Below are 144,179 nucleotides of genomic sequence, written 5' to 3'. Positions count from 1 at the left end.
AGCCTGCTGACAACCCGAACCCCACATGGAATTGAGGCTCCCAGAGGTAATTAGCTGGAACAAGGTCATCCATTCATTCTATGTAGACCCTCAGCATGTGACTTGGCCCTGGGCAAGGGGATACCGTGGTTAACAAATTAGGCAAGATCCTCCCTGTTAAAACGCTGTCAAAAGATAGACAGCTGGTATCTAAAGAAATAAAAATGTGATTTTAGAGAGTGATCAGTGCCATGGAAACAATGGTGATAGAACGTGATTAAGAATAACCAGGGGTTTATTTTAGTTGCTGTGATCAGGGCAAGCCTCACAACAGAGGTGACATTTGAGCTGAGAAGTCCTGATGGGGAGGAGCTGGGCCTGAGGATGTCTGGGAAAGGTGTCTCAGGTAGATGACCTGCAAGTGTGAACTGTCCTTGGTGGGAATAAGCTTGACATGCTCAAGGGGCAAGAGAAAGGCCACTGTGGCTGTGGCATCATGTCAAAGGGGTCACAAAGGCCCCCCTTTGTGACCCCCTCAAAAAGAGGATTTGATCAGAGAAGGAGAAACACTGAGAATTATACAGCCAGAGCCTTTGTTATGGGGATTTAACCTTGTGTACTTGTAGGATCTCACTGAAGAGCTTGTATAAGGCTGTTACTCCACATCTGGTTTTGGGTCTGAAGTCAGCAGGACAGGCGGGAAGGAAAGATGGACATGAAGTGGGAGAGAGCAGGGGCGTATGTGACCAGCAGCAGCTGGAGCCCTTTGCCATGGAGTTGCACACACTGGACCAGGGTTTGGAGGAGCTAAAGGAAGAGGCAAGAGGGTGCTGGAGTTGGTCCAGCTATGTCGTTAGGTGAAGCAGCAGTCTAGGAACAAGGTTTATGTGAACAGTAACAGCACCTGGGTTCCATACAGCCCTTCATGGGGTAAGAAAAGAAAAAAAGAGCTGCCATTTTTTCCCCTTCCACTTCTCAGTCTCATACATGTGCCTTTGATGGTCAGTGTATCCTGGAGATACACGGGGAATTCTGGGAAGCCCACTTCTAGCTTACTAGCTCAAAAGAGACCCCATCCTTTGTCAACCTGTCATGCACTCATATCTCTTTTAGCCATAGTTAACTCCTCAACAATGACAATGGCAGAAAATTGCTCCCGTCTAATATGCTTTTGTATACAACTGAAAACACACTAACCTCCTTAAAAAAGGATGCATGTTGCTTTACCCACCTTTGGGTGATGTCCATTCTTCTTCCAGTTAAGTCCATTCCTCTGATATCTCATAGCTTCAATATTGAGATATAAGATAAAATCCTACTAAATGCATTTTATGTTATATGGTAGGGAAATGGGCAAGGGAAGGAAAAGAAATGGTTAATACGTACACAATGATATTCATATCAAAATAAGGGATAAATATTTATCACTATTACAGCCTTTGTTTCTCAACTGGTCATGTGATGGTAGCTAATATTTGTAACTTCTTTTTATGATATTCCCTTTGCTCACAGCAAGCAGGTTGGCTCCGTGTGGCCTCATGCCTTTGCGTGACAAAGTTTATCTTTGAAGCTTATCGGCAGCTCCTTCTGGAGATGGGAAACTGAGGCACAGATCTTACAGTTAACAAGTGGTAGAACCATGATTTGAGCCTAATGGCTGGAACTCAGAGATAAAGTTCTTCACAATCAGGTCAAGTGACCTCTTTACTAATTGAGTAGAGAAATGTTGAGAAATGAGATGTGCCATGAAGAAGGCAAACCAGGGCCATGGAGTAGAGAGTGAAGAGAAGGGTGGAGTAGTGTCACTATGACGGGATGCTTCTGGAAGACCTCACTCAGGAGGTGATGTTCCAATGAAGTCTGATGAGGAAGTTCCAATGATGAGGAAGATCTGGCGTGAAATGGCCCCAGCACGAGGGTCTAATGGCCTCCATTGGGCCACTGAGAGTGAAGGAGAAAAAAGCAACAACAACGCAGTTTGTCTCCGGGCTGGATGTCCAGGTCAGAGGAGGGCTGGGCTGGAGAAGTTTTCAAAGGAGACTTAAGCCCAAGTGGCGTCAAGGCAGGATGCCGGCCCCCACCTCAGTGCATAGCTGCCCTGGGCTCCAGCCTGCAACCACTCTCCCTAGGTCCCAGCTATTTCTGGCTAATATTCATTGGCCTGGTGCTCTGGCTGAGAACTCAATGATACACGTATGCAGTCTGAGCTTTGAACAGGTAAACGTGTATTTCCTAATTCTGCCAGAGTTGGGGGCCAAGTCTCAGGGAGCAAATGTGTAACCAGGTGTCTTTGGAGTGGATGAGGCACTGGAGCTTATGGCAAAAGGCTGAAGGGCTCTCTGGGGCTCAGAAGACCACAGACCTTGTTCAGGAGGTTGTGTGGGAGGCCAGGTCTTTGCAAGGAATACTGGCTAAGTTTCTGGCAGAGCAGATGGGAAAAATGCAGTTTTTGTAGAATTCTGAATCAAGAATTTGGCGATCTAAGTATTTATACTGTTTCTGCCACCAGCTTACTCTATGATCTTGGCCAAGTCATTTCCCCCCCTCTTTGGGCCTTATTCTCTCTGTAAAAAAAGGGGTCATGGCATTGAATGAACTCTGAAATTTCTGGCAGGTGCCTTGTTCTCAGGGCTTTAGCACTCAATTCATGAGCTGAACCCTACATAGAGCAGCTGCAACAAAGGGACAGCAAGAAAAATTGTTTTTCCAAATAGTTAGTTATTTCAATATTCCAACAGATGCTTCTAAGTTGCTATCATGGGGAAGAATCAGAGCTCTGTGGGATTCTTTGGGATTTAATAGAATGCTGTGAAGATAAGAAATATACAAAGGATGATCAGGAAGCATCATCTGTTTCAGCACCGAGTATCCCAGAGGGTACTAGGTCAGGCTTGCTCAGTCCTGCTCTTGACCTCTTGTGTCTGGAGCAGGCTGGAGGGGTGGGGGGTCCTATCTGTGTTCCCAGATTCCTATTCTCAACAGAAAACTCATATTTTTGCCAAAAACATGGAACTTAGGGATGGTACTGGGCTGGCCCATTGGACTTAAGGTATTCCATCAGATTTCTGCTTCTGTTGCCCTCTGAACTCAGCCTCTGCACTGAAGACTCAGAAGGCAGCTTGAAGAATGATAGACTCGTAAGGTGCAGAGGCGCTGATTCCCAGAAGATTGTGACAGTGGATGTCTGTACAGATTTTTCAACATTAACTACATTTGTTCTTCCAACTTACAAGCTTTTACCTCATCCCTGTTGCAACTAATATGATTTTTTAATAACGGTGACTGGTGGTCAATTGGCCACTTGGTTATAAGCTTCAGACTTAGCAGCTGGGGGAGGGTCAGTGGGTACAACCACTGGCCCCATCATTAGCTCATCATTTCTTAGAGAAATGGAAATAGCTATTGCAAATGTGGAAGCTGCCTCTGTGAACAGGAGGAATTCTTCTCTTACTTGTTTTCCTGTCTTATTTTCAGGAGGCACAGAGTTACCTTCTTCTTCCAGACACATGGGTTCTGATTGTCACAAATAGGGATACAACAGACAAAAGACAGACTGTCTTGAGGAGCCTTTACCTGGTGCTTGCACGCTAAGGAGTCACACCTAACTGGTGCCAGCCTAAGCCTCTTTCTTGCCCAGGGTTTACAACCAGAGGTGGGTTTACCTCAAAGGGAGTAAATGAAATGGAAGATTCAGGACCCCTACTTGCCAAGATCCTTTTGAGGCTTGGAGGAAACCCTAGCAATATGCTTGCATGAGTATCACTGTCTGAATCTGTTCAGGCTGCCATATCAAGTACTATAGACCAAGTGGCTTATAAACAAAATTCATTTCTCATCATTCTGAAGGCTGGAAGCCCAAGGTCAGGATTCCAGCACGATTGAGTTCTGGTGAAGACTGTCTTCTGCAATGCAGACTGTTAACTTCTTGTGTCCTCAGGTGGTGGAAAGAAAGCCAATAGCTTTCTGACCTCTTCATAGAAGGGCACTAATCCAATTCATGAGCACTCCACCCTTATGATCTAATTACTTTCCAAAGGTCACCTTCCAATGCCATCACACTGGGGAATAGGTTTCAACTTAGGGATTTGGAAGGACTCAAACACTGAGTTCATAGCAATGTACTGCTGTAAAATTTGTAAAAGTAAGAAGTATTAACCATAAATGGTTAAGACAGATATCCCCTCATGCTGAGTGGTTGTTGGTTTGGAGGGACCACAAGCATCTCTGGCATTGGCAAAGGGGGAGCTAGGATGAGGGGACATGTTTGGTCAGTACCAGTGAGGTATTTTGATGTGGTTGCAGCCATTACTGCATATAATCACAGCACTGCTGGTCATTCTGGTGTAGGAATGGCTTCCTGCTGTGTCAATTCTGTTTGCAGTGTGAGCGGGAGACCTGGACTGGGGTATACTGTGAATGAAAGTGTCCTGCAGCACTGGGTTCTGGAGGAGCATGGGTGATGGAAGCAAAAAACAGGTTTGAAATGTACAAAATCAGAAATTCGTGTGTGGAAGATTCTTTCCCTCATCAGAGGATGTAAATTTTTGAGTGAAGGATTGATTCCTTTCCTATTAATGCCTTTTCAGCATGAAAGCCCCTTTGTCAGAAACAGACCTGATAACTGAGCACATACAATTACAAACACTACATAACTCTGGGGAGGGAGTTGTTCTGAATTTTGGTGAAGACTTTCTTCTGCATTTCAGGGTGTCAGCTTCTTCTATTCTTGGACAGGAGTTGTGGAAAAATGTGGTTTATCAAAACTCCCATGTTTTAGGACATCACTGGTGGTCAAGTGGCTAAAAATCTGCCTTCCATTGCAGGGGTTACCTGTTTGGCTCCTGGTTGGGAAACCAATGTGCTGCAGGACAAGTAAGCCTGCACGCCACAATTGGAGAGCCCATACACTGCAACTAAGACCTGAAGCAGCAAATAAATAAATGAATATTTTAAAAGACCAATTTCTATATTTTTAGGGGGAAAACCTATAGCAGTACCACAGTGAGTGCAACCTTAGCCGCTCATATGTGAAGCATGTGACAGAAGATTTATTGCATTTTGGACTATAATCATAATCATTTACATGACATTAACAACATTGTGCTGTGAAGTTAGAAGCCTTTTTATCAACTATTAATGAGATGTTTTTTGATCTGGAGTGAAGCCCGATCATTTCCCTGTTCTTTGTGCAGAATAATGCTACAAAACTGCTGTCACCTGGAGAGCAGAGTACGCTGCCCAAAGTTTAGAACAAAAGGAGGATTGTAGCAGTGATCAATTCATAAAAATATTCTGTGATTTCTCTAATGTTGTGGTGTCTTTTGTGAGTGTCTTTAAAAATTTTTTTTATTGGAGTATAGTTGATTTACAATGTTGTATTTGTTTCAAGTGTTCAGCAAAGTGAATTAGTTACACATATATACACTCTTTTTTAGGTTCTTTCCCATATAGGTCATTACAGAGTACTGAGTAGATTTCCCTGTGCCTTGTGAGTCCTCTAATTCGTATATCAGTTCAGTTCAGTTCAGTTCAGTCGCTCAGTTGTGTCCGACTCTTTGCCACCCCATGAATCGCAGCATGCCAGGCCTCCCTGTCCATCACCAACTCCCGGAGTTCACTCAGACTCATGTCCATTGAGTCAGTGATGCCATCCAACCATCTCATCCTCTGTTGTCCCCTTCTCCTCTTGCCCCCAATCCCTCCCAGCATCAGAGTCTTTTCCAATGAGTCAACTCTTCATATGAAGTGGCCAAAGTACTGGAGTTTCAGCTTTAGCATCATTCCTTCCAAAGAAATCCCAGGGCTGATCTCCTTCAGAATGGACTGGTTGGATCTCCTTGCAGTTCATATATAGTAGTCTGTTAATGTCGATCCCAGTCTCAAAATTTATCACTCTCTCCTTTTGCCCCTCTGGTAGCCATATGTTTGTTTTCCACATCTGTGACTGTATTTCTGTTTTGTAAATAAGTTCATTTGTACCATTTTTAAATGCTTAATTCCATTTTAACCTAATTTGCATTTTGTTTCTTAAAGAGGGCCCAAATTGTCCACACCCTATAAAGTATGGATCCATCCACACCACAGCTGCGACCACCAAAACATTCCGTGGTAGCCTGCAGCCAAGCCCTGAGGTTCAGCAAATCCCAGCAGCAAGGGTTGTAGCTGCTGCCCTTCCTCTTGTCTGAAGAAGTTGGGGTGCAATCCCACTTTCAGATCTGGTCCAGATGATGGCTGGAGTCTTTTGCTGCCCCAGAGGCTCCACACATCCCATCCAGGTCTAAATCTAGCAGAGGGGAGATGAACCCTAAAATTTAGGAAAGCAGCAGCCCCTCCCACAGCCATGTATGCACCCCACTAGTCTGTTCCTCAATCCTGACCAGATTGGCTTTGATCAAGGGGCTGGGCCCCTGTCCAGGCTTCATCCAATCCAAGCCAATCCACACACCTGGGGCTTACTCTGGGTCAGACTGTAGGATGTAGGAACAAATAGGATGCAGCTGTAGGAATATAGGAATGCATAAGAGTAAAAGGCCTGCCCTAGTGCCAGATGTGGAGAAGGCAATGGCACCCCACTCCAGTACTCCTGCCTGGAAAATCCCATGGACGGAGGAGCCTGGTAGGCTGCAGCCCACAGGGTCGCTAAGAGTCAGACACGACTGAGCGACTTCACTTTCACTTTTCACTTTCATGCATTGGAGAAGGAAATGGCAACCCACTCCAGTGTTCTTGCCTGGAGAATCCCAGGGACGGGGGAGCCTGGTGGGCTGCCGTCTGTGGGGTCACACAGAGTTGGACACGACTGAAGTGACTTAGCAGCAGCAGTGCCAGATGAAGACACAAAGAAGGTGATGCATCCTGTTATGTGGACACTCTTGGAGGTTGAATGGAGAGAAAAAGGGGAGAGGAGAGAGAGTGAGTCCTCCTTATTTATTCATAACAAAGATGGTGATAACAGTACACTTACCACTGATAACCATTCTCAATGGGAAGGATGAGCAATTTTGATTTCTCTAAGAGCAGAAGCCACACTGGTTTATAAACTTGTGTACCAGCAGCATCTGGTCCAGAACCTGGTGCATAATTGATATTCAAATAAATGGCTGTTCAGTGAAGAAATAAGTATTTTGAGGGCTTTCTTTGTGCCACTCATTTCAGCCTCACAACCATCCTATGAGAGGTAATAGGAGCACCCAGTCTACAGATGAGAAAACTAAGGCGGGTGCACATTCTATCATAAAAGGTCCCACAGCCTACTGGGGCAGGTCCTACCTGGTACCATTTTCTTATCTCAGTCTAAGCCAGGAAAATTCCTTTCGCTTACTCACTATCCATCTCTGGCCAGATTTCAGACCATTTGGTTGGAATTCAGGTATCCCAACTGCCAGTCTTCGTGCTACCCCAATTTTGCTGCCTGCAGAGACAGGTGTTCTAGAATGAGAACAGAACCACCAGCTCCTAGGTGCTGGGCCATTGGCTGGGCTTGCTACTTGGCCTGTCTCATCGGCTGGCTAGAGATGGTCTCCTTCTGAAAACAAGGCTTATTTAGCTGCCCAAATAGAACACACAGAACACAGCCAGGTTGTCCTGCATAACTAGTTTAAACTCGTCTCTCTGCCACCTGCCTGCTGGTTTTCTGGTTGTGTCCAGGTTTCCTGTCTACCCTGCCCATCCACTACATCTGAAGAAGTTGCTTAGAGCTAGAACTTTTGTAAGCATCATCAATGTTTTGCCCCTGCCTCCTCTAAAAAACCACGGACTCTCAGAGGCAGGGCTATGTGATCTATCTTCCTCTATGCCTTGTGTCCTGTGTGGACTCCTACATGTGACAACTTAACAGGATGATTCCAATCTTGGTTCTGCTCCTTACTAGTCATTGATCTTAGGCAAGTGACTTAACTTCCATTTCCTCAGTGTCTTCATCTGTAAAATGGGGAAGGATAATAGTATATACCTATGAGGGTTGCCATGAAGATTAATTTAGCCAATAAATGTAAAGACAAAGTGGTGACTGGCAGGGAGAAGCTCTATATCACTGTTAGTCATTATAATTCTTACTGACCTCTTTCCTTCTGTTTCAGGGTATTAATAGTCCACACAATACATTTTAACACCAAACCACTGCCTGTCTGCTGTTTTTCTCTGATTGTTTCTTATGGGTTAGTTTTGTTGCTTCCATTACATTTTACAAACTCTCTAACATTAAAAATTGTTCATTAGGATGCTGTTGATTTTTAACCTGGTTTGGGTTACGGACCTCTTTAAGAATCTAATGAAAAGTATGGCTGCTCCTGCCCTGCAAATGTGCATGGACCCATAGATGCAAAGTATCGCGCACCAGTTTTAGGAACTTCACCCACCACCAGCAATGGCTCTCCAGTCAGGAATGTCTGATCTGACTTCGGATCTGACTCTGTCACCAACATGCTGTGTGGCATTGGGCAAGCAACTATCCCTCTCTGGGCTTCTGGATGCAAGGGAGACTAGGGACTCGATGGATCCTTCTAGAGGGACATTCCACACTTTTCATCCTCTGCTTTGCCAAGCAATAACTTCCTTCTAAATTCCATTAGATCAGATAGAAGAGGTAAAAAAAAATGCCTATCGGATTGCATTGCAGCTAAAAAAGCTTTCTCTTCTCTCCCTAGCACCTTTTAAGTATGATAGACAGAGAGAAGGTTTCATAAATCTCTAAAAGCTTGACTAAGCTAATTTCAAGAGGGAGTGGGAAGGGGAGCTGGCCCTCCCACCTGCTGTGGCTGGAATCAGCTTCCCTTTTCCAGTTGCTAAGCTGCATCTGACTCTTTGTGACACCCATGGACTGCAGCATGCTAGGCTTTCCTGTCTTCCACTATCTCCCAGAGTTTGCTCAAATTCACGTCCGTTGAGTTGGTGATGCTATCTAATCATCTCATCCTTTGCCGCCCTCTTCTCCCTTTGTCTTCAGTCTTTCCCAGCATCAGCTTGCTTTAGTCCCCATGATATCAAAAACCAAAAAGAAGATGCCCTTGTACATCATCTCACCTCAAAACAGAGGTGGGAGTCAACAGCTGCTTGGAGGCAGGACAATCATACTTCAGGGACCTGCTCTCCCCTTGGGTGTTCTCTTAAGTCAGGTGTCTAGTAGTTTCATTACTCTTTCTCCATTTTCTAAACTTGTCATTCTGCCTCCCATACTCCCAAATGCATGTTGGCACAGGAAGAAAGTAAATAAACTTTGTGACTATTTTGTAAGCAATTGGTCTTACTTTCTTAGACCTTAAAATATCTTCCCAAACCCCAGCTTGGTATTTCCAAGACAAGGCTCCATCAGAGAGACCTTGATGCATGAAAACCCTGTGGTGGAGGTGCTCTCCAAGAACTGAAAAGTCAGGGCATCTGGGTACTGAAGGGTGTGGTGTGAAGTGTGGTGGTGAGCAGGGGCCAGCTCTTGTAGGACCTTGAGCTTCCCATGGAGTATTTTAATGTCCAGGAGAAATAGGCAGCCTACTAACAGGTTTCAACAAGGGTGGAGATGGGGATGGTGGCTTAAGTTCAATGGGCTTCAAAGAAGAATATCCCTTAGAGGAGCTGGGACATGGCAGATCACCCAGGCAAGGCTCAGGTGCCCAGTAATAGGCACAAGGTGGAGTACAGAAGCTGGCAGAAGTCTGGTTTCTAGAATTGGGACATAAGCTTCCCTGGTGGTTCAGAAGGGAAAGAACCTACCTGCAATGCAAAAGACCTGGGTTCAATCCCTGGGTCGGAAAGAACCTCTGTAGAAGGAAATGGAAACCCATTCTGGTATTCCTGCCTGGAGAATTCCACGGTCACACAAGCCTGGTGGGCTATAGTCCATAAGATCACAAAGAGTCAGACGTGACTGAACTACTAATACGAGCAAGAAAAGCAGGAAAGGCATCCTTTATTGTTGTTGTTGTTGTTTAGTCGCTCAGTTGGGTCCAACTATTTGTGACCCCATAGACTGTCGCCCACCAGGCTCCTCTGTCCATGGAATTCTCCAGGGAAGAATACTGGAGTGGGTTGCCATTTCCTTCTCTGGGGGATTTTCCCGACCCAGGAATCAAAACCCAGGTCTCCTGGATTGGCAGGTGGATTCTTTACCACTGGGCCACCAGGGAAGCCCAAAGGCATCCTTAGGTTGTGATTAAACTAGAGATTTGTGAAACCACATCTCTCCTCCTTCCTAGGAAGTGGATAAACTATGGCCAGCAGCTAGACAAAGGCAACTGTGTCTGTGGGTGAGGGTCATGTGACACCACCTTGGGGCTGGAGGGTCACAGGATGGACCATGCGTCATTTGGGGCTTGAAATCAGGGGGTATTGTAAAGGACTTGTGCTTTATCTTGCCTTTAAGAAGCTGTGAAGGAAAAGAGAAATATGGGGGAGGGAGGGTTGTTGAAGGCAGGGCACAAGTACATAGGTAGAGTGGTTGTTTTAAGATCATGTTAAAAAGTAGTGAAGGGGGAGACCCACTTTCTTATTTTTAGTGCACTTGCATTTAGGATCATGGGAGCTGAGAGCTTGCCAAAGATCATTATAGTGGGTATTTTCTTTTGTAGGAACCTGTTAATTTATCCCATTATACCTATGATTCTCCATTCTCCAAAATTATTTAAAAGAAGTCTTAATTCTGTTCCCTTTTAAAGCTGAGCCATGGGGAGGGCCCTGTGAATAATGGGGTCAGCACTCCTTTTCCCACTCCACCCCTCATAATTTCCTCCATTCTCAGTTGTCACAGAACCATTAACACTTGTCTGGAGTAACCCATTGGCTAAAGAGCATATTAGCATAGATGGCTTTCTCAAATGCACATCCTTAGGAAGCAATTCACCCAACTCAGTAGTCTAAGAAGGCAGGAGTTCAGGAGGATTTATTTTGGCTGAAAACAGTGTGGTCACCTAGAAGGAGACAGGATCCCAGATTTTGGTTCTCATTATGCCATTTCTCATCTATTTATTCATATAAGAAGATTTTTTCCTGGTAATTTCTAAGTGCCAGACAAGGACTCTGGCCTCAAAGATTCATGCCCTAAAATCCCATGGTAATGATATGATGGGCATATAGAGTTATTTGATATCTCCATTTATTCAATTAAAGGAGTTAAGGGAGTTCAGGGGAAAACAAATTTCTATCTCAGTTTGGGGTAAATCGAAGTCTTCATGGAAGAGTCAGCATTTGAACAAGGCTTTGCAGAATAAAAACAGACTGAACAACTCTTGAAGTGTCACCTGGAGTGCTACTTCTATTTCTGTGTCATAGTTTTTTTTTTAAATTTTTATCTTTTTATTATATCTGTAAAATGGAGAAGCTTCCATCTAGCTGTGTAAATGGATCATCTTTTGGTGAGCGTCTTTTCTGAAGCAGCTAGACACTAGTGATAAAGAGATGGAAGGGGTGAGACCTCTCAGTAAACAATCCCAAAGATATTACATTATGAACCATGAGAGCTAAGCGTGAACCAGCTTCTGACTTTTTCAAATGCCTCGAAATCTTTGTTTCAGAAGCAAGGCCAGCATCCATGATTGCATCCTCTGGGAAGTGTTGGTCAGATTCTACCGTTAAATTGTCCGTTAGTATCTATGTTTGCAGTATTCATGCCTAGTCTTGTGTTTTATGGACATGATTACCACTATCATGTCAGGTAAGGGGAAAAGCAGATACTGTGGAAGTTTCTGACAAAAAAGAGGAGTGTGATTATGGAAGAAATAAAAGCAGAAAATTGTGAAAAAAGGAAAGATGTCATGATTTTTATGGGATGATGTGAACCTAAAGACAGAACACAGATCATGAAGCATATGCAAAAGGCTGTGTGGATGTAATCATCACTCATCAGGAAAAACAATATAGCAACACCATTAGAGCACCTGCAATTTGCCAGGCAATTTCTAAGTCCTCTCTGTGTGCATTAATATGTTTATTTCTTGCAATCATTCTCAAGAGGTGGTGGTCACTGTCATTATCTCCATTTTATAGATGTGGAAACCAAGTCACTGAGTGGCTAAGCAACTGGCCCAAGGTCACACAGTTAGAAAAGGGCATTCTCTCCCCATTCCCAACTAATAAATGAACACCATTTAACATATATTGAGGCACAGTTTTAAGCTCCATCTATCCACCTGTTTCCACGTAAGTTCACTTCATCCTCAGCACAAATCTACGAGGTGGGCTCTAGTTATGGCTCTCCTCTTGAGACTGAGAAATGTTAAGAAACACGGCCAAGCAGCCAGCACTGAGAAGGGAATCCAGCCTGTCTAATTCCAGAGCCTTCCTCCGCATCAGAGAACATAAAGGCAGTGCCATGCTGATGGAGGGAAGGGAACCAAACTGAGAAATACTCACGAGAGAAAGCCCAAATGGCTCTGTGGCTGAAGATGCAGAACACAGAGAAGCCAAAGTTTCCCTCGGATTTCTTCCAACTCCCCCTCTAAGCTTCAAATGAGGAGAGCAGGTGTGATGACATTGTAAGCAGTCTGGGGCTTTTGAGGCAAAGACTGAACTGGCCCGGAACTGCAAAGGCTGGAGCTGGTGTGCAACCAACTGCTGACTTCAGGCAAATTATTTTTACTTCAATAAGCCTGCTTCCTCATCTGGAAAATAGAGGAAATAAGATGTGCTTTCCAGTTACTTCATGTCAGTGTTTTCCAGATAAAAGACTGAGTTACGTGGAATGTCATGTCTCAGTTACCGTGGAGGAGAGCCCGGCTGTGAATGACTGACAGCTGCAAATGAGTTCACTCACTTGCTCACTCATAAACTCACTCACTCACAAACTCACAAAGTCACTCACTCATCCACTCACAAACTCACCCACCTACTCACTCAAAAACTCACTCACTCACAAATTCACTCACCCACCCACTTACAAACTCACTCACTCACAAACTCACCCACTCACTCACTCACCTACTCACAAACTCACTCACCCACCCACTCACTCACTCACTCACCCACTCACAAACTCACTCACTCACCTACTCACAAACTCACTCACCCACTCACTCAAAAACTCACTCGCCCACTCACAAACTCACTCACGCACTTACCTACCCACCCACTCACTCACAAAATCACTCACAAAGTCACTCATTCACTCACAAACTCGCCCACTCACTCACTCACAAACTCACTCACTCACTCACTCACCCACCCACTCACTCACTCACCCACCCACTCACTCACTCACTCACCCACTCACAAACTCACTCACTCACCTACTCACAGACTGACTCACCCACTCACTCATTTACAAACTCACTCACACACTCACAAACTCACTCACACACTCACCTACCCACCCACTCACTCACAAAATCACTCACTCACTCACAAAGTCACTCACTCACTCACAAAGTCACTCACCCACCCACTCACTCACAAAATCACTCACTCACCCACTCACAAACTCACAAACTCATTCACTCACTCACTCACAAGGTCACTCACTAACTACAAATTCAGTCACTCCCCCACTCACTCACTCACTAACTCACAAATTCATTCACTCGCAAAGTCACTCACAAAGTCATTCACTCACAAACTCACTCACAAAGTCACTCACTTACTCACAAATTCACTCACCCACTTACTCACTCACTCACAAAATCACTCACTCACTCAAAAAGTCACTCACCCACTTACTCACTCACTCACAAAATCACTCACTCACTCAAAAAGTCACTCACTCGCAAACTCACTCACCCACTTAATCACAAACTCATTCACTCACCTGATTACTCACTCACTCACAAACTCGCACTCACTCACTCACTCACAGAAGGAATATTGGAGTTTCCTCCTTCAAAGCAGGAATCCCATTTAAAATATCCTTGAGTAATAATCCTTTGTGTAAACACTTCCAATGATAGCTAAATACTGACATAGCAAGGTTGTCTTTCCTGTTATTAAAAAAGTTTGTCTGATGGAGAAAGTTATCCTTCTATTTAACTAAAAACTGCCTCTCTGTAGCTTCCTCCTTATGTTCTTATTTCATTTAAAACTTTGACTACTGATGACTGTTTGCCTTGTACTAGACACTGTGGAGGACCCAAGAGAAACAGCCATTGACATTTCCCTGGAGGAGTTTCCAATGTGCTTGAGGATACAATGTGAACATTCCCAAGGATCTATGCAGCCAATGAAAAAACTCTCAGAAGGCTGAGCCCTCTACTAGCCACACGGGTGGTGTGGAGTGTGTGTCACAGGGACTCAAAGGAGAAAGGGAAGCCAGTGTAGTCTTAGTGACCAGGAAGACCAGCAGGGTGTGGAATTGTGGGAGCACTTAACAGGAAAGGGAGATCTGAACCGGCAGAGAGGAAGAAAGCACACCCTGGAGCAAAGTGCCAAGACTTCAGAGAGGCTGTGCATTTCGTCCTTCAGAGTTATCCTACTATCTGAGGAACTGAGAGGTCAGACCCACAGTTTCTCCAGATTGAAACCTAGAGAGAAAGATAGACAGTCTAGACTGTGAGAAGCCTAAAACTGCAGCCTCAAGGACTTCAGGATTTGGTGGAAGATAATGTATAGAGTGGTTAAAATCTGGAAAGTAACAGTGGCATTGGCTGGGGTGAATCTCTGCTTTCATCTCTTACAGCCTGTGTTTCAGTGCAACTTCTTGAACACCTCTAAGCCTCAGTTTTATTATCTATAAAATGGAGTCAGTAATGACACCCAACTCAGAGGACTGTTGTGGAGATAAAATGAGACACACATGCAAGTAAAATGCTTGGCACAGATCCAGGCACAAATTGAACAGTTAGTGAAGGTGAGCTGCTATTGATACTGATGCTTTTGTTGTTTCACTCCTAGTCTCGGAGAGGTGGAGCTACAATCCTCTGTAAGCTTCAGGCTACTGTATTTTTCTTCCTGGAAAAAAATCACTAAGATCCTAACTGATAATGGCAGGTGATAGAAAGGACCACTCTGTCTCTTCTATGGCCAAGAGACCTCTTAGCTAAAAGAAAGAGAAAGAAACTGATAGACTGGAGGGAGAAATACAGGTGTTCATATCAGTTCTATTATCACTGACCCTCAGTAAATCCGCTACCCTTTCTTGTCCCATTTTCCTCATCTGTCAAGGGAGGGTCTTCATCCTGGCAATCATTCAGGTCTGTCTTTCTGCATCTCCATGTGTCTGACTGCAATACCCAGCCTGGATATGCAGTCTGTGAATAACAGTGGCTTGTCTCTATATGAAGTGTAATCATTATTCAAATTAATTCCTGTATTTGTCTACTGCTTTTTACACTTCATGAAGCTTCCCCATTTATCATCTCACCTGTGTCTCTTCAAAGCCCTGTGAAACATCCAGGGCAACCACTCTTCATCTCCCTTGACAGATGAGGAAACTGAGGTCTAAAGTTGAGAAGTGATTTGTTAACAGACCCGGAGCCACCAAGTCTCAGGTTCTGGACTCCCATCTCAGCTCTGGTTTCATTCCAGGGAATCTTCTAAAAAAAAATACATTGTACATTGAAAGTTGTTTTTCTTTTTCCAAATGAAACAATCTATTTAATTTCTCCTCCAATTTCTCCCCTAATTCCTCTAAGCCTTTTCCATTGCAGTTGCCAAAATTTCAGATTGCTTGCAATACCAATATTAATTTGACTAATGAGACTTGAAAACTATCTGATCACATTTTCCAGTTTTTACTGCAATATAGAAATTAAAGAAGCATGCAAAGATCAGAATAACAAAGCAGTCTCAGATATTTCTTCCTTAAGAAAAGTTTGATAAAGGCTGAGACCTCTGAGTGTGTGGAAAGGTTAGATAGGTATACACACCCATTGAAGCTGATCAGGTTATGCTTGACAGAATATTTGAAATATTGATATTTGAAAACATAGGGTTTAAAAGTATAAAGACTGTTAGAACACGGACTGGGATTTCAGTTGTGTCTTAGTTATTTGCTGTGAGTGTGGTTATGGAGATGTCATATGACCTTGCAGAGCCTCAGTTTTACTATCTCTCAAGTGGTATGCTAATAACATCTCCCTCACAGGCTTGGAGAGCTCTCCAGGTGGTTCAGTGGTAAAGAACCCACCTGCCAAGGCAGGAGATGCAGGACACTTGGGTTCAAACTCTGGGTCTGGAAGATCTCCTGGAGGAGGAAATGGCAACTCATTCCAGTATTCTTGCCTGGAAAATTGCATGGACAGAGGAGCTACAGTCCATGGGGTCACAAGAGTTGGACATGACTGAGCTACTAAGCTGCACACATGCATAGAGTTGGAATGAAGACTGAATAAAGCAATTAGTGTAGAGTATCTTTCATAATGTTGGGTGCCGTATAAGAGCTCAGAAATGTTAGCTGTCATTAGCTTTAGTTTAGGACCTAGGATCCCATGGACCTAAGATATCCTTGTATGCTAATGTCCCCAGGGCCTTTGTATCTTAGCCCAGGCTCCTGAGCTGGGCTTCTGCCCTACATATTTCACTGTCCACTCAAACTCTTCCTTCAAAGCTTAATAGGCACACTGATCTCAACAGAGAACTAATGGTCTTTCTCCCAAACCATCTTATTCGCCAGTCTTCCACATCTCAGTCAGCGGCACAAATCTCCATTCAGTTGCTCTGCTAAAAAGTAGAAAGTAATCCTAGACTTCTCCAGCTCTCTACTGTTGCTGCTGTATACCAGGAGATCCTGTTAATTCCACCTCCTTTCCAACAATTCCAACACCTTTCGCTTCCCTGATAGCTCAGTTGGTACACAATCTGCCTGCAGTGCAGGAGACCTCAGTTCTATTCTTGGATTGGGAAGATTGGCTGGAGAAGGGCTAGGCTACCCACGCCAGTGTTCTTGGACTTCCCTTGTGGCTTAACTGGTAAAGAATCTGCCTGCAATGAGGGAGACCTGGGTTCGATCCCTGGGTTGGGAAGATCCCCTGGAGAAGGAAAGTCTACCCAGTCCAGTATTCTGGCTTGGAAAATTCCATGAACTGTATAGTCCATGGGGTCGCAAAGAGTCAGGCATGACTGAGCGACTTTCACTTTCAAACATCTTTCAATTCTTTCTATTTTCTTCTACATCCACTGCTATCATGCTAGCTTGAGAATCAGTGTGTCTCACTTGAAACTCTGCCATCACCTCTCCTAGCCCTTTCTTGGCCATCTCTAATCCATTTCTCGAAAGAGGTCAGAGGGACTTTTGAAGTTGGTCCAGGATTCTTCTTGGTAGCCTTGCAATCCTAACCCAACCCCTCACACACTAATGAATTTCTGAGCACAGTCCTATATATTTCAACATCATTCAGAGACTGTTCTTGCCTTCCCCCTGTGGTTTCATCTCATGGTTATTGGAGTCATTGCTGTTATTGGTTTTTAACCAATAGATTTTATTTTTAGAAGAGCTTTAGGTTTACAGGAAAATTGAGTATATAACACTGAAAGTTCCTATGTATGACTACCTCTCACCTTTGTTTTCCCTATCACTAACATCTTGCATTAGTGTGGTAAATTTGTTAAAATTAATGAGCCAATATTTATTTATTATTGTTAACAAAAGTCTATTATTTACATTAAGGTTGATTTCCTGTGTTGTATTGTTCTATGGGTTTGACAAATGCATAGTGTCATGTATCACACAGAATACTTTCACCCTAGACATCCCCTGAATTCTGCCTATTCGTATCGCTTCCCCTCCCTCAAACTCCTGGCAGCCACCGATCCGTTTACTGTTGCTATAGTTTTTCTTTTCCAGAATGTCATACAGTTGGAACAATACAGCACTCAGTCTTCTTAGGTTGTCTTCTTTCATTTAGCCTTATACGCTTAAGGCTCCTCCATGTCTTTTTGTGGCTTGATAGCTCACTTCTTTTTATTGCTGAATAAGATTACATTGTATGGCTGTAACACAGTTTGTTTATCCGTTCATCTACTAAAGGACATCCTGGTGGCATCCAGTTTTTCACAGCTATAATAAATAAAGCTGCATTAAACATTTGTGTGCAGGTTTTTATGTGAATAAAAGTTTCAACTCCTTTGGGTAAATACTTAGGAATGTGGTTTCTGGATTATATAATAAGATGATATTTAACTTTGTAAGAAACTACCCAATTGTCTTCCAAAGTAATTGAACCATTTGCATTCTCACAAGCAATGGATGAGAGTTTCTGCTGGTCTACAGCCTTGCCAGTGTCCTCAGTGTTTTGGCTTATAGTCATTATCATAGGTATGCCTGCAATCAGGAGACTTGGGTTCCATCCCTGGGTCAGGAAGATCCCTTGGAGAAAGGAATGGCAACCCACTCCAGTATTCTTGCCTGGAGAATTCCATGGACAGGAGTCTGGTAGACTATAGTCCATGGGGTAACAAAGAGCTGGACACAATTGAGTGACTATTACTTTCACTTTCACATTCATAATTATGTAGTGGTATGATGCTTTTTCCTCTTTTTATAATTGCTTATAAAGTTTACAGAAAGAACACATGTATCATTCTATTGTTGGTGGCAGTTGAACAATATCATAAAGCACAACTGTTCTTGAGTAGCTAATAATCATCAAAGATGGTAACTATATAGTATTGAGAAGTGTGGAATCTAGAAAGATGGTATTGATGAACCTATTTTCAGGGACGCAGTGGAGACACAGACATAGAGAACAGTCCTGTCGTTCTCTACAAGGACACAGTGGGGGAAGCAGAGAGGGGACAGATTGGCAGAACGACACAGTATGATGTTTTAATTCACAATTCTGCAATGACGTATGATGTCAGGGATCTTTTCAAATGCTCAGTTGCCTTTTGTATATTTCTTTGATAAGGTATCTGTTTAGATCTTTTGTTGCTGTTGCTGTTGTTTAGTTGCTCAGTCGTATCTGACTCTTTGTGACCCCAGGGACTGAAGCCCGCCAGACTCCTTTGTCCACAGGATTTTCCAGGAAAAAATACTGGAGTGGGTTGCCATTAGTAGAAGATCCCTACTCCAGGGATCTTCTCAAGCCAAGGACTGAACCTGGGTTTTCTGCAAGTCTTCTGCATTGCAGATGTATTCTTTGCCATTGAGCCACTGGGGAAGCCCTGTTTAGATCTTTGGCTCATTTTAAAATCTGATTGTTTTCTTATCATCGAATACTTTAAAAAGTGTTCTTTGCATATTTTAGATGTAAATACTTTTTTAGATTTGCATTTTGCAAATATTTTCTCCTAATCTATGGCATGACTTTGAAGAAGTGAAAGTTGCTCAGTCATGTTTGACTCTTTGTGACCCCATGGACTATACAGTCCATGAAATTCTCCAGGCCAGAATACTGGAGTGAGTAGCCTTTCCCTTCTCCAGGGGATCTTCCCAACCCAGCAATCGAACTGGGATCTCCTGCTTTGCAGGCAGAGTCTTTACCAACTGAACGATGAGGGAAGCCCCATGGTTTGACTTTGCAATCTATTATTGGTATCTTCTGAAAACAGAAGTTTTTAATTTTATGAAGTCCAACTTGTTGATTTTTCTTTCATGTATTTATTTTTGATGTTGCATCTAAAAATTCATTACCACACAGATTTTTTTCTATGTTATTTTCTAGAATTTTATAGTTTTACATTTTACATTTAGGTCTATGGTCCATTTTTACAGATTGTTTTGAAAGAAGTAAGGCCTGTGTCTAGATTATTTTTTTGCATATGGATATCCAGTTGTTCCAGTATCATTTGTAGAAAAGACTATGCTACTCCATTGAATTGTCTTTGCATCTTTGTTTGGGTCCATTTCTGGGTTCTCTACTCTGTTCCATTCGTCTACATGTCAATTGTTTCACAAATACCACACTGTCTTGATTACTGTAGGTTTACAGAAAATCTCAAAGTCAGATAGTGTCAGTCCTCTGATTTTTATTCATTGTTCTGTAGTTTTTGACAGCTTTACTGCACACCTGTCATGTCTAGGAGGTTGACTCCTCAAGGATTTTTTATAAGCCTCACAAATGTAACAGTGATGAGATGATCTTAGCTACTCATTCTGTAGGAAAACTTCAAGCAAGTTTTATCCAGTTGTACCCTCACCTAGGGTGACTAGTGGGGATACTTCCCAGATGGCTCAGTGGTAAAGAATCTGCCTGTCAATGCAGGAGAAGGGGGTTCGATCCCTGGGTTGGGAAGATCCCCTGGAAAAGGAAATGGCAACCCACTCCAATATTCTTGCCTGGAGAATCCCATGGACAGAGGAGCCTGGTGGGCTACAGTCTGTGGGGTCGTAAAGAGTCAGACACAACTAAGCACACACCCTGGCTGGGGAACATTATTTTCCCTGCTGCCCCTTCTGTGTAGGTTTTCTGCCCTCTGATCACCAGAGGAGACAGCTTATAAGGGTCTACAGCAATTGGCCAGCAGTTTCCTTAGGGAATGAGTTTATGAAAAGGCCCATAGTAGTGGACACACTGGAGAAGGCGATGGCACCCCATTCCAGTACTCTTGCCTGGAAAATCCCATGGACGGAGGAGCCTGGTGGGCTGCAGTCCATGGGGTCTCGAAGAGTCAGACACGGCTGAGCAACTTTACTTTCACTTTTCACTTTCATGCATTGGAGAAGGAAATGCAACCCACTCCAGTGTTCTTGCCTGGAGAATCCCAGGGACGGCAGAGCCTGGTGGGCTGCCCTCTATGGGGTCTCACAGAGTTGGACACAACTGAAGCGACTTAGCAGCAGCAGCAGCAGCAGCAGCAGCAGCAGCAGCAGCAGTGGACACACATGTTTGGAGTCCCTGTTACTCTTTGTCCTTCCCATCCATCTTTCCACTACAATCAAATCAGCTCTCCACTTACAGAAACCTGGTAAGAACTGGCTGCTCTCTGTGTACATCCCTCCAGGAGTCTCTTGTCTCCCCAGAGTTTTCCTGGAGCATATTAGGATAAACGTACAATACTTGCATTCCAGCTGGTGTCCCAACTACAGAGTAAGATGTCAATTCCCTTCCTAGGAAAAAAAACCCCCAACATTTCAATGGGGTTCTTTTAGAAATCATCTCACTTTCCTTTGAATGAATGTAGTCTCCGCTCTTACTGAGGGCAGGAAAAAATGCAACCATGACTCAGTGAGGCCAACAGTTTTCTGAATATTTCAATCTTCTCTTCCTTGGACTGGTGACATGATGGAGGTGAGGAATGAAGGTCTTCTATCTTTTAATAAGATCTATGATGCAAAATCTGGCTGCTTCTATCAGGCAAGCATAGTTTGAACTTATTGTTTTAAACTATGGCACTATGATTTTTCCAGTAGTTATGTATGGATATGAGAGTTGGACTATAAACAAAGCTGAGCGCCAAATAATTGATGCTTTTGAACTGTGGTGTTGCAGAAGACTCTTGAGAGTCCCTTGGCCTGCAAGGAGATCCACCCAGTCTATCCTAAAGGAAATCAGTCTTGAATATTTATTGGAAGGATTGATACTGAAGCTGAAGCTCCAATACTTTGGCCATCTCATGTGAAGAACTGACTCACTGGAAAAGACCATCCAAGAAGACTGGGAAATATTGAAGGTAGGAGAAGAAGGGGACGACAGAGGATGAGATGGCTGGGTGGCATCACCGACTCGATGGACATGAGCTTGAGCAAGCTCTGGGAGGTGGTGATGGACAGGAAAGCTTGGCATGCTGCAGTCCATGGGGTCACAGAGTCGGACACAACTGAGTAGCTGAACTGAACTGATGGATCTCAAATATGGAGACCACAGAGAAACTGCCAGTTCATATCCATGCTCACCTGCTCACCTGAGGCCCTGTCTCCAACTCACTGAGTTTCTTGCTGTAGCTTAGTAAGACTCTGCAAGTCAGGTCCTGGCTTCCCTCCCAAACACAGCATCTACCGCTTTCCCTCTGGCACGTTCTGCTCTGGCCACACTTGCTTCACACTGTGGGTCGTACATGCCACATTTGAGCTGCCCTGTGGTCTGTGAGCCCTCTGTTCTGTCTATCTGTGACTCTCTACTTCCAGATGATTACTTGGCTTGCTCACTTCATAAAAGCTCCTGCTCAAATGGTCTTAGCCTTATCCCTCTACCCTCTATCCTCTCATCCTGCATTTAGCACCACCTATGTATTGTCTTGAATGTAAAGTCCATAATGGTGGGTGGATGTCTGTTCACCTCTGTGTTTCCAGTGCCTAGAACAGTGCCAGGTATGCTGTAAGTGTTCATGAAATGATTGTTGAAGATTCAATTCACTAATTACTCTGACGATGTGGACCAGAGGCTTGCTATAGATCAGGTCCTTTGTTATCTTCTTTATATGTTATCTCTAGGGATTCCCTTGTAGCTCAGCTTGTAAAGAATCTGCCTGCAATTCAGGGTTCGATTCCTGGGTGGGAAAGATTCCCCTGGAGAAGGAAATGGCAACCCACTCCAGTATTCTTGCCTGGAGAATCCCCTGAACAGAGAGGAGCCTGGTAAGCTACAGTCCATGGGGTCACAAGAGTCGGACACGACTTACTGACTAAACCATGTTATTTCTTGCGTTTTGCAAATTATTTTGATTCTATGATAGAAATTATTATGATAAGTTTGTAGAGGCCCAGAGCTGGGCACACAATCATGTTTGTGGACAGACTGATCTTTTTGCTCTTAGTTTGTGCTTTTCAGCTGAGTGTGGTTTATGCCACATCTATATGGAGTCTATGGAATTAAGGGTCCCAGCAGCCTTTAATAAGATATTCAGTTCTGTACTAATTTTTGTCAGTTGCTTTTAATTCATTCCAACATTCTCTTTTTTTTTGCACTCCCACTGCAGTATTTTCACTGAGCAGATGTCTTCATCCAAACAGATGTCTTTGCTGAACTTTCTGAGATGACTCTGAACTCTCCCTCGGGAGACTGTCACTAATCCAGCCCATCACAGCATGCACACAGACTTACCATTTTCCTTCCAGCACACTCTACCAAGCACTTGTCTATGTCCTGTTTTGTTGTCTGCTGTGTAGGGTAATAACCCAATTAAAAAAAAAATTCCCAGGAGTACTCATGGTCTTCTTTTACCCTAAATCCTTTTGGTCTAAATGGGAAATGCTTCATCTTGGGCTTCCCAGGTGGCTCAGTGGTAAAGAATCCTCCTGCCAATGCAGGAAACATAGGAGACACGGGTTTGATTCCCTGAGTAGGGAAAATCCCCTGGAGGAGGAAATGGCAACCCAGTCCAGTATTCTTGCCTGGAAAATTCCGTGGACAGAGGAGTCTGGTGGGCTACAGTCCATAGGGTCACAAAGAGTCAGACATGACTGAGTGACTGAACACACATGCATGCAGTCAGGGATTTAGGGATATGCCCTAATGGGACTCACGCTTTAGGTCTGCTCTCCCCATGAGTGTGTGGCATAATGGGGGGTGGGGAAGGCCAGGGGGTTAGGAATGGGTGCCGGTGCCACGGGAAGGAACCAGAGTGGGGAATTCCTAACTGAATCAGCCAAGGGTACTGAGAACCAGAGTCACATACAGAGCCTTTCTGGGACATTATAAATTCAAATGCCAGGCACACCAAATCACCCTCAAGCCAGAGTCCTAGAGGCCAAGATGAGGACAGAGTCTTGAAGCCAAGAGCTTATGGCTTGGCTTAGATGGGATGGGAAATAGGAGGTCAGGATGGGATTCTGAGAATTCTCAAGCAGTGTTTTTGAGCCAGAAGACCCATGGAAACAGAAAGGTGGGCCAAAAATAGGAGGATAATCACTGCTTTGGAAGGACTTTTGATATTTCTGTGCAACCACAACAATTATCACTCAGACATCTGAATCTTGATGTAGAGTTTATGGAGAATTTTAACATGTAATTATATGTGCCCAACTCTGCTATTTATAAATGATTATATTTTCTAACTTTATAGCTAAGAAAACTAAGATGCAGAGAAGTTATGTGACTTCCCCAAAGTTTTATGGGTAGGAAATCACTGAGCCAGGATTCAAGCAGATATCTAATATAGAAGTCCTTCTTTTTGTTTATTCCGTGATATTTACTTGGTAGTTACCATATGCCAGACATAGTTCTAGAAGCTTAGGAAATATCAGTGAATCAGAAATACAAGGCACCTGCTCTTCTGGGTCTCACATTTCTCCATTATAGCTGTAGCATGCAGACCTTCTTGGCAGCATCTTAGTCCAATGAGGAGGGGGTAGTTGTACCTTATGCAGTAATGTAACAGATCTGTTCATGAAAGAGACATCCTCCAACCACAGCTAATAATAACAAGAGCCAGGACTTATTAAAAATTTATGCCAAACATTGTGAGAAGTACTTTCTCTGCATTATCTAATTTATCTTCATAGTAATCCTCTGAGGCAGGCACTGTTGTTACAGTTTTACAGATGAAGAATTTGAAGCTTGGAGGAAATTTTTTAAATTGGTTCAAACAGCTAGTTATATTAGAGCCATATTTGGATCTAGAAGGGCCTGAACCCAAAGCTCATGTCCTTTGTCATATAGCCTGAGTATTACTAGAAATTTTATTTTTAATTTAATTTTAAAAGTTTTAATTTTTCTGGTATAGAAAAATAAAATATGGTAGGGAATGTAATCAAGGGTGGGATACTATTGGATTTCTGTTGGAGTTGCACTTTTCTCTCTTCTTATCCTTATGAACTAGGTGGTGGTTCTACAGTGCAGTGCGTGCTTGCTCAGTTGTGTCTGACTCTTTGTGACTATGGACAGCAACCCACAAGGCTTCTCTCCATGGGATTTTCCTGGAGAGAATAGAGAAGTGGGTTTTCCACTTCCTTCTCCATGGGATCTTCCTGATGAACGAATCAAACCTGTGTATCCCACATCTCCTGAATTGCAGACAGATTGGCAACTCTGGGATATAGCCCCCTCCTGAGAAGGTCCTGTGAGATTAAAAGCAATTAAGGATCAGAATGATTATTAGTGACCTTTGTTAATGCGGTTGCAAAAGAGAATTCAAGTGCAAAAATATTCACAAAAGATTACATTATTAAAGATTTTAAAAATAAACAAAGTAGATGTATCTACACTATGGAATACTACTCATTAATAAAAAAGAATAAAATAATGTCATTTGTAGCAATATGGATGGACCTAGGGATGATCATATGAAGTCAGAAAGAAAAAGACAAATACCATATGATACCACTTCTATAGGGACTCTAAAATATGACACAAATCAACCTATCTATGAAATAGAAACAGAGTCACAGATACAGAGAACAGACTTGTCTTTCTCTGTCAAGGGGGAGGGAAAGTGGGAGATGGAAGGGTTGGGAATTTGGGATTAGCAGATGCAAACTATTAGATATATTAGGATGGATAAACAACAAGGTTCTACTGTATGACACGGGGAACTATATTCAGTCTCTTGTGATAAACCATTATGGAAAAGATTATGAAAAAGAATATATATATATATGTACACACATATGTGTGTGTATATATATATATAACTGAATCACTTGCTGTACTACATAAATTAATACAACAATGTAAATCTTCCTATACCTCATAGAATTATACTTCAATTTTTGTTATATTATTGCTCACTCCATGAGGCTTGCTGCTGCTGCTGCTTAATCACTTCAGTTGTGTCTGTCTGACTCTTCGTGACCTTGTGGACTGTAGCCCACCAGGCTCCTCTGTCCATGGGATTCTGTAGGCTTATGGGATCTTAATTCCCCCACCAGGGAATGAACCCAGGCCTATGGCAGTGAAAGGGTGCAATTCTAACCACTGAACTGCCAGGGAATAAAAGAAAAAAAATGAAGTATTTAATAATAATAATCCAGGAGTAAGCTTCAAATTTTATAAGCAAGATAAGAAAGTTGGTAGAGAAACATTTTGAAAGAGGCAAGTATGCTGTTGTCTTCATTATAAAAGACATGGTTTTATTGGTTTCATTGTTGAAAGTAATGGTTTCATTGTTGAAGCTGATAAGATAAATATAATTTCAGGTATTTTCTTTAACATACAAGGGATTTGACTTTAAAGATATACTTATCTTCTCTTTTCAAAGTCTCACTAGAGGAAAAGTAACTCTAAACAGAATGAGAGAAGGCTCATTAGCAGATGAAGGAACTGAAAATATCTGGAAGAAGTAGCGACTAATAAAGCAGCATGAGACTCACTTTATGGTCCAGCATGTTGTCAATTTTAATAAATATTTTCCCCACATGCTCTTGAAAAGTACATATTTTGCAGTTTCTAAATGCATGTTTTATATTTTTGTGATTGCTCAGATTAAGTAAGTACCTGTTATTCTCAATTTATCATACTGGATGCTAGAGATTAACAGTTTTATTTAAAAGCCACCCTCCTACACTGTTGGTGGGAGTGTAAATTGGTGCAGCCACTGTGGAGAACAGTATGGAAGTTCCTTAAAAAGTTAAAAATAGAGTTACCATATGATCCAGCAGTACCACTCCTGGGTATATATCTGAAGAAAACTATAGTTCTAAAGATACATAGATCCCAGTGTTCATAATAACTGTTTACAATAGCCAACACATGGAAGCAAACTAGATGTCCATTAACAGATGAATGGATAAAGAAGATGCATATACATATATATATATATATACACACACACACACAATGGAATATTACTCATCCATAAAACCTAAATGCCCATTGACAGATGAATGGGTAAAGAATATCTGTGTATATATAAATATATATTATATTTATATAATGGAATATTACTCATCCATAAAAAAGAATGAAATAATGCCATTTGCAGCAACATTAATGGACCTAGGGAGAAGGCAATGGCACCCCACTCCAGTCCTCTTGCCTGGAAAATCCCATGGACGGAGGAGCCTGGTAGGCTGCAGTCTATGGGGTCACTAGGAGTCGGACACGACAGAGCGACTTCACTTTCACCTTTCACTTTCATGCATTGGAGAAGGAAATGGCAACCCACTCCAGTGTTCTTGCCTGGAGAATCCCAGGGACTGGGGAGCCTGGTGGGCTGCCGTCTCTGGGGTCGCACAGAGTTGGACACGACTGAAGCGACTTAGCAGCAGCAGTAGCAGTAATGGACCTAGACATTATCATTTTAAGTGAAGTAAGCTAGACAGAAAGACAGATATCATATGATATCACTTATATGTGGATTCTAAAAAAACAAAAGATACAAATGAACTTATTCACCAAACAGAAATAGACCCACACACGTAGAAAACAAGGTTATCAAAGGTTGGAGAGGAACAAATTAGGAGGTTAGCATGAACATATACATGCTACTATATTTATAGGAGACAACCAACAAAGACCTACTATGTAGCACAGGGAATTCTACTCAATATTTTGTAATAACCTAAGGAAAAAAGACTCTCTCATATATGCATATACAATGTGTATATATATAGTACTTATATATATTCCTGTGTGTGTGTGTGTGTGTGTGTGTGTATAAATGAATCACAGTGCTATACACTTGAAACTAATACAACATTGTGAATCAACTCTACTTCAATAGAAAAAAAAAGCCACAATATCTATTCTTAAAGAGTCTATAATTTAGCTGTCATTGCAATTCAGATTTTTAAAGAAATGGGTTTATGAAGGTAAAAAAGACACCCGTAATCTAACAAAAATGTTAACGTTTTATTTTCCTTATTCTAATTTTCCCTCCTACATATCTATTCCTAAACTTAATCATGTCATAAGGACAAGCAAATGCTCTGTGCTTCTGCACTCTGTTAGATGTTTCTACTTTGTCTTTTGACACCCACTCTCCTCAGCCCTCATCTATGTCCTGAGAGTCTGGCTGGTGTGGACACATCAACAGCTTCTCTTCCCTTTGGATTCCAGTAAACATTTGGCTAATGAGGATGCTCAGCAGGAGGTCAGAAGGAGGAAAAGAATGGTATATTGGGTTAATTTTTCTTCTGACTCTCTTCCTACAGTTCACTGCAGGCGGACTTCATTCTTCAGCTGAAGATCAAGGAGCCTGTTGAGGAACTCCTCTCTACATGATATCCTTGCCTCAGGTTTCAGAAACCATTTCTTTCTCCCTCTTCTTCAGACTGAGGGGCTGCAACCACTCTGGGGGAATGCACTGTATGGTTTGATAGCATGCTTAGGTTCATATCAAATTAAATCAGACAGAGAAAAACATTGTATATTAATGCATACATGTGGAATCTTGAAAAATGGTACAGATTATCTTATTTGCAAAGCAGAAATAAAGATACAGATGTAGTAAACAAATATATGGATGCCAAGGGGTAAAGAGGAGGTGGAAGGAAATGGGATTGACACATAGAATACTATTGATACTATGTATAAATTAGATGACTAAGGAGAACCTTGGGGAAGGGGATGGCACCCCACTCCAGTACTCTTGCCTGGAAAATCCCATGGACGGAAGAGCCCGGTAGGCTGCAGTCCATGGGGTCGCTCAGAGTCGGACAGGACTGAGCAACTTCACTTTCACTTTTCACCTTCATGCATTGGAGAAGGAAATGGCAACCCACTCCAGTATTCTTGCCTGAAGAATCCCAGGGACAGGGGAGCCTGGTGGGCTGCCGTCTATGGGGTAGAAAAGAGTCGGACACGGCTGAAGCGACTTAGCAGCAGCAGCAGCAAGGAGAACCTACTATCAGTTCAGTTCAGTTCAGTCACTCAGTTGTGTCCGACTCTTTGCGACCCCATGAACCACAGCACGCCAGGCCTCCCTGTCCATCATCTACTCCTGAGGTTTATTTAAACTCATGTCCATTGAGTCTGTGATGCCATCCATCCATCTCATCCTCTGTTGTCCCCTTCTCCTCCTGCCCCCAATCCCTCCCAGCATCAGGGTCTTTGCCAATGAGTCAACTCTTCGCATGAGGTGGCCAAAGTATTGTAGTTTCAGCTTTAACGTCAGTCCTTCCAATGAACACCTAGGACTGATTTCCTTTAGGATGGACCAGTTGAATCTCCTTGCAGTCCAAGGGACTCTCAAGAGTCTTCTCCAACACCACAGTTCAAAAGCATCAATTCTGTGCTCAGCTTTCTTTATAGTCCAACTCTCACATCCATACATGACCACTGGAAAAACCATAGCCTCAACTAGACGGACCTTTGTTGGCAAAGTAATGTCTTTGCTTTTTAATATGCTGTCTAGGTTGGTCATACCCACTCCAGTGTTCTTGCCTGGAGAATCCCAGGGACAGGGGAGCCTGATGGGCTGCCATCTATGGGGTTGCACAGAGTCGGACACGACTGAAGTGACTTAGCAGCAGCAGCAGGTTGGTCATAACTTTCCTTCCAAGGAGTAAGCATCTTTTAATTTCATGGATGCAATCCCCATCTGCAGTGATTTTGGAGCCCAGTAAAATAAAGTCAGCCACTGTTTCCACTGTTTCCCCATCTATTTGCCGTGAAGTGATGGGACCAGATGCCATGATCTTAGTTTTCTGAATGTTTATAGCACAGGAAACTGTACTCAAGGCTCTATGGGGAAGGAAATCCAAACAACTCAACATTCAAAAAACTAAGATCTTGACATCTGGTCCCATCATTTCATTGCAAATAGATGGGGAAAAAGTGCAAAGAGTGGCAGATTTTGCTTCCTGGATTCCAAAATCTCTGTGGACAATGAGTGAAGCCATATAATTAAAAGACTTGTTCTTTGAAACAAAAGTTATGACAAACCTAGACAGCATATTAAAAAGCAGAGACATCACTGTGCCAACAAAGGTTCATATAGTCAAAGCTACGGTTTTTCCAGTAGTTATGTACAGATATGAGAGTTAGACTGTAAAGAAGGCTGAGTGCTGAAGAATTGATGCTTTCAAACTGTGGTCCTGGAGAAGACTCTTTGAGAGGCCCTTGGACACCAAGGAGATTAAATCAATCAATCCTAAAGAAAATCAACCCTGAATGTTCATTGCAAGGACTGATGCTGAAGCTGAAGCTTCAATATTTTGGCTACCTTATGCGAAGAGATGACTTATTGGAAAAGACCCTGATGCTGGGAAAGATTGAAGCAAGAAGAGAAGGGGGCAACAGAGGATGAGATGGCTGGATGGCATCACTGACTCAATGGACATTAATTTGAGCAAATTCCAGGAGATACTAAAGGACGGGGAAGCCTGGTGCACTGCAGCCCATGGGGTCACAAAGAGTTGGGCACAACTTAGCGACTGAATGACAACTACAAGCATGGATGAAGTGTGGGTAGGTGAAAGATGGAGGGAAGTTAAGTGCCTGTGACACTTTGTTGCTGTGATGACAATGATTGTAAATACTGTGAGTTCACATGGCCTCTTTTGATGGCCTTAGAAAGTATGACTTAGGAAGAGGAGAATTTGCAAGCTGTAAATGTCAGGCTGAGAAAAGTGATGGACAATCAGGAGGCTTTGATGTCATGTCCAAAGAAGCCTCACAAGTGATAAGATAGCTGTGGTGCGCCACCTAGAATCATCCTGAAATCACCCTCCTGCAGTCTGTGGAAAAATTGTCTTCCATGAAATCAGCCCCTGGTGCCAAAAATTTGGGGACTATTGGTCTAAGACACTAAGAATTCATTTGTGAGAGGAATAGAGGCATCCTTGAAACACACTGTATGGGCTGTCTTCTGTAGGATGGATTTTGGAATTGGATTTCTTGATCACGATGGAATTAATGGAATCCCAGGCTGATGTAAACTAGGTGGCACTGACGTAAAGTAGATGTGATAAGATAGCTGTGGTGAGGTCCAAGCCAGAGGTCTCTGTGGTGGGTTGCAGAATCTATAGCATCCATCATTTGCACATTCTGTGTGCTCTGCAACACAGGTAAGAGGTAGTGGTGGATGGCTGAGGCTGAAAAGTAAGTCCTCAGATTTCTTTGGTTCCTCTGAATCTCATTGGCTACAGAAGCAGTTCTACCCTGTACCTTCCTTGTCCCCAACCATGATCCACACCCTTGCCATCTGATGTGCAACCTTCAGAAGAAACTGATAATTGGAAGGTGATGCTGAATTTCTCTGCACTCACTGCCTGCACACTTCATCATCTCTAGGTTCATAACCAAAACCAACATAGCAAGGGCTGAAAAGTACAAGGCCTGTTCCAATAAAAGAGCTTATTCACCAGAAAAGTCATGCAAAGCACGTGTGGGACTGAATTACAAGGGTGTTAGTTCAAGGGGGATAGTAAGTTTTAATGGGCCAAATTCATAGACATGGGAGCATCCTTCTAGGATTTGGGACTTAATGTGTTAATTAAGCCATATAGCCTAGACACCCAACATCTCTTAGGTTGGATAATTGAAATTTGGATTCAAAGAGTGTAAGTTAATAAGGTGTAAAAACTGCAGCTTTCTGAGTATATTTCAGAGGAGGAGGTCTGAAGGCTCAGGGAGAGGGGAGAGTTAGAATGGATCTATCACGTGTAATCTGTTTAGACTGCCCCTGACTATACTCTCACAGATGTGTCAGATGGGTCCTCTAAGGCAGGGGTCCCCCATCTCTGCTATCTAATGCATGATGAGCCAAGGTAGAGCTGCTGTAGTAATATTAGAAACAAAGTACAAAATAACTGTAATGTACTTGAATCATCCTGAAACTACACCCTCCTCCTCCCGCCACAGTTTGTGGAAAAATTGTCTTCCATGAAATTGGCCCCTGATGCCAAAGAGTTTGGGGACTACTGGTTTAAGACACTAAGAATTCATTGGTGAGAGGCAGAGCCATCCTTGAAACACACTGTATGGGCTGTCTTCTGAAGGATGGATTTTGGAATTGGATTTCTTGATCACGATGGAGTTAATGGAATCCCAGACTGATGCAAACTAGGCGGCAGCTCTTAAATAACCAGTGGAGACAATGTGGGTGCAGGGAACAGGAAAGCCACAGAGATAGACTGCTCATCAGAATTTTTAACTATCAGGGATCTGTAAAGATGGCATTGATCACAGTGTCTCTAAATACAAAATAATCTATGAATGTGCTGCTTTACATAGATAGTAAAAATTCTAAGACAATTGGGCAGAAATATGGCTTAAGTCCTGTAGTAGGAATTTTCAGCCTTGTACTTAGTCTCTGCTGCTGCTGCTGCTAAGTCACATCAGTCGTGTCCGACTCTGTGCGACCCCATAGACGGCAGCCCACCAGGCTCCCCCGTCTCTGGGATTCTCCAGGCAAGAATACTGGAGTGGGTTGCATTTCCTTCTCCAACGCATGAAAGTGAAAAGTGAAAGTGAAGTTGCTCAGCCGTGTCCGACTCTTTGCGACCCCATAGACAGCGGCCTACCAGGCTCCTCCATCCCTGGATTTTCCAGGCAAGAGTACTGGAGTGGGGTGCCATTGCCTTCTCTGGTACTTAGTCTCTAAACTCAGGCTAATTCACATATCTATCCACAACCTATTAACTGTGGATGAGACTGTCCCTCCTGGAACAAAGATTCTACAGTGTTTTATTACATATATAATGTGAATCTTCCCTAAGGTCTTCTCCAAAAGTACCTGTAGCCACATATTAGGATGGTTACACTTTGGAAAAAAAGGATAATATCTACATAATTCTGTAATCATCAAGTCCTAGCTCCTAACGGATATTAATATGCAGAAACCTGAAATATTGCCCTGATGGTCCACCCATTATCTTATAGAGATAAGATAATAGATGGGATCTTGGCTTGAGAATGTGTCACATGGATCAAGTGGCCCAAACACTCACTCATTCCCCCCAGTCTTGGAATATATGTATGTGTATATATCCTGGTTAACAGGAAATTTCAAACATCCCACAAACTTTGGCAAGATATGTCCATGTCAGAAGGTAGGAGATAAATCCTGCTAAATTTCCCAATAGCTATCACGCTGATGAAGTTTGTAGGTTCCAATGGTCCTAGGCTTAGCAGCGTTTTGTCACTGAAACCAGATTGTGGTTGCTCTGCCTTTCATCCCCCACCATGAGGAAAGAAGCACACTCTTGGTGGGTCTTTTTTGTGTTTTGCAGGCGGCATACATCACACTTGGTCATGCTCCTTTGATCCATTTATTGAGTAACTCATAATGATGACAGTTTTGAATGGGGCTTAGAGCAAAATATGGCTCTGGACCAAGTCCAGTCTGTGGTGCAAAGTGATAAGGAGATTTCTGATGCTGCTGCAGGCCCAGTGGCACAGGAAACATCGACAGCAAACAGTGATACTGTATGAAGCCTCTGGCAAGTCCCCAACAGTCCTTGGCCCCTGGGATTTGTAATGAGATCTTCTTCTGTGACAATTATTCTCTATTTGAAAAGCAGCTCTTGGACCCAGGTAGAAGCTGAATGTCCAGCCATGAGATACTAAGTGAATATGGGAGCCGACTCATCATGACCTTGGTGTTATCTGATACCCTGAAGCATATTATTGGCATGTAGAGTAGCATGTCATTATAAAACACAAATGGAATATATGATGCCAGGTCTGCATTGTTCTGGAGATACCAGTAAACTACACTTAGCAGATGGTAAGACTCTGAAGTTCATCTACTGCTTTGCCATCCGTCCCTCAACTCTTTCATCTGGCTTCATGAGTAGTTCCCTATGTTGGTTACTAGAAGAGGAAAGCATGTAGGCCTGGTTTGATGATGGGTCTGCAAAGTATGAGAGAATAAGCTGGAAATGGGTGACTGCTTCTTTCCCACTCTGTGTCCTCTCTGAAAGCAATGGAGGGAAGAATTCCCAAGATAAGAACCTCAGGTGCTATGTCTGGTGGTCCAAATCGTGGGGAAGGAAAGATGGTCTGAGCATCAGATCAACACTGACTCAATGAGCAGTTTTCACTGGGTTAGATGGTTTCTTGCAGGATGGAAAAGGGTTGAATGATTGGGGATATAAGGAAGAGATAGATCTAGACCTACTTAGAGTAGACAGAGAGACATTTCTATCCTACATGAATTTCTGTCTGTGGGTATTCATTGCAGAGGAAGCTTTTTTTTTTTTTTTTCTTTTTTAGATTCTTTTCCCATACGGACCATTACAGAATATTGAGTATAGTTCTCTGTCCTATAGAGCTGGTTCTTATTAGTTACCTATTTTATATATAGTGGTATGTATATGTCAGTGACCGTCTCTCAGTATATCCCCCTACCTTATCTCCTGGTAACAATAAGTTTGTTTTCTACATCCGTGACTCTACAGAAGAAGCTTTTATAAATTAGGTGGACAAGAAACAATACTTTGTATTTGTCAGTTTTGGACACCCTGGTGTTTGCTCAGTGGACCCATATATACAGAGTGGTATCCATGACTACAGAGATGCAGACCATCATGATCTCAGCATCACGGAGTTCCCTTTAACAGTGGCCATGCTGTGCCATGCTGGAGTCTCACTTGGCAAGATCACGGGCCAACTCTAAGCTCTGGATATGGCACCATTCCAGGAGGAACAATTCAGCTATCTATTACAATATTGGTATCACCACATCCTTCCCTTCACAGATAAGGGTAACCCTTTGTTCTGGCAAAGATTCCAAGTATGGATTTACCTTATCTGCCTAGTACCAATGTTCTTAGCACAAAATTACACTATGCTTTATCTTTACCATGGTGTCTACGGCATTAGTAGTGTTGGTCGCTTGGTCATGTCCAGCTCTTTGTGATCCATGGACTGTTGCCAGCCAGGGTCCTCTGTCGATGGGATTTTCCAGGCAAGAATACTAATGTGGGTTTCCATGTCCTCCTCCAGGGGATCTTCTCAACCAAGGAATCAAACCTGGGTCTCCTACATTGCACGCAGATTCTTTACCATCTGAGCTACCCTATAGCATTAGTTCATGTTAATTGTTATGAGCCATGTGTAGAAAATTTAACACATTGTTAATATTTACTGCAACTATTATTTTAAGTCTGATTTTAGCCTTTGAATGTCCATGTGTCAAGATTTTAAAAAAATTGTAAGTAGCTGAATCTCTTGCTTTTATTCTTTGTGTTTTATTTTCTGGCTCTATGCTTGAAAAGTTTTTACTTCTCTAGAGACTGGATTGTTATTCACTTCTCTTTTTTCCTCTAGTTTTTCTAAGATTTGATATTTTTTATATTTAATTCTTCAATCCATCTGGAATTGATTTCTCTGCATGATGTGAAGTAAGGGCCTAAAATTGATTTTTTCCCCTAAATTGCTACCCAGAGGTCCTGGCACCATTTGTTAAATAATCTTTCCTTTTCTCATTGATGTGTGATGTCTTCTTTATCACATATTAAATTCTCATACATCCTGGAATCTATTCTCAGGCTATCTATTTTGTTCCATTGATCTTTCTGTCCAGTCCCGTGCAAACATCACACTAGTCAAAAAGAACTTAAAAGAAAAAAAGAACTTTAAACATGCTTAGAATAAGAAGATATGCAAGTAAGAGATAGGCTTCCCATTTGAGGCCAGCTATAAAACTCTGATGTAACAGTGAGAAAATCATACTCTCCCCCCACCCCCACTTTAAGTATGTTTCTTTCAGGGAAATATCTCATAGGATAGAAAAGGCAAATATTAGTCAACAGGGTATTAGAAGCTAAAACTGGGTGGACAGTTATAGCAAAAAGATAATATTTCATTTACCTTTTCAAATGAGCATCAGTCTCTTCATCTATGTCAGGTACTGGTGTCTTCTATGGTTCAAGACTTGTGTCTGAACTTTAAATATGAATTTTATTTAATCTTAAGATAATTCCTTGGCAGGAATTGTTGTTATCTCCATTTTCTATGTCTCCAAAACTTCATGTTCAACTCTTTGTGACCCCATGGACTGAAGCCTGCCTCTGCTGTCCATGGGGATTCTCCATGGAAGAATACTGGAATGGGTAGCCATGCCCTCCTGCAGGGGATCTTCCCAACCCAAGGATCAAACCCAGGTCTCCTGCACTGCAGGTGGATTCTTTACCATCTGAGCCACCAGGGAAACCCAAGAGTACTAGAGTGGGTAGCCAAGTCCTCCTCCAGGGGATCTTCCCAACCCAAGGATCAAACCCAGGTCTCTTGCATTACAGGCAGATTCTTTACCATCTGAGCTACCAGGGAAGCCCTCTGCAGCCCAAGCAGGATTCAAAATAGACTCCCAAGAAGGCAGGCTTCAGATGTCAGAGTAAGAAGAACCAGAACTTACCATCCCCTTCCTCCCCCTACCCCGTGTGCAGATCAACGCTACAAATAGAACAACTCTTGCTAAGAAAGACCTGAAAACCAGCAGCATGGCTCTTCTACAACCAAGGCTGTAAAGAAAGGACCCCAGAGTCTGGTGAGGGGGGAGGAGATGATCTTGTCAAGACTCACACCTCTAGCGAGTGACCCAGAAAAAGAATGGGGTATCCCAAGCTCAGGGATTCTTCTGAAGGAGTCAGGGGTTCAAGCCCCATGTTAGGCACCCCTGCCCTGACATATGACACTGGGTAGATTAGCCCCCTTTAGCTGGTTTGAACAGAGAAGGCAATGGCACCCCACTCCAGTGTTCTTGCCTGGAAAATCCCAGGGATGGGGGAGCCTGGTGGGCTGCTATCTATGGGGTCGCACAGAGTCAGACACGACCGAAGCAACTTAGCAGCAGCAGCAGCAGCAGCTGGTTTAAAAGCCAGTGGGGCTCATTGGAGGGCTGTAAGGAACTGAGCCTCCATTCTTGAAGAGTGCATGTACAGACTTGCTTGTTCCCAGTCCCCATGCAGAGGCAACAGTGAAAACTGCTTGGTGCTTGGGCTGGCCTGATGGGACACTCCAGCCTGCCCCAGCCCACACTGGCTCCTGCTTCAGCCCCTCCTGCTCCAGAACTGCTCCTCACTAAGGTGGAGACTGCTATTGCCATGGTGTGCAAAGAGTAGGGAAAAAAGTGGAGCCAGCTCACAAACGTGGCTCTAACCCAATGGGCCCCAATCCAGCCTCTGATCAAGGTCGAGACTGCTGTCACTCAAAGAAGCCCAGCACCCTCAGGGCTCTTGCTCCAGCCCTCTGGCCCCAGTCCTGTGCCCCCAAGAGGGCAGTGACTGCCACTGAGTTTAAGAGAAACCCTTGTTCTCACCTGGCTCTGCCTCTGGTCCCTCTGACTCCAGCCCCACCTACCACCAAGGCAGCTGTCAGTACACCCAAAAGAAGATGTGTTCCCTGCTCACTTCAGATCCAGCTCTCACACCAAAGCTGCTGGCCACATGCAGCCTGAATTACAATGCTCCTTTGCACAAGGACATACCTTCAAGACTGGGTTAGGTAACTGTTTTGCCTAAGTGCATAGAGACAAACAGAGAGAGTCAAACAAAATGAGAAGACAGGGGAATATGTTCAAATGAAAGAATAAGATAAAACCCAGAAAAATCCTAATGAAAAGGAGATTAATAATTTACCTGATAAAGAGGTCAAAGCAGTAGTAATAGAAATGCTTATTGAGCTTGGAAAAAGAATAGAGAAACTAACGCATATATATGGAATGTAGAAAGATGGTAATGATAACCCTGTATGTGAGACAGCAAAAGAGACACAGATGTACAGAACAGTCTTTTGGATGCTGTGGGAGAGGGCGAGGGTGGGATAATTTGGGAAAATGGTATTGAAATATGTATAATATCATATGTGAAATGAATCGCCAGTCCAGGTTCGATGCATGATACAGGATGCTCGGGGCTGGTGCACTGGGATGACCCAGAGGGATTATATGAGGAGGTAGGTGGGAGGGGGGTTCAGGATGGGGAACATGTGTACACCCGTGGTGGATTCATGTTGATATATGGCAAAACCAATACAATATTGTAAAGTAATTAGCCTCCAATTAAAATAAATAAATTTATATTAAAAAAAATAAAGTTCAGGATACTCTGTCAAAATAAATAAATAAATAAATATACCTTAAAAAAACCCAAATAACTAGAAAATATAAAGAGAATTTGAACTGAAGGATACAATAATTGCAATGAAAAATATGCTAGAGGGAATTAACAGCTGATTAAGTGATCCAGAAGAATGCATAAGTGACCTGAAAGATGGAATAGTGGAATAGTCTGATGAAGATAAAACAGTATGATTCACCCAATCAGATCAGCAAAAGGAAACAAACAAAAAAATTAAATGGGGACCATTTAAGGGACCTCTGAGAAAACAGGGATCCCAAAAGGAGGAGAGAGAGGTTAAAGGACAGAAAACATATTTGATAAAATAATGGTTTATAACTTCCCATCTACAACTGCATCAAAAAGAATAAAATATATAGAAATCAACTTAGCCAAGGAGGTGAAACACCTACACGCTGAAAAGTGTAAGATATTGATGAAAGAAAATTAAAGATGATACAAAGAAATAGAAAGATATCCTATGTTCATGGATGGAAAAATTAATATGGTTAAAATGTCCATACTACCCAAAGAAATATACAGATTTAATGCAATCCCTATCAAAATATCAAGGGGCATTTTTCAAAGAACTAGAACAAATAACCCTAAATACTGATGGAACCATCAAAGACCCTGAATAGTCAATGAGTTTCAAAATGTAGAAGATCGTGATGCAATGTGGCTGGTTTGACAATGGAGGGGCTATGAAAGAAGGAAAACGGGAGAGCCTTGAGGAGAAGAGAGTGACCCTGGCAGAAAAGAAATGAGGACCTCAGTCCCATAACCACAAGGAACTGAATTTTCCCAACAATGTACAGGAACTTGGAAAAGGATTCTTCCCCAGAACCTCCAGATAAAAGCCCAATGGCACCCCACTCCAGTACTCTTGCCTGGAAAATCCCATGGACAGAGGAGCCTGGTGGGCTGCAGTCCATGGGGTCGCTAAGAGTCGGACACGACTGAGTGACTTCACTTTCACTTTTCACTTTCCTGCATTGGAGAAGGAAATGGCAACCCACTCCAGTGTTCTTGCCTGGAGAATCCCAGGAACGGGGGAGCCTGGTGGGCTGCCATCTATGGGGTCGCACAGAGTCGGACACGACTGAAGCGGCTTAGCAGCAGCAGCAGCAGCTGACAGCAGGATTTCTGCCTTGTAATTGTGTGAGTAGAGAGCTCAGCTAAGTTCAACCAGATTTCTGACTCACAAACTGAGTTAGCAAATGGATGTCAAGTTGCTGAGTTTTTGGCTATTTGTTACAGAAGCAATGGAAAATAGATTTACAGACAGACCTCAGAGATACTTCAACTTTGGTTCCAGACCACACAATAAGTGAATATCACCATAAACAGAGTCACACGAAAATTTTGGTGCATATAAAAGTTATGTTCACACTCTACTGTAGTCTATTAAGTGTGCAATAGCATTGTGTCTAAAAATAATTTAATCTAAAATACTTTATTACTAAAAAATTCTAACCATGACCTGAGCCTCCAGTGAGCTGTAGTATTAACTCAATCATTGATTACCATCACAAATATAATAATAATGAAAAAGTTTTTGAAATATGGCTACAGTTGCCATAATGTGGAACAAGCAATTTCTGTTGGAAAAATGGCACTTAAAGACTTGCTGGATGCAAGGTTGCCACAAACTTTCATTTGTAAAAAAAAAAAGCAAGAGCAAAACCACAAAACAACAGTATCTACAAAGCACAATGAAGTGAAGTGCAGTAAAACCAGGCCTGCCTGTACTTGGTTAATGTGCCTTGATAACATAGTAATAACAGTAACAATTTATTGATATAAATGTATTGATATGTGCTGAATACTTTAAAGGGATTCTCTCAATGAATCCTCATCCCAGGGCTATGACCTAGATGACAAATTGCTCAAAGTAACCTACTAAATATTGGGTTGGCCAAAAGATTCATTCAACATTTTCCACAAGATGGTACAGAAAAAGGTGAGTGAACATTTTGGCCAAACAAATAGTAACGCCAGGCTTTGAACTTAGCTGACTCCTATTCAATTACAAAATGACTCTGTTACCCACAGCTTCAAGCATTGGTTCATCAATACCTGCAGTCACTGCAGATTTTTCAAACACAGATGCCACAATTCCATGCATCATCACGCCGTCTCCTCTTTGCTAAGGAGCATCACGGGGCTATAGTCATGTCCACCTTTAGCTCCAGCTTCCCTGTACCCCATTTCAAGCCTTATCTGGCTACGCAAACACCTGGGAACTTCTACTTCCTTCACATTTCCTGAGCACCAGGTATTCGCATCACTTGTTTAGCATTTAGAGCCTCGTGGAATTATGACGATTCCCCTATATTTTATTTATTATATTTCTACCCCTCAGCAAAATATAAGCCTTATGAGGGAAAGAATTTTTTCATTTTGGTTACTGTTAGGTTCCAAGTACCTAGTGTGTGTGTGTGCGCTCAGCTGCTTAGTCATGTCCAACTCTTTGCAACCCCTTGGGCTGTGGCCTGCCAGGCTCCTCTGCCCATGAGATTTTCTAGGCAAGAATACTGGAGTGGGTTGCCATTTCCTTCTCCAGAAGATCTCCCTGACTCAGGGATAGAACCTGTGTCTCTTGCGTCTCCAGCATCAGCAGGTGGAGTCTCTACCACAAGTGCCATCTAGGAAGTCCCCAGGTACCTAGAACAGGTACTAATTCGCTAGAGATCCTCAATGCATTTTTGTGGAATGAATGAATAAACAAATGAACTTAGACTCTTTCACTTCTTTCATTCAAACTATATTGATCTGATCCATTTTATAATTCAATTTCTTCCTGAGTTCTACATGATGTTTTACTTTCTTCTGAGTTTCATGGAGATTATGCAGAAGATATAATGCTGCAATTTTCCCTTTCACCCAGAGCCACTTGTGCTCTAACTAGGCATGGGAAACACTATTTATCGATTAAGTTCTTCGTTCCTGGCCTTTCCTAGGTATTTTACATATATGCACTATTTCATGTAACCTTCATGCTACTGTATGAGGTTGGTGTTCTAGCTTCCATTTGACCAAAGAAGTTGAAGATCAGAGAAGACAGCCCAAGTTTACTTGTCTAGTAGAGGCTATGCCTGCCATTCAGATATTTCTGAATGCAAAGACTGTGCCTTTCCACTATAGCATAACCACTAGAATATAAACTCTATGAAAATGAGCTCTTGGTTACTTTCTTATGAGAGTCCCTTGGACAGCAAGGAGATCAAACCAGGCAATCCTAAAGGAAATCAACTCTGAATACTCATTGGAAGGACTGTTGCTGAAACTGAAGCTTCAATACTTTGGCTACCTGATGCAGAGGGCCAATTCACTGGAAAAAACTCTCAATGCTGGGAAGGATTGAAGGCAAAAGAAGAAGGGGGCAGCAGAGGATGAGATGGTTAGATAGCATCACCAACTCAATGGATGTGAATTTGAGCAAACTCCGGGACAGAAGAGGCTGGCATGCTGTAGTCCATGTGGTCATAGAATCAGACATGACTTAGAGACTGAATAACAACAACAAAAAATCCTTAGGGCCCAGCGCATATTTGAAGATCAAATGCACATATGTTGAAAAAATTAATAAATCGAAGAACAGATGAATGGATCGTGCCTCTTCTCTACTTCTGCTTCAGAGGGAAAGCTCTTACCTTTCATCCAAGTACTTTTGATTAAGATTGTACTGTACATGCTTTAGCAAACTTTCTATCTTCTTCTTGACTTAATAGGGGTATTAGCATATTGGAATTGGAATCATTCTTAGAAGGTGGTTTTTCAGTTTCCCACCAATGTAGAAATCCTTTTTATAGCCTCCTGGACAGATGGTTGCCAGTCTCTGCATGGACACCTCCAGTGATGGAGGACAGAAGAGAACAGGAGGCAGACTGTTTCATTTTGGAGGCAGTTCTGATGATTAGAAACATTTTCAATTGAGATGAACTAGATTCTGCTGTGTCAGTAAGGATTCTTCCTGTTTCAAAAAATGGAAAGCACAACTAAAGTTGGATTTTTAAATAATGAGGACTTATCAAGTCAGTGATTGAGAAATGCAGTGTGGGTGTAAGTTTCAGGTATAATTTGAGTCAAAAGCCCATAGTGTCCTGAGGGTTCTGCTCCATTTCTCCAGAATTCTCTCTGCCCTGACATCCTCCAGGTGTCAGTGTCTCCTTGGGCTCCTTTTGTTTTGCAATAAGAAGAAAAAAATGCAGTTCTAGGGCCTTTTAGCTACACATTACTGTTACATGGAGGAAGAAAGAAAGAGATTTTGTTCCAGTCCATCAAGAAAAGTCATAAGGCTTAGTCTGACCAGACAGGATTAAGATCTGGTAACTCATGGGACCATGTGGTCAGCACATGGGGACTGACTGAACCTAAGTCAAAGGTCCCAAGGCTGTGGGAAGGTGAGTTTAGTGAACAATATTGAACCCTACAACCCTTCTACTCTTCTAGCAGAAACCAGATTTTATTAATATTCGTGTGTCTACCTATTGTCCATGCAGTTCATAGGACCAAGAAGAAGCCCTTCCATCCCTGGGTGAATTTTCATTTTTACATCCTGATTAGCCTAATACAGTCAGTGCATGGAACTCCCCTGGTGACTGCTCCTGGCTTGGGCTTAGGCCATCAGCTAAAGATTGTATTCTGTGCTTACAGAAGAGGTTATCCTTTCTCCTTGAGTGAGATAAATAGGAAAGTCTAAGGTCCTGATTGCTAAAAGCAGCCGTTTTGTCCCAATAGCAATGGTCAGACTTAGAAAGAAGCCACTTCTATTGGAAGCAGGAGATAGAAAAGACCAGGTTACCAGCAATGTTGTTGAGCTCCTAGTGGTTTCATGCCTGGACCTTCCGTAACCAAGTTCCTGATGTCTTATTTAACTATTTACGTTGGGATTTCTACACTTTGAAATAAAAATTATCTTTACTGGCACAGGTGGAAAGGATCTTGGCAATACTGTCAGTCAGCAAGCATAACCTCATAGGATTTCTCTGTCATCTATCCACTGGCTCAAAATCTACTGCTGAAGAATTTAAGAATGAGTTCCCTCCAAGGTGGTATAATACTTTGCCAGCTAACAGGCTCATCTTAGAAGTCTATCCTTCAGGCTGTGATTCCCAGGCTGGTTGATAGATCACCATATGATGTGGCATTTAGACTCTCATCATGTTGGTAAGTCTCACAAAGTTTACAAAACTGGACCCCATATTCCAAATGTGGTCTGGTCTCCTTGGGTGCAAGGAGAATATTATGTTTCATATATATGATTCAGCTTGGTGTACTGGAAAGAAAACTGGAGTGAGTGTGGTTGTAATGGATTCAAGTTTAGGATCCGCCCACTAGAAGCAAATCTTTCAACCACGCTGAGCCTCAGGTATCTTTCTGATAAAATGGGGAGAGCAATCTCTGTTTACCTCAAAGCATTGCTATGCGAATCAGATGAAATAACAGATATAACAGTTCTTTGTAAATTGCAAAACTATTCGAAAGTAAGAATGAAGATTAATGTGTCTTAAGGTGGTGTCAGCTTCCTTTGGCAGTTGTATCACATGGTTTAATTATACCCTGCCTTGTTTCAGAAAGAATTTCAGGCATCTTACAAGAAAACATAAAAAAGATAATATAGCATAAATTAGAGACAAAGTTAAAAAAAAAAAGAAAAGAACTGTGTAGCCAAAAGGCAGACATTGAAAACCTGGTTCAGAGTGGGCACTGAGTAAACATTTTTCAATGAATATTGGAGTTGGTAAGAAAAGTTCTTCCAAAAATTCACTGTATGAGGTAGGGAGCTCAAATCTGCCCCTCTGTGACAACCTAGAGGGGTGGGATGGCATGGAAGATAGGAGCAAGGTTTTAAGAAGGATGGAACATACGTATACCTATGGCTGATTTATATTGATGTATGGAAGAAACCAACAAAATATTGTAAAACAACTATTCTCCAATTGAAAGTAAATTTAAAAAAATGTTCCTCGGAGCTTTCTAGAAGTCAGTGAGATTACAAACATTGTTTTTGTTAGTGCAGTTCTCAATTCCCATGAAATAAAAATGAATGTAACCTCTCTGTTGGTAGCTTTTCTGGATTTCCTAGGTAAGAACACACATTATCATCACATTTGCATTAATATCTCAAAACTCATATTTCCATGAACTGTATTAGCATATTACAGAACTTGTACCTCTGAGATGGGGCTCTGCAGGCTCAGACCCTCCCTAGGAAAAACTTCATTGTGTGTCTTTTTGACTAGCTTCCAGGCTATTTTCACAGGTCAAAGGTCCCTGTTCCCTTTCCACCATGAGAGTGTCCTTGTGCATGCCCCCATTTCCAGCCCTGAGGTTCTAAGTGCCTGGTAGTTCAGAGGGAAGAAGAGGTTCTGTTCTCACTCAGGTCAAGGACCACCTTGTGCATCCTCATTTACGCTTCACAATCTACTCTTCTCATTAGATTGGCAAATTGTCCCCTGCTTTTCAGGGAAACCCAGTCCCATCCAGAGAGATGTGACTTTATTCTCTGGCCCCAGTAGGACAACTATATCAACATGCAAAATTTCCACCTAGTACAGTTCCCCTGGGCAGAGTTATTCACTCTTAAATAACAAAGAGATCAAACCAGTCCATCCTAAAGGAAATCAACCGCGAATATCTACTGGAAGGACTGATGCTGAAGCTCCAATCCTTTGGCCACCTGATGCAAAGAGCCGAATCATGGAAAAGACCCTGATGCTGGTGAAGATTGAGGGCAGGAGGAGAAGGGGGCAACAGAGGATGAGATGGCTGGATGGCATCACTGACTCAGTGGGCATGAGTTTGAGCTAACTTTGGGAGATAGTGAAGGACAGGGAAGTCTGGCGTGCTGCAGTCCATGGGGTCGCAAAGTGTTAGACAGGACTTAGCAACTAAACAGAAACAACAACAACAAAATAACATCCACTAGGTTCGGGTTGAACTTTGCTCTTCAAAGCTGGTTTGCATGGTCCTTTCAGTCTGAGGAGAAGACCAGACCCACTCCTCAAAAAACAGCCTTGTTGAATGAAAGTGTGAATAAATGATACATGTGATTGAAAGCAACTCTTCTGAATTGCATTCTGTGTAGTCAAAGTGGCAAAGTCTATCAAAATGGATGTGGATCAAGTGAATTATTTTATAAAGGTTTCACTTAATTTCCAAAGAAATGCTGTAGTAAAATGTACACATAAGGAAATCGAGGATTAGAGTTAATAGTAAGCCTTCTAGATTGGTAAGACAAGTGGGGAGCAGCCAGAAGGTTTAGATTCAGACTTGTCTAGTTGTAAATCCTATCACTTAACCCGGCCTTAAAGCAGCTACACAATTGAAAGAAGACATAAATTAATTCATCAAATACCCTTGAACTCATATTATGTGCTAAGCCTTGTATTTGGCCCTTCAGCTCTATTACTTATCTTTCATTAATGAATTTACTAGTTTTCCCAATAGAATCTTATTCTCTATTTAAAGCAGAGTAGAGCTTCTTCCTTGTATTCCTCCTTCAAGGATATTGCCTAAGATTTGATACCAAAATGGCAGATGCCCCATGGATTCAGAACTATTAAGCAGAGGGAATATAGCATTTCCTCCTTCCTCCCATGCTGTATCATTTACTGCACGTATCATTCCATATTTAATTAGTCCAGGGAATTCCTTCCAAAGCCTCGCACAACTGCTTCCAGTGCTGGGACTTATCATGGTTGACTTCTTGGGTGGTCCATCTTCTGTACTTAGGGACCTCTGTCTTTGGTTTTCCTACCAGGAAAAGCAGTAGCACCTGCCAGTGTTGAACCAGCGCTGACTGAGGCCCTGGTTGGAGTTTGGTTCTGATAAACTTGCAGAGGGGGCCGTTATGTTAGCTTCCGAAGGGCCAGAGAGCGAGTCAGGGAGAGAGGACGGGTCCCTGAAGCTCTGACGGTATATGCACGAGAATGTGCTTGTTGGAGGCATGCAGCCTAGAGAGTGTAAATCTGTCTGTTAGCTGGAAATGAATACAAATCAGCCCTCATTTGTATTCATTGATTCCACAAGCTAGCGGGTTTGAGAGGCTGCAGGGTGCCAGACAGGGAAGAAAGAGCCTGGCTTCTTGTCTCAGCCTTGCCGCTAACTTACAAGCGAACTCGGGCACATTATTTGCTGCCTGAGTCTCAGAATCTCCCTCCCTACGGCAGGTTCATTAATAACTGCCTGTTCGCAGAGCAGTGGGTTTCTCATGAGTCAAACAGGCCCATTCTTGAACCTCAGCTCTACTACTTGCTAGCTGTGTAGCTCTGAGCATGTATGTTACTTAAACTGAACCTCAGTTTCTTCATCTGAACAGTGGGAACAAGAATAATAGGTGACTCACTAGGCCATTGTGGAGCTTAAAGGAGCAGAACATATAAAGTGTTTAACAAAGAATGTGGCACATGGTAAGCCATGAAATAATGTCAGTGGTTCTTGTCAATGTTATTTTCCCATAGGGTGCTTGTAAACAGCAAATGAGACTTTACGTATACTCCATTTGATACAACCCCATGAAGTAATTGTAATTATATATGGACAATAAAAACTACATTATGGGTTTAAAGGATCATTGATATTGAGCTCTACTCAGCAATATACTAAGATAATAGAAACATCTATCTTTAGACTAACAGGATTTCAGAGATGATCAGATCCTGCTGTCTCTCCTTTTTAAAAACTTTTAATTTTGTATTGGGGTATAGCTGATTAACAAACAATGTTGTGATAGTTTCAGGCGAACAGCGAAGAGACTCAGCCATATGTATACATGTATCCATTCTCCCGCAGACTCCCCTCCCATCCAGGTTGCCACATAACATTGAGCAGAGTTCCATGTGCTCTCCAGTAGGTCCTTGCTGGTTATCCATTTTAAATATCCTGTTCTCTTGTTTTATAGATGAGAATATGCAGGCACAATGAAATAGAATTACTTGTCAATATCCAGAGCTAATTAGGGCCAGATTGGGACTGGAAACCAGATCTTGTGACTCAGCATATAGTTATATTTCCATCTATTCCATTTAACGTACCAGAAAACCAAAGTTGGGAAGACAGCAAATTGCCCGTGGTCACTCAGGTGAGTAGTGATAAACCTAGGAATCATATTTATAATAGCTCACCTTAAAGTGTGGTTTTGTAGGTATTAAGCATTGTCTCAGTGCATTATGTATATCAAAAAATTTAGTCTCTACAACCTTAAGAGTTACAATTAAGATCCTCATTTTTCAGATGTGGGGATGGAGACCCAGAGAGGTCAAGTACACTGCCCAGGGGTGCACAGGAGGCAACCACATTAGGACACAGATCATCTGGATTCTGCGTTTACACAATTCTTATCCATGGTATTCTGAGTCTCTCTACCTAACCTTGTTATTCTTCCCCCTGAAGCACAAATAAGTCTGAGCTCTTGTTGGGAAAATGAAGCATAAAGATAAAGAACAGTATTAGTAGCAACATACTAGCCAATCACTGGGTGATGCATGCATGTGTGCATGCTAAGTCGCTTCAGTTGTATCCGACTCTTTGCAACCCTGTGAACTGTAGCTCACCCGGCTCCTTCCTCTGTCCATGGGATTCTCCATGTAAGAATACTGGAGTGGGCTGCCATGCCCTCCTCCAGGGCATCTTCCTGACCCAGGGATCAAATCTGAGTCTCTTACCTCTCCTGCATTGGCAGGTGGATTCTTTACCACTAGAGATACGTGGGTGATGAGACAGAGCATTTTGCATGAAGGCTAAGGAGTCTGTGCATAGCAAAGGAGCTAGCTTTTATTTTGAGCCTGTTGCTTTCAAGTTTCAGTGTTTTTAGAATCTCTCTGATAACTGCATGGGACACTTTTGCTAAAACAACATGTACCAGCAATGGCCCACAGAAGGATCAGTGGTTCTGAACACCTGCAGTTCAAGTGTCACTGTATCTGAAGGATAGACCTATGGTGTTATCTGGGACCAGAATCTGCATTCCACTGGGGATGGTGACTGTCTTGCCCTCTACCTACGTGTCCTAGAAAAGCCACTGCTGGAACAGCTTTGACATCTCTGCAGCAACACGTGGGTTCACTGGACAATGTGAGCACAGGTCTTAAATCAACCCTGTATGAAGCAATAGCAGGAAACATAGGCCCACCTCCTGGCTGGTACATCCAGTTCTCTCTAAAGCATCCGCAAATAGAGCTGCCTCTTTTGTGATGATTAAACATTCTTGGACCATTCAGGAGCCACAAGCAGGGCCCCTATAGGAAACTCTGGGCTTTTTGGTAATCTGGGCATATCAGAAGCTTGAGAAATTAATTGTACTATTAAAAGATCTGTGACTTTATTTGTTCTGCAACTAGTTACATGTAATAATAGCGGGGACATTTAATGAGAACTTACGATGCTCCAGGCACAGTACCAAGTCATTTACATAACATAACTCCTTGACTCTTTGCAACATGAAAAGGTACTTTACACTCAAAGTACATTTTACACTCAAGGTAACTGAGCCCTGAGAAGGGAAATCACTCATTCAAGATCACCAAACTGTGGTATGGCCAAGACAGAAATCAGACTCAAGATTTCTGATAGCCTTTCTATCAGAAAGCCTTTCCCACTGTGAAACACAGCCATGCTTGAAATATAGAGACAGAAATGTTACAGTAGACACATTAGCTTATGGAATTCCCTGATGGTCCCTTGGTTCGGACTCCGCACGTCCACTGCAGGGGCCACGGGTTCAATCTAGGGTCAGGGAACTAAGATTCTGCAAGCTGTGTAGCTTGGCCAATAAGTAAATAAGAAATAAACATGTTAGATTAAAGGATGTGTATGTATTTTTGGAGTCGCCAAGAGTTGGATATAATTTAATGACTGGACAACAACAACAACGTGTATTTGTGAGATCTCTGTCTCAGAGCAAACTAAATTATCAGTGTGTCCTACCTTTAAGAGAGGAGTTTCGGTGGAAGAGGTTGGTGTCCAAATGGCAGGAAGCCCTACTGAGCTCCTGGGCTACCAGGTGAACTTGGCCAAGTGGATTTTCTTTCTAATCTAAGAGCAGCCCAGTTGGAAAACCAGGCACAGCACAAGAGCTTTTTTCTGAAAAACAAATCTCATAACCGAGCCAGGCTTTGTCCCTGGGTGGAAAGATTGCCACAAAATGAGTGGCAGGAAGAAGCATCCTTTTTTAACTGCCAGAGCGATTCCAGGGCTATGTGAAAATGTGCCAGAAGACAACGCAATTAGCAAATCCTGACACCAGTGGCTGCTTCTCTCCTGGGCAATGTCTTTGTCGGAGCCAACATCTGCCGGCTTACCTTGCCCAGCCAGGATGGGGGCTGCACCAGCCCTGCTGCCCACACACTCCATGCCAGGTGACTTGGCAGAGGCAGGCCCCTCGAGGGCTGTGTGGCCTGGATGTCTTGAGAAAGGGCCCAGCCTAAAGGTCCCAGGTGGCCCCACAAGCAATGCTGCTACTGCCAACAGAACCCCTTGCCTGTAAATACTGACCACAGCTCAGAAGACAAGATAAGTACTATAAATAAGATTGAAGTGGACACGGAGCATATTAGAATGTCTTTTCTGCAAGGCACCTGCAAAATGTGTTTGTTCAACAAAACTAATAATATTAGCTAGCACTGACTGAGCAGGGGGATTCGGTGCAGTTTCTCTTCCAAGTGCTTTGGGCACTTTATCTCCATCAACCTTACAACACAGAGAGGAAGGTGGGGCCGCACACTCCATTCTCCAGACTGAGAAAACTGAAGCTCGGAGAGGCTAACTTCACCCCAATACTGGTAAGCAGCAGAGCCCAGGTAGAGTTAGAATTAGTCCCAACCCGGAAGGGCTTCCCAGGTGGCACTAGTGGTAAAGAACCCTTCTGCCAGTATAGGAGACATAAGAAATGTGGGTTCGATCCCTGGATCAGGAAGATCCTGGGGAGGAAGGCATGGCAACCCATTCCAGTATTCTTGCCTAGAGAATCCCATGGACAGAGGAGCCCAGCAGGCTACAGTCCATAGGGTCGCACAGAGTCAGACATGACTGAAGTGACTCAGCACACACATGCATGCACACCAACCTACAAGATTCTTATTCCACACTGCCTTCCACTAGTTCCGTCCTTGGTGAAGTAAATCCTGAAACACACACCCCAGGGAGTCAGCCCCCTTTAAAAGGAAGACAAAAATGCACATCTGCCTATTTCATACATTTTTGTGACTTTATATTCACATGCATGACTTGTAACAGTGTGACTACCTATTCACACTCATGACTAGTAGCAGTGTGACTACCTATTCACACTCATGACTAGTAATAGTGTGACTACATATTCACACTCATGATTAGTAACAGCACAATTTTTTGGGGGGTTATGAATCTAGATTGGAGCTCTGGCCAAAAAATCAATTTCAAGAAAAAGTAAATTTGGAAATTTTAAGCAAGAATCAGTGTGTCCTTTTTCCTCCCCTCTGTGTCTTAATTTTAGCTCTAAAGCCAGAGGGCAGGACAACAGAATGTCTGAGGTTCCTTCCAATTCCAAAATGCTCTGATTCCTCAGAAAACCTGCACCATGGGCACGCTGAGAGCAAAGGGAACACAACCAACCCTAGTGCATGGGCTTGATATATCAATATCGTGTCCATTACTCTCTGGCCTTCTGCCCTCAAATGGACTCTGTCTTCTGTTCCATCTGTCCAAATTCTCTCAAACAGCATAATTCCTACTCTTGTGCCATCTGCTACTTGAGGCCTTCTGTGAGCCACTGAGCTAGAGGTGGCTTCTATACCTCAAAACAGTATGCACACCCCCAGCGAATTACTGTCTATTCTGTGCTGTCTTGCAGCACAAGATAGAGAATTGTGTGCTAGCCCCACCTGGACTGTCCTGCAGGCGTGAGCCAAGCAGATGTGTAGGGGGTGACTGTGGCTGAGGTGGGGAAAGGAGGGCATGGCATGATGAAGTTCCATGAAAGCGCTCATGGAGTGGAGAGGGGGAAAGGTGTTTAGTAGGTGCTGAATGTGAGGTTTTGGGGAGAAGGACACAAAACTGAAAGTAAGAATTGTTAGGAATTATTAGAGCCAATTGTATTCCTATACCTTAACATTTAAAAAATAATTTTATTTATCTATTCATTTATCGTTGGCTGTGCTGGGTCTTTGTTGCTTCGTGGGCTTTTCTCTAGTTGTGGTGAGTGAGGGAAACTCTCTTTCGTAGCGGGCTTCTTTTGTGGTAGAGCACAGGCTGTAGGTGGATGGGCTCCAGTAGTTGTGGCACGGGGCTTGGAAGTTGCAGCTCCAGGGCTCTAGAGCACAGTATCAGGAGTTGTGGCCCATAGACTTTGTTTCTCTGGGGCAGGTGGGATCTTTCTGGACCAGGGATTGAACCCGTGTCTCTTTCATTGGCAGGTGGTTTCTTTAACACTGAGACACCAGGAAAGCCTTAGAAGCTCTAGATTTATCTCAAGTATGGCCTTTCTGAAGCCTCCACAGATACTATAGCCAAGTAGAACCATCCACTCACTCCAGGGCCTGAACTGTAGCCAGGTTAGATATGAACCATGGATGGATGCTATAGACTTTTCCATCCATTGATTTATTTACGTATCTGTGCCCTCCACTGCATGGTGAGCAACTGGAGAGTTGAGACCATACTAGAATCCTTTTTAACGTCCAGGGCTTGGTAAGTGTTGAATTAGCAAAGGTGACAATTTTCAAGGCACCAAGTGCAGAATTTTGTGTATGATTAATCATTAGTAATATATAAGACTTAGTCATTGTTTACTATTTACCAGAGAGAATGCCAATTCTTTCAATGGAATATCAGATTTAATCTGTTTGATAACTCTATAAATAACCATATAACATAGGTGGCTCAATGATAAAGAACCTGCCTGCAATTCAGGAGACATAGCAGGAACCATGTGTTTGATTTCTGGGTCAGGAAGATCTCCAGGGAAAGAAGTGGCAACCCACTCCAGTATTCTTGCCTGGAAAATCCCACGGACAGCCCATAGGATGACAAAACAGTCAGACATGACTTAGCGGCACAACAGCAACTGCTATTGCTAACATTTTACTTATGAGAAAAAAATGAAGCTTAAGAGGAAATAAGTCACTAGCTCAAGTCTCTACTACCAGAAAGACTGAAGGCAGGAGGAGAAGGGGACGACAGAGGATGAGATGGCTGGATGGCATCACTGACTTGATGGAAAAGAGTTTGAGCAAGCTCCGGGAGTTGGTGATGGACAGGGAAACCTGGCGCGCTGCAGTCCACGGGGTCTCAAAGAGTCAGACACGACTGAGCAAGTGAACTGAACTGAATTACTACTAGCAACTGGATGAGCCAGGAATCAAAACTAAACTGAACTTGTGTGTTCAGCTTTAATATTGCATCAAGATGGAAAAAGGTGAAGGAGGAAACACATTATCTATAATATGGGAACAGGGGTCAGATATTAATGTGGTGTAATGATGAAGTAACATATCTAAATTTTAAATAAGCATGTAGCACCTTACACAACTTGATAATTTTTGATTATGCATCCCGTGATTATTATATGTGGTTGATTATTATCCCTTTTCAGGTAGCTGCAATTGCTTCAATACAGATAACCAACTCAAAGACATTTTTGTGTACTGAAGGAAAGGAAATGGCTCAGTCGTGTCCAACTCTTTGCTACCCCATGGACTGTAGCTTACCAGGCTCCTCTGTCCATGGGATTTTCCAGGCAAGAGTACTGGAGTGGGTTGCCATTTCCTTCTCCAGAGGATCTTCCTTACATAGGGATTGAACCCAGGTCTCCTGCATTGTAGGCAGAGGCTTTACCATCTGAGCACCAGGGAAGTCCTTTGTGTACTGAGAGGATGCCCTATTTGGAAAGAGTTGAGTCACTGGGACCCAAGCCTGAGTGCTATGATGGGCTATCAGGTAACAAGAAAAACTCATTCTCTTAGTTTAGGGAAAGAATGTAATGTTGTAGGAAGAGAATGCTCCTTGAAGCCAAAAAGCCCTCAGTTCCCGTCTCCTACCCAACACTTAGGCAACGTTTGACTTTGGTAAAGTCACTTAATTTTCTAAGCTTCCACTTCTTGTAGTTACATGGAAACGGTGATACATCACAGTGCAATTGAAAAAAGATAACGGTGTAAAAAACATAGCACAGTGCCCAGCACACAGCAAACGTGAGAAGGACTCTGAGAGGTAAGATTTTCAAATGATGAGCCTGATTTGTTTATGAAGTACAGGTCGTTCCTAATAGGAGATCCAGACGCGTTCTAAGGCAAGACTGTTATCATGAAGGTGAACTTTCCAAGTGCATTAACTTAGGTAAAATCAGTGAACATCTAATTTAGACATACCTCATACATCTCAGTACCCTCTAAGGTGCTTTGTGCACAAAAGGGAGGGAAGTCACTCAGTCATGTCCAACTCCTTGTGACCCCATGGGCTGTAGCCTACCAGGCTCCTCTGTCCATGGAATTTTCCAGGCAAGAGTACTGGAGTGGGTTGCCATTTCCTTCTCCAGGGGATCTTCCTGACCCAGGGATCAAGCCTGGGTCTCCCACATTGCAGACAGACGCTTTACCATCTGAGCCACCATAGTTTGGCTTCCCTGGTGGCTCAGACAGTAAAGCGTCTGTCTGCAATATGGGAGATCTGGTTCAATCCCTGGGTCAGGAAGATCCCCTGGAGAAGGAAATGGCAACCCACTCCAGTACCCTTGCCTGGAAGATCCCATGGACAGAGGAGACTGGTATGCTACAGTCCATGGGGTCGCAAAGAGTCAGACATGACTGAGCAACTCCACTTGTGCACAAAAAGACCCCAGCAAATACTTGGCTGGTTGACTCACAGGTTGAGAACTTAAATGGAATTCATGGTAGAAGAGAAGAAAATACTATAGGTGGCTCCCTCCACATCTGCTAGCCACCTCCTTCCAGTAGTCTTTCTTCTGTGCTACAGAGACTGGAAAACTGAAAGTGGTACTTCCTAGATTCCCTAGGACCTAAGGTTTTGGATATAATTTTGGTTTTGCATTCAGATTCACCTGGCAGCACTTGAATCAGACCCAAGTTGGGCAGGCTAGGTTGTAACATAGAAGGCATTGTGTTGTTGGTATTGATTGACCTTGCAGTCTCAATATGACTTTGGGGCCAAGAGTCCCAGCAGTGCCTTCCTGGCCTTCGGCATCCTTCCTGTGATACAGGCAGTAGTCCCTTTGGTGGCCAATTCTATAGTGTTATTCTAGAAATCAGCCTTGGAAGTTAATTCTACAGCATGCTCCTCTTATTCCTCTAATAATTCCCTGCATTAAATCTCTCAAAAATTATTAAAGAAGTCCTGACATCTATAGCTAAGATGTGATGGATACAATATTTGGTATCAGAAATGGTTATCAGCATTGGATTCCCAAGGATGAAAATCTAAGGTAGATTATGTGACCTGGCTAAAATGAAGGTAGTGAAGCCCTGGTTACCTTTGAGACTAGAACACTAGTAACCTATTGGTAAAACAGTATTTAAATGGCCACATGTGGTCACCTGGAATGAAGCATCTGTTGGAGGCACAGTTTTGGCAAACAGAGCAGTAACTGATTTTGTTCTGCTGACACCAGGTACCTGGCATCTGACGAAGGTTAGTAAACTAAGATAGTGAATGGAGGAATGGGCCTGACTTACCTCCTTCTTCCAACAGGCAGCATATTTGAGCATCCACATGATTTTTCCCCAGAACAGTGTTTGACACTTATCTGAAACTGGTGGAGGTGCCATGACAAATGCCCTATCGTTCTTCCAAATGAAATTATTACAGTTTTGGATAAGTGAGTGTGTATGTGTTTATACAGACAAGTGAGGAAGAATTATTCCCTAAAAATAACTAAAATTCAATTTTAGGGTAAACAAAACTGGCTTTATGGTCTTTATGGATATGCTAGTGCATTTCAGTGTTTTTCCACAAGTTGTCCAACTCCAAATTTGAGGAATGCCAATCTGTCAAAAGCCCTGGAGATTGTCCGCTCTCTCCACTTCACCCCATCTCAGGCTGCTTGACAAGTCACTAGTTGAGAACTTGTACCGGTCTTGTTGGCCACAACTATGATGAGCCCCCCAAATTCCTCCCTCACAATTTGGTATTATGTTGACTAAAACATGCACAATTTCGAATTGTGTTGACTAAAATATGCACTGAAGTTTTCTATTTCTGGTGCCAGGGAATATTGTTTACACAAGAACAAATTGAATCTCTGCCACACAGTAATTGCCCGGCGCCCCCAAAGTTGATGTGTTTGACTATGCAGCAGAGACTAAGCTTCTCCAAGGACCAACTCTCAGCATATTTAGAAAACTTAATTTTATATTCTTACTTACAAGGTTTTTTCCCTTTCTTGAATTACTTATTAAAAAATAAAAGTACTGTAACCATTTTTCTTTTGATAAAACTCAGGCAGCCACAGCCTGGTCTTCCCTTGGGTCCTCAACAAAGTGGTTTTATCTCTCCACTTCCTGGTCACAGACCACTCAGAGATCAAGGCTTCTGCAGCCCCTTCTGTCTTTCATGGAGAAGAGGAAAGAGAAGCTGGGCTGCTGAATATGTAAATCCTCCCTGGCAGACAGCCTTTGTTGTCTGATCATGGTGTGGGGAGGCTGAACTCTAACCCCAGAATCCACAAAATCTCAGAAGGAGGCTCTGCGAAGTGTTCATGGAGGGAATAGTGAAGGTTAAAGAAGAAAGCTAAAAGGAATCTCAGTGAAAAGGACTTGACTACACTGGGTTCTTTTTTTTCCCCTTCAGTTCACAGTATAAAATGGTAGCACAACGTTGAAAGAAAAGAAAGGCATGTCCCTGGCAATATCGATCCTGATGAAAGCTTGTCTCTAAACTGTTTGGGCACTTGGGGTTCCTCAACCAGACCATGCAAGCTGGGTTTCAGGGTGATCTGACTAGAGACCCAGACAATGTCAGCTGTGATGCTTAGCAACACTGACTCCAAGATCCAGGGGCATCCAAGTCAGTTAAAGCAAACAGTGATGAGTTCCAATGTACCATGGAGTGGCATCTGAAATTAGAACTTTGCTAACTTGATTCCCAGGGCTTTCCTCATGGCTCAGTGGTAAAGAACATGCCTATCAATAGAGGAGAAATGGGTTCAATCCCTGGGTCAGGAAGATCCCCTGGAATAGGAAATGGCAACCCACTCCAGTATTCTTGCCTGGAACATACCATGCACAGAGGAACCTTGTAGGTGATAGTCCATGGATCACAGAAGTGTCAGATATGACTTAGTGAGTAACCAACAATCCTGATTCCCATAGCTGGGAGTCTTTCTTTTTCTTCTTTTCTGTTTCCCTCATTCTATCTTGCTTTCTGATTGACTTTTCAGTCCCCCCACCGACACACACATCCTAGTAGTAGAGCTTGATTCCCATCTGTCCTCATTCACTGTAGCCCACTTGATGGGCTTATGAAGAGCTGCCTGTCCATGTCTGTCTGTCTCATTTTTGTATCTGCCTCCATGTAACAGCTGAGTCTGCTCTAATCCAGGCTGGTTGGAATTTGATGGTTTCTACCTAAATGACTCCAAGTATTGCTTCTTCCTGAGAGTTCTGCTGTGGGTCCCACTCACCAGAGTTGACTCCTAAATAATGATGTTGGCCCCCATCAAACTTTGAATCTGCTATAGCTTTCCCTGAGATGAAATTGTTTCACTTATCAAACATTCCTTGGTCTTGGGAGCTGGGGTCCAGAGAAGAATAAGGTCATGACCCCTACTTTTGAGGAACTCAGACTCTGCTCCAACTGAGGGGCATAGATATAATCAGTACTTTAAAATAATCAGGTGTTATAAAAAATGAGTTGAGGGATATCTTTTATTCTTTGGGCTGTTAAATAAATACTAAGTATCACAGATTGGGTAGCTTATAAACAACAGAAATGTATTTCTTCTAGCTCTAGAGGCTGGAAGTATCAAGGTGCCAGCATGGGCTGGTGAGGGCCACATGATGGAGGGAGCAAGGGAACTCTCTTGGGCCTCTTCTATAACTCATTAATCTCATTCATTAGAGCTCTGCCCTCATGTTCCAATCACTTCCCAATGGCCCTTCTTCTAATATCCTCATCACATCACAGTCAGAATTTCATGCTAAGGAGATGGGAGCCTACGAATGACTCTAAGGCAGAGTGGACAAGCTATAACCCATGGGCCAAATCTACAGGCTGCCTGTTTTTATAAATGCAGGTTTATTGAATATAGCCATGACTGTTCATGTACTTCCTGTGTCAGGCTCTTCATTAGTCCTGCAAGGTTGGAAATGAGTAGCTTCAACAGAGGCTATCTGGCCTAGTAAAAGTCTAACACATATACTGTCTGACTCTTTATAGAAAGAGTTTTCAGACCCTTGCTTTAAGCCAAGGAATAATATGGTCAGATGGACACTTTAGAAAGATTGTTCTAAAAGCTGTGTGCAGCTCTGTATAAGATCTCATTTGGAAACAAAAAAATATGGGGTTTCTAGGAGACTTTAAACCTCCAGACTGTTTCACAAAACCCAAATCTTTCAGTCTTGTGCAGTATTATTATGATTTTTTCACCTCCCTCCAACTTACTATCATGTTTATATATTGGCCTCTTGTACTCGTTCGCTAAGTCATGTCTGACTCTTTGTGACCCCATCGACTGTAGCCTGCCAGGCTCCTCTGTCCATGGGATTCCCCAGGCAATAGTACTGGAGTGGGTTGCTATTTCCTTCTCCAGGACATTGGTCTTTAAGTCAGACCAAATTCCTTTAGGACCAGGAATTTTAGCATTTTAAAACTTTTGTCTTTGTATCCCTGGTGCCTATGTCACTGCCTCCCACCTCTGGCTTAATAATTGAATTTAAAGGAAAGGGTGAATTCCTATCCAATGCACATGGAACCACTATCGTCCCATTTACCTGCTCTGAGTGTGTCCTTAGCCTGGTGCCCATTTGCAAGTGGGAACCCTGAGAGGTGATGATCTGGTGTCTTGCCGTGCCTGGAGCCCTCAGAAAGACTCTGGCTTGAGAAGGTTTTTTTTAATTGCCCATTTTTTTCCTTTTTTTTTTATTGGAGGAAAATTGTTTTACAATATTTTGTTGGCCTCTACCACACATCAACATGAATCAGCCACAGGTATACATATGTCCCTTCCCTCCTGAATCCCCCCTCCCCATCTTCCAACCCATCCCACTTCTCTAAGTTGTCACAGAACTGAGTTGAGCTCCCTGTATTATACAGCAAATACCCACTTGCTATCTATTTTTACATATGGTAATGTACTTGTTTCCATGCTGTTCTCTCAATTTGTCCCACCCTTTCCTTCCCCCAGTGTCCACAATGTCTTCTCTATGTCTGTGTCTCCATTGCTGCCGTGCAAATAGATTCATCAGTACCATCTTTCTAGATTTATGTCTGTGTTTCTTTTGCCTTTAGGTACCTGGAGAAGATCTACTTTGAGGTTCTTTCCAGGCTGTGTCGCCAGGTAGGCATCTTCTTGGCTGAGGTCCTAGGGGGAAGAAAGCAAGGCGAGGGTTGGATTTACTCCTGGCCACTAGGAGTCCTTTGTGAGGCCAATCGGCATTTGCAAATGAAGATTAAGAACCAGGCAAACAACCCAGCAAATAATACCTGCAAAGCTGGCCTAATCTTAATGACATCTGCAACATATATTTATATAAATCAGAATGACTCTTGCTTGCTTTCCCTGTAATTTGCTCAGATGGGTTTGGAATGACACAGTCAATTGTTTAGCCACTGACTTTGCCCTATTTTGAAGAGTCCCTCAGCAGCCCATGCCATGCTTGCAATGACATCCAGCTGGCCCCATGGGAACTCAAGCCTGCTGAAAATGCATCACTTTCTGAAATCGTCATTTCCTGAAATTCTCTCAGGAAAGCCAGGAATTGTCTTTCAACCTGAATCTCAAAGAGGATGCAGTGGAGGGAAGTGTGGGTGTGATGACTCTTACTGGGGTCCCATTAGCAATAATTTCCCTCCATCTCATACCAATTCTCCATCCTCATGTCCTCAGAGATTTCAGGGTTCCCAGAATGGAGCTCTTCAGCACCCACTGCTGTCATTATGACTCAGCTTGCCAATCCAGGCACGAAGAAGCCAGAACAAGCAGATCACAATAAGACACGGAAGCAGGATGCTGCTGGTATGACCTCACATCCTCCATCTGATTCACTACTTCCCCTGACACCCCACACCTGTCATGTCCCTCCTGTGTCCTCCTTCTTATCTCTTCAATTCAGTGGTTCTCCAAATGTGTTCTGAGGATGCCTGCATGCTAAGTCACTTCAGTTGTATCTGACTCTTTGTGATCCCATGGACTGTAGCCCACCAGGCTCCTCTGTCCATGGAATTCACCAGGCAAGAATACTGGAGTGGATTGTCATGACCTCCTCCAGGGGATCTTCCCAACCCAGGGACTGAACCTACGTCTCTTATGTCTCCTGCATTGCAGGCAGGTTCTTTACCACTAGCACGATCTGATCTGCATCAAAACCAACTCAGGTGTTTGTTTCAAGATTTTTTAAATCTCTTGGTCTGTAGCCCCAGAATGTGCTTTTTAAACAGACTCTGTGAAGGGATTCTTTTGCTCATTCAAGTTTGGGAATGACTGAGTTTAACCTAGAAATTGAGGGAACTTGGTTACTGTTACTGTAGTTTGGATCTGTCCTATTTTTAATTTGCCCAGTGCCCAAGACTCCTTCCTCCTGCTGCTGTTGCTAAGTCACTTCAGTCATGTCCGACTCTGTGCGGCCCCGTAGATGGCAGCCCACCAGGCTCCCCTGTCCCTGGGATTCTCCAGGCAAGAACACTGGAGTGGGTTGCCATTTCCTTCTCCAATGCGTGAAAGTGAAAAGTGAAAGTGAAGTCACTCAGTCGTGTCGGACTCTTGACGACCCCATGGACTGCAGCCTACTAGGCTCCTCTGTCCGTGGGATTTTCTAGGCAAGAGTACTGGAGTGGCATGCCATTGTCTTCTCTGAGACTCCTTCCTATGATTTCCCAATTCTTTTTACCCAGGTCATTTCTTTTTTTTTTTTTAATTTTATTTTATTTAACTTTGGCACACCTGTCGCAGCCGCCTGAGCTTTGGCACGCCCATCGCACAGAGGAGATACCCAGTGTCTGAGGTGAGGGGCGGCGATGAGAGGAGTTACCCTGCGTCGAGGTGAGGGGCGGTGACGAGAGGAGTTACCCCACGTCTGAGGTCAGGGGTGGCAATGAGAGGAGTTACCCCATGCCCGAATCAGGGGCGGTGGCCGGGAGGAGATACCCCATGCCTCAAGCCCAAGGCCAGGGGCCACGGGAGGAAGGAGCTACCCCACGTCCCCACGCCCGAGGCCAGGGGCAGCGGCCAGGAGGAGCAACCCCACATCCAAGGAGCTGTGGCTGTGCGGGTGCAGGAGGGCCTAGAGGAGCTATCCCACGTTGAAGGTCAGGAAGGGTGGTGATGAGGAGATACCCCTCGTCTGAGGTAAGGAGCAATGGCTGTGCTTTGCTGGAGCAGCTGTGAAGAGATACCCCACACCCAAGGTAAGAGAAACCCAAGTAAGATGGTAGGTGTTGCAAGAGGGCATCAGAGGGCAGACACACTGAAACCATACTCACAGAAAACTAGTCAATCTAATCACACTAGGACCACAGTCTTGTCTAACTCAATGAAACTAAGCCATGCCCGTGGGGCAACCCAAGACAGGCGGGTCATGGTGGAGAGATCTGACAGAATGTGGTCCACTGGAGAAGGGAATGGCAAACCACTTCAGTATTCTTGCCTTGAGAACCCCATGAACAGTATGAAAAAGCAAAATGATAGGATACTGAAAGAGAAACTCCCCAGGTCAGTAGGTGCCCAATATGCTACTGGAGATCAGTGGAGAAATAACTCCAGAAAGAATGAAGGGATGGAGCCAAAGCAAAAACAATACCCAGCTGTGGATGTGACTGGTGATAGAAGCAAGGTCTGATGCTGTAAAGAGCAATATTGTGTAGGAACCTGGAATGTCAGGTCCATGAATCAAGGCAAATTGGAAGTGGTCAAACAGGAGACGGCAAGAGTGAATGTCGACATTCTAAGAATCAGCGAACTGAAATGGACTGGAATGGGTGAATTTAATTCAGATGACCATTATATCTACTATTGCGGGCAGGAATCCCTCAGAAGAAATGGAGTGGCCATCATGGTCAACAAAAGAGTCTGAAATGCAGTACTTGGATACAATCTCAAAAACGACAGAATGATCTCTGTTCGTTTCCAAGGCAAACCATTCAATATCACAGTAATCCAAGTCTATGCACCAACCAGTAACACTGAAGAAGCTGAAGTTGAACGGTTCTATGAAGACCTACAAGACCTTTTAGAACTAACACCCAAAAAAGATGTCCTTTTTGTTATAGGGGACTAGAATGCAAAAGTAGGAAGTCAAGAAACAGCTGGAGTAACAGGCATATTTGGCCTTGGAATACGGAATGAAGCAGGGCAAAGACTAAAAGAGTTTTGCCAAGAAAATGCACTGGTCGTAACAAAGACCCTCTTCAAACAACACAAGAGAAGACTCTATACATGGACATCACCAGATGGTCAACACCGAAATCAGATTGATTATATTCTTTGCAGCCAAAGATGGAGAAGCTCTAAAAAGTCAGTAAAAACAAGACCAGGAACTGACTGTGGCTCAGACCATGAACTCCTTATTGCCAAATTCAGACTTAAATTGAAGAAAGTAGGGAAAATCACTAGACCATTCAGGTATGACTTAAACCAAGTCCCTTATGATTATACAGTGGAAGTGAGAGATAGATTTAAGGGCCTAGATCTGATAGATAGAGTGCCTGATGAACTATGGAATGAGGTTCGTGACATTGTACAGGAGACAGGGATCAAGACCATCCCCATGGAAAAGAAATGCAAAAAAGCAAAATGGCTGTCTGGGGAGGCCTTACAAATAGCTGTGAAAAGAAGAGAAGTGAAAAGCAAAGGAGAAAAGGAAAGATAAAAACATCTGAATTCAGAGTTCCAAAGAATAGCAAGAAGAGATAAGAAAGCCTTCCTCAGCGATCAATGCAAAGAAATAGAGGAAAACAACAGAATGGGAAAGACTAGGGATCTCTTCAAGAAAATCAGAGATACCAAAGGAACATTTCATGCAAAGATAAACTCGATAAAGGACAGAAATGGTATGGACCTAACAGAAGCAGAAGATATTAAGAAGAGATGGCAAGAATACACAGAAGAACTGTACAAAAAAGATCTTCATGACCCAGATAATCACGATGGTGTGATCACTGACCTAGAGCCAGACATCCTGGAATGTGAGGTCAAGTGGGCCTTAGAAAGCATCACTACAAGCAAAGCTAGTGGAGGTGACAGAATTCCAGTTGAGCTATTCCAAATCCTGAAAGATGATGCTGTGAAAGTGCTGCACTCAATATGCCAGCAAATTTCGAAAACTCAGCAGTGGCCACAGGACTGGAAAAGGTCAGTTTTCATTCCAATCCCAAAGAAAGGCAATGCCAAAGAATGCTCAAACTATCGCACAATTGCACTCATCTCACACGCTAGTAAAGTAATGCTCAAAATTCTCCAAGCCAGGCTTCAGCAATATGTGAACTGTGAACTTCCTGATGTTCAAGCTGGTTTTAGAAAAGGCAGAGGAACCAGAGATCAAATTGCCAACATCCGCTGGATCATGGAAAAAGCAAGAGAGTTCCAAAAAAACATCTATTTCTGCTTTCTTGACTATGCCAAAGCCTTTGATTGTGTGGGTCACAATAAACTGTGGAAAATTCATCAAGAGATGGGAATACCAGACCACCTGATCTGCCCCTTGAGAAATTTGTATGCAGGTCAGGAAGCAACAGTTAGAACTGGACATGGAACAACAGACTGGTTCCAAATAGGAAAAGGAGTTTGTCAAGGCTATATATTGTCACCCTGCTTATTTAACTTATATGCAGAGTACATCACAAGAAACACTGGACTGGAAGAAGCACAAGCTGGAATCAAGATTGCTGGGAGAAATATCAATAACCTCAGATATGCAGATGACACCACGCTTATGGCAGAAAGTGAAGAGGAACTCAAAAGCCTCTTGATGAAAGTGAAAGAGGAGAGTGAAAAAGTTGGCTTAAAGCTCAACATTCAGAAAACGAAGATCATGGCATCTGGTCCCATCTCTTCATGGGAAATAGATGGGGAAACAGTGGAAACAGTGTCAGACTTTATTTTTCTAGGCTCCAAAATCACTACAGATGGTGACTGCAGCCATGAAATTAAAAGATGCTTACTCCTTGGAAGGAAAGTTATGACCAACCTAGATAGCATATTCAAAAGCAGAGACATTACTTTGCCAACAAAGGTCCGTCTAGTCAAGGCTATGGTTTTTCCTGTGGTCATGTATGGATGTGAGAGTTGGACTGTGAAGAAGGCTGAGCGCCAAAGAATTGATGCTTTTGAACTGTGATGTTGGAGAAGACTCTCGAGAGTCCCTTGGACTGCAAGGAGATCCAGCCAGTCCATTCTGAAGGAGATCAGCCCTGGGATTTCTTTGGAAGGAATGGTGCTAAAGCTGAAACTCCAGTACTTTGGCTACTTCATGCGAAGAGTTGACTCATTGGAAAAGACTCTGATGCTGGGAGGGATTGGGGGCAGGAGGAGAAGGGGACGACAGAGGATGAGATGGCTGGATGGCGTCACTGACTCGATGGACGTGAGTCTGAGTGAACTCCGGGAGTTGGTGATGGACAGGGAGGCTTGGCGTGCTGCGATTCATGGGGTCACAAAGAGTCGGACACAACTGAGCGACTGATCTGATCTGATCTGATTTGTTTTTCCATATATCAGAATGAATCTGCCACAGGTATACATGTGTTCCCCATCCTGAACCCTCCTCCCTCCTCCCTCCCCATACCATCCCCCTGGGTCGTCCCAGTGCACCAGCCCCAAGCATCCAGTATCGTGCATCGAACCTGGACTGGCGACTCTTTTCATATATGATATTATACATATTTCAATGCCATTCTCCCAAATCATCCCACCCTCTCCCTCTCCCACAGAGTCCAAAAGACTGTTCTGTACATCAGTGTCTCTTTTGCTGTCTCGTATACAGGGTTATTGTTACCATCTTTCTAAATTCCATATATATGTGTTAGTATACCTTATTGGTGTTTTTTTTTTTTTTTTTTTCTGGCTTACTTCACTCTGTATAATAGGCTCCAGTTTCATCCACCTCATTAGAACTGATTCAAATGTATTCTTTTTAATGGCTGAGTAATACTCCATTGTGTATATGTACCACAGCTTTCTTATCCATTCATCTGCTGATGGACATCTAGGTTGCTTCCATGTCCTGGCTATTATAAACAGTGCTGCGATGAACATTGGGGTACACGTGTCTCTTTCCCTTCTGGTTTCCTCAGTGTGTATGCCCAGCAGTGGGATTGCTGGATCATAAGGCAGTTCTATTTCCAGTTTTTCAAGGAATCTCCACACTGTTCCATAGTGGCTGTACTAGTTTGCATTCCCACCAACAGTGTAAGAGGGTTCCCTTTTCTCCACACCCTCTCCAGCATTTATTATTTGTAGACTTTTGGATCGCAGCCATTCTGACTGGTGTGAAATGGTACCTCATAGTGGTTTTGATTTGCATTTCTCTGATAATGAGTGATGTTGAGCATCTTTTCATGTGTTTGTTAGCCATCTGTATGTCTTCTTTGGAGAAATGTCTATTTAGTTGTTTGGTCCATTTTTTGATTGGGTCATTTATTTTTCTGGAGTTGAGCTGTAGGAGTTGCTTGTATATTTTTGAGATTAGTTGTTTGTCAGTTGCCTCATTTGCTATTATTTTCTCCCATTCTGAAGGCTGTCTTTTCACCTTTCTTATAGTTTCCTTTTTGTGCAGAAGTTTTAAAGTTTAATTAGGTCCCATTTGTTTATTTTTGCTTTTATTTCCAATATTCTTTGAGGTGGGTCATAGAGGATCCTGCTGTGATGTATGTTGGAGAGTGTTTAGCCTATGTTCTCCTCTAGGAGTTTTATAGTTTCTGGTCTTACATTTAGATCTTTAATCCATTTTGAGTTTATTTTTGTGTATGGTGTTAGAAAGTGGTCTAGTTTCATTCTTTTACATGTGGTTGACCAGTTTTCCCAGCACCAGTTGTTAAAGAGATTGTCTTTAATCCATTGTATATTCTTGCCTCCTTTGTCAAAGATAAGGTGTCCATATGTGCGTGGATTTATCTCTGGGCTTTCTATTTTGTTCCACTGAACTATATTTCTGTCTTTGTGCCAGTACCATACTGTCTTGATGACTGTGGCTTTGTAGTAGAGCCTGAAGTCAGGCAGGTTGATTCCTCCAGTTCCATTCTTCTTTCTCAAGATAGCTTTGGCTATTTGAGTTTTTTTGTATTTCCATACAAATTGTGAAATTATTTGTTATAGCTCTGTGAAGAATACCGTTGGTAGCTTGATAGGGATTGCAGTGAATCTATAAATTGCTTTGGGTAGTATACTCATTTTCACTATACTGATTCTTCCAATCCATGAACATGGTATATTTCTCCATCTATTAGTGTCCTCTTTGATTTCTTTCACCAGTGTTTTATAGTTTTCTATATATAGGTCTTTAGTTTCTTTAGGTAGATATATTCCTAAGTATTTTATTCTTTTCATTGCAATGGTGAATGGAATTGTTTCCTTAATTTCTCTTTCTATTTTCTCATTATTAGTGTATAGGAATGCAAGGGATTTCTGTGTGTTGATTTTATATCCTGCAACTTTGCTATATTCATTGATTAGTTCTAGTAATTTTCTGGTGGAGTCTTTAGGGTTTTCTGTGTAGAGGATCATGTCATCTGCAAACAGTGAGAGTTTTACTTCTTCTTTTCCAATTTGGATTCCTTTTTTTCTTTTTCTGCCCTGATTGCTGTGGCCAAAACTTCCAAAACTATGTTGAATAGTAATGGTGAAAGTGGGCACCCTTGTCTTGTTCCTGACTTTAGAGGAAATGCTTTCAATTTTTCACCATTGAGGATAGTGTTTGCTGTGGGTTTGTCATATATAGCTTTTATTATGTTGAGGTATGTTCCTTCTATTCCTGCCTTCTGGAGAGTTTTTATCATAAATGGATGTTGAATTTTTTCAAAGGCTTTCTCTGCATCTATTGAGATAATCATATGGTTTTTATTTTTCAATTTGTTAATGTGGTGTATTACATTGATTGATTTGCGGATATTGAAGAATCCTTGCATCCCTGGGATAAACCCCACTTGGTCATGGTGTATGATCTGTTTAATGTGTTGTTGGATTCTGATTACTAGAATTTTGTTAAGGATTTTTGCATCTATGTTCATCAGTGATATTGGCCTGTAGTTTTCTTTTTTTGTGGCATCTTTGTCAGGTTTTGGTATTAGGGTGATGGTGGCCTCATAGAATGAGTTTGGAAGTTTACCTTCCTCTGCAATTTTCTGGAAGAGTTTGAGTAGGATAGGTGTTAGCTCTTCTCTAAACTTTTGGTAGAATTCAGCTGTGAAGCCGTCTGGACCTGGGCTTTTGTTTGCTGGAAGATTTCGGTTACAGTTTCAATTTCTGTGCTTGTGATGGGTCTGTTAAGATTTTCTATTTCTTCCTGGTTCAGTTTTGGAAAGTTGTACTTTTCTAAGAATTTGTCCATTTCTTCCACGTTGTCCATTTTATTGCCATATAATTGCTGATAGTAGTCTCTTATGATCCTTTGTATTTCTGTGTTGTCTGTTGTGATCTCTCCATTTTCATTTCTAATTTATCAATTTGATTTTTCTCCCTTTGTTTCTTGATGAGTCTGGCTAATGGTTTGTCAATTTTATTTAACTTCTCAAAGAACCAGCTTTTGGCTTTGTTGATTTTTGCTATGGTCTCTTTTGTTTCTTTTGCATTTATTTCTGCCCTAATTTTTAAGATTTCTTTCCTTCTACTAACCCTGGGGTTCTTCATTTCTTCCTTTTCTAGTTGCTTTAGGTGTAGAGTTAGATTATTTATTTGACTTTTTTCTTGTTTCTTGAAGTATGCCTGTATTGCTATGAACTTTCCCCTTAGGACTGCTTTTACAGTGTCCCACAGGTTTTGGGTTGTTGTGTTTTCATTTTCATTCGTTTCTATGCAAATTTTGATTTCTTTTTTGATTTCTTCTGTGATTTGTTGGTTATTCAGCAGCGTGTTGTTCAGCCTCCATATGTTGGAATTTTTAATAGTTTTTCTCCTGTAATTGAGATCTAATCTTACTGCATTGTGGTCAGAAAAGATGCTTGGAATGATTTCAATTTTTCTGAATTTACCAAGGCTAGATTTATGGCCCAGGATGTGATCTATCCTGGAGAAGGTTCTGTGTGCGCTTGAGAAAAAGGTGAAATTCATTGTTTTGGGATGAAATGTCCTATAGATATCAATTAGGTCTAACTGGTCTATTGTATCGTTTGAAGTTTGTGTTTCCTTGTTAATTTTCTGTTTAGTTGATCTATCCATAGGTGTGAGTGGGGTATTAAAGTCTCCCACTATTATTGTGTTATTGTTAATTTCTCCGTTCATACTTGTTAGTATTTGTCTTACATACTGCGGTGCTCCTATGTTGGGTGCATATATATTTATAATTGTTATATCTTCTTCTTGGATTGATCCTTTGATCATTATGTAGTGACCTTCTTTGTCTCTTTTCACAGCCTTTGTTTTAAAGTCTATTTTATCTGATATGAGTATTGCTACTCCTGCTTTCTTTTGGTCCCTATTAGCATGGAAAATCTTTTTCCAGCCCTTCACTTTCAGTCTGTATGTGTCCCCTGTTTTGAGGTAGGTCTCTTGTAGACAACATATGTAGGGGTCTTGTTTTTGTATCCATTCAGCCAGTCTTTGTCTTTTGGTTGGGGCATTCAACCTATTTACGTTTAAGGTAATTATTGATAAGTATGATCCCGATGCCATTTACTTTATTGTTTTGGGTTCGAATTTATATACCCTTTTTGTGTTTCCTGTCTAGAGAATATCCTTTAGTATTTGTTGGAGAGCTGGTTTGGTGGTGCTGACTTCTCTCAGCTTTTGCTTGTCTGTAAAGCTTTTGATTTCTCCTTCATATTTGAATGAGATCCTTGCTGGGTACAATAATCTGGGCTGTAGGTTATTTTCTTTCATCACTTTAAGTATGTCTTGCCATTCCCTCTTGGCTTGGAGAGTTTCTATTGAAAGATCAGCTGTTATCCTTATGGGAATTCCCTTGTGTGTTATTTGTTGTTTTTCCCTTGCTGCTTTTAATATTTGTTCTTTGTGTTTGATCTTTGTTAATTTGATTAATATGTGTCTTGGGGTGTTTCTCCTTGGGTTTATCCTGTTTGGGACTCTGTGGGTTTCCTGGACTTGGGTGATTATTTCCTTCCCCATTTTAGGGAAGTTTTCCACTATTATCTCCTCAAGTATTTTCTCATGGTCTTTCTTTTTGTCTTCTTCTTCTGGAACCCCTATGATTCAAATGTTGTAGCGTTTAATATTGTCCTGGAGGTCTCTGAGATTGTCCTCATTTCTTTTAATTAATTAATTTATTTATTTTTCTATTTTTTTTTACTTTTTTATTTTATTTTATTTTTAAACTTTACATAATTGTATTAGTTTTGTCAAATATCAAAATGAATCCACCACAGGTATACATGTGTTTCCCATCCTGAACCCTCCTCCCTCCTCCCTCCCCATACCATCCCTCTGGGTCGTCCCAGTGCACTAGCCCCAAGCATCCAGTATTGTGCATCGAACCTGGACTGGCATCTCATTTCATACATGATATTTTACATGTTTCAATGCCATTCTCCCAAATCTTCCCACCCTCTCCCTCTTCCACAGAGTCCATAAGACTGTTCTATACATCAGTGTCTCTTTTGCTGTCTCGTACACAGGGTTTTTGTTACCCTCTTTCTAAATTCCATATATATGCATTAGTATACTGTATTGTTGTTTTTCCTTCTGGCTTACTTCACTCTGTATACTAGGCTCCAGTTTCATCCACCTCATTAGAACTGATTCAAATGTATTCTTTTTAATGGCTGAGTAATACTCCATTGTGTATATGTACCACAGCTTTCTTATCCATTCATCTGCTGATGGACATCTAGGTTGCTTCCATGTCCTGGCTATTATAAACAGTGCTGCGATGAACATTGGGGTACACGTGTCTCTTTCCCTTCTGGTTTCCTCAGTGTGTATGCCCAGCAGTGGGATTGCTGGATCATAAGGCAGTTCTATTTCCAGTTTTTTAAGGAATCTCCTCACTGTTCTCCATAGTGGCTGTACTAGTTTGCATTCCCACCAACAGTGTAAGAGGGTTCCCTTTTCTCCACACCCTCTCCAGCATTTATTATTTGTAGACTTTTGGATCGCAGCCATTCTGACTGGTGTGAAATGGTACCTCATAGTGGTTTTGATTTGCATTTCTCTGATAATGAGTGATGTTGAGCATCTTTTCATGTGTTTGTTAGCCATCTGTATGTCTTCTTTGGAGAAATGTCTCTTTAGTTGTTTGGTCCATTTTTTGATTGGGTCATTTATTTTTCTGGAGTTGAGCTGTAGGAGTTGCTTGTATATTTTTGAGATTAGTTGTTTGTCAGTTGCCTCATTTGCTATTATTTTCTCCCATTCTGAAGGCTGTCTTTTCACCTTGCTAATAGTTTCCTTTGATGTGCAGAAGCTTTTAAGGTTAATTCCTCATTTCTTTTAATTCGTTTTTCTTTTTTCCTCTCTGATTCATTTATTTCTACCATTCTATCTTCTAATTCACTAATCCTATCTTCTGCCTCTGTTATTCTACTATTTGTGGCCTCCAGAGTGTTTTTGATCTCATTTATTGTATTATTCATTATATATTGACTCTTTTTTATTTCTTCTAGGTCCTTGTTAAACCTTTCTTGCGTCTTCTCAATCCTTGTCTCCAGGCTATTTATCTGTGATTCCATTTTAGTTTCAAGATTTTGGATCAATTTCACTATCATTATTCGGAATTCTTTATCAGGTAGATTCCCCATCTCTTCCTCTTTTGTTTGGTTTGGTGGGCATTTATCCTGTTCCTTTACCTGCTGGGTATTCCTCTGTCTCTTCATCTTGTTTAAATTGCTGAGATTGGGGTGTCCTTTCTGTATTCTGGCAGTTTGTGGAGTTCTCTTTATTGTGGCGTTTCCTCACTGTGTGTGGGTTTGTACAGGTGGCTTGTTAAGGTTTCTTCGTTAGGGAAGCTAGTGTCGGTGTTCTGGTGGGTGGAGCTGGATTTCTTCTCTCTGGAGTGCAATGAAGTGTCCAGTAATGAGTTATGAGATGTCTGTGGTTTTGGGGTGACTTTGGGCAGCCTGTGTATTGGAGCTCAGGGCTGTGTTTCTGTGTTGCTGGAGAATTTGCTTGGTATGTCTTGCCCTGGAACTTGTTGGCCCTTGTGCGGTGCTTGGTTTCAGTGTAGGTATGGAGGCATTTGATGAGCTCTTGTCAATTAATGTTCCCTGGAGTCAGGGTTTGGACTTAAGCCTCCTGCTTCCAGTTATCAGTCTTATTTTTACAGTAGTCTCAAAACTTCTCCTTCTATACAGCACCATTAATAAAACATCTAGGTTAAAGATGAAAAGTTTCTCCACTGTGAGGGTCACCCAGAGTGGTTCACAGCGTTACATGGAGAAGAGAAGAGGGAGGAGGGAGTTAGAGGTGACCCGAATGAGATGAGGTGGAATCAATAGAGGAGAGAGTGGGCTAACCAGTAATCACTTCCTTAAGTGCACTCCACAATTGGACCACTCAGAGATGTTCACAGAGTTATACAGAGAAGAGGGACAAAGGAGACAGAGGTGGCCAGGAGGATAAAAGGAGGGAATGAAAAGGAGAGAGACAGATCCAGCCAGTAATCAGTTCCCTAAGTGTTCTCCACCGTCTGGAACACATAGAAATTCAGAGTTGGGTAGAGTAGAGAAGGGTTAGGGAGGAGACACAGGCGACCTGGTGGAAAAAAAGAAGAGTCTGAACGGGAAGAGAGCAGTCAAGCCAGTAATCTCACTCCCTAGTGAAAAATGGGTACTGAAGATTGGGTTCTTAAAGGTACAAAATTGGTAACAAATACCTAAAAGCAAAAATTAAAAATCTAGAGTAGAGTTTGGAATTTCAAAAATACAATTTTAAAGACAAGAAGAAGGAAAAGAAAGAGAGAAAAAAAAAAGTCACGAAAATTATAAAGAAAATATAGGTACAAAATTGATAACAAATACCAAAAAGCAAAAGTTAAAAAATCTAGAGTAGAGTTTGGAATTGCAAAAATACAATGTTAAAGAAAAGAAGAAGAAAAAGAAAGAGAAAAAAAAAACAAAAACAAAGTTACAAAAATTATAAAGAAGATATAGGTACAAAATTGATAACAAATACTGAAAAGCACAAATTAAAAATCTAAAGTAGAGTTTGGAATTTCAGGAATAGAATGTTAAAGAAAAAAATGAAGAGAAAGAAAGAGAGAAAAAAAAGTCACAAAAGTTATAAAAAAAATATAGGTACAAAATTGATAACAAATACCAAAAAGCTAAAATGAAAAATCTAGAGCAGAGTTTGGAATTTCAAAAATACAATGTTAAAGAAAAGAAGAAGAAGAAAAAAAAAAGTCACAAAAGTTATAAAAAAAATATGTATGAAGTTTGCTTTTTTAAAAAAAAAAGGGTCTTTTTTTTTTTTTTGCAAAGTAATAGTAGGTTATAATGGAGAAGGCAATGGCAACCCACTCCAGTACTCTTGCCTGGAAAATCCCATGGACGGAGGGGCCTGGTGAGCTGCAGTCCATGGGGTTGCTAGGAGTCAGACACGACTGAGCGACTTCACTTTCACTTTTCACTTTCCTGCATTGGAGAAGGAAATGGCAACCCACTCCAGTGTTCTTGCCTGGAGAATCCCAGGGACAGGGGAGCCTGGTGGGCTGCTGTCTCTGGGGTCGCACAGAGTCGGACATGACTGAAGCAACTTAGCAGCAGCAGCAGCAGTAGGTTATAAAAGTGAAAAAGTAATAGAGGACTTAAAAATTTTTTTAAAAATTAAAAAAAAGAAAGAAAGAATGATCGTAAAAATAGTAAAAATATATATACGACTTTCTCTGATGTTGTTGTGGGTATTGTGGGTTCAGTTCATTTTCGGCTAGTTCCTTGTTCCGGCTTATATTTCTCAAGATCTATAGGCCCCTTCCTACGTAGTCGGTACTAACGACAGGGTTTTAATCTATTGCCTGTCACTTCCAAGGTGGTTCCCTCTGTTATAGCTTCTTCTGTTTGCTGGTCTCTTCAGTGTCTGATTTCCACCCTGATACAAAGGGGGCGGTGGTGGACACCTTTTTTTTTTTTTTTTTTTAAGGCTCACTTGTTTAGTCGTGCTGTGGGGAGGGAGGGACACTGCAAATAAATAAAACTGGTGTGTGCTCGCAGTGCCTCAGCCACACTGGGCCTGCCCCCGCTCACGGCGCGTGTAGCCTCCCTGCCCACACTGCTCAGGCTCTAGATTGCTCCGTTGGGAACCATCCGAGGCTGGCCTGGGCTGCTTGCACCTCCCAGGTCTAAGCTGCTCAGGTTCAGGCACTCGGGTAGTCCTCAGAGGCACAGACTCGGTTGGGCCCACGTTTTGTGCCCTTCCCAGGTCCGAGCAGCTTACCCAGGTCATTTCTGACTCTTTTATCTTATCCTTTATCTGCAAAGCCTTATATTTGCAGTTTTGTCCAGCTGAACCATTGTGTCTCCATCCCATTTTTCCAGGCCTCAGTTTAGATGTCACCTCCCCAGAGAAGTCTCCCCTGAATATCATTTTTAAAGTTCCTCCTTCAACTTGGTTCCTATCATATATTCTGCTTTTTTTCTTCAGAGCGTGTGGCAGAGTCTAATCATGCTGTTGTTCATTCATTTGTGTTTGTTGTGTTATATCCTATGGGAATGTAAGCTTCACAAAGTCAGGAACCTGTGTCATCTCATTCTCTACTGGATCTCCAGAACCTAGCCCAGTGCCTAACACTTTATAGGTATTCAGTGAATGTTCACTAAATGTTTGGACGGTTGATGGGATCAAGGAAGATGGAAGATTTCAACAGAAGTCTAGCGATTCAAGTCATTTTGAACAAATGGCCTGGTGGTCTTCGATGATGGGTAGAGGGAGAGGGGCAGTGTCTCACTCTGGCATTCAGGGCTCCTCACCATGTGGCCTAATTCATGTGTTTGGTCCCCAGGTCTCCTTAGACCCTACGAGTACCCTATCCTCTGTTTAGCACTCCCTATTCCTGAACCGCTTCCTTTGTATTCCTACCTCTAATACTTTTCCTCAACAGTTCCCTCTACTAAGAATTCCTGCCTTCCCACTGTGGCCTTATAAGTCTATAAAAGTGCTATGTATAAGACTCAATAAATGAAGAAATATTTAGCGAGTGACTTGTAGGTGCCTGTGAAAAAGTGAAAGTGAAATTTGCTCAGTCGTGTCCAACTCTTTGGGACTCCACGGATTGTAGTGTGCCAGGCTCCTCTGTCCATGGAATTCTCCAGGTAGGAGTACTGGAGTGGGTAGCTATTCTCTTCTCCAGTGGATCTTCTTGACCCAGGGATTAAACCCAGGTCTTATGCATTGCACGCAGATTCTTTACCATATGAGCCACCAGGGAAGCCCTGGCACTGGGGCTTATAGGGCTGGAAAAGCTGCCAGGATGTCTCTGTGTGAACTCAGAAAGGTACTTCCCCACAGGGTCTCCTTGACTCATTTGCCTCTGTCCAAGGTGTTTGTGTCACTACAGGCTTCTCTGGCTCTGAGATTACTCTGACACTCATAGTGGAACTGTAGGCATTGGGTTAGGTCAGAGGAGAGAAAGAATATCTGGGGCAGATTCTGCATCTCCTCAAATGCTGCCGCATAGAAAACCACTCTTTGATCAGCTCTTGTCTTCTCTCACCTCAATGCCTCCCAGACACCCAGGCCACATGTAACATTGGGCAGAAATCAATGCAGCCCATTTCTAAAAAGCAAATAAAACAGTCCCAGTGTCACGTTGAGGGTGATAATAGCTTAGCAGCACCTTTGGTTCAGAGGAGTCCTTAAATTTCGGGTTCCCCTGAGCACTTCCAGGAAAAGAGGTTCCCAAACCAGGTTGAACTGCCCCAACCTGAGACTCAAGTCCCCTCCCTATAGGATGAAGAAGTTGTCTGAATGTGAAGCTGCAAAGAGGTTCATGGTCACAAGTATTCTGCCCTATCAGCATCCCACCTGCTCCAGCTGGTGCCCCTCTATTGGAACAAAAGGCAATAGAATGAACTTTAATTTACCTTACAGCCACATCTTTTCGAGATGCATCTGAGGTGAGTGAGAAAAGACCTCTGTGGACCTACTCCCAACAAAATGGCACGTAAGGGCTTTGAGGATAGACAGACCTGGGTTTGAAACCTGAGCCTTCCTTTTATTGCCTACAGAACCTTAATCCTGTTGCCTAAAGTCCTAGTTTCATCTTTTGTCAAAGGAACTATTGGAAGAATCACTAGCAATCATATGAAGCACCTGGCAACATTCAGGGGACATTGTAGGTGATCAGTAAATTATGTTTCTTTTCTTTTTGTCTGTTAGTCTGGTCTTTGCTCTGAGCCTACACGGTCATCTTTTTTCTTGCTTGCTTGTTTTTTTGTTTTTTGTTTTTTTAATTGGAGGGCAACTGCTTTACAATGCTGTGCTAGTTTCTGCTGTACAACAGTGTAAATCTGTTATGCTGTTGTTCAGTTGCTAAGGAGTGTTCAACTTTTTGTGATCCCATGGAATGCAACATGCCAGGCTTCCCTGTTCTTTACTATCTTTCTGAGTTTGCTCAAACTCATGTCCATTGAATTGGTGATGCTACCCAACTATCTGATCCTCTCTCTCCCACTTCTCCTCCTGCCCTCAATCTTTCCCAGCATCACAATCTTTACCAATGAGTCAGCTCTTTGCATCAGGTGGCCAAATTATTGGAGCTTCAGCTTCAGCATCAGTCCTCTTAATGAATATTCAGGGTTTATTTCCTTTAGGATTGACTGGTTCGATCTCTGTGCTGTTCAAGGGACTCTCAAGAGTCTTCTCCAGCACCACAATTCGAAAGCATCAATTCTTCAACACTTGGTCTTCTTTGGCACTTTTTCAGCACTTCTCAGTCCCTATGGTCCAACTCTCACATCCATACATGATTTTGGAAAAACCATAGCTTTGACTATACAGACCTTTGTTGACAAAGTGATGTCTCTGCTTTTTAGTATGTTGTCTAGTTTGTCATAGCTTTTTCCCCCCAAGGAGTAAGTGTCTTTTAATTTCGTGGCTGCTGTCACTATCTGCAGTGATTTTGAAGCCCAAGAAAATAAAATCTGCCACTGTTTCCACTTTTTCCCTATCAATTTGCCTTGAAGTAATGGGACCAGATGCCATGACCTTAGTTTTTTGAATGTTGAGTTTTAAGCCAGTTATAAGCCAGAATCAGCTGTAAGGTTACATGTATCCCCTCCCCCTCGAACATTCCTCGCAACCCCTATCCCAACCCTCTCTAGATCTTCATGGAGCACCAAATTGAGCTGGTGTTATCCAGCAGCTTTCTGCCAGCTATTTTACATATGATAGTGGAGACATGTCAGTGCTACTCTCTCAATTCCTATGGTCGTCTTTGAATATACAATTCCTTAAACATGCCCTGCCTCCCAACCCATTTTTCAGTACAGGTGTTTGGTGGGAGGTATAAAGCTCTGTGTCTCCCACAGGCCAAATTCACCCAGCCAGCCTTCCGACTCACAAGGCTCACAGTATATGTCCTTCTGGCACCAAGCTTATCAAAGTCAACCATGATTGTTTAAACTTCCCTCCCAAGATGGAGAGTTATTTCTGGACCTGCAGATTGTATTTGTTTCTATATCCCTATCACCAGGCAAAGCGCCTAGTATCTAATAAGTGTTCTGATTTCCTGTGGCCCAGGGATTTGAAACAACACCCTAGGTGAGCAGGAGACACAGTGAAGGCAGGAGATTCACCAGCTGATGGTGTGGCATAGAAGTCAAGAGGGACCCATAGCTCTATTTGTTACAGAAATCCAATACATAACAACAGCACTTCACAGGGAAGAAATGGCTTTTTTATTCTCTACACACTCATTCATGCAGCAAATATTTACTGGACATCAATACTGCATGAGATGCTGTGAGGCAGAACTAGAAATGAACTTTGAATCCAGCCTTCTTCAAATCAACCCAGTTCAATTTGGAAAGAATGCATGAGGCTGGCCTGAAACGAGAGTAACTATCAAACCACAGGCTGACTCTTTGCCTTCAGGGAGTCCCAAGTCTGGTTGGAGAGACAAGATTAAAAAACAAGGAGTAATTTTGGGTTTAAGATACTAGCCATATTATCTGTCATTGCAGTGCAAATATTTTGTCAGTGTGCTGTTTGCTTTTTATTTTGTTTGTGTGGATGTGAACTTGGAGAAACTTTCAATGTGTGTGTAGTCAAGTCTGTCAGTCATTTTCTTTCAGCCTCTTTGGGTATATAAGTCTGCCCATGAAGTTTCTGATTATTTCTGTGTTGGTGGGATTTATTTTTTTTTATTTTTGCTAACTGGCAATTTTCATTTCTACGCAGCGAGACTCTATTAGAATCTGGAATAAGAAAAGCCTTTTTTTCTTGTCATTATGCAAAGGATCATTATAAAATCAAACAGAATACATTGGAATTGAACAAAGAACCTAAGTATATCCAGAAAGAGTGAAAATGTATTCCAAACCATCTAATTAAGAAAACAAGGAAATGTGTATTACTTTTAAGAATTATTTCCATGAAAAATGTCAAACTGAAAAAAAACCCGTTAATCTCAGCTGTTTTGAAATTTAATTTCTGTAGGCTAATTTCTTTCCTAACCATTTTAATCAATAAAGTATGGTTGCAAAAATGAGAACTTGTGTGAGGACTAAGGGGCATTCATGTCAGGACTATACCACCATAGGAGTAACTAGGAAAGGAATTAGAAGTGGAAATTACTGATGAATGAGATTCAATACACATTTATTGAGATTATATTTATTAAAATATAACTTATTTAGCTGTTATAACAATGGTGAGGTCTGTGTTTTCATTCCTATTTTATCTTATTTATTTTTAAATGTTATTCTAAAGTATTTAATTTATTTTGATATTATTAATTTTGTCTTTCTTTCATTATTTCCCATTTCTTTATCTTTTTTCTTTTAAAATTAATTTTTATTGGAGTATAGTTGCTTCACAATGGTGTGTTAGTTTCTACTGTACAGCAAGATGAATCAGCCATCCATATACATATATCCCCTCCTTTTTGGACTTCCTTCCCTTTTAGGTCACCATAGTGAATTAAGTGGAGTTCCCTGTACTATGTACAGTATGTTCCCTTTAGTTATCTATTTTATGCATAGTATCAATAGTATATAGGTATCAATGCCAGTCTCCCAACTTCTCCCACTCTCCCCACGTCTGCTTTCCCCTTTGGTATCCACATATTTGTTCACTATATCTACGTCTCTCTTTCTGCTTTACAAATAAGATCATCTGTACCATTTTTCTAGATTCCACATATATGTGTTAATATACAGTATTTGGTTTTTTCTTTCTGACTTACTTTACTCTGTATGACTAAGACTCAGAGATAGCAAACTATTTCCTTAAGTTTAAAGATAAACCTATAACTTTCAATAAAAGCGAAACTGGAGACTCTCCAGAAAGTTCCCTACATGGAGTCCAAGGACCCATTTACATTCTTGCTAGCTGCCTTATGCTGTTTCTCCTTTTAAGGGAAACAGATGAGACTGTTAAAATGGAGACCAGGCTTGAAAATCACCAAGACAAAATCATTTCAGCCATGTAAGCCTCATACTAAATTTAGCTTATTTCATGAACATAGGCTAAACCTAATAGGTTCTTTCTTACAAATGTCACTGATAATCATAAATAAAATTTGTCATCTTCCTAAACTAGTACAGGATAATAAAGTTTAACCAATTCCCTGTTGTCTAGAAATTCCATTGAAATTACCAATCACTCTAAAGGATATTCATTAGAACAATTTTCTCATTTTTACTTTATAAGCTGTCCTGTGCCATCATGCCTCTGAGCTTCATACCAGTTTGAGATTTGAATACTCCCAGTTTGTGAACTATTGTTTTGTGCACAATAAACTCTTACTAGATACTATTTTACTGGTTTCAATTTTCACTGTTTATGGATTCAGTTTTTACTGTTTATGGGTTTTGGACACACAGACTTGTGGCTATTATCAGTTATTTTTAAATAGGGAGCCCAGGTCTGGTTGCCATTCTCAGAGACACACCACCCCTTTGCCACATGGGAGAAAAGTGTTTGCAACATCCTGTTTCATACTCCTTTGTTTGCAAGTGTGCTTACTTGCCTGTTTGTTGGTATCAACATCAAGAAGAAATGTGTGCCCCTTTGGAACTTAAATAAGAAAAAGGATGATTATGAATCGATTTCCCCATAAGGAGTGACTTGTCTCTCCAGGGAGTGGGTTATCTGTAAGCTATTCTCTGCTTCCTCCAGCAACTGGGTGAGCAATAGCTGCTCTGGGTCTCTGCCTCTCACACAGTTTAAGATTCCCCCCTTCACAAGATACCTGAGTAAGGATGGTTCACTGAACATGTATGTTTACCACTGCTCCTTCCATCACTGGCTTTTGTACTACGTTTTAAGGTATCAATCTATAAGACAAAGGGAATAGAAATGAATAATATTGTGGGGGAAACTGGGAGGCAGATGAACCCAAGAAAGCTAAACTGAAACTTTTGCAATGTGTCAGAAAGGCTCAAAACCAGGGCCAGGTACAAGCAAATATGGAGGTGAATGTGGGGTTGCAAATACAGGAGTGGCTGAAAGTCTGTGAAAAAAGTTAATCCCATTCATTCCCCAACCCTGGAAGAAGACTGTTATTTCCACTACGGAGATAATGAACCAAAATGGCTGATAAAATGAAAATGAGGAAGCTGTTTAACCTTTACAGTGATGAGTTGTTACCATATGCATTTCCAGACAGTAGATGACTGGCTAAAAGTGATGATCTTGTACCATTTTAGGAAAATGACTTCAGTTTTGTTTATGATTATTAGAGAGACATTTACAGGAAATAATCTAAGTTAGGTTTAGCTTGCATGCATGCTATGTTGCTTCAGTCATGTCTGACTCTTTGTGACCCTATGGACTGTAGCCCACCAGGCTCCTCTGTCCATGAGATTTCCCAGGCAAGAATACTGGAGTGGGTTGCCATGTCCTCCTCCAGGGGACCCTCCCAGCCCAGGGATCAAACCCTTGTCTCTTACACCTACCTGCATTGGCACGTGGGTTCTTTACCACTAGCACCATCTGGGAAGCCCAGGTTGAACTTAGGTTCATGAAATAAGCTAGATTTAGATCTGCTTCAATGGTTTAAGTGGATTTGTCTGGGAGATTTTCAAGCTTTGTCTCCATTTTATCAATATTTTATCAGAGCAATTCTGGCTTTAGAGGCTCTCTGACTGTATGGGGTCAAGTGGACTACTCCATAGTAAAGCTCCCCAGCTTATACTAGGTATAAGTCTTACCCAGCCCACAAAGGGTCCCCGATTATCTTACTCTTCTCTCTTAATGTGAATAGACAGCCAAATAGCCCCAGACATGTGAGGAAAACTTCCAGAGACAAAGATGCAAAAGAAAAGAAAAGAGATGAAAGAAAGAAAGAAATGAAATGAAAACAATAATTTGGAGAAAACAAAGACTCAGAACAGGACAGCTAAGAAAATTAAATACTCAGGCTGATAAGGAAATATACTGTATTTGTGTAACAAAAGCAAGATGCTATAAAAAGAAACCTTCAGAGAACCAAAAGGAACTCTTTAAAATTAAAAATGATAGTAGAAATGAAAAACCCAATAGCAAGTATGAAAGATTAATGTGGGTACATATCTCAGAATAAAGATCAAAAAGATAGATGTGGTAAAGATTCCAGGGAGAGAGAAAGCAGAAGAGAGAAAACTATTTTTTTTTTTAGAAAAATAACTTTTCTAAAATCTCAGGGCATGTGAGTTTCTAACCCAAAATGTCCCCAAATGCCCAGTCTAATGGATAAAAAGGCTAACATGGAACTTCAGAACTCTAGACAAGAGCCTTAAAATTTCTAGAGAAAAAAAATAAAGTCACAATCAAAAGATGAAGTATCTGTATGGCATGAGATTGCACAACAATAGAAAAAAAGAAAAAAGAAGAAAAAAAAAGATAAAAGACAAGGAATTCTTTTATAATTCTAAAGGGATTATAACAATGTTGAACAATCTTCAGTTCTATACTCAGCCCAAAGAATCCATTAAGTATGAACATACAATACACTATTAAATTTTCAAACTTCTAAAGATTTATCTCCTCTGCAGTCTTTCTTGGAATTCCCAGGTGGCTCAGTGGTAAAGAATCTGCCTGCTAATGCAGGAGACGCAGTTTTTATCGCTGGGTCAGGAAGATCCCCTGGAGGAAGAAGTGGCAACCCACTCCAGTATTGCCTGGGTAATCCAATGGACAGAGGAGCCTGGTGAGTTACAGTCCATGGGGTCACAAATGAGTCAGACATGACTGATCAGCTGAGCAAACACTTGCAAGCTTTCTCAGGAAGCTACTGGAGAAGGACTCTACCAAAATAAGGAAGTCATCTAAGAAAGAGAAGGTAAGGGCACTAAGAAACAGAAGAATAAACACAGGAGAGAGGAAAAGTGAATTCCAAGGTGACTGTGGTGGCCCCCGATACTGAAATGACAGGACAGCAGGTCCAGAAAAGGTGTCTCTGGGGAGATATGGCTGATAGAAATCCAAGGTATTTGAGTGTATTGAAGGGAGATTTAGATATGTGATAGGGCTTTGGAGATTTGTGATAGGAATGGAGAAAATTATGTAACTGAATGAAAAATAGTTAACTCCAAGGTAAGGGGTGGGGCATACAACAAGAAAGGAAATTAAGACAGAGTTTGCCTCCTGGCTCAGCTGTGAATGTGGTTACAGAGTTATGGTAACATAATTACAGGATGAATTCTCATCTTCTAATAGTGAGGAGGTAATACAATATATGATGATCAAAACTAAGAGGTGGTGATTTTCCGATATAGGTATATTATTTTGAAATTGCTAGAGTGGGTTGCCATTTCTTACTCCAAAATATCTTCCCAACCCAGGGATTGAACCTGCATCTCCTACATTGGCAGGTGGATTCTTTACCACTGAGCTACCTGGGAAGCCCTGAGATAGGAAAGTGAAAATTGCTCAGTCATGTCCTACTCTTTGCAACCCCATGGATTACAGAGTCCATGGAATTTTCCAGGTCAGAATACTGGAGTGGATAGCCTGTTCTTCTCCAGGGGATCTTCCCAACCCAGGGACCAAACCCAGGTCTCCTGCATTGCAGGCAGATTCCTTACCAACCGAGCCACAAGGCAAGCCCAGGAATAATGGAGTAGGTAGCCTATCCTTTCTCCAACAGATCTTCCAAACCCAGGAATAGAACCAGGGTCTCCTGCATTGCAGGTGGATTCTTTACCAACTGAGCTATTGGGGAAACTCTGAGATAGGAAGTTTTATCCTTAAAAATACAACTCAAGGAGTTGAAAGTGCCCATCTCTGGGGAATGGGAAAGAGAAGTTGGGAGTAGGGACAGGACAGGAACAAGAATCGCTGTTTGTCATAATAAGTATCATAGAGCTCTTTGCCTTCTCATACAATATTCAGATATATCCTTAACAGAAATTAAAATCACATTTAATAAGCAGGCAGAAGGCAAGTGTTACATAGGTCATACCTGGATAATACTTTTCACTGCATTTGATAGGAAATAACAGGAGGGTGAAGTGGGGCAGGGAATAATCATTCAATTTCAGAAAATTATGGAAATAAAACAAAGATCAAAGTTTGGCTTGAAAATGAGGGGAGGTGGCCTAAGTTTGGCAGACCCTAGAACCTGAAATTCAAAGCTGCAAAGTGAAAGCATGCACATTGTTCAATTCAATTTTCATGGGAATCCATTATCATTATAGGAAAGGTAATACTTTATCTCCATTTTACAAATGAGGAACTTGAAACTCACAGAGATTAAGTGACTTGGCAAAGGCACCAGGCTCATGAGATGCAGAGCTGGGATGTCAAATGCCAAGTTCAGCGCTTTTTTCAATTTTGTGGTACCTGTTACTCTAAAAAATTGAGCCTGAGTTCAAGGATGGATGATTGATACAGCCCAAGAGGTGCATGTATTTAAACAGTTATTTGACTATAGGAAATAGTCAATAACTATTGAAAAACGTAGGAAACCATCTACGTTTCCTGAGATGGTTACATGGTACTCAACCAGGTGGTCACTATTCATTACCTATGTGATCTTAAAGCTCAACATTCAGAAACTAAGATCATGGCATCTGGTCCCATCACTTCATGGGAAATAGATGGGGAAACAGTGTCAGACTTTATTTTGGGGGGCTCCAAAATCACTGCAGATGGTGGTTTCAGCCATGAAATTAAAAGACGCTTACTCCTTGGAAGGAAAGTTATGACCAACCTAGATAGCATATTGAAAAGCAGAGACATTACTTTGCCAACAAAGGTCCATCTAGTCAAGGCTATGGTTTTTCCTATGGTCATGTATGGATGTGAGAGTTGGACTGTGAAGAAGGCTGAGCACTGAAGAATTGATGCTTTTGAACTGTGATGTTGGAGAAGACTCTCGAGAGTCCCTTGGACTGCAAGGAGATCCAACCAGTCCATTCTGAAGGAGATCAGCCCTGGGATTTCTTTGGAAGGAATGGTGCTAAAGCTGAAACTCCAGTACTTTGGCCCCATCATGCGAAGAGTTGACTCATTGGAAAAGACTCTGATGCTGGGAAGGATTGGGGGCAGGAGGAGAAGGGGACGACAGAGGGTGAGATGGCTGGATGGCATCACCAACTCGATGGACGTGAGTCTGAGTGAACTCCGGGAGTCGGTGATGGACAGGGAGGCCTGGCGTGCTGCGATTCATGGGGTCGCGAAGAGTTGGATACGACTGAGCGACTGAACTGAACTGAACTGATGTGGTCTGGGCCAGATTCCACAGAGAAACTGGTAAAATAAATGACTCAGGTACTGGCAGCTTTAGCTCAAGAGTGGAGGTGGCTTTCTCATGCCTCCTGCAGGTGGTTCTGCCACCTACTTTCAGTTTGTCAGTGTTGCCTGCTTATTTCTGCCTTTGGAAATACTCTAGCCTCACTATGTGGCTTAGGAAATAAAAATCTGGTCTTGGTCTTAGCTACAGTGACCAACTTGTCTCAGTTTACCTGGGACTGTCCTCATTTTAGCACTGAAAGATGCCCACCCTAGGAAATCCCCTGTTGTTGTTCGGTTGCTAAGTCATGTCCATCTCTTTTGTGACCCCATGGACTGTAGCACACCAGGCTCCTCTGTCCCTGAGGATTTCCAGGCAAGAATACTGGACTGGGTTGCCATTTCCTTCTCCAGGGGATCTTCCCAGACCAGGGATCAAACCTGTGTCTCCTGCATTGGCTGGTGGATTCTTTACCACTGAGTCACCAGGGAAGCCCAGGAAACCCCTCAGTGTCAGGTTAAGGGGATGGCTAAGGGGTTCTTCTAGGGGAGGCATTTCTTAGCCACCTTTAGAAACTCAGATGGTAAAGAATCTACCTGCAATGCAGGAGACCCAGGTTTGATCCCTGGCTCAGAAAGTTTCCCTGGAGAAGGGGATGGCTACCCATTCCAGTAGTTTTGCCTGGAGAGTCCCATGGACAGAGGAGCCTGGTGGGCTACAGTCCATGGGGTTGCAAAGAGTCAGACCTGACTGAGTGACTAACACTTTCACTTTAGGAATAAGGGTGAGTTCATGCTCAAAGATAATCCAACACTTTGTGAATGCTTCTCTGGGAACTCACTTCGTTTCTAGGTTATGACTTCAACAGCCATGAGAAGCAGGGAGACATATGTGCACACGAATCCCTCTGCTTTCCATCACCTCATCTGCTCCTCCTTGAGCAAAGATTGGGCTACATGATCTTGAGCACATTACTTAAACAGTTTCCTCTTCCTCTTCGGGACTAACAATGCTTCACAGGGGGTTATAAAAGATTGAATTATGCCATTTACAAAATGTTTACTATGTGCCAGAAATCATATCTTTTATTGATATGTACTAAACTATTTGCTTTACTTTCTGTCTCCCATCAATAGAAAAAAAGGTACATGAATATGGGAATTTTATTTGCGTTCTTTTCTATCATATTTCAGTGATAGGGGGAAATGAGTGGTCATATTCTGAATATTTGTTGGGTGAATAAATGAACGATTATAGAGGAGATCAAAATAATCAATCCTACAGGAAATCAACTCTGACTATTCACTGGGCAGATTGATGCTGGAGCTGAAGCTCCAATACTCTGGCCACCTAATACGAAGAGCCGACTCACTGGAAAAGACCCTGATGCTGGAAAAGATTGAGGGCAGGAGGAGAAGGGGGCAACAGAGAAAGAGATGGTTGGATGGCATCACTGACTCAATGGATATGAGTTTGAGCAAATTCTGGGAGATAACGAGGGGCAGATAGGGAAGCTTGGTGTGCTGCAGTCCATGGAGTTGCAAAGAGTTGGACACAATTTAGCAGACTGAACAACACAAACTGTAAGGTAAGCTATTTCCATCCCAGTTTTACAAGTCAGGAAATTGATGCTCATCGAGTTTATATATATATTTTTAACTTTTTATTTTATATTGGAGTATAGCTGTTAACAATGTTGTGGTAGTTTCAGGTGGACCGCAAAGGGACTCAGGCATACATATGCATGTATCCATTCTCCCCCAAACTCCCCTCCCATCCAGACTGCCACATAACATTGTAAAACTTTTTTTTTGGCTGCACTGCAAGGCTTATAGGGATCTTAGTTCCCTGACCAGGGATCAAACCCACGCTCCCTGCAGTGGAAGCTCAGAGTCTTAACCAATGAACCACCAGGGATGTCCTGATGCTCATAGAGTTTAAGTAACTCGCCATGACTGCAAATGAGTGGCAGACTCAGAATTCAAAACCAGGTCTGTCCAACCCAAAGGCCATACTCTTGGCTACTAAGCTAAGACAAAGCATGTGACCCACACAGCATGGTACCTGGCCCACAGTAGGATGATAAACCCCCTTTCCTCTCATTCTTTTCCACCCCATTCTTCGATCATTGCTGCCACCAGCACAGACTCGTGGCCTATAAATTTAAAGTCCTGGAAGCTTCTTCCTTCCTGCCTTCCTCCCAGGCCTAGACCGTCAAGGCCTGTTCCAACAGGGAGGCAGGGCCAATGGAGCAGCATTAATCGCTGGTGACTCGTGTGTACATCCGAACGGGGAAGTGGCAACTTCCATCAGCGCTTGTCTCTTCACATCATCCTGGGAGTAATCTGACCTGACGCACTATCACCATTTGACAGCAATGTTGCTGCCTGGAGACACAAAAATAATAAACAGGAAAGCTCAGGCAGAGTGACAGCCAGAACATATGTGTGTGAGACAGTGGCGAGTGGCCAGCATGAGGGAGGCTGGACACGTGTTGGGGGTTGCTCACCCCCTTTCTCAGTCCAGCCCTCACCTGCATCTGGGTCTGCTGAAAGTGTAGGTGGAAGAAGCTGTGCCCTCCTGGGTCTGCATGCTGGCCAAGCTCCTCCGTAGCTGCATCCTTACACGAGCTCTTTGCTCTCTGCTTCCTCCCCCGTCGCTCATCTTGTCATCCTTTCCCCAAGGTCCTCTGAGTTCTTGGAGTTTCGCAGTTGTCCTTTTGTTCACTTTTCTTCACTCTTCCACTCCCAGAATTCACCTGTATGTAGGACATAGCCCTTGTCATTAAATGTATCTTTTTTCCCCCAAAACAAGACAAAAATAGAAATGTGCATGAAATAGATTTCACTGGAGACTCTGGAACAACTGGCAGCTGTCACAGAGCCACCAACACAGAATCTCAGCGTAGACAATGTCCCAGTACCACCAGGGGCCTCTTCTTGCCCCCATTCCCGCCGCCGCCACTGCTCTACCTCCCACTGTCTTGCAAAAGTCTCTCAACCTTCCTTCTTTGCCCTTCAAAGCCTCCTTCCAAAAACAACCCTGGACCTCTGAATTCTTCATTTATGCCTCAGAACAGAACAGGTTTCACAACCTCAAAATAATCAGAAACAAAGGGCTTTAAGATAGTGGAGATAGTTGAGGTTGAACTAGAAAGCAAAAAGAGGAACCAGATGTCCTGGTGCCTTATTATTAATATTAATGATTGTATCACCTTTTGAGACCTTCCCTCCACCTCCGCACCCACAGCAGGTTGCCTGAGCTTTTATGCAGTTTCCTCTCTGTACTGCTATGCAATGAATTAGTGTTTATGGCATCGCCCCCTCCAGGGGACCACTGACATGGCCCCTGATGGTCTCTAACCTAACATTATTCCCCCTTTGGGACTTAACACAGAGCAGCTGTGCCAGGCTCAGAAGCTATGCCCACTTAAGCTAACTAGGGTAGATTGTAAGACCCCAAGTTTCCCAAGAGACTAGCCGTAGAAGAACAAACTGACTGCTTTACCCAAATCACACGCATCTCCGGAATCAGCTCTCACTGACCTTTGTGCCTCTGCTGGCCCTGATGCAGCCTTCAGACTCAGGTCCCACCTTTACTTCTGATGACAAGTGGCTGCTTGCCAGCTGATGGACCCAGTGTCTGTTTTCCCCACTCTGTTTACCTATCTTTTCCCCACTGGGTTTTTTAAACCACCTCCTCCACCATGAAAATAAAAAGTAAGTATGTGGCAAATTGAATCACTGGATGCTATTTAGTGTGTTGGCATTCTCATCACTGCAGTGTTATAAGACGTGGTTTATTAATTTCTGAGAATTCCCAGCACTTCATGCCTCTTTCTCACCCCTCCCCCTCACCTAGGAAAAGTTTATCTTGTCTCACTCAAGTTTTTTTTTCTTTCCCCACCCTTTAGAAGAGTTCCGTGTCTGCTTGGAGGTCCCCAAACACACTGCAGAATCAGGAATCTGAGTAAAGAGGAGGACAAGACTGGAGGGATGGGGCAAAAATGTTTGTTATGGAGTCCATTTTTCAGGTGCTGTTTTGTTTTGAGCAATGAGTACAGCAAGGATACAGCATCAGGGGTCATGTCATCTACATAATAAAGAGCTTGGTGGATGGAGGGGAGATGGAAAAACATGGCAGCTGGATGCAGCTGAGAATTTGGAGGATGAAGGGTGAGACACTCTGTAGCTGTGATATCCATCTAGTAGCCAGTAGACACATCGAACTATACAACTGAAACAAATTAAGTAAAGTCAAATAAAATTAAAAATTCATATTTTCAGTCATAAGCTAAAAAGTTTCAGTTCAAGTGCCCACCAGCCTCACGTGGCCAGCAGGCACTGTAGAGAACAGAACAGATGTGGGGTATCTTCATCGTCACCGGAAGTTCTTTGAATAGTGCTGCTCCAGAGCTATTGTCAGATGTGAAAACAATTAAATAGAAGAAACGTTTAAAGAATTATTGTTATGAATTATGAATTAGATCTTCCTTATCCTATGAGAGAGGCAAGTCAATGTTGAATTCTTTCTTTCTTTTTGGTCATGGAGATAATTTGTTTTCTATTGAATATAACTAGATACAGAATTGCTTTCCTTGAGTGCATGCTTCCATGGGTCCTATAGTTCTTTTTATAAAAGTTTGCAAATATAGTTGTCCATTGGGGATATAATGACTTAGGAGAAAGACTCTGGAAGTTGGCTTCAGAAAATCTGGGTTCAAATCCTAGCTTCTCCACTTACCATTTAAAGTCAAAGAATGTGAGGGGGTGAGAAAGACTCACTTTCCCACTGGTTTCATCTTGTTATGTGGGAGGAGAAATGTCAGGCAGTGAACATTTCTTGAGCTCCCACTAAGTACAAACTGTTCCACAGCTCATTGGGAGAGCAAATCAGAGGTGAACAAATGGCTTTTCTGGGGGAACTCCTATCACAGTAGAGAGAATGAATACAAAGCAAACAAAACAATAGCTCTGGTATCTTCACCTAAGTGTACAATCTTGAAGAATCTGAAATCAGGTAGAACTTGACGTGATTTGAGTGGGTCAGATATCCTTTAGTCCTGGTCTGTCTTTTTGGGGCTATCTATCCACCTCTTAATTAGTCTCTTGTGCTTGGAGGTGATTTTATCTAAATCTGTTAACTTGAAACACTCATTGGTACTCTGTCTCTTAGACTTTTCAGGCATTCATTGGCATAAGTAAAATGAAATCACTTTTGCAAAGAGCCCATCCCCAGATGAGGTTTTGTACCTGAAGGGCTGCAGCTCTCAAAGATGTTTGGATCAATTGTTGTCAAATCAGGAATTTATTTGGCTTTCCTTTTGTCAGTCTTCTAAAAATCCTTCCCAGGGATCTATACATTTGTAAAATAGGATAGTTATTTAATGGTTTTCTTTGGAGTTTAAGATCTGGAGGCTGGTGAGAGGTATCCCCAAATAAAACCAGTGGTTAAGAGACCCTATATCCTTCTCTTGCTTTGTCCAGGCCACTGAACAGTATTTCAGAAAGACTGCAGAAAGATAGCGTTTTGCACCTAAATAGTATAAAGACAATCAGAAGCTCAGATGCATTATACTCACATATGCTTCCTCCCTCCACTCTATGCTTTCTCAGTTCCCTGACACATTATTCTTCCCTCCTATTTACAACTTGGGCAACTGGGAAACAAAACCACATGCACTGAAGATGTTCTAAGGAGGCGAGCCCCAACAAAATAGAACTTGAAAATCTTCTAGAGTCATCAGTAGCAGACCTGACTTGTTCCCTTTAAAACATCCATTGACTTTTTCTTGAAAACAGACAATCCGTTAAGATAGGCAGTGTGTGTGCATGCTGAGTCATTTCCGTCATGTCTGACTCTTTGCGACCGTATGTGCTGTAACCCTTCAGGCTCCCCTGTCCATGGGATTCTCCAGGCAAGAGTACTGGAGTGGGTTGCCAAGCCCTCCTGCAGGAGATCTTTCCTACTGGGGATAGAACCCGTGTCTCCTGCGGCTCCTGCATTGCAGGCGTATTCTTTACCACTGAGCCACCAGGGAAGCCCTTAAGATAGGCAATGGTGGTGGTTTGATTGCTAAGTTGTGTCTGATTCTTGAGACCCCATGGACTGTAGCCTGACAGGCTCCTCTGTCCATGGAATTTTCCAGGCAAGAATACTGGAGTGGGTTGCCATTTCCTTCTCCGGGGATCTTCTTGACCCAGGGGTCGAACTTGGGTCTTCTACATTGCAGGCAGTCTTCTACATTGCAGGTGGATTCTTTACCGACTGAGCCCCCAGGGAAGCAGTGTGCTCAGCAAATAATTCCTAATTTCAGCCTCCCACGCAGCCAAGGTTGGTCTGTGACATCATTCTTAACAATAACAACAGCAACCCTATTATGACATATAGCCAGTTTCTGAGATGTAAATGCTTCCAATATGGTTGATTTCAAGCCACTCATGGTTAAAAACTGGCAAGTAAAGTCCATAAAAATTTAACAATCAACCCTTGCAAGCTAGTAAAAAAGCCAACTTCAACAGACAACTAGTTCTAGTCAATCAGGCATTGGCTAAGTTCTGCTGGAATTTTGGGGAATTTTTTGCTTTTCTAGCAAAAGAAAATAACACTGCAGTTACCATGATTCTTTTTCCAGTCTTGAACATAGATGTGATTCTGAAATTTCAGCAGGAGTCATAAGACAACAAAATGAAATGCTAATGTAGTGAAGTAGAAAAATGAAAAGGATCACGGAGCCACGACAATAGCTGCAGGTGACTTGCCTACAGTCTTATTCTTGTGTGATATAAACAGCCCCCAGGCTTGTTAGTTGCAGGTAGAAGTGCCTCATATGTGAAATGAGGCTCTAAGCTTAGTATAGGGGTGGGGAGCAGAAAAGAGATGGGAGGTGGTGAGGGGCTCATGTGTCTTAGGAGGGTGAAGCTCATGTTACATTAGTGATTGAGGCACCATTCCCCCTGCATATGATATTTTCCTCCTTCAGTGTTTGGAGGTCATGTATTCTATTTTTATTATTTAAGAGCTACCCTAGCAACTTTAATATACACACTTAATAAAGTCTAAAGTTCATACTTCTCCAATATGACTCCAATTGGAATCATACTTCACACTGACTCCAGTTCACTTATAGCTATCTTCATCTGCAGTTCTGATTCCACAATCCTAAACATGACCAACACATAAACAACGGGCACCCTGCTCCTTTTTGAAAGATTGACCTTTACTCCAGTCCCACAGATTGACTTGCCAGGTATAGGTTATAAAATAATATACTCTCCTCTTGAAAACTGTAAGGAACTTTCCTTGTTTGTATAATGTTGTCAAACATTTTAGTTCTATCTTCTTTTAACCTTTAAATTATCCTCTTCCCCTTTCTATTTTCTTCTCTGACACTTCAATGAGCATATATGAAAATGTTTTCTTATAGCTGGAAGTTTCCATTTTTGGATCACCTTTAGCCACTTCCCTAAACTCCTCCAGTTCCCACCTCTGGTTCTCTGTTTCTATGAGTTTTTACTTTTAGATTCTACATATAAGTGGTGAAATACACTGTTTGTCCTCCTCTGACTTGTTTTACTTAGCATAAGGCTCTCAAGTTTCATCCATGTTGTTGCATATTGAAGAGTTCCTTCTGTTTGTGGTTGAATGTATATATACATATATGTGTGTACATATATATGCTTTTCTTTGTCCATGCATCTCTTGATGGACACAAGGTTGTTTCCCAGTCTTGGCTATTGTAAATAAAGCTGCAATGAACAGGGAGGTGCAGTGATCTCTTCAAGACCCTGTTTTCATTTTCCTTGGATATATACCCAGAAGTGGGGTTGCTGGATCATATGGTAGTTCTATTTTAAATTTTTTGAGGAGCTTCCATACTGTTTTCTACAGCAGCTGTACCAATTTAAATTCCCACCAAAAATAAGTTCTGGGTATGTAATGTACAGTGTGATGAATATAGTTAACAATTCTATATTGTACACTCAAAACCTGCTTAAAGAGTAAGATCTTAAAAGTTTTCATCACAGGAAAAAAAGATTTATAACTGTGTGAAGTGATGGATGTTAAAGTGGTTATCATTTTACAATATATACATATTTGAAGTTATATTGTACACTTTAAACTTACATATTGTTATATGTCAATTATATCTCAGTAAAAAGGGAAAAATCGGTGAAAAAATCATTTAAAAATGAAATAAAATGTATCTCTTGGCTATGTCTCTTCATATTTCCCCTATAATTTACATTTAGTTATCTCCATGCTTAACAGTCTGTGTTATTTCTTTTGCCACATCAATTCTTTAGTTTAATCTTTCTGTTGAGTCATTAAAAAAAAAAAAAGTACATATTCTGGGTTTCTTCAAGGTCTGGTTGATTCTCTTGCAAGTACACCCAAACATTTTTGTTCATTTCTTGTTCTTGTTTCTTTAGTCATACCAGATGTATCTTATTTTATAACCTGTATCTGGCAAGTCAATCTGTGGGATTGGAGTAAAGGTCAACCTTTGAAAAAGGAGCAAGGGGCCCATTGTTTGTGTGTTGGTCATGTTTAGGATTCTGGAATCAGAACTGCAGATGAAGATGGACTTAAGTGGATTGGAGTCAGTGTCTGTAGGAGAAGCATAAATGCTATGACATCCTCACCGTACTGACCCACGGCCTGAGCTCCCAGGGAGGGGGACTGTCACCTCCCAGGGCAGTACTTCCAGATGTTAAGACTGCCAACCATTTGCTGTTCTTGAAGTTATCCTTTTTTTTTTTTCTAAATAGAAACCATCATTTCTAGTTTCTTCTCATTGGCCATGGGTCTGATTTCTGGAGTTAACAGAACCAATTTAATCTTTATCTCCCATACAACCATTCAGATATCAGAATACAGTGACATTCATCTTAAGCCAATTTCATCAGATACACGAATAGAAATGGTTAATTGGTGGGAAGAAGGCACAGGGCATACAGTATTTCCAAATCTCTAGCTCTCTAAAGATAATAAGCCCCTTTATTTACTCTGAACCTAACAGTTTACAAGGCATTTTCATAAGCACTATCTCCTTTATCTCACAAGATCTCTGTGAGAAGAGTATCACATCCCCATTATGCAGATGGCACCTATGAGGCTCTGAGAGTTTAAGTGACATGCTCAGACCAGGTGGCGCTAGTGGTAAAGAACCTGTTTGTCAATGCAGGAGACATAAGAGACCCGGATTCCATCCCTGGGTCAAGAAGAACCCCTGGAGGAGGGCATGGCAACCCACTCCAGTATTCTTGCCTGAAGAATCCTGCGGACAGAGGGGACTGTCAGGTTGCAACCCATAGTGTCACACAGAATTGGACGTGACTGAAGCAACTTAGGATGCATGCATGCTCAAACCACAAGCTCCGAACAGTGGAGTGGAGTGAGAGTTCAGAACAGAGCTTCTGAGATCAAATGTATGTTTTTCTTACTAAGTTTCTCCTAAGAACCTGCTCTCTTTCTGCCCATCCCCATTCCTGAAAAAAAAACATTTTTATTTTTATGGTCCGTTTCCAGCTGCTGATTTATTCTGAAAGCAAGAATTGGCTGTAACTGAATGATATTGCGTGCCCATCCTAGGATTACAAATTGGAAAACTCATGAGGAGGGGACAGAGTCTTTATGAGAAGAGGCACAGAGAATGCTACTCCTTTGGAAGAGCAACTGCAAATAGATTTAGGGCAGACAGCTAGCCAGATTCATTCCCAGGTTTTCAGTGTCCTTTGCTGATTATGGGAGGCAGATAAGTCAGGACATCCCACTCTGGGACATGTGAGGGACACAATTTCTCAAAGGTTCTTTGTCTCAGTCAAAGCCCAAGTGAAAGGCAATGAATCTGCCTTGATGCTCTCACATTTGCTCCAATTACTGGGTGCTGCTGGCTGGTACATAGTTTTGAGGCATCATCCAGACAATGCAGGTTTTGTGACTTATCTTCAGAGAAGCATCACAGGGAGAACTGGCATTCTGGAAGCATAGGAACGGCAGGGGCATGGAGCTTAAGCCATTCAGCTTCCAATTCTGAGTCATTAACTTAGTTTACTCTTCCAACAAATATTTCAGTTCAGTTCAGTCACTCAGTCATGTCCGACTCTTTGCAACCCCATGGATCACAGCACTCCAGGCCCCCCTGTCCATCATCAACTCCTGGAATTCACTCAAACTCATGTCCATTGAGTCGGTGATGCCACCCAGCCATCTCTTCCTCTGTCGTCCCCTTCTCCTCCTGCCCCCAATCCCTCCTAGCATCAGGGTCTTTTCCAATGAGTCAACTCTTTGCATGAGGTGGCCAAAGAATTGGAGTTTCAGCTTTAGCATCATTCCTTCCAAAGAAATTCCAGGGCTGATCTCCTTCAGAATGGACTGGTTGGATCTCCTTGCAGTCCAAGGGACTCTCAAGAGTCTTCTCCAACACCACAATTCAAAAGCATCAATTCTTCAGTGCTCAGCTTTATTCACAGTCCAACTCTCACATCCATACATGACCACCGGAAAAACCATAGCCTTGACTAGATGGACCTTTGTTGGCAAAGTAATGTCTCTGCTTTTGAATATGCTATCTAGGTTGGTCTTTCCTTCCAAGGAGTAAGTGCCTTTTAATTTCATGGCTGAAACCACCATCTGCAGTGATTTTGGAGCCCCCCAAAATAAAGCCTGAAACTGTTTCCACTGTTTCCCCATTTATTTGCCATGAAATAATGGGACCAGATGCCATGATCTTCGTTTTCTGAATGTTGAGTTTTAAGCCAACTTTTTCACTCTCCTCTTTCACTTTCAACAAGAAGCTTTTTAGTTCCTCTTCACTTTCTGCCATAAGAGTGGTGTCATCTGCACATCTGAGGTTATTGATATTTCTCCCGGCAATCTTGATTCCAGCTTGTGCTTCTTCCAGCCCAGTGTTTCTCATGATGTACTCTGCATATAAGTTAAATAAGCAGGGTGACAATATACAGCCTTGACGTACTCCTTTTCCTATTTGGAACCAGTCTGTTGTTCCGTGTCCAGTTCTAACTGTTGCTTCCTGACCTGCATATAGGTTTCACTGCGATGGCACAGGAGCGGCCCAGATGAGCTACCCCACGTCTGAGGTCAGGGGCGGTGACCGAAAGGAGCTACCCCATGCCCGAGTGGCCGCTGCGCAGATGCAGGAGGGCGAGGGGAGCTACTCCACATTCAAGGTCAGGAGGGGTGGCCGTGAAGAGATACCCCTCGCCCAAGGTGAGGAGCAGTGGCTGCACTTTGCTGGAGCAGCCGTGAAGAGATTCCCCACGTACAAAGTAAGAGAAACCCAAGTAAGATGGTAGGTGTTGCCAGAGGGCATCAGCGGGCAGACACTGAAACCATAATCACAGAAAACTAGCCAATCATATGGACCACAGCCTTGTCTAACTCAATGAAACTAAGCCATGCCGTGTGGGGCCACCACATCCACTGGAGAAGGGAATGGCAAACCACTTCAGTATTCTTGCCTTGAGAACCCCATGAACAGTATGAAAAGGCAAAATGATAGGATACTGAAAGAGGAACTCCCCAGGTTGGTGAGTGCCCAATATGCTACTGGAGATCAGTGGAGAAATAACTCCAGAAAGAATGAAGGGATGGAGTCAAAGCGAAAACAATACCCAGTTGTGGATGTGACTGGTGATAGAAGAAAGGTCCGATGCTGTAAAAAGCAACAAATATTTACTTGGGGCTTACTCTACTTCAGGGACTGTGCTAGGTGTGAGGACACAGTACTGAGCTGAACCAGACATGTGAGGCTGCTGCTCTCAGTAAAGCCTTGAGTTTACCCCGTTATAATAGCAGTGATTACTCTATTAGTGAGAGGAAAGGGAGAATGGATGATGGGTAGGTAACAGGTGTCTACCATATTGCTATAGAAAAATTGTGGGTCTACTACTAGCTGTAGCTATGTCACTATAACTATGACTTCAGTCAAATCAGATAAAGTCTCTGTGTCTCTATTTTTGCCTTCTGTGAAAAATAGGCAGTGAATGATATGAACCCTACCATGTCGTGCAATTATTAGCATCAGGGCCAAAGGCACATCGCAAAGTGCATGGGACTGAAAGTAAAAATCTTCCCTCGTATATGAAGAAGCCCTGCAGTATCCTATTAATCATTTTGATAAGGAGGCTCAGGAAATGGACCATCATTCACTCAGGAAAATGTTCTCCAAGGTACTAAGGGACATACTGATGTGTCTTTAAATCCGCAGCCACATTTTAGCATATATATCTAATGCCTTAGACTCTATTCCAATTGTAGTGGATAAGGTGTTTTTTTTTTTTTAGCATTTAGATAAAGTGTGTATTGTTGGAACATATTGAAGCCAGATTAATCTAAGGAATAACAATGCTGGAAGCACGAGGCTGTTGTACTGGGTGCCTGTCGCCCTGGGTGGCTAAGTAAGCAGCAACAGAGAAAGCTGATAATGTGCATATCTGATGTGGAGGAGGTGGTCCACAGGGCCGCCTCCTCCAACAATCTCATCTCCTTTCTTCATTTCCTGAACAATCCCGCCAGTGGCAGGGAAGGGGGACAAGCTGGCATTCTTGCTGCCTGCCTGCTGAGTAAAGCCTGGATGATTAATTTCCATTTACAGAAGACTGAATTATCTCTGCCCCCCACATGTTAGCGTGCATTGTCCAATAATTTCTTTTCTCCTCCAGCTTCATTTCAGCATGAGTTTAGATGGGATTCGGGGCCAGCAAGTCAGGATCACTAAATGGCTGTGTCTTTAGGAAATTAGTATATTTGCCTGAAGATGGTATTCAATGAAGATTTATCATTAATACTATAGAAGCTAATGGCTGTTGAACACTTTGGACTTCAATGTGTATGATTTTACAAATGATGACATTGAAGCATGGGGGAGGTAAGTAACCTGCCCAATGCCTTACAGCTTAATCAACAGTATAGCTGGAATTCAAACTCAGCTTTCTGATTCCTGTGTCCTTAAGCACCCACTACATAGCAGACACTGTATCAGGTACAGGGGATATTGTTACTAACCTTGTGGAAACAGGCTTATGAACAAGGGTTACAGATGTTCACTGAAATCTGGATGGGAAGGTGATGCAAAGTGAAATGGACAGCTCTAGCAGGGAGAAAAGGAAGGATCATGAAGAAGTAATGCTTGAGTCATTTACTGGCCACTGAGTCAGGAGTCCTGAATGTCATCAGAATATAAACCCAGTAAATGCAAGGGTTGTTTTTTTTTTTTTTTTTTTTTTTGCCAATTTTGCTAGCCATTTTATCTCCAGGACCTATAACACTGCCTGGCATGCAGCAGGAACTCCATATACATCTATTGATGGAATGAATCAATTCATGAATCCTCAAGTGTGTCCCTATTAAATTTATGTGCTGTCAAGATTAAAGAATCACAAAGCTGAGCTGGGATGGGAGTCCTGGGAGATGACCAGGCTGTCCACTAGTCCTCATGCCCCGATCTATCAATGTGTGGGAGTCACATTAGTGCATGGATGGTCACAATGTCCTCTACTCTGAGGGTGTCACACCAGGCTTTCATTTCCAGGTGCAGGGAAAGGTTTCTGGCCCTAGGCTGCTCATCAGAATGAAATGCACTGGTCGAGGAATTAGAAAGTAAATGACCCCTACCCCAGTGCTCCACCCTATAGCATATGAGAAGCCCACAGTAGTAAACCCTTCCAGCTTTACCCAACTGTGACAATTACAAAGTTACAAAGCCTCACTGCCACCCAGCTGGATAGTCAAGGCAATTCTTCCCATTATACAGATGGAAAAACTGAAGCTCGCTTTACCCTGTCATGGGACCACTCAGAATACGGAAGGAATGACATTCAGACACTAAATTGATAGTAAAAGTATTATGAACAGTTGTATTTCAATACATTTTATAACCTAGATGAAATGGACAAATTCATTGAAATATACAAAACTGACTAAAAAGGAAATAAAAAATTCAAAACCCTATATCAAAGAAATTGAATTGGTAATTAGCCTTCCGCACAAAGAAAACTCCAGGCCTGGATGCCTTTAATAGTGGATTCTATCAAACCCTTGAAGATGACATGATAATAATCCTACACATTGTTCCAAAATTCATAGAGAGAAGAGTAAATGTAACTCCTACTTCACAAAAATAGCTTAAACAAATTATAGAATTATGTCTAAAAGCTATACATTGCAGTATATTGAAACAATGAAATACTATTGAGCGATTAGAAGGAATAAACTGCTGATAAATACAACAACATGGTAACATTCAAGGGCATTTTGCTAAGTAAGAGCAACCTCACAAAAAATGCATCTGGTGTGATTCCATATATGTAAAGTTCTGCAACAGACAAAACTAGCCTGTGCTGGAAAAAATCAAAACAGAAGTTGTCTTGACAGAGGAAAGATGGGGTGTTGCCTGAGAAAAGGCATTCAGGAACTCCAGACTGATGCTTCTAGGCTATGTTTTATAGGGATTTGTATTTGTCCAAACTTAGGGAATGCATGCTTAATATTTGTATTTTATTTTATAACCATTTTACCTTAAAATACATGTTAACAAATATTATATTCAAATTAGTAATATATTCTGAAATATTTAGGAAGAATTTGATTGATGTCTATAATTTACTTTGAAATGCACCAGCAATAAGGTAGATTGATGGATGAATAGAGAAATATACAAATATATAAACATGCAATAAATAAAGGAAAAGAAGTAAAATGTTAATGGTGGAATCTAGGTGACTGGTATATAGAGATTCACTATGTTTGATATTTTTAATATTGGAAACAATTATGCTGAACCAAAGAAGCTGGACACAGAGTATACATTGTCTGATTCCATTATGTGAAGTTCTGGAATAGGCAAAACTAATCATTCAGGATAAAAATCAGTTCGGTGGTTATCTGGGCTGGAAAGCAAGGGAGGTTGACTGGGAAGGCACAGGAGGGAATAATTTGGGATGAAGGAAAGTGCATACATATGTCAAAATATTTCATACTGCTCACTTTAATGGGTGCATTGTTTTATTGTACCTAAATCCTCACTCAATGAACTTGGTTTAAAAATTCTCTCTACTATTCTATAACCAAGTGTCCATCCCAAACTTCATGTGCTGCTGGTGGTTCGGACAGGCATACCTAATGCTTCGTGGTCTGTCTTCAGCCTACAGAGGCTCAAACTTTCCCCTGCTCCTGTTGGTAATGTCCTTCAGCGGGCTCATCCCTGGTGCTGACAAGGGGTCCATACTTCATGATAGAGCATCTCAGAGCAAGTCCAGGCTGGCCCCTCCCCATTGCCGCATGGAGAAGGGCACTGGCAGTAATGGAGGTCAGCTTAGGTGATCTGTGTCTGAGATGCACAGGGCATGCATCTTTACCTGGTATAGGGAATGGGAGCTGAGAAAATGGCAGGTTGGGGACACAGAGGTGGAAGCTGGGCCATCCTTTCTGGATACTGCCATGCGCTTGGAAACAAAGACTGTTGTGAGCACATTCTAGGAAATTCACTAGAGTGAGCACATTCTACGAAAGAAGTCAGCCTTGGGTTGGCTCCAAGTCAGAGTGGAGTGTTGAGTCCATGGAAGTCCCTAGAGTTCCTCTTTCCCCTTGGTCCTCTGCCCAGGCTCAGGTTGGCTTTATTTTTGGACCAAAACACACAAAGTATCAGATAACACTTCTGAAGACAGCCTCTGTACACTCGGTCTAAGATAAGGGAGACCACCTGTAGTGATCTTAGGGTGCGTGTCTGCTTTCCTCCCATCAGATTTTTAACTCAAATCATCTCTCCTCTTTAGCTCATGTGGATGCTAAGTTGCTTCAGTCATGTTCAACTCTTTGCGACCCCACGGACTGTAGACCGCCACGCTCCTCTGTCCATGGGATTCTCCAGGCAAGAATACTGGAGTGAGTTGCCATGTCCACCTTCAGGGGATCTTCCTGACCCGGGGATTGACCCCATGTCTCTTATGCCCCCTGCATTGGTGGGTGGGTTCTTTACCAATAATGCCACCTAGGAAGTCCTTCTTTAGCTCATGCTGTGCTTAGTACTCAGTGGTATCTGACTCTTTGCAACCCTACGGACTGCAGGCCACCAGGCTCCTCTGTTCTTGGAGATTCTCCAGGCAGGAATACCGGTGGGTTGTCATGTCTTTCTCCAGAGGATTTTCCCAACCCAGGGATCAAACCCAGGTCTCCCACATTACAGGTGGATTCTTTACTGTCTGAGCCACCAGGGAAGCCCAAGAATACTGGAGTGAGTAGCCTATCTGTTCTCCAGGGGATCTTCCTGACCCAGGGATTGAACTGGGGTCTCCTGCATTGCAGGCGGATTCTTTACCAACTGACTGGATACCAGGGAAGCTCATAGACCTCAGCTATTTTATGTTCTTTTTTGACACTTTCCTGGGTGAAGCGGGGGTGGGGTGGTAGAAATTCATTCTCTGGCAGGACTCTGCCACATATCTTTAAATGCCTGTGTTTCCCAGGAAATTGGCAGCTTTTGAGGGTGGAGATAACTTTCTGTTCATCTCTCTCCCTGCATAGCTTAGCATAAGCCAGGGCACTCTTTACCGAATGAGCATTTATTTTCCAAGCATTGCCTACATATATTAACCATCATTAGGGGACAGAATAAAGAGAGGGCATATTGCTTTTTCCTTAAGGAATGTGTTCTCCTGTCATGAAGATAAAACATTTATACATAAAACAAATTAGCAAAAAAATAAACACAAGTGAGTACAAACTTGGCTCCTGGCTTCCATATAGTCAATTTCCCTTCCCTTATATGGGAAGGCAGAAATCAGGAGTGGTGTGTGCAGAATGCAGTTATTAAGAACTTTGTCATGGACAGACTGTAACCTGAGCCAGAACTTGGTGGATTGTTGCAGCTTAGCTAGGCAGGGAGGAAAAGGAGAGTGACTTCTCAGCAGAGGGCTGGGTATGAGTAAAACCCAGAGATGTGTGTTATTATTATTATTATCATTGTTTATCCATCTGAGACTTTCCATTTCAAATCCCTTCCAGATTTCTTATCCCTCAAAGATGCAGGCTCCTTTTTCCTCCACTCTAAGTTGTAGGATAGTGAAATCTCATCACCAACCAAAGAGAGGGGTCCAAATGCCTGCTCCATAAGGGCACTGGTTGGTGTTATATTCAGAAAGTTTTTGCACAAGGATGAAAACAATGAATTATATGCATGTGCTATTTCTCCCACTGGAGTCCAACTTCCTTGAGAACTGATGCTATGATTCATCTCTAAGACCAACACCCTAGCTCCAGGCACAGAGCCACATATAGATTAAATACTTAGTATCTATCATATTTGCTTTAGCAAACACAAGTTACCAGAATTTAGTGATCAGATCTTTTTCTTACAGCTAAGCCCCTGGAGAGCTGGTTTTAATGAAGAAGGGAGAAGGAAAGAAAAGTTCAGGATCCTAGGTTTGGAAGTGTGGGTAGACTATGGTCATGGGATACAGTGGTAGCCTGAGGCATACAGAACGGACATAAAAGGTTATGAATGAAATTTAAAGGAAAAAATCACTGGATTTTGACTGTGATTACTGCTTCACCTAAATTGTTCTTGTTTCCCTATGCCATAGCCCTGAGAAGGACCTTCCCAGGCTAGTCTGCTGATCCTAGGAGGAGGATTAGAGACACATGGAAGAAACTTATCTAGAGCAGAGACTAGACCAGATTGGCCAACCCCTGGAAAATCGGCAGATACATTGTAAGTCATAAATGATTAGTGTTTGCTGAGTTTCACAGGGGTGTGAATACATAGCTGTAGGTAACTAATAGACCGATCCTTCCATATATTCACTGGTGGGTCTTAAGCAAAACATCAATCCACCATTCTTAGTCAGCTAGAGCTGCTGAAACTATGTTCCTCAAATTAGGACTTGAACACACATGGCCAGAACTCGAACCTAGCCAAAACCCATCTTCCAATTGAGATCAAACACCTGGTCTCAGCATTTAATGAAGCTCAGGTTCTTGATGTCTCATCACAGAAAGAATTCAGTGAGAGACAGAGTGATAGGTAAGAAATGGATTTATTTAGGGAGAAACACACTCCACAGGCAGAGTGTAGACCGTCTCAGAAGGTGAGAGCAGCCTCAAAATATGGCAGGGTTAGTTTTTATGGGCTGAGTTAATTTCATAGGTTAATGAGTGGAAGGGTTATTCCAAGTATATCAGAGAAATGGTGGAGATGTCCAGGAAATGGGCCACCACCTACATTTGATCTCTGATAATCTGCCTGGGAACTGTCATCCACCTGTGGATGTGTCGTTTAGCTTGCTGATGTGACACAATGAATGTATACTGAGGCTCAAGGTCTAGTGGAAGTTGACTTATCCATCATGTTGGGCCCATTTGGTTCTAGCTGGCTTATGTCCTGTCCTTGACTATGTCATTCTTTTAAAGGTTGTGCCCTGCCCCCTTCCCTTCTGTTTCACTGCCATAACAAAATACCATAGACTGGCTGGTTTAAACCACAGATGTTTATTTTCTCACAGTTCCAGGGGCTGGGAAGTCCAGGAAAAAGGTACTGGTAAATTCTGTTTCTGGTGAGTGTTCTCTTCTCTCTTCCTAGCTTGCAGATAGCTACTGTTCCTTTGCTTAGTGCTTGTGCAACAGCAGAAGATGGAGTAGAGTGAATGAACTCCCAGATGTGTCTTTCTATAAGGACACTATACCCTCATTTAATTTTGATTACTTCCTTAGAGCACCATCTCTGAATACAGCTACAGTGATGGTTAGGGCTTCAACATAGGGATTTTGGGGTGAAATTAAAAGACACCTGCTCCTTGGAAGAAAATGTATGGCAAACAGTGTAATTAAAAGCAGTGACATCGCTTTGCTGACAAAGGTCTATATAGTCAAAGCTATGGTTTTTCCAGTAGTCATGTATGGATGTGAGAGTTGGATAGTAAAGAAGGCTGAGCACTGAGGAACTGATGCTTTCAAATTGTGGCACTGGAAAGACTCTTAAGAGAGTCCCTTGGACTGCAAGGAGATCAAACCAGTCAATGCTAAAGGACATCAAACCTGAATATTCATCAGAAGGACTGGTGTTGAAGCTGAAGCTCCAGTACTTCGGCCACCTAATGTGAAGAGCCAACTCATTGGAAAAGACTCTGATTCTGGGAAAGATTGAGGGCAAGAGGAGAAGGGGACAGCAAGAGGATGAGATGGTTGGATGGCATCACTGACTCACTGGAAATGAGTTTGAGCAAAGGACAGGTAAACCTGACATACTGCATGAAGTTCACGGGGTCGCAAAGAGTCAGACACGACTTAGCAACTGAACATCAAAAACAAACACTTAGGCAGTGTTTGTTGTTTATAAGTTCTTAACACCTCTTAGGCATCTTTTATTTATAAGGATGCTTGGTACACAGTACACAGTCAATAATTCAAGACTGACTATATAATTACTGAGTCATTATGAGGTGGTTTTCTTTTATTTTTTTTCCCCTTTTTGCCATAAAGTCATCCAGAGTTTATGGCAAAGGGAGAAATATCCTCCTCTATTGAAATGAAGCTGTCAGTGAAAAGGGAGGGGCATGGAGACGCCAGCATTTAAATGCACATAAGTATATTGAATCCTATTGAGAAAGGAACTCAACTATTTCATTCAATGCGATTTATCTAGATTCTACATTCCCTCTTGTCATATAGTAGGCCTCAATATATTTACAGAATAAAATAAATGAGTAATTGAATTAATGAGTCAAATTAAGGGCTCACAGCTGTCTGTAGCTGTCCTCAAAGGGTTCAGAGAAATGAGGCAAAATAAAGTCTGAGTCACTGGAGAGATGAGGTCCTCTGCTTGACTCATAAGAATTGCAAAGACGGAGGCAGGAGACGTTCCGAGCTATCCTAGTGGGTTGAATTCCCCTGGTGCAGACTGCAACTCCTGCCTCCTTCCTCTGCCTCCCTCCCTGATTTTCCTTCCTCCCTAATGTGCCATAAACCTGTCAGCTGCAGCCTATTCCAAACCATACTCATTTTCCAGATTCTTTCTCCCAAACTAATTGTGCTTGTCCTCAGTTGCTGCCTAGTTGTCCAATTGAGAGATCTGAGTCACTGGCATCCCTGAAACTGCTTCACTGAAATGGAAAAATCCAATTTGACCTTCATTCCCAGCACTGAGCCTCCATTTGCTGGGGATTTACCAAGGGCCAAGCACTGCACTAGATGACCAATGTGAGAGATCCCATCTAATCCTCACAATAACTCCATAAGGTGGATATAATCTTTATATCATAGTGAATAAATATGAACTCAGAAAGGTTAAGTGACTTTCCCAAGGTCACAGAGCTGGATCAGAGGATTTGCACCTCTGATTCAGTTCAGTTCAGTTGCTCAGTCATGTCCAACTCTTTGTGACCCCATGGACTGCAGCATGCCAGGCCTCCCTGTCCATCACCAACTCCCAGAGTTTACTCAAACTCATGTCCATTGAGTCGGATAATGCCACCCAACCATCTCATCCTCTATTGTCCCATTCTCCCGCCTTCAAACTTTCCCAATATTAGTGTCTCTTCAAATGAGTCAGTTCTTCACATCAGGTAGCCAAAGTATTGGAATTTCAGCTTCATCATCAGTCCTTCCAATGAATATTCAGGAATGACTGCCTTTAGGAAGGACTGGTTGGATCTTCTTGCAGTCCAAGGGACTCTCAAGAGTCTTCTCCAGCACCACAGTTCAAAAGCATCAATTCTTCAGTGCTCAGCTTTCTTTATAGTCCAACTCTTACATCCATACATGACTACTGGAAAAACCATAGTTTGACTAGACAGACCTTTGTTGGCAAAGTAATATCTCTGCTTTTGAATATGCTGTCTAGGTTGTCCTTTTATTCCAAGGAGCAAGCATCTTTTAATTTCATGGCTGCAGTCACCATAGGCAGTGCTTTTGGAGCCCCCCAAATAAAGTCTGCCACTGTTTCCATTGTTTCCCTATCTGTTTGCCATGAAGTGATGGGACCAGATGCCATCATCTTAGTTTTCAGAATGTTAAGTTTTAAGCCAACATTTTCACTCTCCTCTTTCACTTTCATCAAGAGGCTCTTTAATTCTTCTTCGCTTTCTGCCATAAGGGTGGTATCATCTGCATATCTGAGGTTATTGATATTTCTCCCGGCAATCTTGATTCCAGCTTGTGCTTCATCCAGCCCAGCATTTCTCATGATGTACTTTGAATATAAGTTAAATAAGCAGGGTGACAATATACAGCCTTTAGGTACTCCTTTCCTGATTTAGAACCAGTCTGTTCCATGTCCAATTCTAACTATTTCTTCCTTACCTGCATACAGATTTCTCAAGAGGCAGGTAAGGTGATCTGGTATTCCAATCTCTTTAAGAATTTTCCACAGCTTGTTGTGATCCACACAGTCAAAGGCTTTGGCATAATCAAGAAAGCAGAAGTAGATTTTTTTTTGGAACTCTTGCTTTTTCGATGATCCAGTGGATGTTGATCTCTGGTTCCTCTGCCTTTTCTAAATCCAGCTTCAACATCTCGAAGTTCATGATTCACATAGTGTTGAAACCTGGCTTGGAGAATTTTGAGCATTATTCATCTAATTACTAATATGTGGTAGTTTGAGCATTCTTTTGCATTGCCTTTTTTTAGGATTGGAGTGAAAACTGACCTTTTCTGGTCCTGTGGCCACTGCTATGTTTCCCAAATTTGCTGGCATATTGAGTGCAGCACTTTCACAGCATCATCTTTTAGGATTTGAAATAACTCAACTGGAATTCCATCACCTCCACTACCTTTGTTCGTAGTGATGCTTCCTGAGGCCCACTTGACTTTGCATTCCAGAATGTCTGGCTCTAGGTGAGTGATCACACCATTGTGACTATCTGGGTCATGAAGATCTTTTTTGTATAGTTCTTCTGTGTATTCTTGCCTCTTCTTAATATCTTCTTCTTCTGTTAGGTTCATTTCTGTCCTTTATTGTGCCCATCTTTGCATGAAATATTCCCTTGGTATCTCTAATTTTCTTGAAGAGATCTCTCGTCTTTCCCATTCTGTTGTTTTCCTCTATTTCTTTGCATTGACCACTGAGGAAGGCTTTCTTATCTCTCCTTGCTATTCTTTGGAACTCTGCATTCAAATGGGTATATCTTTCCTTTTCTTCTTTGCTTTTCACTTCTCTTCCTTTCACAGCTATTTGTAAGGCCTCCTCAGACAACCATTTTGCCCTTTTGCATTTCTTTTTTTAGGGGATGGTCTTGATTCCTGCCTCCTGTACAATGTCATGAACCTCCATCCATAGTTCTTTAGGCATGCTAGTCTATCAGATCTAATCCCTTGAATCTATTTCTCACTTCCACTGTGTAATGTAAGGGATTTGATTTAGGTCATACCTGAATGATCTAGTGGTTTTCCCTACTTTCTTTAAAGTCTGAATTTGGCAATAAGGAGTTCATGATCTGTGCCACAGTCAGCTCCCAGTCTTGTTTTTGCTGACTGTATAGAGCTTCTTCATCTCTGGCTGCAAAGAATATAATCAATCTGATTTCGGTTTTGACCATCTGGCGATGTCCATGTGTAGAATCTTCTCTTGTGTTGTTAGAAGAGGGTGTTTGCTATGACTAGTGCATTCTCTTGACAAAACTCTATTAGCCTTTGCCCTGCTTCATTCTGTACTCCAAGGCCAAATTTGCCTGTTACTCCAGGTGTTTCTTGACTTCCTACTTTTGCATTCCAGTCCCCTATCATGAAAAGGACACCTTTTTTGGCTGTTAGTTCTAGAAGGTCTTATAGATCTTCATAGAACAGTTCAACTTCAGCTTCTTCAGCATTACTGGCTGGGGCATAGGCTTGGATTACTGTGAAATTGAATGGTTTGCTTTGGAAATGAACAGAGATCATCCTGTTGTTTTTGAGATTTCATCCAAGTATTGCATTTCAGACTATTGTTGATTATGATTGCCTGGGGATAATGGTGACCTCCTTCAAAAGGTCCCATGGAGGCACTGATACACTCAGTGTCCCCAACCCTGCAGCAGGCCACTGCTGACCCAGATCTCTGCCGCAGACTCCTGGACACTCACCGGCAAGTCTGGGTCAGTCTCTTGTGGGATCACTGCTCTTTTACCCTGGATTCTTGTGCACACAAGGTTCTCTTTGTCTCCTCCAATGTGCACCTCATTAGATGGACTTTAAAATTCTTGCCCTTTCCATACTGTCAGATTATTTCCAGGTCAGATGTTCCCTTCTCTACTGTCTCCATTCTAACACCATTTACTCCTTTCTGCTCCCCCAAAACTGGCACATCTCTCTAGGCTAGCTCTTATCACATGAGATTATTCGTAATTATTCATCTGCCCACATATGACCTTCTGGGAAGTGTCTTATTCTCCCCTCTATTCCACATTCTCAGTTCAGTGTCAGGTCTACATAACACCTGCTCCATGAATATTTTTAGAAATTAATTAAATTCCTACATTTCTAATTATCAAATATATTATCTTTTGTAGAGGGAGTAGAGAGTTACATAAATTGTGAATGAGAAGGAAATCCCCCTATCTGTCCATTCTTTTCTGTAAGAACAAATCTTTTTGGTTCCCAACTGGTCCATTGTTCTCTGTAGGTTGTTGCTGTTGTTCAGTCACTAAGTTGGGTCCAATTCTTTGCAACCCCATGAACTGCAGCATGCCAGACCTCCCTGTCCTTCAGTATTTCCCTGAGTTTGCACAAACTCATGCCCATTGAGTCAGCAATGCCATCCAAGTATCTCATCCTCACTCCTTTCTCCTCCTGCCCTCAATCTTTCCCAGAATCAGGGTCTTTTCTAGTGAATTGTCTCTTCACATTACATGGCCAAAATATTGGAACTTCAGCTTCAGCATCAGTCCTCTCAGTGAATATTCAGGGTTGATTTTCTTTAAGATTGACTGGTTTACCTCCTTGCTATCCTCTCAAGAGTCTTCTCCAGGTACACCTGCCATAAGGGCAGGAGAATTACCTCCATGCTCCACTGGTTCAAGGGCCCTGAACTCTCAAGGTCTTGCTGCTTTTGAAAGGATTGACCTGCCAGAGAATTCTTACTGAGTCCAGCTAAGCAGGTCTCAGTCAGAGACTCCTTTCCTTCCAGAAGTCTGAAGCAGCTTCACCCTGTTTTCTTAGTTCATTTTCTAGATCTTGTGGCCACAAGATGTCCTCTGAAAAACCAAACAAGCGAACCACAAAAACAAAGAAAATAGTACCCTCTGGCTTCCTTATGTAAAAAACATCCTTGTATTTTCCTGTCCTTCAACATCAAAGCTAAACTTCTCTTTGGCCATTTCATTCTCTCTTTCACAGTTCATGCTTGGGCACCAAGCAGACTGAAGAAAAGACTTCTAAAATTTTCCTGCTGTTCCGAAGAGAGAAAACAGCAGGGGAAGCCCGATTTCCTGAAGAGGGAAGGGGAGGCAGCCATCTTGGCTGCCAACTCATTCCAACATCCAAGCAATGCCTTTATTTACTTGGCAAAATACAAACCAGCAATTACCCAAGACAAGAAGTGAAGTGGTTTTTATTCTTGCCTGCATTTTTTTGCCTACATGAGGGAAATGACAAAATTTTTTATCTTGCTCTCCAAAGAACCAGTCTTGGCCCAGCAGAAAAAAAAGCTCTGCTGTGTTGTGTCAACTGATGAGAATATTTCTAGAATGTTTTAAAGAATTGATTATGGGCCCACAGCCTTAGGAAATGTATTAAGTGACACAGTTTGGGGAAAATAGGTGTTTCTGTGAAGAAAGTAAAGCAGGACTTCTTTTTTCTCCTTAATGTATATACAAATATATATATATATATACATATATATATGTATATATATATATATTTTATTGAAGTCTAGTTGACTTAACAATGATTCAGTTATACATACACACATATATTACTTTTGAAATTATTTTCCACTATAAGTTATTACAAGATATTGACTATAGTTCTCTGAAGCAGGACTTACTTCTGATTATCTTAACCTTAGTTTTTCAGGCTCACCTCTGTCCTTACCCCCTAAATTTAGCAGCTTAGGAACATGAGTGCAATGACTTCTGAAACTACCTACCTGGAGTTAGGACAAAGTTCACAGCCTGCCTTTAATTTAGACATCAGTCACAGGACCCTTAGATTCCCAGGTCCCCTTGTTTCTGACTCGCTGGCACAACTCAAGAGCTCTTCCTACTTCTTCTGGTGTGATAACTCACTAGAATGACTTGCAGAACTCAGGAAAAGTCTAGACTTATAATGACATTGTTGTCATAGCCAAAGGATACAGAGAGAAGCATAAGGTGAGGTCTGGGAGGGCCCCAGCTTCTGTTGGTGAGGATGAGTACCCTCCAGTGCACTGTGGACTATTACAATGAGGGGAGCTCACTGGAGCTTAGGGGGATTTAATTACATGAGTATGATTGGTTACTGATGCTGAAGCTGAAGCTTCAATACTTGGGCCACCTGATACAAAGAGATGATTCATTGGAAAAGACCCTGATGCTGGGGAAGATTGAGGGCAAGAAGAGAAGGGGGTGACAGAGGTCAAGCTGGTTGGATGGCATCATTGACTCAATAGACACAAGTTTGAGCAAACCCCAGGAGATGGTAAAGGGCAGGGAAGGTGATGGTGAAGGACTGGTATGCTGCAGTTCATGGTGTCACAAAGAGTCAGACATGACTGAGAGACTGAATAACAACAAATGATTGATTGGTTCACGGGCATGTACTTGAATTCAGTTTCCAATTGCTCTATCCTAGAGGTGAGGGTGATATCATATAATACAAAGCTTCAACTCTCTAATCACATAGTTGGTCTTTCTCATATGATGGACCCCTATCCTCAGGCATCTCATTAGCATAAACTATGTAAGGGCCTACCAGGAGTGACTTTATTAGCATAAACTATCAGGTGAGCAGGTGTGATCAGAGGTACTTATAGGAATAGAAAAGACATTGAGTCCCAGGACTGAAGAAATTCTGATAATTTAGAGGCTGTCACCCATGCTGCTGCTGCTGCTGCTAAGTCGCTTCAGTCGTGTAGACTCTGTATGATCCCATAGACGGCAGCCCACCAGGCTCCCCAATCCCTGGAACTCTCCAGGCAAGAACACCAGAGTGGGTTGTCATTTCCTTCTCCAATGCATGAAAGTGAAAAGTGAAAGTGAAGTCACTCAGTCGTGTCCGACTCTTGAAGACCCCATGGACTGCAGCCCACCAGGCTCCTCTGTCCATGGGATGTGCCAGGCAAGAGTACTGGAGTGAGGTGCCATTGCCTTCTCCATAGCTGAGGACAAAGATAGCTAAATTCGTTATTACACAACAAGGAAGTTTGGATTTGGGCTTAAATATGACCTAAGCAGTGTTCTCTGACCTTTTTGGCACCAGGGACTGGTTTTGTAGAAGACAGTTTTTCCATGGACTGGGGCAGAGCAGGGATGGTTTTGAGATGATTGCAGTGCATTACATTTATTTTGCGCTTTATTTCTATCATCATTATATCACTTCCACCTCAGGTAATCAGGCATTAGATTCTGGAGGTTGGGGACATCAATGGATTTTGCCATTTTATCTCTTCTCCGCCTTAGACCAAATCATCTTAACTGATTTCGAGTGCTGCCAACTCAGCATGGGATTCGGAGAGTTCAAACACCTGAATCTCCTCCTGGACCCCCCATCTCACTGTGTAATCTTGGAAAAGTCTTTTAACTGGCTGAGCCTCAGTGTCCCTAACTGCAAGTGAAAATGTTAGACTGCAATATCTCCATGGACTACTAATACATCAAACTGATGCTTCTATGGCTACTAAGGCTCTCTGAGACTCAGTCTCCTTATCTTAAAATAAGAGGGTTGGATTAAATGATTTCTAAGGTCTCTTGCTGAGCTAATAATTGTGATTTTCATACCCTAAGACCTCCTTAATGTGTAAGGAAGAGATGACTCATTGCTCTTCCACATGGTGGATAGCATTTTTGAGTTTATTGTTCTCTCCTCTCCAGGAATAAGATGTTGGCTGGCTACTACCTTATCAGCAGCCCCTCGCACAGATGCATGAGAGGATGCCAAAGACTTTTCTTAGTTCTGGAGAAATGAAAGAAACAGAAGGTGGGAAACAGGAATAAATTTGAAGTCTGTGCCAAAGAAGACTGGGTAATGGACCAGCCAAGAAGGCACAGCTAAAGGAATTTTTCTCCTCTAGATAGATCTTAATTTTGCTTTAAATACTGTATTGCAACATATAGGAAACCATTTATAGGAAAAGGACCTCAGTTCCAAAATGTGGGCATTTTCTGTCAGGCAAATGTGTTTTTCTGGAGGCCTATAAATATTTTGTACATAAAAATATGAAACAAATAAATACTGCATGATAATGCTACTAATATTCCCTGAAGCAAAAACAAAAAGTGTCCCTTTGCAGTTTTTAAGACTCCCCTGCTCTACGTCTTTGCCATTAAAGTTGGCAAAAACAAAACAACAACAACAAAAAAAGCAAACATTTACTTACTAGTATGTCTGACTCCCTGAACCAGAAACTTATAAACTTTTTTGATAATAGACCTCCAAAATGGGTATAAAGTTCTTAAACATATATCATGTATTTTAAAATCACACATAGGTCATATTTTATCCAAATATATCTATTTTACACAAAACAATAGAAAGAAAGACAGCTAAGTTAAAAATGAATTTATTTACAATAATTTCATTTGATATGATAACAAAAAATCTCATTTCCTTCACTAAAACATCTCAACATTAAAAATATTTTAGCGAAGACAATGTGACTAAATATAATCTATTACTTTTGGAAATTGTAGTTTATTATAACATGATACAACAGTCTGAAGATCTGGCTCAAAATTCAGTCTGATACTTGATTTTAATGGTCATCATAACTGGAAAAAATTTTTTTAATATTTATTTATTTGGCTGTGTCAGGTCTTAGTTGTGGCCGGCAGGATCTTTGTTGCATCATATAGGATCTTAAGTGCGGCGCACAGATCCTCTAGTTGTGGCACTCAGGCTTAGTTGCCCCGTGGGATGCGGGATTTTAGTTCCCTGACCAGGACTCGAACTCAAGTCTCTTGCACTGCAAGGAGGATTCTTAACCACTGGACCACCAGGGAAGTCCCTCTAACTGAAAATTGTAAAGCCAAATAGTACAGGGTTCAAATAGAAGAACTGTGTCATTGGCTGGACTGATTAAATCATAATAATGATTTTTCAACTATGCAAATGCTTTCATTCAAATCTGACTAGCATATTTTATACTCCCTAAGATTCATTACATTTTCTGTAAACAAAATGGGAACTACTGCATTGCTATATATGTGTGTGTGTGTGTGTGTCTATATGTATTATCGTGCTTGCATGCTTTCCTGCTAAGTCACTCCCATCGTGACTGACTCTCTGACCAACTCATGGCCTGCAGCCCGCCAGGCCAGGCTCCTCTGTCCATGGGATTCTCCAGGCAAGAATACTGGAGTGGGTTGCCATGCCCTCCTCCAGGGGATCTTCCCAACCCAGGGATCAAACCTGCATCTCTTATGTCTCCTGCCTTGGTAGGCACTTCTTTACCATCAGCACCACCTGGGAAGCCCCATACATACATAAAATACATACATAATATGCATGCTGCTGCTGCTAAGTCACTTCAGTCGTGTCCAACTCTGTGCAACTCTATAGACGACAGCCCACCAGGCTCCCCCATCCCTGGGATTCTCCAGGCAAGAATACTGGAATGGGTTGCCATTGCCTTCTCCAATGCATGAAAGTGAAAAGTCAAAGTGAAGTCCCTCAGTCATGTTCAACTCCTAGCAACCACATGGACTGCAGCCTAACAGGCCCCTCTGTCCATGGGATTTTCCAGACAAGAGTACTGAAGTGGGTTGCCATTGCCTTCTCCGATATAATATGCACATATATATATATAATACATATATAATATGCATAATATGGATCCAACATCTGATGGATCATTGAAAAAGCAAGAGAGTTCCAGAAAAACATTTATTTCTGCTTTATTGACTATGCCAAAGTCTTTGACTGTGAGGATTACAATAAACTGTGGAAAATTCTGAAAGAAATGGGCATACCAGACCACCTGACCTGTCTCTTGAGAAACCTGTATGCAGGTCAGGAAGCAACAGTTAGAACTGAACAACAGATTGGTTCCAAATAGGAAAAGGAGTATGTCAAGTCTGTATATTGTCACCCTGTTTATTTAACTTATATGCAGAGTACATCATGAGAAACACTGGGCTGGAGGAAGCACAAGCTGGAATCAAGATTGCTGGGAGAAATATCAATAACCTCAGATATGCAGATGACACCACCCTTATGGCAGAAAGTGAAGAAGAACTAAAGAGCCTCTTGATATAAATGAAAGAGGAAAGTGAAAAAGTTGGTTTAAAGCTCAACATTCAGAAAACTAAGATCATGGCATCCAGTCCCATCATTTCATGGCAGGTAGATGGGGAAACAGTGGAAACAGTGGCTGACTTTATTTTTGGGGGCTGCAAAATCACTGCTGATGGCGATTGCAGCAAAGAAATTAAAAGACACTTACTTCTTGGAAGGAAAGTTATGACCAACCTAGACAGCATATTAAAAAGCAGAGACATTACTTTGCCAACAAAAGTCTATCTAGTGAAGGCTATTGTTTTTCCAGTGGTCATATATGGATGTGAGAGTCCGACTATAAAGAAAGCTGAGTGCCAAAGAATTGATGCTTTTGAACTGTGGTGTTGGAGAAGACTCTTGAGAGTCCCTTGGGCTGCAAGGAGATCCAACCAGTCCATCCTAAAGGAGATCAGTCCTGGGTGTTCATTGGAAGGACTGATGTTGAAGCTGAAGCTCCAATACTTTGGCCACCTGATGCGAAGAGCTGACTCATTGGAAAAGACCCTGATGCTGGGAAAGATTGAGGGCAGGAGGAGAAGGGGACAGTAGAGGATGAGATGGTTGGATGGCATCACAGACTTAATGGACATGGGTTTGGATGGATTCTGGAAGTTGGTGATGGACAGTGAGGCCTAGCGTGCTGCAATGCATGGCGTCGCAAAGAGTCGGACACGAGTGAGCGACTGAACTGAACTGACTGATGCATATACTATTTAATCTATTTATATTTAATGTCTATGTACTTATAACACACTTCATATTTTTAGGACAGTTTTAGTTTCAAAGCAAAATTGAGTCAACATTAAAGAATCCTCATAGAATCCTATTTCTAACCTGCACTGCCTCCTCCATTAGCAACATCCCATACCACGATGATATACTCATTACAATCAAGGAACCTACTTGATATATTGTATATTTACTACAATCAAGGAACCCATTACTATCACCCAAAGTCTATAGTTTACATTAGGTTTCACACTTGATGTACATTCTATGTGTTTTGACAAACATGTAGCAAATATCCACCAATAATGCATCATATGAAATACTCTATGTGGTCTAAAAATCCTCTGGGATCCCCTATTTCTCCCTTTCCCCCAACTTCTGGCCACTATTGATCTTTTAAGTTTTCCATACTTTTGAGTTTTACATGTACTTTGGCCACCTCATGCTAAGCGTTGACTCATTGGAAAAGACTCTGATGCTGGGAGGAATTGGGGGCAGGAGGAGAAGGGGACGACAGAGCATGAGATGGCTGGATAGCATCACTGACTTGATGGACGTGAGTCTGAGTGAACTCTGGGAGTTGGTGATGGACAGGGAGGCCTGGCATGCTGCGATTCATGGGGTCACAGAGAGTCGGACACGACTGAGCGACTGAATTGAACTGAACTGATACACTTGGAATAACACAGCATGAAGCCTTTTCAGATTGGCTTCTTTCACTTAGTAATATGCATTTAAGGTCCTTCCGTGGTCTTTTCAGGGCATGATCTTTCTTTTTTTTTTTTTTAGTGCTGAGTAACATCTCATTGTATGGATGTGCCATAATTTGTTTATCCATTTGCTTATGGAAGGAAATTTTGGTTGCTTTCAAGTTTTGACAATTATGAATAAAACTGCTGTAAATGTTCATGCTCAGGTTTCTGTTAAGATATAAGTTTTCAGCTCTTTTGAGTAAATACCAAGGAGCACATTGCTGGATTAATAGTCCGTGCAGTAATAGATTAGAATTGGACAATTATCAATTACTATTTTGTTTAATATAGATACAGTTGTCTAAATACAGAACTATTTATAGATATTACATATGAAGTAATTAGTAGATACACATCTATTTTCTCATTCTGTTGGCTGAGAGCATCTGGAAACAAAGTCACCGCAGTAGCAATGAGACTACCTTGTACCCAGATCTTGGTTTTTAATACCATTTTCTAATAAAAGAAATCCGTGCTCTTGGAGAAGCAGCTGTTCCTAAGACTGGGGCAGTGAATTTATGAGATGAATCTGAAGCTTCTTGTGGTTCCAGAAAATAAGAAAGTTTTTTTTTTTTTTCAAAAAAAGTACAATGAAGGGGAATGTCAAAGGGACATGAGAGCCTTTGAAAGAGCTGCCAAAGGAAAAGTGAGAACAATTTGAGCAACAAAATAAGACGGTATTCCATTTGAAGTATAAAATAAAAATGTACGAATGCACACTGATGTAATAAGTTATTGAATAGGTAAGTGAAGGAGAGGAGACTCATCTCCCACACAGAGGAACTGCAAATAATGTACCACATAACCCACTCTCAAGGGTTTGGAGCGTCTCTCTTCACTCCTTAAGTGTGGACCCTACATGGTTACTTCCTTGCAAAGAGCACAGTATGCCAAGATGGAAACAAGAGTACAGGGGAGAAACCTGACAAATGATGCCTTTACTGCATGATCAAAGTGAACATCTTGAAATGAGAATTCATGATGCTAGTATGTCATGAGAATGGCATTTTACCTCTTTGGTCTTCCTCCCAAGAACTCATCATCCCAGTCAAAATGTGAAAAAAACATCAGAAAGCCAATGGTAAGAGAGTCTGCAAAATACTGCCAAGGTCATCAAAAACAAGGCAAAATAGGAGAAATTTCATAGCTAAGAGGAGCCTAGGGAGACACAGGTCAGTTTCAGTTCAGTTGCTCAGTCATGTCCAACTCTTTGCAACCCCATGGACTGCAGCATGCTGGCCTCCCTGTCCATCACCAAGTCCCAGAGTTTACTCAAACTCATGTCCATTGAGTTGGTGATCCCATCCAACCATCTCATCCTTTGTCGTCTCCTTCTCCTCCTGCCTTCAATCTTTCCCAGCATCAGGGTCTTTTCCAATGAGTCAGCTCTTCGCATCAGGTGGCCAAAGTATTGGAGCTTCAGCTTCAACATCAGTCCTTCCAATGAACACCCAGGACTGATCTCCTTTAGGATGGACTGGTTGGATCTCCTTGCAGCCCAAGGGACTCTCAAGAGTCTTCTCCAACACCACAGTTCAAAAGCATCAATTCTTCAGCACTCAGCTTTCTTTATAGTCCAACTCTCGCATCCATACATGACTACTGGAAAAACCATAGCTTTGACTAGATGGACCTTTGTTGGCAAAATAATGTCTCTGCTTTTTAAATGACTTCAATAGTATGAAAAGGGAGCCATTACATAAATATTATGCAAATATAAATATAAGTTGGTGTTCTGAATGAATTCTGGGACAGAAAAGGCATATTAGGTACAAACTAAGGGAATCTGAGGTAATGAATTTAGTTAATGAAAATGGATTAATATTTATTCATTAGTTGTGACAAATATACTTTAGTAACATAAGATGCTGATTCATTCGAAAAGACCCTGATGCTGGGAAAGATTCAAGGCAGAAGGAGAATGGATGACAGAGGATGAGATGGTTGGATGGCATCACCGACTCAATGGACATGAGTTTGAGCAAGCTTCAGGAGTTGGTGATGGACAGGCAGTTGGTGATGGACAGGAAAGCCTGGTGTGCTGCAGTCCGTGGAGTCGCAAAGACTCGGATACTACTGAGCAGCTGAACTTGAACATAAGATGCTACTAAAAAGGGTAAGTGGCTATGGGGCATTAGTGAATTTTATACTATCTTCTTAATTTTCCTGTAAACTCAAAACAATTCTGAAACTAAAAATTTATTTAAAATTTTAATTGATATTGACAAATTACTCCATTAAAATGCATCAGTATGTACTTCCACCTTCAATATGTGAAAGTCTCTGCTTCTCTGTACCCTTGGTAACAGTGAATATTATCAATCCTCTAATATTTGTACACTTGAAAGGTGACAAATGATATCTCACAGTTAAATTTGCATTTTTAAATTACAAATGAGATTTAGCAACCCTCTTGTCATTGATTGGTCATTTATATTTCTTTTTCTACAGCTGTACTTTGCTATCTTTTGCTCATTTTTCAAACTGGTTGCTGGTCTTTTTCCAACTGATCGCTGGTCTTTTTCCTGTGTAGAACTCTTGGTGTGGTTAAAAAAATAATCATTTTGTTTTATAGGTTTGCAAAACTTTTTTGCACATTGTTTTCTTTTGACATTCTTTCATTTTTTAAAAATATGCAAAAATTTAGCATTTATGGTAATCAAATCTCTCTTCATTTATAATTTCAGAGTTTCATCACACTTCTATTTTATTCTCAAATAAAGCTCCCAGTGGCTTGATTACTGTAAATGGGTCCCTTCAAGCTTGCTCCTAATTATTTTAGGTGTTCTTTTTTATTTTTTTGGCCATGCCATGTGTCATGTGGGATCTTAGTTCCTTGTCCAGGGATCGAATCTGAGTCCCCTACAGTGGAAGTGGGGCATCTTAACCACTGGACCACCAGGGGAGTCCCTAGGTGTTCTTGAAAGGATGTCTCACACAGGTTCACAGTCCACTATCACTTCAAATCCCTCTTGGGCTTTGCTCTTGTTCTTCCACTGCCATGCTACTTGTTTTCTGAAAGCCACATGGAGACAGGTACTTACATCAACCCTGGAGACTCTAATCCCCACACCAAGAGCATTGTCCTCCCACCAGGTTAGGTTCCAGTCCTCAGGATGTCAGAACAGGTCGGTTCGATGCAATGGTATAAGCATCTTCCTTTTGGAAGGACGTTTGTTTTCGAACTTGGTTCCTGTACACTTCTGGTTCCTCACCAGTTATTCTGAATATCCTTTGCTGATTTCTCCTGACTTCCTGGTGATTAAATGTCAGATTGATGCTGCAGGAACTGGACCTTGATCTCCTCTTTAGCAGCAATTATTTATTGGATAATCTCAGTTCATTTCCCTGCTCTAGCTAATGCTTACCAGTGGCACATATTCCCAGCTGTAATTCTACTCTGACCCTCCTACTCTCTCCTCTCCAGACTCATACACTGAAGCCTGTTCAGCCTTTCTGCTTATTTATTTAATGACCATTTCAAGGTTAACATGTCCAAAACTGAACTCCTGATCTTTGCTCCAGTCTTCAACACCTGAATAACTGGGAACTCTGTCATTCTGACTTCTTGGGCCAAAATTGTTAGAGTCATTCCTTACACTTCATCCCATCTCCAGTCTGTCTGGAAATTCAGTTAGCTTTAATTTCAAAGTATATCCATAATCCAAACATTTTCCCAGACTCTTACTGATAAGACCTAGGTCACAGTCACTATCACCTCTCTTCTGGAATTCGCTTACACCTCCTAATCCTTCCTCTCACTTCAGGCTTTGTCTGCATCATCTATTCTCTATATGGCTACCAGAGAGGTCCTTGTAAAACATGTCAGAATATTTCACTTCTCAGCTTAAAACCCTCAAATGGCTTCCCATATTACTCTTTAAACCCCCAAACCCTATAAGTGGCTTCGGGCCCTAAATTATTCTGACACCCTGCTATTTCTCTGGTGTGATTACTTTTTTTTTTTCTCGCTCTCATCTGCTTTATTTTCCACCCTTTATTTTATTGCCACTGGATATACTATGGCTGTTTATTTGTTTATTGTATAATTTCCCACACTAGAGTTTAAACTCTGTATGAAAGAGCTACTTTATTATTTCGTTAGCTATATCCTTAGCAGAAAGAACAATGCCAGGTACTTAGTATGTATTCACAAATACTTGTTGAATAAGTGAATACATCCCATTATGTGCCTGGCAGCCAAATCTGAAGTGAACACTGAACTCTGGATCTGATCCCATCACTTACATTTTTTCCTTCTAATCTGCGGCTATATCTAGGTCCCCTGGTGTCGCAGCAGCCAGCACATTGGACCACTTCATGCTGATTTCGTGTGTCCCCATGGGCTGTAGCCTGCTGCAAGGCTCCTCTGTCCATGTGATTTTTCCAGGCAAGAAGACTGACACGGGTAGCCATTTCCTTTACCATGGGATCTTCCTGACCCAGGTCAGGATCCTGATCCAGGATCAAACCCCGGTCTTCTGCATTGCCGGTAGATTCTTTACCATTTGAACCCCCAGAGAAGCCCATCTTAATGAATAGAACTGAATTCCAAGAGTCTTGCAAACTGGAGAGGGTCCAGAAAGAGAGCAGAATAGGGTCTCCAGGAGCAAGTTCAGAGCATGGGGAGCATGAACAGAAGCGCAAGTAGAGAGGGCTCATGAGAATCTTAGCGCCAGGTCTAGTGTCAGTGCGGGTGCAGAGGTAAGAGAACAGGGTCATTTTTCTGTGCCCTTTTCCTTCCATCAGATCTCATTTTTCTCTTTTGGATTCCAATTCCCAGTCACTGTTGGAAAAGGAGCCAGGGTTGTGTGGTGGAAAGAGTCCTGGATTCTTAGAAAGACTTGGGTTAGAATCCTGCCTCTGACACTGAGAGCTGAATGAATTTGGACACACCCTTTAGTCTTTGGGAATGTCACTTTCCTTACCCATGAAAGGCGGCTAACAATGATTACTACCTCTCTAGTTCTGTATATGTATTAAATAGAAATGGTAAAAGAAAATATCCCATACCCAACATACACAACGGAGTCTCAGAATTGTAAACGGAGCCTATCAAGTTGGCAGGAATTTACCAACTTTATATGTGACTTGACATCTCTCTGGCTTTAATTATAGCCTCGGCTGATGGAATTTGTCCTGTTTATCTCTCTTTTAGACCCTTTTCCCATTCCTTCCTTGAATATCCTCTAGTCTGAGTCTTTGAACCCACAGGATTCTTATGTCTCTCTGATTCCTCTGTCCACAAGATGGCAAACTCTTGGGTTTTAGAACAAAGAGAAATAAAAGAGAAGATAGTTAGATACTTTTATCTGGAGAAGTAGAGAAGTCAGTTCTCTCTCTCTCTCTCTCTCTCTCTCTCTCTCTCTCTCTCTCACACACACACACACACACACACACATTGCTCGTGGTGATGGAAAGGAGTGAAAATGGAAAGGAAGTGATTTCCATACCCCTGCCTCTGCAGTGCCAGCTACAAAAGCAGAACTGCTTAACAGAGCCCTGGGAAGCCCCCTAAGTGCATCCCACCCAGCATGGCATCAGCAGCTTCCACCATTAGGAAGCAGCAGGGCAGGTGAGGGTTTAGAATAACATGGGCCCCTGGGGTGTGCAGAACTGCCTTGATGAGAATGGACTGGGGCCCCCCTGGGAGCTCTGGCTTCTGACCCATGAGAGGGAAAAGGAGGCTTTAAGAATTAGAACTACACTTGAATTCTGGGAGGAAGACGTGTCTCCAGCACCGGTGAGAGCTATCCCAGGAGCGACATACCTGAAAACATTAAAGAAAGTGAGACAGAGTGAAAGCCACCTCCAGGATGTGTGTGTCTGAGCTGCTACTGCCATTTCCTTGGGCTCCCCTCTGAGTTCCAATCCTCTGCAGAATAATTCTCACCTAGATTCAGATGAAGTTTTCTTCCCAGCATGGTGTCCTTGAGAGACACACCTATTAGGGCCATAAAAGTCTATGTCTGAATTCCATCTTTGCCAGTCACTAGAGACTGACTTCGGAAAGTTATATAACATCTCCGAGCCTCATTTTCCTATCTGTACATTGGAGGTAATAATGTTTGTCCCTCAGAATTGTTTGAGGCATCAAATGAGAGAGCATATGTGTAATATGAATATGCTGTTGTCGATCATTTCTTATTTGCATGGACGATTTCCACGTGGCAAAGCCCCTTTCTCTTTCCCAGTTCTCTGGAGAATTTCTGAGGTTGGGGATTTAAGTGTTAACCAGAAGGATTGTGATTTATATTCCTATCACTAGTGCTCCCTGCTTGGTTTATTTCTTCCATTTCTCCCCCATCACCAAGATCTGGCCTCACCTCTTTTTCTCTTCAGAAAGACAACGTGGCCACCGTGGACCACTTGGCACAGCTGGTCTTCCAAAATACTGGTCTCTTTGAATTGTCTTGTATTTCTCACCTCTGGTATCAACCAAGGAGACCCAAAGATTCTATCCTTATAAGTAAAGGTAATGGAGTATGCGGTAATGCATAATTCTTTGCATTAACGCTCTCTTAATCCTTTCTCCATATGGTCATGACAATACTTTATTAAAAATTCCCAAGAATCTCACTTCTCTGCTAAAATTCTCAGGCGGCCTCCTGTCTCAATAGGGGGTACAATGTCTTTAAGATGACCTGCAAGGTTCTCCTTTGTCCTTCTCTCTGTTTTTCAAGTTTCTTCTCTAAGCTGATAAGTTGCCAAGAGTGCTGAAGTGTGTCCTTCCTTCACTCGTCTTGCTGGATGGGCCACTCAGTAATCTTCCTAAGTAACCAGCCTTAGGATTTCACTGTTGCCTTAAAATGGTTTAACAACTGACTTTTGTTTATTGTGGAACACTGAAGAAATTAATTTAATTCTTGAGCTCTGCAGTCAGGATCCACCCCCTGGGATCTGTGTAACTGTTGGAAACTAAATCCCATTGTGCCCATTTTATTTATAAAATGAAAATTTTAAGAGTACCCTATGTAAAATCTCTGGTACAGTGCCTACCACCTAGTAAGTAATAAATAAATAGTAGGTGGTTTTGCTGAATTATATGGCAGATTCTAGACTCCTATAATACCAGGTAACACATTTAAAAAATCTTTTTAAAGTTTTTATTGAATTTTGTTACAATATTGCCTCTGTTTTATCTTTGGTCTTTTGGCCCCAGGCATGTGAGATGGTAGCTTTCTGATCAGGATTAAACCCATACCTCCTGCATCTGGAGGTGAAGCCTCAACCTTTGGACCGCCAAGGAAGTCACAAGGCTCTTTTTATTAGTAATATCCTCTAAACCTATCTAACTTTTAGATTCATCTTGTCTCTCTGTGTTTTCATAACTGCATTGCCTTGGTCTCTGTTTCTATCTGGCAAATACCCTCTTAATCTTCAAGACCCATTATAAAAATTGGATCAAGATGGTAGACTGAATTCACTTTTTTTTAATACCTTTTGCATAAAAATCTCTTTGAATGATGGAAAAAATATTGTAAAAGATAGTAAATACTTAACAGCACTGGAAAACATAAGAGAATGTCATAAGCGAACCATAATTCTGATGTATATTTAAAATACAGAAAGCAATCAGAACATCTCTATTTCTGGCTATCTGAAAAGGTTTTTGGAAAGCTCCTGAATGAGGAAAAAATACTTGGAAATGATAGATAAAATGTTGCAAGCATTCTTTTAAATGCATAGCTGAGCTTCTGAGAAAGAAGGAGAAATCCCCAGGGACCTGAAACAGAGGGAGATGTAATTCAAATTGTAAGTTACACTCATGTAGATCAACTGTGAGAGCATTTGCCATGCTTATTAAGCAAGAAGCTTGAGCTTTAGTAGCTGTCACAGAAGAAAACAAGACCTTTGACTTTTTAAAAGTAGAAGTTGCAAATGAAACTCTGCATAAACCTGGAACCCTCAAGAGGTTACACTGTGGGTAAAATAGTGGATCAGAAAAAAATATATCCTGGAACAAAGGAGACCGCAAGGAAATCACCTGTAACCACATGAGCTTGGGGAGGGAAAACGTCTTTCCTGTATATTTATAACCCTAGGCTGTCCATTATGAAGAAATGAGGTTCTGAGACAGCCCAAGCACATCAGAGTACCTCTCAATAACAAATGAAAATCTCTTAGCAGAGAAATGCCTTCAATTTAAGCTTCACAGGATTTTGAAAGCTGGAGATGCACTGAAGAACATAGCCAGGTTCAAGAAAGAAAGCATGAGAAAATCAAATCAGAAAGCAAGATTCAGCAGAAAGAATAAATACCAGAATTAGACATGCAATCAGCTCAGCTAATGGAATTATTTGATTCAGACAAATAAGTAGAGAATTAAAAGCGGAATTGAAAATATATGAAATGAGCAGTGCACAATAAAAACTACAAAGTAAGACTGGCAAAAAAAAAAAAAAAAACCAAATAAATCTTAAAAATAAGATATACTTTAGTTTTGAAAAAGATAATAGAAAAATTGTGAAGTGGAATAAATATTAGAAGACTTTCAGAATGTGGCACAAATAGTAAAAGAGAGAGAACATGTCAGGTATAAAGAGTAAATAGAGAAATTAGCAGTACATACTGAATCAGATTTCTAGGGAAGAAATTGAATGGAATGTGGGGCAATTGTTGAGGATATAATGGGCAAAACTTTTCCATAATTGATAAGGAATTATGTTTCAGATTTGGAGAAGGCAATGGCACCCCACTCCAGTACTGTTGCCCAGAAAATCCCATGGATGGAGGGGCCTGGTAGGCTGCAGTCCATGGGGTTGCTGAGTTAGACACGACTGAGTGACTTCACTTTCACTTTCCACTTTCATGCATTGGAGAAGGAAATGGCAACCCACTCCAGTGTTCTTGCCTGGAGAATCCCATGGATGGAGAAGCCTGGTAGGCTGCAGTCCATGGGGTCGCACAGAGTCGGACACGACTGAAGCGACTTGGCAGCATGTTTCAGATTTAGAACACAATGGAAATTATTCAGGATAATTTTTTTTTAAATACACATTTGAACACATTACTATAATACTGAAGAACACAAAAATAGAGTAAATTTGCTGAAGCAAGAAAGCAGGAAAGGCAGAGAAATATAGCTTTCAGTATCAAATAAATAGCTTCTTATTTTTCAGGGGAAAAATGTGAGTTTATTACAAAAGTTCCTTACTAATGAATGTATAAAAGATGTACGTTGGGAAGAAGAAACTCATGTCCAGAGGAAGGACTTAGATATAAGATGGAGTAGTGAGTAATTTAACAGAGAAATGTGATAGAGAATTTGAAAAGTACTATCTATATGAAACAGTGATAATAATAGCTAACTTGGAGGTGTATTAAAGGCAAATTGGAAATTAAAATATATGGATAATAAAAAAAATTGATATGAGTATATTGTAGCAAAATTCTCTAAATTTCTTGTATAATCCTGTAGGAGATTGTACACTTAAATTTTAATGATTAGCACAAAAAGAATAGAAAACAGTGTGTAACTTACAAAAAATGAGGAAAACACTATTTGGCCAACCAAAAACAAGTCAGGAAAAGAGAAAAATAACTATAAAATAGATAAATAGAAAGCAACAATTTATTTTCAGATATATATGAATATACAATATTTATATACTTTATATACTGTATTTATATGCAAAGTATTTACATCATTGTATATAAGACCATCACACATATATGTATGTATATTATATACACATGTAAATAAATAAATAAATACATTCGTTGTTGTTCAGTCAGTAAGTTGTGTCCGACTCTTTGAGACCCTATGAACTGCAGCATGTCAGGCTTTCCTGTCCTTCACTATCTCCTTGAGTTTGCCCAAACTCATGTCTACTGCGTCAGTGATGCCATCCAACAATCTCAGTCACGTCTGACTCTTTGCGACCCCATGAACTGTAGCACGCCAGGCCTCCCTGTCCATCACCAACTCCCAGAGTTCACTCAAACTCATGTCCATCTAGTCAGTGATGCCATCCAGCCATCTCATCCTCTGTCGTCCCCTTCTCCTCCCGCTTTCAATCTTTCCCAGCATCAGGGTCTTTTCCAATGAGATGGGCTCTTCTCATCAGGTGGTCAAAGTATTGGAACTTCAGCTTCAGCAGCAGTATTTCCAATGAATATTCAGGGTTGATTTCCTTTGGGATTGAGTGATTTGATCTGCTTGCAGTCCAAGGGATTCTCAAGAGTCTTCTCCAGCACCATAGTTCAAAAGCATCAACTCCATGAACAGTGTGAAAAGAATACTGGAGTGGGTTGCTGTTTCCTTCTCCAAGGGATCTTCCCAACTCAGGAATCAAACTTGTCATCTCCTACATTGGCAGGCAGACTCTTTACCACTGAGCCAGCAGGGAAGTCCACAATAAATACATAGGATTTTTTTATAACTTAATGTGATGGATGAAATTGTGTCTCCTCTCACATTCATATGTTAAAGCTCCCATCCTTCACAACTCAAAATGTGATCTTATTTGGAAATAGGGTCATGTAAATAGTTAAGACAAGGTCACAGAGAAGTAAGGTGGACCCCACACCCAATTATGACTGGTATTCTTCAGTTCAGTTCAGTTCAGTCACTCAGTCATGTCCGACTCTTTGCGACCCCATGAATCGCAGCATGCCAGGCCTCCCTGTCCATCACCAAAATCCCGGAGTTCACTCAGACTCACGTCCATCTAGCCATCTCATCCTCTGTCGTCCCCTTCTCCTCCTGCCCCCAATCCCTCCCAGCATCAGAGTCTTTTCCAATGAGTCAACTCTTCGCATGAGGTGGCCAAAGTACTGGAGTTTCAGCTTTAGCACCATTCCTTCCAAAGAAATCCCAGGGCTGATCTCCTTCAGAATGGACTGGTTGGATCTCCTTGCAGTCCAAGGGACTCTCAAGAGTCTTCTCCAACACCACAGTTCAAAAGCATCACTTTTTTGGTGCTCAGCTTTCTTCACAGTCCAACTCTCACATCCATACATAACTACTGGAAAAACCATAACCCTGACTAGACAGACCTTTGTTGGCAAAGTAATGCCTCTGCTTTTGAATATACTATCCAGGTTGGTCATAACTTTCCTTCCAAGGAGTAAGCATCCTTTAATTTCATGGCTGCAATCACCATCTGCAGTGATTTTGGAGCCCCCCAAAATAAAGTCTGATGCTGTTTCCACTGTTTCCCCATCTATTTCCCATGAAGTGATGGGACCAGAGGCCATGATCTTTGTTTTCTGAATGTTGAGCTTTAAGCCAACTTTTTCACTATCCTCTTTCACTTTCATCAAGAGGCTTTTGAGTTCCTCTTCACTTTCTGCCATAAGGATGGTGTCATCTGCATATCTGAGGTTATTGATGTTTCTCCCGGCAATCTTGATTCCAGCTTGTGTTTCTTCCAGTCCATCACTTCTCATAATGTACTCTGCATATAAGTTAAATAAGTATTCTTAGCAAAGAGTAAAAGTGGACTCAAAGACATAAACACGTGGAGGACACATGTGAAGACTAAGGCAGAGCTCAATCGGGGTGATGCTTCTGTAAGCCAAGGACTGCCAAAGCTTGTCAGCAATTAGCCAGAAGTTAGGCAAGAGGCATGGAACAGTCTCTTCCTCACAAACCTCAGAAAGAACAAAAGCTGCTGACACCTCATCTCAGACTTCTAGCCTCCAGAACTGTGAGGCTATAAATGTCTATGTGTAAGTCATCCAGCTTATGATACTTTTTACAGTACAGTTATGGCAGCCTTAACAAACTAATATACTCAGTGGTGTGTGTTTTGCCAGACATGTATCTTTAGAAGATAAGTACAAACAAAGCTTGAAAGTAAAATAGTTAGAACAAAGATATATCAGGTAAATTCTGGAAAAAAGAAACCTGAAACATTGGAGTAATATAAGAATTAAAAAAATAACTTCAAACAGTTTTGTGGTAATAAAAAGGATCACTCTATGATGTTAAAAAATGAACTGGGAAAATTGGATGATTCTGAAATTGTATGCATATTACATAGCTACGTATACACTGCATATTTACATATGTGCTGTGCTGCTGTGAAACTGTGCTAAGTTGAGTCAGTTGGTTCCTACTCTTTGCGACCCTATGTACTGTAGCCCACCAGGCTCCTTTGTACATGGGATTCTCCAAGCAACAATACTGGAGTAGATTGCTGTGCCCTCCTCCATGGGATCTTCCCAATCTAGGGCTCAAACCCAAGGGATCTTCTTTTTTATGTCTCCTATATTGGCAGGAGGGTTCTTTATCACTAGTGCCACCTGGGATACATACATAATTTACAAAAGAAAAATAAACAACTCAAAACTAAATTGAAAAAATAGAATTACAGTGAACTACAAGAAGATATCATAACACACCATTCTTTGTATTTAAAGAAAAAGCAACGAGAAAAACCGGAATATATAAAAGAATAGAACACAATTGAAAAATAATTTGAGCAACATAATTGACAAGCTTATTCTAAGAGTACTGGGAACCCTGACCACAACTCAAAGAATATACATTTTTCTTGAGGATATACTCAACATTTATGAAAATGAGTAACTAGCAGATCATAAGCCTAGGCTCAATAAATTTCCAAAAATAATTATCCCAGGCATCACATTTTTTAATGCAGTGCAACTTAAATTAAAAAATTTTTTTAAATTAAGTATTTCAGGAAAGAGCAAGCATTAGAACAATGTAAATAAGACATATCACACTTTATGGGATACAACTGAAGGCACAATTAGAATAAAACTAATATTTTTTTAAATATTGTGCTAAATCTGAAAATTGATGAAACAAAAATTCACTTAAGAGTTTAGAGTAAATTTTTGAGATTAGTTGTTTGTCAGTTGCTTCATTTGCTATTATTTTCTCCCATTCTGAAGGCTGCCTTTTCACCTTGCTAATAGTTTCCTTTATTGTGCAGAAGCTTTTAAGTTTAATTAGGTCCCATTTGTTTATTTTTGCTTTTATTTCCAATATTCTGGGAGGTGGGTGATAGAGGATCCTGCTGTGATGTATGTCAGAGAGTGTTTTGCCTATGTTCTCCTCTAGGAGTTTTATAGTTTCTGGTCTTACATTGAGATCTTTAATCCATTTTGAGTTTATTCAGAAAAATAAATGACCCAATCAAAAAATGGGCCAAAGAACTAAATAGACATTTCTCCAAAGAAGACATACAGATGGCTAACAAACACATGAAAAGATGCTCAACATCACTCATCAGAGAAATGCAAATCAAAACCACAATGAGGTACCATTTCACGCCAGTCAGAATGGGTGCGATCCAAAAGTCTACAAGCAATAAATGCTGCAGAGGGTGTGGAGAAAAGGAAACCCTCTTACACTGTTGGTGGGAATGCAAACTAGTACAGCCACTATGGAGAAGAGTGTGGAGATTCCTTAAAAAACTGGAAATAGAACTGCCTTATGATCCAGCAATCCCACTGCTGGGCATACACACTGAGGAAACCAGAAGGGAAAGAGACACGTGTACCCCAATGTTCATTGCAGCACTGTTTATAATAGCCAGGACATGGAAGCAACCTAGATGCCCATCAGCAGATGAATGGATAAGAAAGCTGTGGTACATATACACAATGGAGTATTACTCAGCCATTAAAAAGAATACATTTGAATCAGTTCTAATGAGATGGATGAAACTGGAACCTATTATACAGAGTGAAGTAAGCCAGAAAGAAAAACACCAATACAGTATACTAACGCATATATATGGAATTTAGAAAGATGGTAACAATAACCCTGTGTACGAGACAGCAAAAGAGACACTGATGTATAGATCAGTCTTATGGACTCTGTGGGAGAGGGAGAGGGAGAGGGTGGGGAGATTTGGGAGAATGGCATTGAAACATGTAGAATATCATGTATGAAACGAGTTGCCAGTCCAGGTTCGATGCACGATACTGGATGCTTGGGGCTGGTGCACTGGGATGACCCAGAGGGAGGGTATGGGGAGGGAGGAGGGTTCAGGATGGGGAACACAGGTATACCTGTGGCAGATTCATTTCGATATTTGGCAAAACTAATACAATATTGTTAAGTTTAAAAAAAAAAAAAGAATTTAGAGTAAAATAAAGAGGACTAAACCAAAAATCAAGTAGGGAAATAACCAGGATGACAGCATATAACAATAAATAGAAAACAAACTTTAAATGGATTGGAAATGATTGCTAATTTTTTTTTTAAACCAATGAAATATATAAACTAGTAAAACAGATAACCTAGCATGATTTGTCATACCAAAAAGAGTTAAGGTCTAAGTACCTAATACGAAAATGGAGTAGAAAAGAAAGACGGTGAGCAAAGATTCAAAATATAAGTGAAAGAATGCTGTTTTAAAATAGATGATTAAAATTTTATTACATGGGCGATTTCTTAAACACAAAGAAAGCCTAGCTCAGTAAAACAAACAAAAAAGGCAAAAATCAAAACAGACTGACATCATTAAGGAAACTGAATATGAATCTAAAAAAAAATCATCACGAACAGATTTACAGGTGAGTTCTACTAAAAAAAATCAAGAAACAGAGCTCCAATATTATGGAAAATCTCATAAGAAATCAAAGAGACAGAAATCAAAGACAATACTATAGTTTTACTGTAAAAGACTAATATGACTTTTATACCAATACCAGACAATGATTTTGTGAAAATAAAATGACAAATCTCTCATACTTATGAACTTAGAGGCCAAACATTCTCTAAATATCTTGGTTAATCAAACATTGTGTGAGTTTTTCTCACCACCCCCGACATTCTCTTTCTGTTTCCACAGACTCATAATCATGATAAAGTTGGATTTACCCCAGAATACACGAACTTAATATTAGATAATCTATTATTGAAATTCACCGCGTTTAGAGATTATAGAGAAAAACCACGTGGTTTTCTCAATAGGGAAAGAAAACACAGCTGATAAAGATGAATATTCACAGGGACAAAATTTCTTAGCAATTAAATGGAAAGAGAACTTAATTTCATCAAGAACATCTCTGTAAAACCCTCAGAAAGTGTCATAATTAGTGGGCAAAACAGTAGACTATCTTGCCCTGTTAAATCAGAAATATAACAGGGCTGTCCGCTAGTGCTTCTTCTGGGGATCTTGCCAGCCCATAGTATTGCTGCCTTTCCCAAAGGGCATTACTGCATAAATGGTATTCCCCAGAGTCCTACAGAGCTCATCTTGTATGGCTATGCAACTGAAGTCCTGTTAGCAGAACTAGATAAGAAACAAAAAATATTAGGATTGAAAAGCTTCTTAATTCTTAGATATTATGATTATGTATCTAGAAAATCCAATAGAATCTATCTTCAAATTATTAAAATTAATAAGAGCATTGCCAAGTTGTCTGGACATAAAATAATCATACAAAACGTATTTGCCTTCTTTTAGAAAAGGCAGAGGAACCACAGACCAAATTGCCAACATCTGCTGGATCATTGAAAAAGCAAGAAAGTTCCAGAAAAACATCTATTTCTGCTTTATTGACTATGCCAAAGCCTTTGACTGTGTGGATCACAAGAAACTGTGGAAAATTCTGAAAGAGATGAGAATACCAGACCACCTGACCTGCCTCTTGAGAAATCTGTATGCAGGTCAGGAAGCAACAGTTAGAACTGGACATGGAACAACAAACTGGTTCCAAATAGGAAAAGGAGTACGTCAAGGCTGTATATTGTCACTCTGCTTATTTAACTTATATGCAGAGTACATTATGAGAAATGATGGGCTGGAAGAAGCACAAGCTGGAATCAAGATTGCGGGGAGAAATATCAATAACCTCAGATATGCAGATGACACCACCCTTATGGCAGAAAGTGAAGAGGAACTCAAAAGCCTCTTGATGAAAGTGAAAGAGGAGAGTGAAAAAATTGGCTTAAAGCTCAACATTCAGAAAACGAAGATCATGGCATCTGGTCCCATCACTTCATGGGAAATAGATGGGGAAACAGTGGAAACAGCATCAGACTTTATTTTGGGGGGGCTCCAAAATCACTGCAGATGGTGATTGCAGCCATGAAATTAAAAGATGCTTACTCTTTGGAAGAAAAGTTATGACCAACCTAGATAGCATATCGAAAAGCGGAGACATTACTTTGCCAACAAAGGTCCGTCTAGTCAAGGTTATGGTTTTTCACATGTATGGATGTGAGAGTTGGACTGTGAAGAAGGCTGAGCGCCAAAGAACTGATGCTTTTGAACTGTGGTGCTGGAAAAGACTCTTGAGAGTCCCTTGGACTGCAAGGAGATCCAACCAGTCCATTCTGAAGGAGATCAGCCCTGGGATTTCTTTGGAAGGAATGGTGCTAAAGCTGAAACTCCAGTACTTTGGCCACCTCATGCGAAGAGTTGACTCATTGGAAAAGACTCTGATGCTGGGAGGGATTGGGGGCAGGAGGAGAAGGGGACGACAGAGGATGAGATGGCTGGATGGCGTCACCGACTCGATGGACGTGAGTCTGAGTGAACTCTGGGAGTTGGTGATGGACAGGGAGGCCTGGCGTGCTGCAATTCATGGGGTCCCAAAGAGTTGGACACGACTGAGTGACTGATTTGATCTGATCTGATACACAGCAACAAATAGTTAATTAGATAAGGCAGAAAAATGATTAGATACACAGAGGAAAAAATCTAAAGAAAATGTGTAAGATCTTTATTTGCCGGGGTCCAGCCCCGGTAGATCCAGGGAAATTCGAAGGAGAGACGGCTTCGGCAAATACACTGGCTTTAATTAAATATTAATTAGAGATATAAAGAGTAATAGAATGAGGATAGCTCAGTAGGAAAATTCAGTGGAGAAAAGAGGCTGAATAACTTGGTTTACATGGAAAGCTAGTAAAATTCGAAGGCAAGGAATTTACTTCACCTACGTAGGCCGCAGGCGTCCTCCCGTTCTCCCAAAGGAGAGGAGACACTAAGGCCTCCCCGGTCAGATCTTAGAAGCCCAGGCATAATTAGTAGGCTTGACGAGCCTCCACGTTCCAGATGGGGGTTCAGCCAGAAGGTGAGAAAAAGAACGACATGGGGAGACCAGTCTTTCTAGGAACTGATCCCATTTTTTATTTTTCCAGGGTCTGTTTTTATACACTGAGATGTTATACAAAAGTCACGCGGGGTCAGCAGTCCTGACTTTTATTAAAGTCAGGTGCTTCATACAAATGTATACAGAGGTCTTAGAGGTGTTACATCATCTTCTGGCCAGGGGGCCTGCTGACAATTTATGACCCTCTCCTTGTGACAGTGGTCAGTCAACACTTATTTCTCCAAGGGTGATTATTCTTAAAACAGACGCCATCTTCCGAAGGTACCAGATAAAGTTACATTCCTATAGGGTGAGGGTGTAGTGGGTTTTAATTAAAGAAAGAATTTGCTTAGCCTAAAATATCAAAGGTTAATACTTATCTCTTCTATATATTCATTGATGTGTGTAAGGGCAGGGGATGTGGAGACTTAGAAGCAAACATTGGCTCAACAAATGAAAAACCCTTCACCAAAACAATTTCTAATCAGCCCACTATACTATACTAATAGTTTTCTAACTTCTCTAAAGAACCTGTTTTTAGAAGGTTTAAAGCATCTCGTGCCTCTCGCTGTTGGGAGGCTGTGAGCAATTACATGTGGCCGGACAAACCTGTCAGGCAGGCTATAGAACCTTCAGAGGAGTTTGTAAGTTTGGAACACTCCTGTCACGCCCAGGAATTATTATTACCTGGATCTCTAAGTTAACTCCTTCTCCGAAAGAGGTGGTGGGGGACAGCCCCCCGTAAAGTCAGAGGTGTAGGTGAGAGCACAAAGTAGTAAAGTAGGCAGACTCTGGTTTTGGGGGTAGATGCTCGAGAATTTCCAGGGAGACTCCTGGGGCTCGATCCCGCCTTTGCATATGTCGAGCCTCCTTCCTCATGACCTTTGCCACTGGCGGAGCTCCTCACACTGGCTCCCGGCATTTATTGGTGAATATTATGATATAACACTGGTACAAAACATTGTATCAATTACATACAAAACTGGGAAAACAGCCTGTGTACATTGATAAAATTAAGATCACAAAGCTGTCTCTTATGCCCAAATATGTGTAAATGTTCAAATAATTCCGGTTAGAATCCAAACCGGGTTATTTATTTAACAAGTTCATTCTAAAATTTATTTGGAAAATTGATGGGCCAAAAATAGCCAGTTCCTTTCTGAGCAAGGAAAACCTGATGAAGGGACATGTCCTATCAAATATCAAAAATTCTAGAAATACATAATATATTTTAAATATGGCATTTTAAAAGGAATAGACAGATCAAACAATGGACCAGGGTAAAGAATCTGGAAACAAAATTATTTAAAGGGAAACTTAACAAATTAAAATAGGCGTTGCACACCAGTGGAGAAAGGACAGTTTATTGAATAAAAGATGTGGTGCTGTTTGATTAGGTACAGAGGGAAAACGGATTCTTAACTCATTCATAAATAAAAATATATTCCTGGTGAACTCAATACCTAAGTATAATAAGAAATCTTTCGTTTTTTAAATTTTTGTCCACACTGTGCTTAATTCTCCAACCAGGGATTGAACCCATTTCTCCTGCAATGAAATCATGGAGTCTTAACTACTGAACCACGAGGGAAGTTCCTAACAAGCAAACTTTTTAATCTTTAAAAACAAATTGAGAGGCTATCTATATAAACTTATGCCAGCAAAGTTTTATTTTAAAAACACAAAAACATAGAGCATAAGGAAAAGTTACCTTATACAACATTAAAGTCAGTAGCTTTTATCAAAATTCATGTAAATAAGCAATATAAAGACAGGCTACAAATTACTAAAAGATATCTGCAATTCACTATGATCAATAAGAATTACTAATGATTTGCATTTCTCTGATAATGAGTAATGTTGAGCATCTTTTCATGTGTTTGTTAGCCATCTGTATGTCTTCTTTGGAGAAATGTCTATTTAGTTCTTTGGCCCATTTTTTGATTGGGTTGTTTATTTTTCTGGAATTGAGCTTCAGGAGTTGCTTGTGTATTTTTGAGATTAATTCTTTGTCAGTTGCTTCATTTGCTATTATTTTCTCCCATTCTGAAGGCTATCTTTTCACTTTACTTATAGTTTCTTTTGTTGTGCAGAAGCTTTTAATTTTAATTAGGTCCCATTTGTTTATTTTTGCTTTTATTTCCAATATTCTGGGAGATGGGCCATAGAGGATCCTGCTGTGATGTATGTCAGAGAGTGTTTTGCCTATGTTCTCCTCTAGGAGTTTTATAGTTTCTGGTCTTACGTTTAGATCTTTAATCCATTTTGAGTTTATTTTTGTGTATGGTGTTAGACAGTGTTCTAGTTTTATTCTTTTACAAGTGGTTGGCCAGTTTTCTCAGTATCACTTGTTAAAGAGATTATCTTTTCTCCATTGTATATTCTTGCCTCCTGCTGGGCATACACACTGAGGAAACCATAATTGAAAGAGACACGTGTACCCCAATGTTCATTGCAGCACTGTTTAGAATAGCCAGGACATGGAAGCAACCTAGATGTCCATCAGCAGACAAATGGATAAGAAAGCTGTGGTACATATACACAATGGAGTATTACTCAGCCATTAAAAAGAATACATTTGAATCAGTTCAAATGAGGTAGATGAAACTGGAGCCTATTATATAGAGTGAAGTAAGCCAGAAAGAAAAGCACCAATATAGTATACTAATGCATATATATGGAATTTAGAAAGATGGTAACGATAACCCTGTATGCGAGATAGCAAAAGAGACACAGATGTATAGAACAGTCTTTTGGACTCTATGGGAGAGGCTGAGGGTGGGATGGTTTGGGAGAATGGCATTGAAACATGTATATTATCATATGTGAAACAAATCACCAGTCCAGGTTCAATGCATGATACAGGGTGCTCAGGGCTGGTGCACTGGGATGACCTAGAGGGATGGGATGAGGAGGGAGGTGGGAGGGGGCTTCAGGATGGGGAACACATGTACACCCATGGTGGATTCATGTCAATGTATGGCAAAACCAATACAATATTGTAAAGTAATTAGCCTCCAAGTAAAATAAATATATATTAAAAAAATAAATAAAATTTTTGAATAACAACAACAACAAAAGAATTACTAATGAGCATTTAAGAAACCCCTTCTCAATAAAAAGGTAAAGTTAACCAATAAAATGTTAATTCATAGAAGAAATAACAAAACCTAATAAAATATGAAAGATACTCTATTTCACCAACACTTAGAGAAATGAAAATTAAAACTATGAGATATAATTTCATACTTAACATTTAAGCAAAATTTAGAAAGTATGCTGGGGCTTCAGGGGCAGCACTAGTGGTAAAGAATCTGCCTGCCAGTTCAGGAGACTCAGGCAATGCGGCTTTGATCCCTGGGTCAGGAAGATCCCCTGGAGTAGGAAATAGCAACCCACTCCAGTATTCTTGCCTGGAAAATTCCATGGACAGAGGAGTCTGGTGGGCTATAGTCCATGGGGTTGCAAAGAGTGGGACATGACTCAATGACTGAACATACACACACACAGAAATTATGACAATAATATGCATTTGAGGATGTGGATAAATGGGAGCTCTTACATACTGTGGTGAGGTTGGAAAACTGTTTCAAAGACTTTGGTGAACAATATGGCAATACCTACTATAGATGAAAATGAACATACTTGATGACCCAGGAATTTTAGTTGTGATTATAAATTGGAACACCAAACATAAAACCTGAAAGAGACAAAAAAATAAAGCATACTGGGTTGGTCTAAAGGAGAATCAAAGACAGAAAAAGTCAACTCTGGGGAGAAGTAATCACTGATGTTAAAGCTCATTCTCCCATAGACTCTCCTGAGAAATGCCGAGCTCAGAGTGAACATATACAAAGGTCTAGAGGGAACATGAGGAAATCATCAGATAAGTTAATTAAAGGACTAAATTCAAAACAGCTGCTCACATTGAACTTCTCTCCCTCCTCCGTTTTGAACATCTGGCTGCAAGGGCTTTTGCCCTTGGGAAAAAGCCTTGAAAGTGGTATAAAAACAAAGTGAATAACTTTTCTCTGAAGGGCTCTTAGCAGAAGTGTTGGCACTGAAGAAATAAACATAGAGTCTCAGGTAAATCTGTAAGAGTGTACATACATACAGATAGAACATCACACTTTGAAAATGTTAGCTGCCTTTAAGGTCTTCAACAAAGTAGTTGGAAGTGTAGATTTAGCCTGAGAGATTTAACACATTCTGTGTTCAGAGAAATAAGAAATGACACCTAGATGATAAAGCATAAAAACTTTATATAAGCACCTTCCCCTCATTTGTCAGCACTCATAAAATGTTTTTGCAATGTCCAGAATTTAGATTCATTGACAGGTAAGCAGAGATACCTAGTTGATCAAGAAAAGGGTATACTAGCTTCCACTATTGATCAGTCTAGCCTTAACCTACTGATAGGAGCAGCCAGGAATCATCAAGTATTGGAAAAAACATGCGCCTTGAAAGAGGCATCAGATTGAATACTCAGAAAAACTGTCTTCCTTCCGCCCCCTCAAGAAACCCCAAATACAACTGAGGATATAGAGAAAGCACTTCAGAATAAATACAGTTAATATCCTCAGGGAGATTATAAAACCATCTGCTGTGAAATAGAACCATAATTCTGGAACTTAAAAATAGGATAATTAGAAAAAATATATTAATAGGTAAATGACAGAATGTGAATAGCTGAAGATTCAATTAATGAGCTAAAAGACTGAACCAAGTAATTAGCCCAAGAATATAGTGCAATAAGATGAAAAGATGAAAAATATGAGACAAGAGTTAGGAGGTATGAAGAATAGATACAGAACTTCCAATATCTGTCTGTTAATATGTTCCGAAGGGAAAGTAATAGGCAAAGGAGAGTGGTAGGCAGAATAATGCCTCTACAATAAACAGTGGCCTAGTCTCCAATCTGCACATGTGTTACATGATACAGGAGACTGCATAGTTGTCCCCCCGATATTTCCATGTTCTAATCCTCAGAACCTGTGAATGTTAATTTATCAGGCAAAAAAGAGTCTTTGTAGATGCGATTAAGTTAAGTATCTTGAGATGGGGAGCTTATCTTGAATTATTTGGATGGCCCTGCTTTACTTTCAGTGATCCTTTTAAGAGGGACATAGACGGGTCAGAGACAAAGCAGAAAGTGATGCTGAGAGATAGCAGTAGGAAAGAGTGGAGTGATGGAGCCAAGAGTCAAGAAATGCCAGCAGCCATCAGAAGTTGGAAATGGCAAAGCCCACAGACCACTTTGGAGCCTCCAGGAGGAGCCAGGCATACTGACAACTTGATTTTAGTTCTTTAAGATTCATTTTAGACTTTTGAAATCCAGAACTGTGAGAGGTTATACAGAAATAAATGTAAAACCTAAAATGATAACATTTCTGGAAGAAAACATTGGAAAAAATATTCATGATCTTGGGTAAGGAAAAGATTTCTTTGATACAGATGGAAATCGTGACCCAAAAAGTGAAATATTGATCAACTGAATTTTTGAAATTCAGAAGGTTTTTTTTTGTTTAAATTTTTATTAATTCAACCAAATTTTTGGAATTTTTAAAATTAAGAAGTTCTGCTTTTTAAAAGATAAGTGTTAGAACTCTGTCCATAGGATTTTTCAGGCAAGAATATTGGAGTAGGTTGTCATTTCCGTCTCCAGGGGATCTTCCCCACTCAGGGATTGAGTGGGTCTCCTGCATTGCAGGCAGATTCTTTACCAACTGAGTCACCAGGGAAGTCTATTAGAACAAAGGAAAAACAAATGACTGACTGGAAGTAATAACAAATGTTAACAAATTACATGTCTGATCAGAGACTTGTATTTGTAACATATAAAGAAATCAATATACATTAATAATGATAAGATAGCTCAATAAAAGAGCAAATGGTTTAGTAGACATTCTACTAGCAAATAAGCACATAAAATAGTGTGGTCATGTGAGAGTTCTACCATAAAGAAAGCTGAGTGCTAAAGAATTGATGCTTTTGAATTATGGCGCTGGAGAAGACTCTTGAGAGTCCCTTAGACAGCAAGGAGATAGATAGTCAATCCAAAAGGAAATCAACCCTGAATATTTTTTGGAAGGACTGATGCTGAAACTGAAGCTCCAATACTTTGGCCACCTGATGCAGCGAGCTGACTCATTAGAAAAGACCCTGATGCTGGGAAAGATTGAGGGCAGGAAAAGGGGATGACAGAGGATGCGATGATTGGATGGCATCACGCACTCAATGAACATGAGTTTGAGCAAACTCCGGGAGATACTGAAGGACAGGAAAGCCTGGTGTGCTTCAGTCCATGGGGTCACAAAGAGTTAGACATGGCTTAACAACTAAACAACAACAAATCAGAACAAATCAGTGATCATAAAGGAATGCAAATCAAGATACACATTTAAGATGCCACTACATATGTATCAGAATGTCTATAATTAAGAAGACTGATGGTACCAAGTAATGGGAAGGATATCAGATCAGATCAGATCAGTCGCTCAGTCGTGTTCGACTCTTTGTGACCCCATGAATCGCAGCACGCCAGGCCTCCCTGTCCATCACCAACTCCCGGAGTTCACTCAGACTCACGTCCATCGAGTCAGTGATGCCATCCAGCCATCTCATCCTCTGTCGTCCCCTTCTCCTCCTGCCCCCAATCCTTCCCAGCATCAGAGTCTTTTCCAATGAGTCAACTCTTCGCATGAGGTGGCCAAAGTACTGGAGTTTCAGCTTTAGCATCATTCCTTCCAAAGAAATCCCAGGGCTGATCTCCTTCAGAATGGACTGGTTGGATCTCCTTGCAGTCCAAGGGACTCTCAAGAGTCTTCTCCAGCATCACAGTTCAAAAGCATCAATTCTTCGGCGCTCAGCCTTCTTCACAGTCCAACTCTCACATGGGAAGGATATGGAGCAACTCAAAATATCTTGCACAAGGCGGACTTCCCTGGTGGTCCAGTAGTTAAAACTTCACCTTCCAATGCAAGGAATACAGGTTCAATCCCTGGTTGGGGAGCTAAGATTCCACATGCCTCATGGCCAGAATATCAAAATATAAAACAGTAGCAATACTGTAATAAATTCAATGAAGACTTTCAAGAAATGGTCCACATTATTTTTTTTTTTTAAATTTCATAACACTACTGGTGTCAATGAAAATGACATAACCACTTTGGAAAAAAGTTTAACAGTTTCTCAAAATCTTTATATACACTTTCCATTGTAATGGGACATTCCATTACTGGGCATTTACCCAATGTAAATGAAAGTGTATGCTTACGTGAAGACTTACACACTAATGTTAATAGCAGCTTTCTTTTGTAATGATCTCAAATTGGAAATAACCCAAAAGTCCATCAACAGGTAAATGGGTAAACAAATTGCTGTTTATCTTTCCAAATGACTACTATTATACTTAATAACAAGGACTGAGAGCTATTTATACATGCAACAACACCAATAAAATTTAAAATACTTATGAGAGTTAAAAACAAAACCAAACAAAATGGGGTATATGCAGTTGATTTTATTTATATCAAACCTCTAGATAATGGATACTAATGAATAAGGCATAAAAAAGATTAGTGGCTGCCTGGGGGTAGGGTGAGAGGCAGAGAGGTCAAAGAGGGAGTGATGGCAGAGGCCATTAATAAACCTCTGGAGATGATTTATATGCTTGTTTTCTTGATTTTTGTGATAGATTCATTGGTGTACACATAGGTCAAAACTTATTAAAATTTACACTTTAAATACATTCAAAGTCTACTGGATCAAAGCTGTTTAAATAAAAACTTTTAAAAACGATAATATGAACAATGGAGCACATGTGTCTTTTACATTTGTGGTTTTCTCAGGGTATATGTATAGCAATGGGATTGCTAGGTCATATGGCAGATTTATTCCTGATTTTTTAAGGAATCTCTGTACTGTTTGCCATAATGGCTGTATCAGTTTACATTCCCACTAAGAGTGTAGGAGGGTTCCCTTTTTCACATCCTCTTCAGCATTTGTTGTAGATTTTTAAATGATGGCCATTCTGACTGGTGTGAGGTGATACCTCATTATAGTTTTGATTTGCATCTCTCGAATAATAAGCAACGTTGAACATCTTTTCATGTGTTTATTGGCCATCTCTTGTGGACACAGCAGGTAAAGGAGAGGGTGGGATGAATTGAGAAAGTAGCATTGACGTATATACATTATCATGTGTAAAGTAGATAGCCAGAGGGAAGCTGCTATAAAACACAGGGAGTCCAGCCTGGTGTGCTGTGATGACCTAGAGGGGTGGGATTGGGGGATGCAGGGAGGGATATATATATATACATATGTGAATAATTCTGGCTGATTTGTATTGTTGTATGGCAGAAACCAACACAATATTGTAAAGCAATTTTCCTAAAGAAAAAAAATGATAGTATGAACTATAACTTATTGAATAAAATTTGAATACTTTAAAATCAATAGCATATGAATAGTTAATCTAAATGTGATAGATAAAACAATACAGATTCCAGAAGATAACCTAGGAGATACATTTATGACACTGAGACAGGCTTAGTTTTGTTAAAGTAGATACGAAGAAACTAGCCATGTTAAAGGAAAACATTGGTTAATTTGATCAAGCTAAAATTAAAACTTCTGTTAATTAAACAATATTTTTTAAAAAGTAAAAAGGCAAGGCATAGAGTAAGGATAGATAGATAGGTGATGATAGAGTATATGCTGAACAATTTTATATAAATAAAATAAAAAAGGGCAAAGCTAATCTGTGTATATATAAGTGAAACTACAGTTGCCTTGATTGAGGGGGCAAGTTGTGAGAGTTTGTGATGCATGCAGGCTTCTTGGGGATGGGTGATACTTTTTAAAATCTGGGTATAGTCACAAGGGTGTTATCACAATGTACAAATTCAATTAATTTATGATATGTACACTTTTCTGTGTGTATGTTATCCTTCAAATTTATTATGTAGAAGAATAAATTAAAGAATAAAAACTTGTTATGATAATGAATACTTCTGAGTTGTTTTACATAAAATAAATGCTATTAAAAATTGCATAGAAAGGAAAGAAGAATATATGCCTTTGTTCACTTATAAATGAATTCAAATTCTAAAAAAGAATAAATGAGGAAAACCTTTACTAATGAGATTATGCCTCTTTTCATGCTTCCCTGGTAGCTCAGATGGTAAAGCATCTGCCTACAATGCGGGAGACCCAGGTTCGATACCTGGGTCGGGAAGATCCCCTGGAGAAGGAAATGGCAACCCATTCCAGTATTCATGCCTGGAAAATCCCATGGACCGAGGAAACTGGTGGGCTACAGTCCATGGGGTCGCAAAGAGTCGAACACGACTGAGCGACTTCACTTCACTTCACTTCAATAAACATTGCCACAGTCTATTTTGTAAGGTGCTTTTAAAATATCTGGTCCATTATAAAAAATTATGCTATTTATCTTTTCCTTAGTACTGTGTAAAAGTCCTTTATATATTTAGGATAAAAGTTTTTACTTGGATCTCTCTTTTTCTATCATCTGTTTATCTATGCCTTGCCTTTTTACTTTGTAAAATATTGTCTTTTAATTAACAGAAGTCTTAATTTTAAAACAATTGTGAGAAACAGTATCAGGAGAGGGAATTTTTGAGGTTTTGAAAAAATTTAAATTAAAAAATCTGAGGTTTGCAAAAGAAAATATAAATGGGAGGAAGAAAGAAAGGGAAGGTAGGAGAGTTGAGGGGGTGGAGAAAGAGCCTTCCAAAACCAGAGCCAGAGAAAACATGGTTGTCCATCCTGAAGATGATCAAGCAGGCCAGAGGTTTAGGGTCAACAATTCAAGGATGCCCAGATGGTGTCTCTGGGTTCTCTCGTCTCTCAGCATCTGCTTTTTGTTTCAGAGTTTTGAGATGGGTATTGTAACTTAGGACTTCATATCCGACAGACATGGCCAAAGAAGAGGAAAAAAGACAAAGGATCTAAACTGTGTCCCTTTTAAATGCTTTTCTAGAGCCCAGTCCATGACGTGGGTTTGTATCTCTTTGGCTAGAGCCCTGTCACGTGACCACACCTGGCTGCACGGTAACCTTGCAAGTGGGGATTCTGGGTAGAAGTATGTCTGTCACCCAGCAGGCTGGCTGTCACTGCACTGATTACTAGATCAAATTGGTAGGCTTGGTCCCTTGTCCTGTCTTTTTGGACTGGAATTCATTCTTCTTAAAACTTTCTGTGGTCCCTATAGTCTTAAAATAAGCTTAATCTCCTATTTATGACAGCTAAGGGTTTCATGATCTGGGTCCTGTCTACCTCTTTGTCTTCATCAACTAATACTCTGATTGGCACATAAAACTGCTCTCCTAAATAATTTGCCATTTTCTCTGCATGCTAGGCTATTTCACCCCTTCCCATATGCAGTTCCTTCTGCCTGAAGCCCTCCTTGACCTCAGCACAGAGTGTATTTGGCACTCATCCTCCAGGTTCCTACATCACTGGTGCACTTCCTTTCAGAGCAGCAACCAATCTTTATCACAATAGTCTGCCAATTTGTTCTATGCATGTGCGCGTGCTCAGTCGCTTCAGTTGTGTTTGACTCTTTGCAACCCCATGGACTGTAGCCTGCCAGACTCTTCAGTCCATGGGATTCTCCAGACAAGAATAATGGAGTGGCTTGCCATGCTCTCCAGAGGATCTTCCCTACTTAGGGATGGAACCCAAGTCTCCTTCCTTGCAGGCAGATTCTTTACCGCTGAGCCACCAGGGAAGCCCCAATTTGTTCTATATCCCTTATTGAGTTGGGATTTTCGTGGCAGAAACTCTGTTGCTTATCTCTGCAACCTCCATCCCTGAGATAGCAGTTGCTAAATTAATATTTATTGAATGGATAAAAGCTAAGAAGGGGAAGAATGCAGCAGCTCTATAATTTTACCAAGCATAAACCTCAAAACACTGGGAGAAGGCATTCCTCTCCTGTAAAGCAACATCTGGCAGGCACCTGCAAGTCCTCCTTTGTTGAGAAGCTTCTGGGAAATCAGAAATGTATGTAATAAAAGGTTTGGGCTTTTTTCTTCCATAGGGCATTCACTGAGCCCCACAGGGTGCTCTGGGGAAGAACTCAGGTTAGCAGCCAAGCAGAACCTGATTATAGATCAGCTGTCAAACTGCAGAAGAAATCTTTCTCATGCTGGACAGATTGCTTGCTGAGGATCATTAACCATTCGGGACACACGATATCTTTTTCCTTTAAAATTGCTTTCAAATCTAGCTATATGAAAATGAAACCCCATTATGACAAAATCATCTTTCATTTGTTATTGGAATCTCATCCTTCAAGTGCAATTAGGGAGAATTTGAGGTTGTCTCCCAGTCTTTGAGTTAGACCAGGATCAATAAAATGTTGACTTGGAAAGGGGATAAAGATTGAGTTGGCCTCCAACTACTTACGTATATGGAGCTCCTACTATGTATAAGACAGTTAACATAAATTTATTCTTAACATAAAGTGAAAGTGAAAGTCACTCAGTCATGTCTGACTCTTTGCGACCCATGGACTATACAGTCCAGGGAATTCTCCACATGAGGAAGTACTTATAATTATAATGACAAAAATGGATTTCAAAGAGCATAAGCAAAAGGTACAGACTGATAGGCAGTGTCAGAACCAAGGTCTGCCATTAAGTCATTAATTTATTCGTCTAATAAATAAATAATGATTGACTGCCTAGTGTAAATTCCATCTCTGGATACAACAGTCAGAAAAATGAGGTCACAAAACATAGTATTTGGTTGTCACAACTGAGAGGGGTGGTACTGGCATTCAGAGAGTACTGGCCAGGGATACCGCTGAACATCCCACAGTGTATAGGACAGTCTTTGATCCTTGACAAAGAATTATCCAACCCCAGATGTCAGTAGTAGGACTTCCCTCGTGGTTCAGTCAGCAAAGAATCTGCTGGCAATGTGGGAGACTGCCTGCAATGCAGGAAAACTGGTTTCGATCCCTGGGTTGGGAAGATCTCCTGGAGAAGGAAACGGCAACCCACTCCAGTATTCTTGCCTGGGAAATCCCGTGGGCAGAGGAAACTGGCAGGCCACAGTCCATGGAGTCACAAGAGTTAGATAAGACTTAGCCACTAAACCAGCACCACCACCACCACCGCCAACGTCAGTAGGACGGAAAATCCTGATACACACACAGACCCATACACACATACACTTCATCACCACTGTCACCAACCCTTTCAACTTACTGTTTCTTCATAAATACTTCAGACATGATGAATATCAACTCTTAATTCAGAAAATCCAACTTTACTGAAACTATCCAGATTATGGAACTGTATAGACATGTTATGCTTGAATAAATAAATTAGGAGTAGATTAAAAACTGGAATTTATAAGATTAAATCTGTGTTATTAACTTAACCAATTAGAGGTACTCTAAGCATGTTTCCTGTCTTTAATAATTATATTAAAAAGTTAAAGACTACAATTATTACAAGAAATTAGTAAGTAAGTGGTAATGTCCTTAGGATTCTCTGAGGTGTTTTGGTTTGAAATTTAGAACTTTTTTCTACAGAAATCCAAGAAGATATTAAGACATTCTAGTTAATAGAAGTACAAAGCAAAATTATTTTTTAACTTTTTATTTTATAGGTGTGTGTGTGTGTGTTCTCAGTTGTGTCCGACTCTTTGCTACCTCTTGGACTGTAGCCCTCTAGGCTCCTCTGTCCATGGAATTTCCCGGGCGAGAATACTTGAGTGGGGTGCCATTTCCTTTCCAGGGGCTCTTCGCCACCCAAGGATCCAACCCTCTTGGCAGGCAGATTCTTTACCACTAGCGTCACCAACCTAGACAGCGTATTAAAAAGCAGAGACATTACTTTACCAACAAAGGTCCGTCTAGTCAAAGCTATGGTTTTTCCAGTTGTCATGTATGGATGTGAGAGTTGGACTAAAAAGAAAGCTGAGAGCTGAAGAGTTGATGCTTTCAAACTGTGGTGCTGGAGAAAACTCTTGAGAGTCCCTTGGACTGCAAGGAGACCCAACCAGTCAATCCTAAAGGAAACTAGTCCTGAATATTCATTGGAAGGAATGATGCTGCAGCTGAAACTCCAATACTTTACCCACCTGATGTGAAGAACTGACTCATTGGAAAGGACCCTGATGCTGGGAAAGATTGAAGGTGGAGGAAAAGGGGACGGCAGAGGATGAGATGGTTGGGTGGCATCACCAATGCAATGGACATGAGTTTGAGTAGGCTCTGGGAGGGGTGATGGACAGGGAAGCCTGGCACGCTGCAGTCCATGGGGTTGCAAAGAGTTGGACGTGACTGAGTGACTGAAGTGAACTGAGCATCACCTAGTTTCAGGTGGACAGCAAAGGGACTCAGCCATACATCTACATGTATTCATTCTCCCCCAAATTCACCTCAAAATTATTTTGTTTATTTTATAATAACAATCAGAAGAATAGTAACAACTCAATCTGACTTCCATACCCTAAAAA

Source organism: Bos indicus, chromosome 5, assembly GCF_029378745.1.
Source record: "Bos indicus isolate NIAB-ARS_2022 breed Sahiwal x Tharparkar chromosome 5, NIAB-ARS_B.indTharparkar_mat_pri_1.0, whole genome shotgun sequence".
In the NCBI taxonomy this organism is placed as follows: domain Eukaryota; kingdom Metazoa; phylum Chordata; class Mammalia; order Artiodactyla; family Bovidae; genus Bos; species Bos indicus.
The sequence above is the reverse complement of the archived record's forward strand: the minus strand, read 5'-3'. Positions refer to the sequence as shown.